General features: G+C 37.6%; 1 pseudogene; it reads left to right on the top strand.

Annotated features, from left to right (window-relative positions):
- Nucleotides 1-95,442: 95,442 nt before the first annotated feature.
- Nucleotides 95,443-98,410, top strand: LOC116876616 (annotated as a pseudogene).
- The last annotated feature ends 45,769 nt before the right edge of the window (nucleotides 98,411-144,179 follow it).

Raw genomic sequence — 144,179 nt, 5'->3', positions numbered from 1 at the left:
GAGAGGAAAAAGCAGGCTCCCTGCTAAGCGGAGAGCCCAATTCGAGACTTGATCCCAGGACCCTGAGATCATGACCTGAGCCGAAGGCAAAGGCTTAACCCACTGAGCCACCCAGGTGCCCAAGTAACTTCTTTCTAATCTCTCTATCTATTAGAATCTTCTTCAACCACCTTTAATTAATTCTTCTGTATATTTAATTTTCTCTATCAAGATTAGTGATGTGGTTCCTGTCTCCTGATTGGATTCTGACTGATATATGGGGATGGGCTACTCATGAGAGGTTTCTTTGAGAGTGAGGTATAAACTACTTCCTAGAAGCTGTGTTGCATCAGGAAGGACCATATGCTAGAATTATGGTTTACATAAATATTTGAAGTTTCAGAAAGAGCAAATGAGAAAAACAACACTGGGGTGAATGTGTGGAAATGAAAGAGAGAAATGATTTGATAGAGTTTTGGTGGCTGACCTGATTGAAACCATGGTGGTGGTCGTGAGAATCTCTAGATCAATAAATATTAGTTTATTCACATGCTACCAAAAAATAAAAAAGGAGGTGATCACTGTGTCCAGATTCCCGGGAACCTTCCAGAGCTATTTTGCAGATAAATGGTCGAATATATAAGCATCTCCCTCTCTCTCTTTGTTCACCTAATAGTATGTCTTGGAAATCACTATATCTTCAGTTTTTTTTCTGTCTTGCTCATAATTTTTTTAATTGAAGTAAACATCATATAGTAAATATCTTTTTCCTTTGAACTCGCTGTGAACTGTTTCACACTAGGGCTATCCCAACACTGTGGAGGATCTCTGTGTTGAGTCCTGTTCTGCACCATTATAAACAGTGTTGCAGTAAACATCTATGTACATATATATATATGTGTAAGAGTATCTTACATAAATTACTAAGAGTGGCATCATTGATTCAGAGATCATGTATTTTTTAAACTTTTAATCTTGAAATAATTACAGATTCATAGAAAGCTGCAAAACTACTAGAGAGGTCCCAGGTGTCCCTTACCCAATTTCTTCCAATGACATCATCTTATATAACTGTAGTACAATATTAAAACTAGGACATTGATACAACCTACACTCATTTCAATTTCACCGGTTTTACATGTCCTCATTTATGAGTGTGTGTGTGTGTATGGTTTTATGCAATTTTATCACAAGTAGTTTTGTGTAACCACCACCAAAGACAAGATGCAAAACTGTTCCATCAGTGCAAAAATCTTTTGTGCTACATCTTTGTAGTCACACCCACAGTACCCCTTCTCCATTCCCCCTTTCCTGCTCCTGGTAAAAGAACTAATCTGCTCTAGAGTCCTATAATTTTGTCATTTTGAGAATACAGTAGACCCTTCTTATCTGTGGTTTCACTTTCTACAGGTTACAGTTACTCATGGTCAACAGCTATCTGGAGGGAGATGATCCTCCTGACCATGTCGTCAAGAGGTCAGTAGTAGCCTAATGCTATGTCACAGTGCCTGTGTCATCACCTCACTTCATCTCATCATGTAGGCATTTTATCATCTCATATCATCACAAGAATAAGAAAGGTGAGTACATTATAATAACATAGTTTGAGAGACTACAATCACATAACTTTTATTATAGTATTTATAGTATATAATGGTTCTCTTTTAATTGTAACTAAATAGTGTTATCTTTTTTTAGTTGTTAATCTTTTACTGTGCCTAGTTTATAAATTAAATTTGATCATAGGTATGTATATATAGGAAAAAATATATATGGGGTTTGGTACTATCTCTGGTTTCAGGCATCCACCAGGGGTCTTGGAACATATCCTCCGCAGATAAGGGGAAACTACTGTCTTTTATAAACGGAATCATACAACATGTAACCTTTGAGATTGGCTTTTTTCATGCAGCCTAATGCCCTTGAGATCCATCCAACAGTTGCATGTGTCAATAGTTCTTCCTTTTTATTTCTGAGAAGTGGTCATTGATACAGATGTATCACCATATGGTTAGCCATTCACCAGTTGAAGGGTGTTAGGTTATTTCCATCATTTGGCTATTATAAATAAATCTGTGAACATTCATATATACATTTTTGTATGTTTCTTTTCTGGGATAAATGTCTAAGAATATGGTTGCTGGGTTGTATGGTAAGTATATTTTAGTTTTTTTTAAAGAAACTGTCAAACTATTTTCCAGAATGATGGTACCATTGTACATTCTCACTAGCTGTGTATAAGAGATCCAGTTTTTCCACATCCTTGCCTGCATTTTATATTGTCATGATTTTTTAGGAGTTTAGCTCTTTCAATAGATGTGTAGTGATAGATATATCTTAATGGTTTTAATTAGAATGTTCCCAGAGGCTAATGATGTTGAACATATCTTCAGATCCTAATTTGCTATTTGTATATTCTCTTTGGTGAAATGTATGTTCATATCTTGCCCATTTTCTAATTTGTTTTTGGTTTTTTTTGTATGTTTTTACTGTTGTGTTCTTTATACAGGCAGTTCTCACTTTTCATGGTTCTAATATGCAAGACTTTCTTTTTCTTCTTTGTTTGGAACAGTTCTTTTTTTCTCCATTAGCTTTACTGAAATATAATTGACATGTAACATTGGATAAGTCTAAGGTGTACAGTATGATAATTTGATACATGCATATATTGCAAAATGTTCACTACAATAAGATTAGCTAACACATCCTTCACCTCACAGAATTACTTTTTTTGTTGTTGTTATGGTGACATTTAAGATCTGTAGTCCAAGCAACTTTCAAGTATGCATCATAATACACTATCATTATCCTACTATATATTACATCCCCAGAACTTACTCCTTTGGAAGTTTGTATGTTTTGACCAACATCTCATAATTTCTCTCACTGCCCAGCCCCTGGCAACCACCATTCTGCTTTTATGAATTTGGCTTCTTTAGATTCCTCATTTAAGTGAGATCAGACAGTTATTTGTCTTTCTCTGTCTGACTTCTTTCACTTAGCATAATGCCCTCAAGGTCTAGCTATGTCACAAATGATAGGGTTTCCTTTTGTTTTATGGCTAAATAATATTCATAAGCCACATTGTTCTTCATTCATCCATTGGTAGACATTTTAGTTGTTTCTATGTCTTGACTATTATGAGTAATAGTGCAATGGACATAAGAGTATAGGTATCTCTGAGGTTTAGTGACTTAATATCCTTTGGATATATACCCAGAAGTAGAGTTCCTGGATCATATGGTAACTCTATTTTTAATTTTTTGAGGAATCTCCATACTGCCTTCTATAGTAGCTGCACCAATTTATCCTGTTCCCACCAACAGTGCACAAGGTTCCCTTTTCTCCACATTTGTAGCACACTTACTATCTCTTGTCTTTTCAATAAAAAATTGCCATCCTAACAGATATGAGGTGATATCTTATTGTGGTTTTGTTTGCATTTTCCTTATGATGAGTAATGTTGAGTACCTGTTCCTGTATCTGTTGCCCATTGGTATATTTTCTTTGGAAAAAAATTATTCCGGTCTTTTGCCCATTTTTAAATTGGATTATTTTATATTTTGATACTGGGTTGTATGAGTTCCTTATATACTTTGGATATTTTTACACCTTAACAGATACTTGGCTTGGGTATGTTTTCTCCCATTTGATAGGTTGCCTTTTCATTTTGTTGTATGTTTTATTTGCTCTGCAGAAGTGTTTTTGGTTTGATATAGTCCCATTTGTTGATTTTTGCTTTTGTTGCTTGTGCTTTTGATGTCATATCTAAGTAAACATTTCTAAAATCAGTGTCAGAGAGCTTTTGTTCTGTTTTCATCTAGGAATGAACTAACATTTTGTTCATTGTTAGTGTATAGAAAAACAACTGATTTTTTAAAAATTCTATTTAACATGCAGTATAGTATTAGTTTCAGGTGTACAATACAGTGGTTCAACACTTCCATGCATCACCCAGTGCCCATCACAACAAGTGCACTCCTTAATCCCCATCATGTATTTCACCCATCCCCCCACTGACCTCCCCTCTGGTAACCATCCATTTGTTCTCTGTAGTTAGGATTCTGTTTCTTGGTTTGCTTCTTTTTCCCTTTGCTCATTTGTTTTGTTTCTTAAATTCCACATATAAATGAAATCATATGATATTTGTTTTTCTTAGACATGTTTTGTTTAGCACAATACTCTGTAGCTCCATCCATGTCATTGCAAATGGCAAGACTTTATTCTTTTTTATGGTTAAGTAATATTCCTCTGTGTGTGTGTGTGTGTGTGTGTGTGTGTGTGTGTGTGTACATCATATCCTATATATATATATACTATATCTTCTTTATCCAGTTCATCAGTGGATGGACACTTGGGCTGTTTCCATAATTTGGCGACTGGAGATAATGCTGCTTTAAACATTAGGGTGCATGTAACCCTTTGAATTAGTATTTTTGTATTCTTTGGGTAAATACCTAGTCCTGTGATTGCTGGATTCTAGGGTAGTTCTATTTTTAACTTTTTGAGGAACCTCCATACTGTTTTCCAGAGTGACTGCCCCAGTTTGCATTTATACATCTATGTTCATTGGGAATATTTGTCTGGAGTTTTCTTTCCTTGTAATATTCTTATCTGTTTTGGTATCTGGATAATGCTGGCCTCATAAAATGAGTTAGGCAGTGTTCCCTCCTCCTAAATTTTTTTGGAAGAGTTTGAGAAGAATTGCCATTTGATTATTCTTTAAATGTTTTGTGGAATTCATGAACAAAGCCACCTGGTCCTGGGCTTTTCTTCTTTGGGAGATTATTGATTACTGGTTCATTGTGCTTACTTGTAATTGGTCTCTTCAGGCTTTCTATTTTTTAAATAATTCAGTCCAGCCAGTTGTATGTTTCTGGAAATTTATCCCTTTCTTGTTGGTTGTATAATTATTAGCATACAATTGTTAATAATGGTCTCTGATTTTTTGTATAGGGGCAGAAGGAAAGGGAGAGAAAGAATCTTCAGCAGGCTCCACACTCAGTGCTGAGCCTTATGCAGGGCTCAACATCATGACCTGAGCCAAAATCAAGACTTAAGACATTTAACCAACTGAACCACCCAGGCTCCTCTGTGGTGTCCATTTTAATATCTTATTTTTCATTTATAATTTTGTTTATTTGAGTCTTCTCTTTTTTTGGTAAGTCTAGCTAAAGGTTTATTAATTTTACCTTTTGAAGAAAACAACTCTTAATTTTGTTGGAGTCTTCTATTGTTTTTCTATTCCTTATTTCCTGTATTTCTGCTCTGATCTTTGTTATTTCCTTCCATCTACTAACTTTGGGCTTAGTTTGTTCTTTTTAGAATAATTCATTGTAGTATAAGGTTAGTTGTTTAGCTGAGGTCTTTATTGTTTTTTAAATGTGGTCGCTTATTTGCTATAAACTTCCCTCTTAGAATTGCTTTTGCTGATTCCCATAAGTATATTACATTTCCACTTTCATTGTTTTAAAAAATGTGTTTATTTCCCTTTCACTTTTTTCTCTGACCAATTGATTGTTCAGGTGTATGTTGTTTAATCTCCATGTAGTTTTTAATTTGCCACTTTTCTTTCTTTTATCGACTTTTAGTTTCATTCCATTGTGATCAGAAAAGATACTTAGTATTTTTAAATTTGCTGAGAATTGTGACCTGACACATCCTGGAGTGTGTCCTGTATGCTGATGAAAAGAATATGTATTCTTCTGTTGGTGGATGGAATGTTCTGTATGTGTTTGTTTCATTTGGTCTGAAGTACAGTTTAAGTCCAATGTTTCCTTATTGATTTTCTGTCTGGATGATCTATCCATTGTTGAACATGGTTTGGAATTCCTCTACTATTATTGTTTTGTCTGTTTTTCCTTCAGATATGTAAGTATTTACGGTATATATTTAGGTGCTCCAATGATGGGTATATAAATATTTACAGTTGTTATACCCTTTTGATGAATTAACCCTTTCTTTCTTGTAAAGTGGTTTATATAATCCTTCTTTGTCTATCATTGCAATTTTTGTCTTAAAGTCTGTTTTGTCTGCTGTAAGTATGAGTACCTTTGCTTTTTTGAAGTTTTCCTTAACATGAAATAATCTTTTTCCATCCCCTCACTTTGAGCCTATGTATGTGCCTAGAGCTGACATGAATCTCTTTTTTATTTATTTATTTTTTTTAATTCTTTCAGCCACTATATGTCTTTGATTAGAGATTTATTCCATTTACATTTAAAGTAATTATTGATACGTAAGGACTTCCTAATGCCATATTGTTCATTATTTTCTGCCTATTTTACAGTTTCTTTGTCCCTTTCTTCCTCTCTTGCTGTCTTCCTTTGTGAACGGATGATTTTCTCTAGTGATATACTTTAATTCCCTTCTCATTGTCTTGTGTCCATCCACTGTAGGTTTTTGCTTTGTAGGTACCCTGAGGCCCACATGAAACATCTTTTAGATACAACAATCAATTTTGAGTTGATAACTCAACTCGATTGCGTTAAAAAACTCTACCCTTTTTACACACATGCCCATACTTCGCTTTTGATGTCACAATTCAAATCTTTTTATATTGTATACCCATTAACAAGTTATTGTAGCTATATTTATGTATTTATTTTTATACTTCTGTTCTTAAGTTAGAGTTAAGTGATTAACACATGAACGTGTTATAATATTGGAGTTTTCAGAATTTGACTCTGTACTTACCTTTACCAGTGTGTTTTATATTTTCATATTTTCATGTTACTAGCTAGCATCCTTTCATTTCAGCTTGAAGAATTCCTTTTAGCATCTTTTGTAAGACAGGCCTAATGGTGATTAACTCAGTCAGTTTTATTTCTCTGGGAAGAAGGATAATTGTCAAATAGACAATTGTTGGCAGTGTTTTTCTCTTAGCACTTTGAATATATCATCTCACCTTCAGTTGGCAACAGATGTTACATTGGTTAGCTATTCATATAAATGTACCACCCCTAAACCATTTATTATTGCATTTATTCTTAGTCTACGGGTCATTTGGTCTCTTCTGGCTTTGGTCTTAATCTTAGTTTTAACACCCGTTGGGCTGTTCTTGGCTGGGCTTGCTCAGGCATCTACATTCAGTTGGCAGATTGACTGTAGTATGGCTTTAGTCTAGGACGGACTGGTTCTTATGTGTAGAGTTGTTTGGATGACAACTAGAGCAACAAAGAGTTAGTAGGCTCTCTGCCTCTCATTATCCAGTATAAGATTGAAGGCACGTTCTCTTGCTAAAGACTTAGGAACCAGAGAGAACAGAAGTATCCAAGGCCTCTTGAGGCCGAGCTCAGAATTATTACACTTTCACTTCCATCACTTTCTGTTGGCCAGTAATAGGTCACAAGTCAAGCCTGGATTGAAAGGTTGGGAAAACAGTTTCTGCCTCTTGATAGGGAAAGCTTAGGGTTAGAGATTATTGCTTATTTTTTTCATCTTCTTTTCTGACAAAATGCCCTGTATATAGTAGTATGTAGTTATTTGTATGTGTATGCTTCCAGTTCACTGTTCTGAATTGTTTGTTGAAACACTAGAAACAAGTAGAAAATAGATTACAAATTAAAATACATCCTAACCTTGTATGATATCAAGCAATTCTTCTGCTAACAAGTAGGAATGAAATGTCCAACCTGGATCTAACAGTGTGTATTTATGTTGATTCCAAGGAAGCCCCATCTGTATCTACACATGATTGATTAGTACAGATGGTTCCTCCTTAGAGAATCAAAGGGTGATGATGGAAAGTTGATAAAAGCTCCAAAGAGCCTTAAATATTTTCTCAGAGCAAAGCATACTACAGCATGGTGGATACTAGGATTTATGTCCTTGAGTATATACTTGATACTTGAAAGGGAAAGACAGAAATTATAATTGGTCAAGGGAAAATTTGAAAAATGCAAGTGAACCTTATACACATTTTCTGCAAATTACGAAATCCTTCTCTCCCTATTTATGGAAAGTATTATAATAGTTTTATAGGGTTACCATGACAAAATATTCCAGACTTGGTGGTTTAAAGAACAGAAATTGATTTTTCAGAATTCTTGAGGCTAAGATCAAGGTGTCATCAGTGTTGGTTTCTTCTGAGTCCTTTCTCCTTCACTTGTAGATGGCTGTCTTCTCCCTGTGTCTTCATGTGGTTTTCCCTGTATGTATGTCTGTGTTCTAACATTCTTTTCTTTTAAGAACACTAGTCATGTTGGATTAGGACACTCTCTAATGACCCTATTTTAACTTAATGACTTTTAAAAATCCTGTCTCTAAATATAGTCACATTATAATTTTTTTGTGTCTAATCTTTTCGTTTTCCTCCAGGTAAAATTTTCAGCAAGCCCTTTACTTTTCTGCTCCCTCTTATATGACAGTACTGTAGTTACTTAGGTCGTAAACACAGCATAATTTAATTCAAATATTAAAATGTATAGTTAATCAAAGCTCAAATTTGATTTAATGCCACATTCTCACACCCTTCCTGGCTGGTTGGAAGCACTGAGTGGGGAGGGATCAGGGTTTGGCAGCTTCCCTTTTTCCTCCATTTCCTCCTCCCTAAAGTTGACCTGTTCCTCTACCCCTACTTCAGCTCCCAACACTGGAGCTAGGAGGGAGGAATGGTTAGACATGGAAAATCCTATAGGGACTGGTATTCTTGGGAGCTGACTTCATACTCTTTGAGCCCAGCATATGTTCAAAGCAGACTTTGGCTCTTGTGGGTGTATTTTGTGGATTGGCAGAGGTTTCATGCTGGGTGCCTCTCTTCTGCAGTACAGAGCACCTGGGAAAATTCCTGTCTTTTTCCCTGGGAGCGTCTTGATACAACTTCCTCCTTACCTCCAGCTTTTTGTTTTCCAAGACCAATCTGCTTCTCCAGCAGACAGCCCCTGCCAACTCCCTCCTCCTTATGGCCCACATCTAGCCCATGGAGAACATCTGGCAGCTGTAGTGCAAGCCACCATCTTTGTTAGCTCTCCTTGACATGAGTTAGCACAAATTCTCTAAGACCTCCAACTGCAAGAAATATTGTTCCAGTTCTCCTTGGGGTCCTGTGAGAAACCTCTTCATTATCCTTGAAGTGAGATGTAGTGCCTTCCCTACACCTCCAACCTCTCTTATCCTCTCACTCTCTCCCCCAGCCACAACATGGCCACCAACTCTCTCTAAAGGTGATCATCTCAAAAATATTTCTCCTCTCTGCAGGTCTTTTTACTGGATGAGGCATTTCAAAACTCCAAGAATAATTGTCTTCCTTTGTGAATCATGTAGATGATGATTGGGTTTTAGAATTTCAAATCTGTTGTATCTTCTATCTCAGTCAAAACTTTAATCTTAACATCCTGTTACATTTCTTTATTACCTGTCTTCTTCAGATGAAAGTCTTAGGATTCCTAAAGTTACCAGTTTGGAAAGTAGGAGCTTATCTGAAGTCTCCTAGGCTATGATAAGAGAGGCATATGATACAATCTCTTCTGGGTTATAAATGAGAGAAGAATGTTCTTTTACTGAAAAGCCCAGCAAGTATTATGAATGGCTTGTATTAGCTTACGTTCTACATGGTCACACTCTTACTTCATATTAAAACATTGGAAAATTACTTTAAACTTATTATTTAGCCTGCCAGATAGGGTAATGGAAAAAATTTAGTCCTTTGCTTAATCATGCCACTCTTTTAGAACCATTTATAAGAGAAGAATCTGATCTCTTAGGTACTTGACAAAACAAATTCTGCTTATTATTACAAAACCATATCAGTTTAAAAATATGGAAGTTATCAATCAGCTTAGTGAAATTATCAATAACATTGGTCTTTTATATGCAACAGTAGTTAATCATTTTTTTAAAAAGGATATTTTGATTAGTCCCTTGAAGAAATCAAAGCCCTTGAATTTAAAATTAAAAGAGTCATCTTATAAAACCCTTCAATTTATTACTACATTTTTCCAGTTATTTTATTTATAACTTCATCTTTTTTTTTTCACTGCCTCAGTACTGATGACAATTTTAGCTCTTATTGTCAATAACCACTAAGCTCTCTTATTGTCAATAACCACAATTTCAGAGGAAAAGTAGCTTTAGTATACAACAAACCACAGAAAAATTAATGGTAAAAACAATTAACATTTATTATTTTTCATGATTCTGTTAGTTGGCTGGACAGTTCTGATTTCGGCTGGCTTAGCCAGAGCTGGATAATCTGTGAGGTCATCACTCTCATGGCTGGCCATTGTTTGACTAGTTAGTCTTGGTTAAAAGCTTCGATAGGAGCTTTCTTGGTTGGAGGTTTGGTCTGGATGGGGCTTGGCTGGGACAACTTATCTCTGTTCCACACAGTGTCTCATTATCCATAGGCTATCAGATGCTTCTTCACGTGGTAGCCTTAGGGTAAAAAAAAAAACACATATAAACCATTGAGCCTGATGTGGGGCTCAATCCCAGGACCCTGAAATGATGACCTGAGCTGAAGTCAGACACTTAACCAACTGAGCCATCCAGGGGCCTCTAGAAATATGGGAGGAACTGTGAAGTCATAGTGCTAAGGATATGTGTATGGGAACAAAAGAATGTGTAGCCATTCTTAAAATCTAACACAAACGTTTTAGCTTTGTTTTCTCTTCTAGTTTTATCAAGAGGTTCTCACTAAAAAAACAACAAACAAAAGCAACCTCTTGGTAAAGTAAATATATTCAACTTTAGATTTTTGTTTTGTTATTTTTTGCTTTCTGAATAAAGTCATATAATCTCATTACCTAATCTGTGCTTTCCTTTATATCTACTCTTAATCAGCACATCTCTGTAATCTTTTAGGTCTAAGAGCCTACATTCCTTTAGTAATTATGATAACTACAAGAAAGCTGTTTATTTTTTTCCCTCCAAATACTATAGGTTGGCAAGAATAAAATTTTGATTTATGATTGAGTTATAAAATGAAACTAAAATTCTAATAGTTGGTTAATCTACTTAAAAATGACTGTTTTAAAAAACTGGATGCTTAATCTACCCAATTAAGTCAATTGAACAAATATTTATGATGGTTCTCTGTATGACAGACAGTGTTCTAAATGCTGAAAATACAGTGAACAAAATGGACAATGACCTGTTTTCACTAAGCTTACCTCCAGTGGGGAAGGCAAATAATAATCAACAAATAAACAAGTGCAATAATTTTGTATTTTTATTGGTTTTATAAAATAAAGCATAAAAATAATGATGGAGAAAATACAAGTATTAGGTATCACTACTATGAATATATCAGAGGCTCATTAACTTTGCCAGTTAAATTTCTGATTTTGTAAAGCATTGAAATGTGCAAAAGCCCAATTTTGAATTTAAAAAAGTCAAATAAAACCCAACAAATAGAGGCTCACAGTTCTGAAAATAATAGTTTCTTACTCCTGTTTTAGGAAATTTATGGAAATAAAAGATGACAACTGCATGAACATAAGCATATTTATATTGAATTTCAAGAAAGGTTACACTAGTGTTCTTTTTTTTTTTTAAATTATTTTTATTAATATATATTATTTGCCCCAGGGGTACATGTCTGTGAATCATAAGTCTTACACATTTCACAGCACTCACTGTATCACATACCCTCCCCAGTGTCCATAACCCAACCACCCTATCCCTCCCCCCAACCCCCCAGCAACTCTCAGTTTGTTTTGTGAGATTAAGAGTCTCTTATGGTTTGTCTCCCTCCTGATCCCATCTTGTTCCATTTTTCCTTCCCTACCCCCGACAACCCTCTGCCCTGCCTCTCAAATTCCTCATATCAGAGATATCGTATGATAATTGTCTTTCTCTGATTGACTTATTTCACTCAGCATAATACCCTCTAGTTCCATCCATGTCATTGCAAATGGCAAGATTTCATTTCTTTTGATGGCTGCATAGTATTCCAATGTATATATATATACCACCTCTTCTTTATCCATTCATCTGTTGATGGACACCTAGGTTCTTTCCATAGTTTGGCTATTGTGGACATTGTTGCTAGGAACATTCAGGTGCACGTGCCCCTTCGGATCACTACATTTGTATCTTTAGGGTAAATATGCAGTAGTGCAATTGCTGGGTCATAGGGTAGCCTATTTTCATCTTTTTGAGGAACCTCCATGTTGTTTTCCAGAGTGGCTGCACCAGCTTGCATTCCCACCAACAGTGAAGGAGGGTTCCCCTTTCTCCGCATCCTCACCAACATCTGTCATTTCCTGACTTGTTAATTTTAGCCATTCTGACTGGTGTGAGGTGGTATCTCATTGTGGTTTTGATTTGTATTTCCCTGATGCCAAGTGAAGTTGAGCACTTTTCCATGTGTCTGCTGGCCATCTGGATGTCTTCTTTGCAGAAATGTCTGTTCATGTCCTCTGCCCATTTCTTGATTGGATTATTTGTTCTTTGGGTGTTGAGTTTGAGAAGTTCTTTATAGATTTTGTCATTTGTGAATATCTTCTCCCATTCTGTCAGTTGTCTTTAGGTTTTGTTGACTGTTTCCTTTGCTGTGCAAAAGCTTTTGATCTTGATGAAGTCCCAATAGTTCATTTTTGCCCTTGCTTCCCTGGCCTTTTGTGATGTTTCTAGGAAGAAGTTGCTGCCTGTCTCCTCTTCAAGGATTTTTGATGGATTCCTGTCTTACATTGAAGTCTTTCATCCATTTGGAGTCTATTTTTGTGTGTGGTATAAGAAAATGGTCATTTCATTTTTCTGCATGTGACTGTCCAATTTTCCCAATACCATTTGTTGAAGAGACTTTTTTCCATTGGACATTCTTTCCTGCTTTGTCAAAGATTAATTGACCGTAGAGTTGAGGGTCTGTTTCTGGGCTCTCTATTCTGTTCCATTGATCTATGTGTCTGTTTTTGTGCCAGTACCATACTCTCTTGATGATGACAGCTTTGTAATAGAGCTTGAAGTCTGGAATTACGATGCCACCAACTTTGGCTTTCGTTTTCAACATTCCTCTGGGTATTCAGGGTCTTTTCTAGTTCCATATAAATTTTAGGATTATTTGTTCGATTTCTTTGTAAAAAATGGTTGGTATTTTGATAGGGATTGCATTAAATGTATAGATTGCTTTAGGTAGCATAGACATTTTCACAATATTTGTTCTTCCAACCCATGAGCATGGAATGTTTTTCCATTTCTTTGTGTCTTCCTCAATTTTTTTCATGAGTACTTTACAGTTTTCTGAGTATAGGTTCTTTGCCTCTTTGGTTAGGTTTATTCCTAGGTATCTTATGGTTTTGGGTGCAATTGTAAATGGGATTGACTCCTTAATTTCTCTTTCTTCTGTCTTGCTGTGGGTGTATAGAAATGCAACTGATTTCTGAGCATTGATTTTACATCCTGCTACTTTACTGAATTCCTGTATGAGTCCTGGCAGTTTCGGAGTAGAGTCTTTTGGGTTTTCCACATAAAGTATCATGTCATCTGCAAAGAGTGAGTTTGACGACTTCTTTGCTGATTAGGATGCCTTTTATTTCATTTTGTTGTCTGATTGCCGAGGCTAGGACTACTAGTGCTATGTTGAATAGCAGTGGTGATAATGGATATCCCTGCCGTGTTCCTGACCTTAGGGGAAAAGCTCTCAGTTTTCCCTCTTTGGGGATGATATTCACAGTGGGTTTTTCATAGATGGCTTTGATGGTATTGAGGTTTGTACCCTCTATCCCTACACTTCAAAGAGCTTTGTTCAAGAAAGGATGCTGTACTTTGTCAAATGCTTTTCAGCATCAACTGAGAGTATCATATGGTTCTTGTTCTTCTTTCATTATTGTGTTGTATCACATTGATAGATTTGTGGATGTTGAACCATCCTTGCAGCCCAGGAATAAATCCCACTTGGTCATGATGAATAATCCTTTTAATGTACTGTTGGATCCTATTGGCTAGTATTTTGATGAGAATTTTTGCATCTCTGTTCATCAAGATATTGGTCTGTTCATCAAGGATATTGTTCATCAAGGCTATTTTTGATGGGGTCTTTGTCTGGTTTTGGGATCAAGGTAATGCTGGCCTCATAAAACGAGTTTGGCAGTTTTCCTTCCATTTCTATTTTTTAGAACAGTTTCAGAAGAATGGGTATTAATTCTTCTTTAAATGTTTGGTAGAATTCCCCTGGAAGGTATCTGGCCCTGGGCTCTTGTCTGTTGGGAGATTTTTGATGACTGCCTCAATCTCCTTACTGGTTATGGGTCTGTTCAGGTTTTCTATTTCTTCCTGGTTCTGTTTTGGTAGTTTATATGTCTTTAGGAATGCATCCATTTCTTCCAGATTTGTCAAATTTGCTGGTGTAGAGTTGTTCATAATATGTTCTTAAAATTGTTTACATTTTTTTTGGTGTTGGTTGTGATCTCTCCTATTTCATTCATGATTTTATTAGTTTGGGTCCTTTCTCTTTTCTTTTTGATAAGTCTGGCCAGGAGTTTATCAATCTTATTAATTCTTTTTCTTTTTTTTTCCATTTTATTTTATTTTTATTTCTTTTCTGCAATGTATATCTGGTGTACTGTGTCATTTAAAGCCTTTATTTCCTTGTTGAAGGGGGGAAATATATATATATATATGCATATATATATATATATATATATATTTATTTATTTATTTATTATTTTTTTTTTTTTTAGACTGTGAATAGAACAGAGCTACCCACTTGATTTTGGTTGTATTCTGGTCTCTTGGGATAAACTACCTCCCAAAATTTTAAGGAAAGAAAACTTATATATTAAAAAAAAGAAAAGGTTAACACGATGAAGGGATGGAATATGACTGTAAAGATGAAAATTTAAAAAGATTCAAAGAAAGGAATTGATAAGTTGGTTGGAAAAAAAAGAGAGAATGTGATCAGGCTGGAGCTAGATTTAAGGTATATTTTGATCTATTAGAAGAAATTATATCCCAAAATTTTAAAAGAAAAAAACCTATATGTATACAAAAAATAAGGTTAAATACAATGAAGGGATAAAATATGACTTTAACAGTGAAAATTTTAAAATATTTTTTAAAAAAGGTAATGATAAGATAAAATAGTTTAAAAATGTTGAAAGAGGAGAGGGAAAAATATGGAATAAGAAAAAAATAAAATTAAAAAGTTTTTTTGAAGACTAAAGGATAATGGGGAAAAAGCCATGAATCTGTGGGTTGCTTTCCCCTAGCCCTGGAGTTCCGTAGTTCTCCTTGATAGTGAACTTGGTCTTGGGTGGATGTTCTTGCTGATCTTCTAGAGGAGGGGCCTGTTGCAGTGATTCTCAAATGCCTTTGCCTGAGGGGGAATTGCACCGCCCCTGCCAGGGACCAGGCTAAGTAATCTGCTTGAGTTCCTTCTCACAGCTTTTGTTCCCTGAAGGCTTTCCACAGAGCTCTGGAGGATGAGAATAAAAATGCAGCCCTCCCAGTCTCTGGCCCCAGAGGAGCCGAGAGCTTGGGTCCCACTCCTCGGTGTGCCCTCAAAGAAAAGCAGTCAATCCCTCCGTCTCCCTGGTCTCTGGCCACACTCTGTGCTCACCATCCTGTGACGGAGTGTTTCTGTCTCTGGCGCACAGCCCCGTTTGGAGTCTCCAAACTCAGCAGATTCCTGCCGTGCCACTCCTCCCAGAGGAAGAAGGTGAGTCTCCCTGAATCTGCCACTTGTGGGGTTCCTCCTTGAAGAGCAGTGTCCCAACTGTGCCTTGGATCACAGTTTAAGGTAACCCTGAGCTGAGAGCCCCCACCTTGGCTCTGTCTCTGTAGCCGGCTTCTCCGCTCTGATACCTGGCAGCTCTGCCACACTCAGACACCCCCGGTCTTTCTCTGACCTCATGGGTCCTGAGACCACACTGTCCCTGCGGGGACTCCACCCCCGCTTAGCCTCTGGAGTGAGTCCCTCAGGGGAGCAGACTTCTAAAAGTTCTGTTTTTGTGCTCTGCTGCTCCACTGCTTGCCAAGAGCCGGCCTCTCCCCCCGCGGTTTATCTTCCCGTTGCTTTGGATTCACTTCCCCGCATGTCCTACCTTCCCCAAAGTGGTTGATTTTCTGCTCCTAGAAATGCTGCTCTTCTCTTCTATCTCCTGTTGAGTTTGTAGGTGTTCAGAATGGTTTGATAACATAACTTTGCAATATTCTTCCACTATGAATGTGGTTTTTTGCCCTATTCCTTGACTCTGAGCTCAGTTTTGGGACTTGTTTCAGTCAATGGGATGTTAGTAAATGTGATATAAACAGAAACTTGAAAAATGTTTGCACGATAATGTTTGTTTGCTCTTACTACTCTGTCATTACCACAAGAACTTGCCAGGCTAACTGCTGGGAATGAGTGTCACATAGCCCAGTGTCCCATCCTCACACTCAACAACAGGCTCCTTGCCAGACATGTGGAAAAGCTCAACCATAACATGAAGAACCATTTAATCACTGACTGGAAGATATATGAGCCATGTAATGCTCATTCTTTTAAGGAACTGGATTTTAGAGTTGGTTACATAATATTTTGGTGACAAAAACCTGATATAATGAGGATATCAGAAGAGTAGCTGATGGATGCCATTTTAGGCGCAGCTATTGTTAGGTCTTTTGTCATTCTGCTCAGCATTCAAATTCTGTGAATAAAAACATAAATTGACCTCGCTTGGGTCATGTGTGCACACCTTGGCCAGAAAAGAACAGATCACCTTGACTGTCATTTCCACCAGTCTTTAGTCCATTGGAGGATGTGCTGAATCTCCTTTAAAAAGGCAGAATGAATATTGATTTCACAAAAATACCTACAGGGCATTTATTTACTGAATAACACTGAGTGTTTAAAAATTGTTTTATGTTATTGACAAATATTTGACTCTTAGGGTGTTTACAAAGAAAAATTTTTTTTAAAAGAGTCAGTTTGATTAGGAATTCATTTATTCTTTCAACAAGCACTTACTGACCTGCTACCATGAGGCACTATGCAAGGGCTAAAGATACAGACATAACAAATCCACTTTTTTTTTTTTTTTCTATTCTTAAGATCATCCCCACTTGGAGAGATAGGCAACGAATCCCGTGTTTGGGATGAGATGAAGGAAGGGGTGGGTGGGTCCTACCTCAATCTAGGGGTCTCAGAGAGGAATACAAGAGGTAAGTGATGCTTTAACTAATCTTGAAGGTGGATGAGAATAGAGAAGATTGTTCCAGACAGTTCATGTGTAAAGACAAGAAAGAATGCAAGAAAATGGCGAATTGAGGGAATTACTTATATTTGGTATAACTGAGTGGTTTGAACTCACAGTGGGCAGATCATGCAAGATGATGCTTGAAATGTTAAAGGGCTTTAGACGTTGTCCAAAGGTAATAGAAAACTATGAGGAATTTTAAATAAAAGAGTGGCATGCTTATTTTTTTTAATTGGGGATAAAAACCATATAACATAAAATTTACCATCTCAACCATTTTTAAAGTATACAGTTCAATAGTACTAAGTATATTTACATTGTAGTGAAACAGAACTCTAGATCTTTTTCACCCTATAAATTTGAAACTATATCCACTAAGCAGCATTTCCCCTTCCCTCTCCCCACCCAGCCCTTGGTAATTACCATTTTACTTGCAGTTTCTACGAGTTTGACTATTTTTGATACTTCATATAAGTAGAATCATACAGTACTTTTCTTTCTATAACTGGCATATTTCACTTAACATAATGGCCTAAAGAGTCATCTATATAGTATGTATGTGACAATATTTCCTTCCTTTTTAAGGATGAATCCTATTCTGTTGTATGTATTTTCTTTATTCATCTGTCTGTGGACATTTGGGTTGCTTCCACCTCTTGGCTATTATAGTGCTGCTCTGAACATGAGTGTGCAGAGATCAGTATGCTCACTTAAAGAAGCATAGCAGCAAACAGTCTAGTTGGAAGATGGACGGGAGTGGTTTGCCCCTGGAAGTAGGAAGGTGAGATCACAAGTTCTGAACTCAGATAGTGGTAGTGTGGTAGAGAGAGACAGGCGGGACAGATCTGAAAAAGATTTAGACTGACAGAATTGAAAATACTTCCAGACTGAAAAGTTAGATGTCGTGTAGAAGGAGCGAATGAGAAAAAAGGTGTGATTGCAGTTGGTTTACAGGTAGAGTATGAATGAAGCCATTGGGTTTTGAAGCTAATGTCAACCTAAGGACAGATTTGTGAGGAGAGGCTATGCCTGACTAAACAGGAAGAGTAAAACACTGGAAAGAAAAATGGAGACCCACAGGTTCCTCAATGTCCAGATCTAATTTATATGCAGGATAAATATAGTCACAGGAACAGAAGGGGTTAGTTGTGGCCACATTCTTTTTGAGAACTGGCAGCATGAAAAGAGCACTTAGAGAGGACATAACAAGGGAGGCATCTGCATTTGTATGGTGCCACTTTAGATAGTTTGGGGTTAAGCACTGTTATTATGGGATCAAAGGCTATATGTAATGCCAGAATACTCAAGCTCATGCCGAGTTTTGAAGCTTGTGAACCTTGAATGCCTGCACAGTATTGGAATAATCCTGGAGATCATAAAACAAAGAGGCTCCACATACCGAAATTATTGTTGCTGAAATCATACACGAAGGCTGGTGTTCTCAGGACTTACTTTATATTAACACCAGTTGTGCATAGGGCTTAGAGAAGTTTGCATCCTAAAAATGTACATTTTTTAATATTTAAATTTTTGCTGCATGAATCCCCTTTCCTCCATATTTGGATTTTGAATAAAGATTTGATGTTCTAAAATTTTTATCTGGAAGTAATTTCAAATTTACAGAACGGTGTAACAAGAAACAGTAAGAAACCCCAGACATCCTCTACCCAATTTTACATAATCTTAAAATAGTTTAACATTGTTAACATTTAAATGCTATAACATTTGATCTTTCTCTGTCCCTATCTCTCTCTCCCATCTGTCAACACACACACACACACACACACACACACACACACACACAATTTCCCTGTCAGTTGAGAGTATCCTTGTCCTCGTATTTAGTATGTGTTGGTTAATAAAGGGGATATTTTCTTATATAAACACAATACAGTTATCAGTGTAAATAAATTTAATATTGATGCAATACTTTTATCTACTCTGCCATCTGTGTTCCACTTTTGTTAATTGACCCAGTGATGTCCCTTTTATAACATTTCCTCCTTACAGTACAGGATCCAGTCTAGGATTACATATCAATTTAATTGGCATGACTCTTTACTCTTCTCCAATCTGGAGGCATTCCCTGGTCTTTCTTGACACTGCCATATTTAAAGAATACCATCACCTTCTTTTAAATAAGATGCTTCTCATTTGGGGTTTGTCAGTTTTTTCCTCACGACTGTCCTCAGGTGGTATTCCTTATAGGAGCACTGTGTAAGTGCTGCTGAGACCTGCTGAAGACACCATATCTAGAGGCACACAATATGCTTTTGCACCTTTTTGGTGGTGATATTGTATCACCTGGTCAAGGTGACATCCAATTTCTTCACTTTATATTTACAGTCTTTTCCTTGCATACTTACTAAGCAACTTGTGGGGAGATGCATTAAGATTTGTGCAAATATACTGCTTCTCATCCAAAATTTCCTCCTTGATTCAGCTTCCATTGACATTTCTTGCCTGAACTAGTCTTTCCCGCTTTCCAGTGATGATTGTGAAATGGTAGCTCTGCCACATGAGTTCTCTCTTCTCCAGGCCGATCAGTTGGTGCTTAGCCAACTGAGTGCTGAAAAGCGTTCTCCCATTTATCTATTTGTATTTTAATCTGTTTGCTGTCAGTTTGGACTCTCGGATTCCTATTTTATTTTAATGGCTTACAAATTCATTACTGGCCCACATTTGTCCTGTGGGGTTCCCTTCAAGCTATCTCCTATATCCTTGTGTCACCCTCTCCCCCAGCCTACTTTTGAACATATTCTCTAACTTTATGGCATAATAAGACTCATAAGATTTAGATTTAATAATCTAAATCAGTCAATGTCGTAAGTCTAATGTAAAGTTGAGTCATCTTGTTCACATATGGAATCTTCATCTCATGATGAAAATTATTAAAGAGATGTCTACCTTTAGGACCCAAAGACAGAAAGTCATCTGACAAATCTATCATTGCTACATCAAACTGATGGCAATTGACAGAGAAATCAGCTGTATATCATAGGATATTGAAGAATTTTAATAAATCTTTGTGAATGTTAAAAGTTTTTACTTGGTGACCTTGTTTAAATGGCACATTACCTATTTTAAAACAATCTTCATAGAAATATTGAAAAACACTTTGAAGATAGGAATCTCTTTGGAAAAGCATCCTTAGCTAGTGGGTCTCAATACAGAAAAATTTTTGTTTTGTTTATTATTCATTTGTGTTAAGATACTTTAAGCAAGGTATTTGAAATTTCTTGAGAAATTTTGTTCAAGAAAAAAAAAATTTTATATTTCTGTATACTTCAACATCATATCACTATTTCATGTTAATTGTAAAATTCCTTCATCTGTGCCTTTTTATTTCATACTCATGCTTCTCCTCTCCTAACATGTTTCCCTGTCAACTTTGGCTACAAGAACAAGAAATCAAAGTTACAGAGATCAGAGATTCTTGTCAGAGATCTTATTTCATGAAAATGTCCCTTGTGTCAAATTATTTGAGTGGTGTTTAGAATTAATCTCTCAGAAAGAAGTATATTCTTTGTGTGTTTTATTATTTGTAACTTAATTCATAGTACCTTGAGTAATTTTCTAACAACATTAAAGTGAATGAATATGAAATAATATGCTTTATTGAAACATCCTTTAAAAAATTAATTCAGCAACTATTATATATTTAGTTGCTTTGATTACTTACTGTGCACTTGGCATTGTGCTGTTTTAGAGGCATCCAAAATATTCTATAATATTCATTCTTTGAAAAGCTTAAGACTTGGAAAATATAAAAAAAAATTACAAGAAATATTAGATGGTAGTACCAGTGAGAATTACTGGGTTAGATATTAACATAAAGCTACTACTTTAATAGAGCTGTGCTTGAAATTCTTTCTCTGAGTGTACTATTTATCTAGCAGTGTGTCACAAAGTATCCTGAAACTTGGCAGCTTAACACAACAAACAATTACTATTTCACAGGGTTTATGAAGTTCAGAAATCCAGGAGTGGCCTGGCTGGGTGGCTCTGGTTCAGCATCTCTCTTGAGGTTCCTGACAAATTGTCGGTAGGGGCTGCTGACATCTCAAGGCTTAACTGGGGCTTGAGAATCTGCTTCCAATCTGACTCATATCAAGATCAACAAATCTGTTCTTTTATAGCTGTTGGGGGAGGCTCTAGTTCCTCACCATGTAAACCTCCCCATCGGACTGCTCTACAGTATGGCAACTTGCCCCCCCCCCCCCCCCGCCGAGTAAGCAATCTGAGAGGGAAAGAGAGTGAGTGCCCAAAGTGGAAGTCACAGCTTTTTATAATCTAACCTGGAGAGTGACATATGTGGTTGGTCACACAGACTAATCCTGGTAAAATGTATGGAGTATGACTCAGAAAGGTGGGTATCAGGGGGCAGCGTTTTTTGGGAGCTGTCATGGGGGCTGTCTGCTGTGCAGAGGCAGGTCAGCTGAGCAGAGAAAGAACTGCTAGTCCTCTAAGGCAGCTGATGGAGTCTGTAGTGTGTCCCCACTAAAGGCCTCCAAGCCCATACCTGCTGGTAGCTGGCCCATTTATAATGGTTGGCTTGGGACCCAGATGGCTGGTTGGCTGAGATAGCCTTAATTTCAAGACTCTTGAGGAGGTGTGGACAGTGTATAGTATAGGATGTCAGAAATAGAAGATTTGAGCTATCCCTTTGATCTTGCCTCTCTCTGGCCCCCTGCATAGCCTTTAAGAGCCTATTTCATCCCAGCATATTTACTGAACCCTGGAGATACAGTGGTGAACAAATATGACCCTTACAAAACTTTCAGTGTGGTAGGCGAAATATATATTAAACAACTAATTTCACAGATAACCGTTTAATTACAATTTTGACAATGGCAACAGTTTTGTTTTAAAGTCCATGGAAAGTGTCAGTGCCTCTTCTAGGCAAGGACACAAAGTCAGCTTTGAGCCGATTTTCAGAGAACTAATAGTTATGTAAGTGTAAAATGAATGGGCAACCTGTACCTTTGGTTTAGAATAGGCCTTTTTTTTTCTGCAGAGGAGGCAGATTGCTTGCAAACTGCTCCCTTTGTTGATGTGATGAGTTCAGAGAAGCCACACAGAGGAGTTCTGAGAATAGAACACACATCGTCTCCTACAGCCTGATCTTTAGGTTCTCGCTCTGTCTTCAGCATGTTGAAGAGGAGTGTTTCTGGGAAGACTTACAATTACAGAAAGTTGTTTCCCTTCAGAATACATAATCTCTGCTGTAGTCATTAGGCACATTAAAAAAATAAATTAATAATCCATTAAAGGTATTGATGCCTTGGCAATTAGTCTAGTTAATATTTCATGTGCTTCATATCTTCTAGCTTATATATTTTTTTATTTTTTCTAGTTTATTTATATTAAAAAAACAAAGTCAGTTGAAATTTTAATCTTCTTTTCAGTGCTTTGACTTTTCATCAAGCCTTTTAGTTTAATTGGTCATAGTGCTTGCTTTGTTTCTGAGATTGTATCATGATGCTATCTTAAGTTGTCTTCCTTTGATAGAGACACATTTTTTATATTATATGTAGGAATAGTTTCACAGGTTGAAATAAATAGGTTTTCCCCATTTTTCTTGAAACACAAAAAAATTCCCATTTTCTTGGTCTACCTTTCATTCCCCCACATTTGAGGCAAACATATGTAAAAAAAATAGTTCATTTTTCTCTAAACTCTTCAAAAGAAAAAAACAAACAAACAAACCAGTGCATCCACACTGATAAATGCCAACTGATATTTGGCCTCAAGTTAGGGAGGCAGCAGGGAATAGCAGGGACTGTGGTCTACAGGAGGGTGAATGCCATGTTAACACGATCAGCTCCTGCTTGGGTTCAGCCCAGGATGCCATTGTGAAATGCGGGCCCATTATTGCTGGAGCTTCCAGATTTTCAAAAGAAGCTGTCACTCCAAATTTTCATGTGAAATGTCCTGGCATTCAAAGATCAACCTTATCGGATATGTCATTTGCAAATATCTTCTCACGCTCTATAGGTTGCCTTTTAGTTTTGTCGGTTGTTTCCTTTGCTGTGCAGAAGCTTTTTATTTTGATGAAGTCCCCATAGATTATTTTTGCTTGTGTTTCCCTTGCTTCAGGAGACATACCTAGGAAGAAATTGCTCTGACTAATGTCAAAGAGTGACCACCTGTGCTCTCTTCTAGGATTTTTATGGTTGCTGGTCTCATATTTAGGTCTTTAATCCATTTTGAATTTATTTTTGTGTGTGGTGTAAGAAAGTGGTCCAGTTTTATCCTTCTGCATGTCGCTGCAAGGTTTCCCAACACAATTTGTTAAAGAGACCGTTCTTTTCCCGTTGGATATTCTTTCCTGCTTTGCCAAAGATTAATTGGCCATATAGTTTATTTCTGGGTTTTCTATTCTATTGATCAATGTGTCTATTTTTGTACCAGTACCATACTGTCTTGGTCACTATAGCTTTGTAATATAACTTGAAGTCTGGAACTGTGATGTCTCTGTCTTTGCTTCTTTTTCAAGGTTACTTTGGCTCTTTGGGGTCTTTTGTGGTTCCATACAAATTTTAGAATTGTTTGTTCTAGTTCTGTGAAAAATGCTTTTGGTATTAAAATAAAAACTTTTTTTTTGTTGTTTTGTTTTTAAGTCCCTTGTTTAAAAAAAAGGAAAAGAAAAAGAGTGCCTTCTCTAATAAATAAATAAAGGTCCATCTCAAATAGACAAACAGAAAATCACCATTTGGGCCAAACAGAGTATATCTGCAGGCTGAGTTGGGGTTGTGAGGGGTTTAGTGGAGTGTGGGGAACATAGTCTCAGGCATCTGAGACTGAGCCCAGTGTACTGGTCTGGAGAATGAGAGCTGTGCTGGGAAAGCAGAACCACGCCTGGGATCTCACTGCCATCCGCCAGACACCAGAACCACATGGTGAGGCATCCAACTGTTTGGGCCCATTCTTCTGTTGAGTCTGAGAGAGAAATGATGCTGTGATGGGCTGCACAGACTCCAGTATGTCCTGAACTTGGAAGTAAATGTCTTTTGGACTGGATTCCAGAGTCCTGGACCATATAGGGGAAACCTCAAGAAGGAGATGGTAGACTTCCTTCTTTATAGTGCTGGTGGGTTCTTAGGCAGCTAATTGGAGAGAGAGAGAGAGAGAGAGAGAGAATGTGCGAGAGCTGTGTTTACATCTGAGATTGATGAAGTGTGTTACGAATGTTACAAGTGATGAGAAGAAGAGGTGAGAAGGCATAAGAGAAGGAAGTTACCTAGTCTAGGGGTCAGGGAAGCCTCCCTGAGAAAGTCAGTTTAAGGGGAGATCTGAAAGGTAGGTAATAGTTAACTAGGCAAAGTGCAGGTAGAAAGACCTCCAGGTAGAGGAACTAGCATATGAACTGGCCCCGAGATGGGAAGGCTCACTGTGTATTTGAGGAAATTGAAAATATGCCAAAAAGGAGAGTGGTTCTTCTGAAGTTGGAGCCAGGCTGTCAAGGTAAAGTTGTAACATTGTAGCATGGCAGAGGGGCTGACCTTTAGTCCTAAGATTGATATTAAATAGGAGGACAGCATGATCAGATTAGTGTGTTTTTTAAAGTAGTCTTTGTAGAAGTATCATACGTAGAGAAAAGAATGCAAATCGTAACCATGTAGTTTAATGAATTTTTACAAAGTGAACTCTCATGAAACTAGTACCCAGATCTGTAAACAGACATCCTAGCACCCTAGAATTCTCTCTTCCAGTCGTTATTTACCCCTAGGCTTACCAGTGTCTTGACTTCCAACATCAAAAACTGGTTTTGCTTCAACGACCTAAATAGGCACTTTTTTTTTTTTTTTCCCCCAAAGAAGACATGGAGATGGCTGAAAGGTACATGAAAATGTGCTGAGGGGCGCCTGGGTGGCTCAGTGGGTTAAAGCCTCTACCTTTGGCTCAGGTCATGATCCCAGGGTTCTGGGATCAAGCCCCGTAACAGGCTCTCTGCTCGGCGGGGAGCCTCCTTCCTCCCTCTCTCTCTGCCTGCCTCTCTGCCTACTTGTGATCTCTATCTGTCAAATAAATGAATAAAATCTAAAAAAAAAAAAATGTGCTGAACATCACTCATTATCAGGGAAATGCAACTCCTAAAGTACAATGAACCACCGCCTCACACCTGTTCGGATGGCTTTTACCAAAAAGATAAGGGATTGCAAGGGTTGTCGAGGATGTGGATTAAGGAAACACTGTGTACTGCTTATAGGAATGCAAACTGGTTTAGTCACTATGGACAACAGTATAGAGATTCCTCAGAAAATTAAAAATAGAACTACCCTATGATCCAGCAATTTCACTCTTGGATATAGACCCAAAGGAAATGAAAACAGGGTATCGAAGAGATACATGCACTTCCATGCTTATTGAGGCATTATTCAAAATTGCCAAGATGTGGAAACAATCCAAGTACTTGTGAACAGATGAATGGGTAAAGAAAATGTGATATATATGGAAATCCTGCCATTTGTGACAACATGGATGGCCCTTGAGGGCATTATGCTAAGTGAAATAAATGAGAGAAAGATGAATGCTGTATGATCTAACTTACAGGTGGAACCTCAAAAAAAAAAAAAAAAGTCAAGCTCATGGAAACATAGAGTAGAATGGTGGTTACCAGGAACTTGGGGATGGAAGAGTTGGGGGGATGCTGGTCAAAGAGTACAAGCCTTCAATTCTAAGGTGAGTAAGTTCTGGGAATCTAAATCATGGTGTGGTGACTACAGTTAACAATACTGTATTGTATACTTGATATTTGCTAAGAGAGTAGAACTTACTCTCTTATATTACATACTCACATCACACACACACACACAAACACACACTCACACATGCTAACTCTGTGAGATAAAAGGTGTGTTAATTGACCTGATCATGATAATCATTTCACAAAGTATATGTATATCAAATAGCCCTATTATATACCTTAAATATATATAATTTTATTTGTCAGTTATACTTCAGTAAAGCTGGAGAAAAAGAACAAATTAGTTTTGCCTAATTTTGAACTTTATACATGTGGAATTATATGTACTTCTTTGTGTCTGATTTACTTACTTCAACATCATGTTTCTGAGATTCCTCCATATTGCTATGCCTAGATATAGCTCATTCTACTTTCTTTGCCATGTAGAATTCTCGGGTACCCTTCCTACTGTTATGGACATTTGGGTTGTATATGGTTTGATGCTGTTACAAATAATACCGCAAGGAATAATTTGTACATGTCTCTTGGTGAACATACTATATATATGAATTTCTGTTGATTACTTTTAAAGAGAACATCGTGGCTTCTGTGGTAGAATGAAGTGGAGGAAATGCAAGAGTAAATGTGGAGATAAATGGAGAATCCATTGCAGTCAGTCGTTCAAGTCCTGAGGTAGTGGTAGCTTGAACTAAGGTATTAGCAGTGAAGATGACAAGTTGATGGATCCTGAAGCTTTTAGAAGCACTGTCACAACATAGTTACTGATCGGATGTAGAGGATGAAAGAAGGGCTCGTGTTAGTCGTACCTCCAATATTACTGAGGCATGTAATGTGGAAATTGGTATTTAATTCAACATTTAGGCACTCTGGTTTTACTAATTTGGAAGTCATTTGTGGAAGTGCTTGAGTTATCATGGCTTGAGTTCAGTAAGTTGAATTTTAAAAAGTAATGATTTTAGAAAGTCATCTAAAACAAAGTATAATGATTTGCATGCAATTTTTACAAAAAACTGATTACTGTAATCTTAAGCTTGCAGAATACATACTTATATATTCTCCCTAAAGTGGTTTTAAATGTGTTCTTTTGCAATATTCCAATTAAAAAATGTTCACATTTAAAAATATGTAAACGGGTAAGGAGTAGATTTCTATTCCTAAAAGAATTCAAGCATTTTCGCTTCTGTCATGTCTTGATAGAGATTGAATTATATCACTTGATGGCGGGATATTGTGTAAAATGAATTGTTCTCAATTCCATTTCTTATAGGCCAGTGCTTTCATCCCTAAATTGCTATTGCAATAGCTACTCTATTGGCAGTCTTAGCGTCAGGGGCTAAAGTAGAAGGAGTCGAACCTCAGCCATTGATTTATCCCTGAGTGTGGATTTGGATACCAGCTGAGAAGCTTAAGTAAGAAGTGATGTGGGAACTTCCACTTACCTCAGCTGTTGAAACAAGGATTTTGTTTTTACAGGATCAAACTACATCTTGTGCCTCACTAAAGTCAGGTTAATAAGAAATGATATATGTTACAAAGATTCTTTGAGTCTCATTTAATTATGATAAATATTTTCTCTATCCTTTCTCTTTTTAAATTATAGTACATTGTATGTGGACAAAGAGAGTAGTTAAATTTAAGGACACCTGTAACCTTTGTTTAAGGTATTGGTGATTTTATTCCTTTAGCATAGCACAGTCATTGAACAGAATTCCAATTTTCCTCATCTTTAAAGTTCTGCTGCTGTTTGTGGCTTAATTTCATGGCACATGTTGTATTTATTCTTTTTCATTCGTATTGTGCTTTTTAAAAAATCTGACACATCACTTCCAGTCTTTACCCTGGCCTTGAGATCTCCCTCTACTATTTCCTGTGTTTCCTTTCACTGATAGGACCCACTGAGCAGAATACTGGGTGCCAAGGAAGATATGAGTTATGGAAAACATGATCTTTGCCTTCATGTTCTCCAGTCTTAAATATAATTCATATAGAAAGTCAAACGTTGTTGTTTTCATTTACAGAAGGCCTGATCAAGTGTGAAATCTGCTGATATCATGTGTGTAATCTAGGGTTCACTCCCAGGGTTCACTGTAGGGCAGCCCAGTGGAAAGAGCATTACAGTTTGAGTCTGAAACCTAAGCAGTCATTCCAGGTGTGTGGCTCTGTAGCCATCTAATCTTTTGAGAGCTCTCAAAGACTCTCTAAGCCTTGGTTTCCCCATCTATAAGATCAGAATAGTAATATTTATTTTAGCAACTGGATGAAGTTGTGAACATCATATGAGACACAGAGAAATTGTTGAAAAATTGAAATATGCTATACGAATGTACCATGAAATTGATATTTTATAATGATCAGTTGTATTTGTGAAATTGTCATTTTTACTGCCTGAAACAGAGACACAAATTAACAGTGCCTTGAAAAAGATGGAATTTTATGTCTCTCTCATGATGTGCATAGTCATCAGGGGATCAATCTTTTTTATCTTATTATTCTGTCATCTGTAGACTTTTGTTCTCATTTGCAAGGTCCAAGGTGGTTCATCACTTTGTCTAAATTCCAGCGAGTAGTGGGAATGAGACAAAAGGAATGGAAGATGATATCCTTTCTCTTTAAAAGCCACACATCACCTCCTTTCATCCTTTCATATACCATTCACAGTGCAAAGCCGGGGGACTGCTCTTCAGCACCGCCCCACCTCCGCACCCCGCCAGCCCCATGCTGGATGGGAGGCTGACAACTGTGGTCTTCGTTCTGGCAGTCACCTACCCAGCTGAAAATTATAGGCACTATCACCAACAAAGAAGGTGGGGTAAAAAGATACTGGGATACGCTTCTAAATCTGTGCCACATGAATTGAGAAGAATAATACTGGCATGAACTTTAAATGGTATATTACAGAAGCCCTGTCACATATGTAATTTCTAAATCCCTAGTAGCCACATGAAAAGGTAGGAGAGAAACAGGTGAAGTTAATTTCAATAATATGCTATATTATATATATTTTCCAGTACACTTCCTATCAGAAGTAGCTCTTAGAATAAGAATGAGAAGAGTAAATATAAGAATACAGACAGATTCACAGAATCATGGAAGAGCTTTGTATTCACACACGAGGTCAAGTAAATCAGGCGAAGGTTATTTGGGAAAGAGGCAATGAGATGTAGATCCAAAAAGGAGACAGGATGGGTGTGTGCATGCCCCTTATTTAAAGGTTGAGAGCATTGGTCCAGTCATTGAGTATTGTCCATCCAAATAGCAGATCAAGGTCTATATTGGCAGGTGCTTGGTTTCATGGCATTCAGCTGGAGTGGTTGTTCTAAGAGTTAGAAAATCCAGCTGCTGGGAGTGCTGGGCTACTTGTACTCAAGACTCATTTAGAAGGGAACAAAACAGAAGCCAGGTTACTAAGTCTCATAATTGAGGGTGGGGACCTAGGAACCAGGGCCAGACCTCAACCAGACACATGACAAGTTCCACTTGCCATGTGATGTTTCCAACCATAAGGATAGCAATAGCATCAGGATTTGCAGTGGGGCAGAAATCCGTTGGTATGGATTTAAGAGCTTCATTTGGTCAAGTGTGAGGGCATACTAGGGCAAAGACCTATAATTCTTACACAAACCTTCAATGTAAATAATAAGGATAGAGTGGTAATATTAGGGAGCAAGTAGCACTATCTCATTACTAAAATGCAAAGAACAGTTTCCTCCTAAAGTTCTCCTACCCCAAATGCCCAGATCAACACAGGCATCAGGGATCTTCAAGATGCAATGTGCAATTAGGTGGAGGTCCTGGATTCTTCTTAAGGATTTGATTGAGATAAGCAGGCCCAATATACACGAAGCATGACCTAGCGCAGTGGTTCTCAACTCTGGCTATGCATTAGAATCCCCTGAGGAGCTTTTAAAATTCCTGATGTACCAGCCTCATCAGGGCCTAATTGACACCAAAATCTTTGGGGAGTTGGTCCCAGCAGCATTTGGTTTTTAAGCTCCCAGGTGATTCCAGATGTACAGCCTAAGTTGTAAACCACTCTCCTAGGAGAATTCAGCAATTAAGACAAGGGATATTTTAGGGATATTGGGAGAAATGGCCAAATGAAGTTAGAGCTAGAATGGAGGATAAGGTGGTAGCTGATTAAGAATTTGTTAGATGACTAAAAGCGAATAGTTCAGATTAAGGTAAGGGGATATTACATAATTAGAAAGTCAATTTTTAGCCAAAAATAGGTAGATGCCATGCTTTCTTATTATTCGGCCTTATTGGAATTTTTATTTTTTAAGATTGTATTTATTTATTTGACACACAGAGAGAGACAGGCAGAGGGAGAGGGAGAAGCTTCCTGCTGAGCAGAGATGGGGCTCAATCCCGGACCCTGGGATCATGACCAGAGCCAAAGGCAGATGCTTAACTGACTGAGCCACCCAGGCACCAGCTTCTTGGAATTTCTTAATGAAATTTCTAGGTGCATTTCCCATGATATTTTTTTCCTGTAATGTTTGCCAATAAGACCAATATATTTGTTGCCACATTGGAGAAAAGCTATTTGTAATTTATAAAGTACTCTTCTTTGAGAAAAGGAAGATTTCGGTGGAATTTAAAGATAAGTAAAATGAGGCAGTTTGAACTAATTTGTTGCTGATCAGACACAATTCCTTGAATTCTAAAAGCTCTTTCAGTGATTTTAAAACATTTTTTAAGTGAGATATGCAATGTACATGAAATGAGACCAATATGGTGAGAAATTGTTGATATTTTTGCCTTGATATAACCTTGGTTTGCTTCATTCACTCATTCAGTTAGTTCCTTGATTAACCCATCCTATATCATTTATCCCATCTTAGAGTGCTGTACTGAGCATTATAAGAATTATTAAGAAGACAAAGATGAATAAAGCTCTCCTTGCTCTTAGGAAGCTGGAGAAGAGAGAGAAATATAGAGAATTATTAAACAATATAGAAGAATAGTCATAGAGATACACATTAAAGGTAGGAAAGAGAATCTATGAAGGCTTCTTAGGAGATATGTCAGCTTTAGTCTAAAAGGATGGTTAAGATTAACCTTGAAGCTCCAAAAGAGAAGGCCATTTCAGGGACAGAGGCAAAATTACCTTTTGAGTCATTCTATTTTAGATTCAGGAAAAAATTGCTGAGCATTGGGTATATGCACAGAGGAGTAATTTATGACTTCTATCACTATTGGAATCACAGATGAATTTATAATACCATAAGAGAAGATGGAGTCGGAGAGTTGCTATTTCAGAGGTTATATGTTCTGAGATGTGTTTTTTATTTGTATATTTTATATATTTTTTAAAAGCTTTATGTACATAATAGAGCTTTCTTGGCAGTTCCAGATACATTTTAATAATAATAATAATAAGCATTTTTTGAGTGCTTACTATATGCAGGCTCTATTCTGAGTACTTTTTTTTAATTTTTTTTTATTTTTAAAGATTTTATTTATTTATTGGACAGCCAGATCACAGGGAGAGAGGCAGGGAGAGAGAAAGGGTGAAGCAGGTTCTCCTCTGAGCAGAGAGCCCGATGCGGGGCTCGATTCCAGGACCCTGGGACCATGACCTGAGCCGAAGGCAGAGGCCCAACCCACTGAGCCACCCAGGCGCCCCTATTCTGAGTACTTTTTAAGCATTAATTAATTTAATCCTCACACCCAGCCTGTGACATACAGGAAACCCTAAGAACAGAGAGCAGTAATATAGCTTGTTCAAGGTCATCTATTAGTGAGAAAATCCAGAATTTGAACCAAGGCAGAATTTTACTGCTGATTCTCATTGACAGTCTTAAAGCTTCCGTGAACAATAATAGAACATGAATCAGAAAGTATTAAAACATTGAGTTTATTATTCCTCTGGGTGATAATATTGCCATTCATTTTTCCTGACAATGATAAATGCATGGATAAGGCTTGATTGGGAAGGAAGTCTTTTATTGGAAGAAAAACTGAAGAGAAACTACATTCAAACCAATTTTAAAGTAGCATTTGAGGAGCTGAGAGGAGAACTGTCTCTTAACACAATATTCCTCAAACTGCCAGTCACAGGAAACCTCCAGAAGGAATGTGTGGGGGAGGGGCCAAGGGGACACATAAAACCTGTGGTCATGCTAACTCCTTCACCAAATAAAAAATGGATTTTGAGAGCTCTAGCATATTAGACGCTTGTCAAAGTATCAGCCCAGGAGGGAGCTTGCCAAGAAGGAACTTGACAGACCACCTGCTTGAGGGAGCACAGGAACCAGACATTGTCACGCGCGAGCATGCAGACAATTACAACAGAGACTAAAACGAAGTATTTCACTTGAAGAAAGTCTAATAATAAAAAAATCCAGTGTGTATCAATATACCACATTATCTCCCAACGGGAATGATGCTATCAAGTATTAGACACATTCACCAATCACAGTTAATTTTGAGGGAAAAGTTGTTCTAAGTCTGCCTTGGTTTTTTGTTTTTTTTTTTAAAGATTTTATTTATTTATTTGACAGAGATTACAAGTAGACAGAGATGCAGGCAGAGAGAGAGGAAGGGAAGCAGGCTCCCTGCTGAGCAGAGAGCCCGATGCGGGGCTCGATATGGGGCTCAATCCCAGGGGATCATGACCTGAGCCGAAGGCAGAGGCTTTAACCCACTGAGCCACCCAGGCACCCCTAAGTCTGTCTTTTTATAAGTAAGTTATTAGGCACAACAGTTAGCCCAAATCCCATTTGTCTGTATCAGTTTCACACTGGTTTTAATTCATTTCGAAAGACTTCACGTTGGTAAGGAAAAAGCACATGGCAGTGAAAATTCACAGCTCCTCATACGCAATTCTGAATTCTAAAATTCTCTGTAAAATGAAAGTTTTTAAAATAAGTTTGGCACCAAAATGCATTTGGATATAAAACCTGACCTGAACTGACATAAGGTTATATGTGTTTTTATTTGCCACACTTTATGTGAATATTCAGATAATTTGCAGTAAAATGAATTTTGTTCTGTGGTTCTTTTCTAGACTCTATTGTGGGTGTTATAAATAGTGTATATGCGGTATTAAAATTCTGACTTCTCGAATACATCTGGCCCTGTGGCTTGGCTTGGCTCTTCTTTTCTTTTTCTCTCTTTCTTTCCTTCTTTCTTTCTTTCTCTTTCTCTTTTTTTATTTCTTTACTTCTTTCTTTAAGATTTTATTTATTTATTTGAGAGAGAGAGAGAGAGATTGATAAAGAGCACAAGAGGGGGGAGAGGGAGATGCAGACGACTCCCCACTGAGCAGAGAGCCTGACATAGGGTCAACCCCAGACCCTGGGATCATGACCTGAGCTGAAGGAACATGCTTAACTGACTGAGCCACGCAGGTGCCCCTTGGCCCTGTGTCTTTTCAAGGAAGTATTGTAGACACACACTGGCAAACGGAATGAACTGTGAACTTCCTGTCTTTAATTTAGATTGTGTTCATATCATTGTCTTAGTTAAATCTTTATGGAGCAGTCAATATATAACCTTTATGAGTCATTCATATTAACAAAGCCAGGGTAAGGCAGTAAAATTTTCTGAAATGTTTCAAAGAAAAATTGAGTTTCTCTTTCTCTTCCAAAGGCAGCTAAAACCGAGGTAGGTCTTCAAATCATTGGTGGAATAGATATGAAAAGATTAGATACTTGTTAAAACAAATTTCTCAAGCACATAGTTTTGCTACTCCATGCCAAAGGTTAATTTAACTTTTAAAAAGGAAACCAGTAGAAAGACAAAAAGAGCTATTACAAAGGGTTAAGTATTGACAGATAAACAATGTCCTGGAGAGGAGAGTCTAGATAAAACTCATAAGTTACATACATGTCTGGTTACTATTTAATAGATCTGTTAGGCTATAATACTTTATTTTTTTTTTCAAGATTTTATTTTTTTGAGAGAGAGGGAGAACATGAGCAGGGGGTAGGGACAGAGAGAGAGAGAGAGAGAGAAACAGACTCCCCACTCAACAGGGAGCCTGCTGTGGTGGTCCGATCCCAGGACCCTGGGATCATGACCTAAGTCAAAGGCAGACACTTAACTGACTGAACCCCCCAGGTGCCCCTAGGCTATAATACTTTAAAAGTTTATTTTCTTGAGGCTTACAAAGTTTTATTGAATGTGCCAGTTAAACAGCTTAAGTCATTGCATACTTAATAGTTTTAGAGTTTTGGTCAAATATATAAAAGAAGGGACAACTGGTGTGAACTATGAACCCTTCCACAGCAAAAATGACTTGCCCCAACACTATATTAAGAGATTTGACCAAATTTTAGCCTGGCTTCCACCGGCTCTAGACTATGTTCTCATGGTAACCCCGGCTCCCATGCTGAGTTTTGTTCAAGAAAACGTAATGCTGCCAAACCACAAAGTGTTTGTTGTCCAAACCCACTTTGCCAAACCATTTTCAGTAATTCTCCCTTTCCCCTCCTTCTCTAATTTTCCATTTACCCCTTGTCCCTCAAGCCCTCTTTTGTTCCCTGCTTTTCATTTCTGTACAGTCAGTCCCTTTCTTATTCCCTTAGTCAACCTTTGCCTTAGAGCTGAGCTCAGTTTCTACCAGAGTCTTCTCTACCGAGATAGTCTGAATACAATCTCTGTGGCTTCCTTGAACAAGTGTCCAGCACTGTTTTCCTCTCACACTGGTTTCTAGTCTGCTGTGTAAGGTTTTGGAAGTCGTCCCTCTATCCTTACAAGTGAGAGTCTGAATAAACTCACTTCTTATATCTGTCAGAGAATTAAGGTCACAGGGCAAACCACTGCCCCCCCCAAATTGGAGAGGCAGACAGGTAGACAAAGAGAGTCACAGTCATTGAAGGGTAAACCCATGAGCAGTAACTTCCTGGGGAACCAGTGCTGGAATAGGAAAATCTGAACTGGGATGAATTCCTGGAGGCTCAGTGTGGACAAGTCCGAGAATTAAAAACTCCAGTCTTAGAAAGACCCCACATTTTTGTAAATTTTATTTCCTGGATCCCAACCAGGGTCTCTCAGTAATGACTGGAGAAAAAAAATCCCATTCTCCTTCAGAGGGAGGGGGTAAGTAATCATTTTGAAACATGCATTCTTTTCTTCTTAATAAATCTTGCCATCAAGAGGGACTGTTTTTCTGGAGCCTAACATACTGGTGGGGAGGCAAAAATAGTCCAGCCACTTTGGAAAAGAGTTTGATGGTTTCTTACAAAACTAAACATACCCTTATCAACAGTCATGCTCCTTGTTATTTACCCAGAGAAGTCAAAAGCATTTTCACATGAAAATCTGCACATGGATGTTTATAGCAGCTTTATTCATTAGTAATTGCTCAAACTCGAAAGCAATCTTCACTTATTCCTTCTCTAAAACACTTCCTTTCTTTATGCTGATTTCAGTTTCTGACCTATATCTTTTACTTTTCCTCCGAAGAATTTCTTTTAATATTTCTTTAATAGGTCTACTGGCAACAAGTCCAGTTTTTGTTTTTCTGATATAGTCTAATTATCTTTCAGTTTTTTTTTTTTCTGAGCTAACATCCTCACCATACTTGGTTATCAGATTTATTTTTTCTAATGATGAAAACATTTTTTGTTATGAAAAATTTTGAGATTTTAGTCTCTCAGAAACTTTTAAATATGCCATGTCCTATTAACTATAGTTGCCATGCTGTACATTGCATCCCTATTACTTACTTATTGTATAAATGGAAGTTTGACCTTTTGATCACCTTCATCCAGATTGTACACCCCTCACCTCCTACTTCAGCAAGCACCAGTCTGTCCTCTCTATCTATAAACTTGTTTTTTTTTAAATCCACATATAAGAATGATCATATGGTATTTGTCTTTCTCTCTCTGACTTATTTCACTTAACATAATGCCCTCAAGCTCCATCCATGCTGTTGCAAATGGTAAGATTTCTTTCTTTTTTTTTTTTTGTGGTTGAATAATAGACCATTGTATATATCTTGGCTATTGTAAATAATGCTGCAGTGAACATGGGAATACATGTATCTTTTTGAGTAGGTGTTTTTGTTTTCTTTAGAAAGTGGAATTGCTGGATCATATTCTAGTTGTATTTTTATTTTTGGAGGAAACTCCACACTGACTGCCACAAAGGCTGTACCAATTTACATTTCCACCAGCAGTGCATGAATGTTTTCTTTTCCCTACCTCCTCCCCAACACTTGTTATTTCTTGTCTTTTTGGTGCTAGCCATTCTAATTGTTGTGATGTGATACCTCATTATGTTTTTGATTCATATTATCATTCACTTTTCCTGATAAAATTCTAGTTTGGTGGTTTTCTTCTTTTACCACTTTAAGTATTTCATTCTGTTTATTTCTTGCTTGCATGATTTCTAAGGAGAAGTCTGATGTAGTTCCCTTTTGTATACTTTCATAGATAAGGAGTTTTACTGGCTTCTTTCAAGATTATCTTTTTGCTTTGGTTTTCTGCAGTTGGAATATTACATGCTTACATGTAGAATTTTTGTCTTTTATCCTGCTTGCTATTCTCAAAACTTCCTGGTTCTGTGGTTTGGTGTCTGTCATTAATTTTGGAAAAATATCAGCTATTATTACTTTAAATATATCTTCTGATCCATTTTCTTTTTCTTTTCCTTATGGTGTTCCCATTACACATATGTTATAATTTTCTAATTGTCCCACACTATTTGAATATTCTATTCTTTTTAAAAATATTTTTTCTTTGTGTTTCAGTTCTACTGTAACTGAATAAGAAGTTTCTATTAAACAACAGAAGTTTTTATAAACATATCTTCAAGTTCACTTATTCTTTCCTTGGCCATGTCCAGTTTACTGATAAGCCCATCAAAGATATTCTTCACTTCTGGTACAGTGTTTGTGACTGCCAGCATTTGCTTTGGATTCTTTCTTAGAGTTTCCATCTCTCAGCTACATTCCCCATCTGTTCTTGCATGTTGTTTACTTTTTTCCACTGGATACTTAACATATTAATCATGGAGAGTTACACTGCTGATTATTCTAAAATCTGTGCCATATTTGAATCTTGTTCTGATGCTTGTTTTGTATCTGCAGATTGTTTATTTTTTCTAGACTTTTAACATGTCTTGTAATTTTTGATGAAAGCCAGACTTGGTGTGTCAGGTAGCAGAAACTGAGGTAAATGGGACTCACACATGGAGTTCTATGTTAGTCTGGCTAGGAGCTGGAGTATGTTTAAGGTTTTCTATAGCTGTAGTTTCTAGTATCCTGTGGTTTTCCCTCTCTCTTGTCTTTGGGTTTCCCCAAGAAATCCTTCTCAAATAGTCTGTCTTATAACCCAATCAGTTGAAATTCACTCTTACTATACTGGAGACCTGCTGATGTAGTGATAAAGTGGGTAGGAGGAGGAATGTTTCATAATCCTATAATTAAATCACAGTCTTTTAGTGTACCTGAGTCCTTGGGCTCTGGCCATTATAGGGGTTCTTTGCCTTTCACCCCCCCTTAGGTAAAAAGAAAATAAGACTCCCAGATAGATAAGGCTCTGATAAAGTAGTTTCTCTTGAACAGCAAGCCTTTGCTATGTAAAATGTTCTGGATTTATTAAAAATGGTTACTCTCCCCCTTCCTCTGCCTGAAATAATATGGCATTTCCCCCTCAGATTTTCACTGTGAGAAACTGTGGCGTTCCTGGAAGTAAAACCCACAAAACACTGGGCCCCCAGAAGTTTATCACTTGTAAAGCTAATCCACACTCTGCCTCAAGCAGTTGGTCTAAATTACCTATCAAGAGTTCTTATCAGCCTATGGCTCCAGTGGCTTTTGCTCCAGGTAAGCTGATGTTGACTGTTATTCTCTATATTTGCCTGTCTCATCAAATTTCAGGATGATTATTTCCCTGTGACCTCATTTCTGCAGTTGATTTAAGAGAAGTCATTGATCTGCGTTTTGCTTTTTTCTTGTTGTGAAGACAGAAGTGAAGGTCTCCATGTTGGAGCTGAAATTGGAAGTCCTTCATTGCATTTAAAAATACACCATGGAACACTTCTTTCTCCCTGGTAGAGCCATTTTAGTTAAGATGTAGAGTAATGGGAATTATTAAAAGATCAAATGAGGTGAAGTGATTTTTGAGGAATTTGTTGAGTTAAAAGAGTTTACTTAAAAATAAAACAGGAATTCTTTATTTTCATGAAAAATATTTTTTGTCCTTAGCTATATAGCTGTATTTTTGAATAAAATAGTGTCAATGAAGATAAAAATGTCAATACAGACAGCTGATAACTGTTAGATTCCTTGTAAATTACCAAGGAGGTATAGATATATTTATAATACAGTTCTATATATTTTTTTCAATCTACTGACCCAAAGTTTTGAAGTTCGTTTGCTTGGCACTGATTTAAGCACTGTCACGGGTACCTGCCCTCAAGTATATTACTCGAAGCTAAAACTAATATGAAACAGGGAGCCACTAAATACAACTAGCTGAACTGAAAAAATGATAAGACCTGTGATCGATTAGAGGTAGGAGTTGAATATTCAAACATGGCTCCAATTTGGAGAGGTATGTTGTTCTGTGAGATGTACTTTGTTGGCACCATTGCCCACTGGCAGCTCAAAATAATCATATTTGCAAGTAATATGCAGTTGGCATACACTTATAGTGAAATTCTAGTAAACAGCTGCTCCCCGAGTCCCATGCATGTCTGCACCCCCACCCCCCACAAACCCTGTCCATTCCCAACACTGCTCCAGGGTCTCCTGGACCTCCTCATGATCAGGCAACTAAAGGGCTAATGTCTGATACAACAGGAAGACTCTAGGACACTTCTCTGACACCCGAGGCCTTTTGGTTGATTGTTGTTAAATATTTTGAGTAGAATCTTGTGTGTGTGTGTGTGTGTGTGTATAAAACATATATATTTTTCACTTATCTAGAAGGTGGCGATATACTCATACAAAAAATGAGATATTGTATTTATCATTTGGATGCTGAAGAAACCCAATCAGGTGGTTGGAAATTTCCAACAGAGTCATAAACTAAGTGATGGTGAACTGCTAACTTCTCCTTGGAAAGGCAGGTCACAGAACTTGCTTTGTGTTAGGATTTTAGAATGACCTGGGGTGTGGTGATAAAAAGGATCATATAAAATAATCTCTCTCAAATGATGTTTCTTTGGACCTTGTTCGTCATTAAGAAGTTGTACCATGCTGAGGTGAAGAGAATTTATTTTAAACTGGAGAAGAAAAAACCTATTGGATTTTACTTTTCTTGTATTGTGTAAATCAGGGGTCAGGAAACTATAGACCATAGACCAAATCAACCTGCTGCCTGTTTTTTTAAGTTGAGTTTTAGGGACACACAGCTATGTCCACTTGCTTGCATATCTTCTGTGGCTTAGTCTCTAGTCATTTACAGAAAAAGGTTGGAAACCTCTGGTTTGAATGCTGAAAACAAACTTTCTAAAGCATCAGATCAAGTACACACCTGCTCTAGGCAACCTTAAGTAAACAAGTCTTTTCAATTTTTTAAGAAATTATTTTTGTGAAAACAATTTACAAAGGTTTAGTTGTCTATGTTTTGCATCTTTTATCAAAAAAAGTTGCTATGTATTGCTTTTTTTAAAATTTCTATTTTTTCCTTTTTCTATCCTTGCTACTTGAAAATTCTTCTCCTAGACTAGTTAAATAAAATATTGGAATTCAATGTCATGTCCACAGTTCCTTTCAAATTTTCACTGACAATAAAATGCATTTTGTGTTATGACATTTCTCGTAAGAGCTAAGTATTGGAATAGAAGATAAAATATCAGAAGATATCTAATAACCAGCTTTATCTAGCAGAATCCTGAAGTATCCTCCTGAGTTCAGGAAGTGAATGGATATTCTAGATAAAGCAGCAACACTTCAGAGATTTTATTTTTTTCTTCTTCCTTCTAAAATAAGTACTGACTTTATGAGTTTAAATAATCCTATAAGATTCTCTTGAAGGATATATTTATTTTAAAAGCTAGAAGCTTTAACTCAATTATACATTAATTTTATTATTGTCATTTAATACAATGCCTGGCAATTTAAAATTAAGAACATTAATACAACTATATCCTCAGAAATAATTGAGTTGTAATACAACAGCCTTTTCAAAAAATTAAATTTCCTATCGAATGAGGATCATTTGGAACAACCAAATACTTAAATGCCCTTGATTAATATTTAAGGATCTTTATGAATACATTTGCATTCATATGTATTATGAAAACACTATGTGAAATTAGTTCCAATTTGAAATAAAGATTTGGGGAAGAGCGTTTATATGCTTTCCACTTTCACCTTGTATCACAACAAAAGGTAGATTTTCAATCAAATGAGAAACTCAGATTATTAGAACCATGTGATATTTAAATCCACTGGGGTGCCTGGGTGGCTCAGTGGGTTAAAGCCTCTGCCTTCAGTCAGGTCATGATCCCAGGGTCCTGGGATTGAGCCCCGCATCGCATCGCATCGGGCTCTCTGCTCAGCAGGGAGCCTGCTTCCCTTCCTCTCTCTCTGTGGGTCTCTCTGCCTACTTGTGATCTCTGTCAAATAAATAAATAAAATCTTTAAAAAAAATTAAATCCACTGATTATTTGTGTATCTGCTAAGTCTAATTTCATTATAATTTCCTTGTATTTTTGACAAATTTTTATAAAGATGTATCAGATATTTATTCAGTTATCTTAGTGCAGGGAATTCTGGGTATTATAGAAACTGCCATCAAGGAGTTTATATCTTAGGAAAAAGATAAAAAATAGATTAAAATAATCATTTATTCATTTAACAAATCTTTAGTCTGTACTTGCTGTATGATTAGCATTGTCTGTGAGTGAGGCCTGAGGGCAACAGTGTACAGTGTAATCTTGCTTTCATAAGATGTAATAGAGAAAAAGCTGAGTGAAAAAAGGCCCCAGGAGAAGAAACAAAGCATGCTAAGAGAGATTCGAGCAGAGAAAAATGAATTTGGGCTGTTGAGAATAAGAGCTGAAGTAGAAAAACTTCATGGAAGATGAGGCCAATGAATTGTACCCAACAGGCTGGTGGGATTCATCACACAAGTGCGAAAAGAGCATTCCAGGAATTGAGAGGAGGATGCGTCAGGATGCAGAACTGAGAAAGTCAGGAGAGGAAGGGCAAGACGGCAGAGGAGTACGGGACCCTCTTTCAACCGGTCCCCTGAATTAAGCTGCATATCTACCAGAGCACTCTGAACACCCATGAAATCAGCCTGAAAGGTTAAGATGATACAATTCTGGATCTCTGTGTGGAGAGAGGGTCATCAGTAGAGCGGTCCAGAGGGGTTGGGAGTGCCGGACAGATATCAGAGGATAAACAGAAGGGGGAGTGAGCCACCAGAAGTGACCCATTGGGAAGTAATACCACCCCAGTGTAAAAGTGCACTGCTCTTGGGGACCAGCAGTAGCTTGGAGACAGGTGGCTGTGAAATGGGAAGGGACTGATAACAGCAGTCAAACAGAATAAACAGACTTAAGGGATGATTGTTGGGACCGGGCGGCCGCAGGTGCAGACCTAAGCCCACCATCCCAGGACCCACTGCAGCCACTGCCCACCCACACCAGAGGGCCTAGTGCAGCTGTCCCTGGGCCTGGCGGCTGCCGCCACCACCCACAGCCACCTCTGCTGCCTCCACTGCCCCTGAGGCTGAGGGGACCCAGCACGGACTCAAGTCAATGGTCCCCCGAACAACAGCCACTGGGACCGGGCTCGCCGGGACCAGTATTGCTTGTGATTTTAGTGACACGGGGTACAGAGACAAGTGGGGCTGCCGGCGACCCCTGAGACGGTGGCTGTGGGTGTGCGCCGCCAGCGGGAGGCTACAGCGTTCAACGGGGTTTGTAGACGAAGGTCTGTGTGTTCTTGAGGATTCAGAGAGGAGCAGACTGTGGCTTCTCTCTGGGGCGGAGGTCTGCAGGCAGACAGTTTATTCTGTTCTGAGCCTCTGAAAAGGCAAAAAGCCACCAGAAAACAAACGCGGGAAAAACCGGTTTCCCCAGAGCCCAGCCCCTGGAGAGCAGGCAGGGCAACTCCACCCAAGCAGGACTGACTCAAAAACAACACGGCAGGCCCCTCCCTCAGAAGACAAGCTGAAGGAACAAGAGGACAACAACCACGGGGTCCCCTTAAAACTATAAAACCCCAACACCAGGGGAAAACAGTATATTCAGCTTCTGGTATTGCCTCACAGCCTCTATATTTCTTAGATACAACTTTTCTCTCTCTCTTTTTTGTCTTTTTGTTTTTTTAATTCTTCCTCATGATTCTTGTTCTTTTATTTTTTTTTTAACCTACTTACCATTTCAACTAGATGTTTAATACAGCATATTCCGTAGTAACTTTTTAACTTGAACCTTTTCATACACATACTTTTTTCCTATTCTTTATATATATATAGATATAGATCTAAGCTTCAATGTAGTCCTTTTTTCCCTATTCAATCACACACACGCGCACACACACACACACACACACACACACCAGTTTTCATTTCCCTGTATCTCTAGAACGTTGAGTCCTCTAACAAAGATAACAAGATAAACCCAGGAAGAACTGAAATACACTTCCTTGCCAACATGGAGGGATTATAACCACCTTCTTGTCACCTCCCACCCCTTTTATTTTGTGTGTGTGTGTGTGTGTGTGTGTGTGTGTTTTCTTCTTCTTTTGTTGTTTTTTCTGTTTGTTTTTGTTTTTGTACTTTATAAATCTTACTCTTTGGGCTCATTTTGGCTGTTTTCTTTCTTTCTTTCTTTCTTTCTTTCTTTCTTTCTTTCTTTCTTTCTTTCTTTCTTTCATTTCTGGTGCTGACTTCTGATTGCTTCACAACTTCCCAGGGTGGATCTTGCCTGGATAGTGGCTGATGTTTTCAGCTATATATGCCTTCAATGACAACTCAGCAGAATGACAACTAAGAGGAATTCCCAACAAAGAAAAGACCCAGAGACAATGGCCTCTCCAGCAAGTCTAATGGATACGGATCTAAGCAAGATGTCAGAGATAGACTTCAGGGTAACAGTTATGAAGACAATAGTCAGCCTGGAGAAAACTATTAATGGCAACATAGATTTGTTAAGGGCAGAAGTGAGAGCAGATCTGGCAGAACTTAAAAATGCTATTGATGAGATCCAATCTAATCTAGATAATCTGACAGGGTAAATGAGGGAGAAGATAGAAGAATTAGTGATCTAGAAGACAAACTGATAGAAGGATCAGGAGGAGGACTGGAACAAACAGCTCAGAATCCATGAAAACAGAATTAGAGAAATAAGTGATACCATGAAACGTTCCAATGTCAGGGATCCCAAGAGGGGGTGGAGAGAGAGAGAGGACTAGAAGATACAGCTGACCAAATCCTAGCTGAGAATTTCCCTAATCTGGGGAATGAAACTAGTAATTGTGTTCTAGAGACAGAGAGGACGTTCCTTCTGCCCCAAGATCAATGAGGGTAGACAGACCCCTTGGCATGTGATAGTGAAACTCGTGAATCTTAGAACCAAGGAAACCATTTTAAGGACAGCTAGTGGGAAGAGATTCCTCACATACAGATGGAGGAACATCAGAATAACGTCAGCCCTGTCCACAGAGACCTGGCAAGCCAGAAAGTGCTGGCAAGACATATTCAGGGTACTAAATGAGAAGAACATGCAGCTAAGAATTCTTTATATGGCAAGGCTGTCATTCAGAGTAGATGTAGAAATAAGAAGCTTTCAGGACTGGCAGAGACTGAAAGAATATGTGACCATTAAGCAGGCCTTGCAAGAAATATTAAGGGGGGTTCTATAAAAGGAGAAGGATCCTGAGAGTGATATAGAACAGAGATATACAGAGACAATCCATAGAAACAAGGACTGCACAGGCAACATGATGACAGTAAAATCTTATCTGTCAATAATCACTCTCAACGTGAATGGCCTAAATGCTCCTATAAAATGGCACAGGGTTGCAGACTGGATAAAAAGACAGGTCTTTTGCTTTCTGCAAGAGTCTCATTTTTAACCAAAAGATACATCCAGACTGAAAGTGAAGGGATGGGGAACCATCTTTCATGCAACGGACGTCAAAAGAAAGCTGGGGTAGCAATCTTCGTATCAGATCATTTAGATTTTAAGCTAAAGACTGTAGTTAAAGATACAGAAGGACACTATATCATTCTTAAAGTGTCTATCCAGCAAGAAGATCTAACAATTGTAAATATGTATGCCTCCAACATGGGAGTAGCCAACTACATAAGCCTACTGTTAACCAAAATAAATAGACATATTGATAATAATACATTAATTGTAGTAGACCTTAACACCCCACTCACAGCAACAGACAGATCAATTAAGCAGAAAATCAACAAAAACAAGGGCCTTGAATGAAGCAATACCAAAAGACTGAGATTATTCCCTGCATATTCTCAGACCACAATGTTCTGAAACTGGAACTCAATCACAAGCAGAAGTTTGGAAGAAATTCAAGCACTTGGAAGCTAAAGACCATCCTGCTCAAGAATGTTTGGATCTACCAGGAAACCGAAGAAGAACTTAAACAATTCATGGAAACCAATGAGAATGAAGATACATTGGTCCAAAACCTATAGGATAAGGCAAAGGCAGTCCTAAGGGGGAAATGCATAGCCATCCAAGGCTCACTCAAAAAGATAGAAAAATCCCAAATACATAAACTCTCTTTACACCTTAAAGATCAGCAAATTAAGCCTACCCCACGCATGAGAAGGGAAATACTTATTAGAGCAGAGATCAATGAATTAGAAACCATAGATACAGTAGAACACATCAATGAAACTAGAAGCTGGTTCTTTGAAAGAATTAATAAGATAAATAAACTACTGGCCAGACTAATCCAAAGGAAAAGAGAAATTACCCAAATTAATAAAATTATGAATGAAAGGGGAGAGATCATGACTAACACCAAGGAAATAGAAACAACCATCAGAAATTATTATCAATAGCTATATACCAATAAGTTAAGAACTGAGAAAGTTGGATGTGATATGTTTAAAGGATAGCAATTATATGAATCACTTTGGCAACCATTTTCTGATAAAGTTAAACAAATACCTCCTTCCTCACCCAACAATCCCACTTCTAGGTATTTACCCAAGAAAAATGAATGCATATGTTCACAAAAAAACCCACAGGAATATTCATGTTAGCTTTATTAATAATAAGCCAAATTCTCACAAAAGGAGAATGGATAAACAATTTATGTTTTATCTGTATAATAAAAATAAATGAGCTGCTGATACATGCAACACGAACATGTGGACTGTTTATGGATGAACCTTATTAACACGTTGAGCTAAATAAGCCAGACAAAAGAGTACACACTGATCTTGTTCTAGTGAAGTTCTAGCAGACAAAATGAATCTACGATGGTAGAAATTAGAGTCATTTTTACCTCAAGGCATGGGAGTAAATTGCCTGAAAAGGGGGCATGAGAGAACATCCTAACGTGATGGAATTATTCTAGATCTTTATCTGGATGATGATTACATGAGTGTACATATTCGTCAAAATTCATGGAACATTTGTGCATTTCACTACACATAAATTTTACTTTAGTAAAATACTGCTAGTATAAAAAACAGAAGAGCAGCAAGTGGCTATTTGATTAGGGCATTGAACACATGGCAACCTAGTGATTTTCATATAATAATAACAATTTTAATACAGACCACAAAAGCAGTTGTGTCTTCCAACTGGTCTTGTTTTATACAAAGCAAAGTAAGAGGCAAGATCATCTGCTGAAAGGACCAAAAACTGAGGGTTTAAGGAGAGAGAAAAGTTAGGAAGAGCTGAATATGGAAGTGAATTATGACAAACTGATAAGATCAGCTGATTTATTTCTTGTGGTGTTTTAATGTCATTCCTGACAGTCTAAACAAACTGTATAGACTGGAGAACTCAGTTGATTAGATCATGGGGAAAATGAGCTCCATCTCTGCAAAGACTTAGCTTGAAGAAAAACAAATTGAGCAGATTAACAGATAAATAAATCATAGACTATTTGATAACAACTTCTTGTGTCCACTTTTAATGTTCTATCTAGACATAAATTCAGTTTCATTGCATTTAGTGCCTTTTTAAATTAATTATGATGTGGAGTTGTGTCTTATTTCTTTTTATTGTATTTCACTCTGTGTCTCATTTTTCAACTGGTTTCAAAGAAGAGAGTGGAGCAGAAATGACTCTACTCCATTTTTAATCAAACGTCTCTGGAAGTACTTTTTTATATTAAAATTTTCTTAGTGCAGAGTGCAGAAGCATGTTGGAGATATTTGTGATGTCGATTCATGCTTAACACTGCTTAGAAAAGATGTTCCTGGTATGTTCTTTAAAATGCAGGCTTTGGAGCTGGGAAGATCTGTGTGGCCTTCAGAAAGTTCTCTTGGTTTCAACTTCCCTATACATCAAATGGTTATATCCAATAGTTACCAGGAGGGTTATTTTGACAACTAGAAATGATATATGTACAGTGGCTACCAGAGTAGGAGCACAACAGATGTCAACTATAATTATTAATTGGTGAGTTTATTGAGGTTTTTTTTACACCTATAAAATTTGATTATTATGCCTACATTCTATAGTCCTTCAGTTTCATTTGGCTTTGGGGATAACTGTAGAATTAATTTATTATTTATTATTATTAATAATTTATTATTTTGTTATATTTTATGATTTTATTTTATCAACAGTATTAAGTACACTGTCTCCTTTTTTGAGTAAGTAGCAAGCTTTTTCTGTAAAGGGCAAGATAGTAAATATTTTTGGCTTTGATTATCATATAATCTTTGCTGCATCTACTCATCTCTTCCTCTGTAGTGAGACAGCAGCCGTAGACAATACACTCGGGGGTGTCTACATTCAATGGAACTTCATTCACCAAAGCAGAAGACAAGCCATATTTGGGCCACAAGTTGTATTTTGTTGTTCTAGGTGCTGGATGATTCAATTATTATGTGACATTTGTTACCTTTTTGCCATTTACTTACTTAATAATGATTACTTCCAATGATTTTATTTTGTAGATGAAATTACTTTTATCTTTGGGTGGTATTTCAAACAAGGAATTTTTTTAATGGTCCTGGATATGTTCTATATATTTCCCCCCAGTTTTATGGAGATATAGCTGACATAATTGTAAGGTATTTAAAATATACAATGTGGTGATCAAACATGGAATTTTTAATATTTTGAAAATGTTTACAAGATATCCTTTACAGATAATTCATCAAAGTAACTCAAAGAAATAATAAAATTCAGTCATGACGTAATAGACATTAGCTCCTGCAATCTCAGTCTAAAAAATAATAGTTTGTAAATCATATCCACAGGAAAAAGCTGTGGATCTGTGTATTTTTTAAAATTTTAACATACATATAGGACTTTAGGACTTTTTTCTCTTCAATGACTTTTTTAAAGGAGGTTACTTTTTTGGTGGATTTTGGATTCCTAATTATATTTGGGTTAACCTGAGGTCTGAAAGTGAAGACTGGTGCCAGGCTATTAAGGAGAGACCATGCACAAAGCCCCCTGAACAGTCCAGCATCTCTGTGCTTGGACTTGAGAAACTCTAGCAGGAAGTCAACAGGGAAGACATACTGAACATGAATTACAGGATAGGCAACCACCAAGAGAAACTCACGTTTATGTGATGAGGGAGAAAATAGACAACATAGATACATAAATGTCTCTTTTAGGCCCCTGCTCCCCTGTTCCCAGCTGGTGATTCTATTATCAGTTTATCCTTCAGGTAGTGATGCTTGCAGTATTGTTTCTAGAGAAATGGGTTTATGTGTTTTCTTTTAATCACAGAACAGTGGAAGTAAACCAAGGAGATCTACATTTGGGTTGGACTGTAGAGATTGTAGATTGTAGGTTTTTATAAAACCTGCCACTTGTTATTCTACCTTAAAAGAGATTGCCCAAGATTATGGCATGAAACTGGAATTCAAGAACAGAATCTATAGTTCAAGTGTCATTTGTATGGTTTAAATATGGAATTTTACCCTTCAAATAGATGCGTTTTTTATATTATCATAGGAACTACCAGAGTGCTATCCACACAGTAGATTCTCACTAAATACTTAGGAACTCCCCAGCCTTATCATCTATAGAGTTATTCTGTTAATATTTATAGATGGCCTATGCGGCCTCATGCTTACTCAGTATACTATCACTGTTAGATTTTTAGCATATGTCAGGTAGAGATAAAAAAACACTGTACACAAAATGGTCCCCATATTTCCGTGTTCAAACGTGACTGTGTCAACAACCATAAAATTCTATTGCAGATGTAACATAGCAGCCACAAAAACAGTATGAGGGTGTGTTAAGCTTTTAAGAAGAGTATAGCTTATTTCTGTGTCTAATAAGATGACAGTATCATCCCTCAAAACGTAGAGTATCAATGAGGAGAATTTTCATTACTTAATTCTGACAGACAAGAAAATGTGGTTAGTGATTTATAATTGATGGGAATTGAGATAATGCCTTGTCATTCTTAAGTATGTAGAGTATGGGAGAACAGGCACAGTCACATATTTCCTAAATTGAGTCAGTTCTTCAGTTAATATTTGCATGCCTTTTTACGTGCCAACAACTATACTAGTTTTGGACAAGAAAGAAAACCAAGCCCCTGATCCTCACAGAGCCCACAATCTTATAGGTGAGACAGTGGGTGTCTGGGCTATAGGAATCATGGTATCCTCAGATAAGTGACATTTATGCACACAAACTTAAAATTTCAGAAAGAGATTGGTTGACATTGTCAGACACTCAGAATGAGAACATAAATCAAGAGCATTAGGCCTTGTGTATATAAATGCTGTGGGTTTCCTATGTGCTAGACACTTTACTGATGTTTTATATTAGCTCATTTACTCTTTACAACAGTGCTCTGCAGTGTGCCTGATTATTCATATTTTGTGGATGAGAAAGGCTGTGAGAGGGTGAGTAATTTGCCCTAGTAAGAGCCAGTCAGTGGAAGATCCAGGACCAGAGGTGGATTTGTCTGTCCCCCCTGTGGTCAGGAGCAGTATGCAGATGGGGAGGTATTGAAAGAAATAAATGCCTCCATCGCAGAAGCAGTCTGTGGAGCTCAGAATTTAAAGAGGGCCTGTATAAAACTAGTAGGGGGAAGAAACTGAGAACCAATACCCAGAAGAGGCATAGAATTTTAAGTGTATCCTGACCTGAAAATCCCCTAGAAAGCCTAATAAACAGAATAACTTGAAGTTTATGGAAAAGTATAGAATGTTCAGGTGCCATTAGAACGTCATTTCCCTGGAAAGTAGATTCAATGAGGGCAAGGAATTTTACAAGAATTTTTGTCACTTTTTTAATTAATTATTTTTATTAAACATATAATGTATTATTTGCCCCAGGGGCACAGGCTGTGAGTCGTCAGGCTTACTTCACAGCACTCACTGTATCACATACCCTCCCCAATGTCCATAACCCAACCACCCTCTCCATACTCCCCATTCCCCCAGCGACCCTTAGTTTGTTTTGTGAGATTAAGAGTCTCTTATGGTTTGTCTCCCTCCTGATCCCATCTTGTTTCATTTTTTCCTTCCCTACCCCCCAGACTCCCCACTTAGCCTCTCAAATTCCTTATATCAGGGAGATCATATGATAATTGTCTTTCTCTGATTGACTTATTTCTCTCAGTGTAATACCCTCTAGTTCCATCCATGTTCTTGCAAATGGCAAGATGTTATTTCTTTTGATGGCTGCATAGTATTCCATTGTATATATATTCCACCTCTTCTTTATCCATTCATCTGTTGATGGGCATCTAGGTTCTTTCCATAGTTCAGCTATTGTGGACATGGCTGCTATAAATGTTCAGGTGCACGTGCCCCTTCAGATAACTACATTTGTATCTTTAGGGTAGATACCAGTAGAGCGATTGTTGGGTCATAGGGTAGCTTTATTTTCCACTTTCTGAGGAACCTCCATGTTGTTTTCCAGAGGTGCTGCACCAGCTTGCATTCCCACCGACAGTGTAAGAGGGTTCCGCTTCTGCTGCATTTTCGCCCACATCTGTCATTTCCTGACTTCTTAATTTTAGCCATTCTGACTGGTGTGAGGTGGTATCTCATTGTGGTTTTGATTTGTATTTCCCTGATGCTGAGTGATGTTGAGCATTTTTTCATGTGTCTGCTGGCCATCTGGATGTCTTCTTTGCAGAAATGTCTGTTCATTTCCTCTGCACATTTCTTGATTGGATTATTTATTCTTTGGGTGTTGAATTTGAGTTCTTTATAGATTTTGGGATACTAGCCCTTTATCTGATAAGTGATTTGCAAATATCTTCTCCCATTCTGTCAGTTGCCTTTTGGTTTTGTTCACTGTTTTCTTTGCTGTGCAAAAGCTTTTGACCTTGATGGAGTCCCAGTGGTTCATTTTTGCCCTTGTTTCCCTTGCCTTTAGCAATGTTTCTAGGAAGAAGTCGCTGGGGCTGAGGTTGAAGAGGTTGCTGCCTGTGTTCTCCTCAAGGATTCTGATGGATTCCTGTCTCACATTGAGGTCTTTCATCCGTTTTGAGTCTATTGCTGTGTGCGGTGTAAGGAAACGGTCCAGTTTCATTTTTCTGCATGTGGCTGTCCAATTTTCCCAACACCATTTGTTAAAGAGACTTTTTTCCTTGGACATTCTTTCCTGCTTTGTAGAAGATTAGCTGACCATAGAGTTGAGGGTCTATTTCTGGGCTCTCTATTCTGTTCCATTGATCTATGTGTCTGTTTTTGTGCCAGTACCATACTGTCTTGATGATGACAGCTTTGTAATAGAGCTTGAAGTCTAGAATTGTGATTCCACCAACTTTGGCTTTCATTTTCAACATTCCTCTGGGTATTTGGGGTCTTTTCTGGTTCCACATAAATTCTAGGATTATTTGTTCCATTTTTTTTTGAAAAAAATGGATGGTATTTTGGTAGGGATTGCATTTAATGTATAGATTGCTTTAGGTAGCATAGACATTTTCACAATATTTGTTCTTCCAACCCATGAGCATGGAACATTTTTCCATTTCTTTGTGTCTTCCTCAATTTCTTTCATGAGTACTTTATAGTTTTCTGAGTACAGATTCTTTACCTCTTTGGTTAGGTTTATTCCTAGGTATCTTATGGTTTTGGGTGCAATTGTAAATGGGATCAACTCCTTGGTTTCTCTTTCTTCTGTCTTGCTGTGGGTGTATAGAAATGCAACTGATTTCTGAGCATTGATTTTATATCTTGACACTTTACTGAGTTCCTGTATGAGTTCTAGCAGTTTTGGAGTAGAGTCTTGGGTTTTCCACATAAAGTATCATGTCATCTGCAAAGAGTGAGAGTTTGGCTTCTTTGCTGATTAGGTTGCCTTTTATTTCATTTTGTTGTCTGATTGCCAAGACTAGGACTTCTAGTACTATGTTGAATAGCAGTGGTGATAGTGAATATCCCTGCTGTGTTCCTGACCTTAGCAGAAAAGCTCTCAGCTTTCCCCAATTGAGAATGATATTCTCTATGGGTTTTTCATAGCTGGCTTTGATGATATTGAGGTATGTACCCTCTATCCCTATACCTTGAAGAGTTTTGATCAAGAAAGGATGCTGTACTTTGTCAAATGCTTTTTCAGCATCTATTGAGAGTATCATATGGTTCTTGTTCTTTCTTTTATTAATATATTGTATCACATTGTTTGATTTGCAGATGTTGAACCATCCTTACAGCCCAGGAATAAATCCTACTTGGTCGTGGTGAATAATCCTTTTAATGTGCTGTTGGATCCTATTGGCTAGTATTTTGGTGAGAATTTTCGCATCTGTGTTCATCAAGAATATTGATCTGTAATTCCCTTTTTTGATGGGGTCTTTGGTTTGGGGATCAAGGTAATGCTGGCCTCATAAAATGAGGTTAGCAGTTTTCCTTCCATTTCTGTTTTTTGGAAGAATTTCAGGAGAATAGGTATTAATTCTTCTTTAAATGTTTGATAGAATTCCCTGGGAAGACGTCTGGCCCTGGGCTCTTGTTTGTTGGGAGATTTTTGATGACTGCTTCAATCTCCTTACTGGTTATGGGTCTGTTCAGGTTTTCTATAACTTCCTGGTTCAGTTTTTATAGTTTATATGCCTCTAGGAAAGCATCCATTTCTTCCAGATTGTCAAGTTTGCTGGTGTATAGTTGCTCTTAATATGTTAATATAATTGTTAATTTTTATTTGGTGTTGGTTGTGATCTCTCCTCTTTCACTCATGATTCTTTTTCTCTTTTCTTTTTGATAAGTCTGGCCAGGGTTTATCAATCTTACTAATTCTTTCAAAGAATCAGCTCCTAGTTTCGTTGATTTGTTCTACTCTTCTCTCGGTTTCTATTTCATTGATTTCTGCTCTTATCTTTATATTTTTCTTCTGCTGGCTTTGGGCTTTCTTTGCTGTTCTTTCTCTAGCTCCTTGAGGTATAGGGTCAGGTGTATACTTGAGACCTTTCTTATTTCTTGAGAAAGGCCTGTATGGCTATATACTTTCCTCTAAGGACCACCTTTGCTATGTCCCACAGATTTTGAACAGCTCTGTTTTCATTATCATTTGTTTCCATGAATTTTTTCAGTTCTTCTTTAATTTCCTGGTTGACCCATTCATTCTTTAGTAGGATGCTCTTTAGACTCCATGTATTTGAGTTCTTTCCAACTTTCCTCTTGTGATTGAGTTCTAGCTTCAGAGCATTGTGGTCCAAAAATATGCAGGGAATAATCCCAATCTTTTGGTACTGATTGAGACCTGATTTGTGACCCAGGATATGATCTATTCTGGAGGATGTTCCATGTGCACTAGAGAAGAATGTCTATTCTGTTGCTTTGGGATGGAATGTTCTGAATATATCTGTGATGTCCATCTGGTCCAGTGTGTCATTTAAGGCCTTTATTTCCTTGTTGATCTTTTGCTTGGATGATCTGTCCATTTCAGTGAGGGGGTGCTGTTAAAGTCCCCTCCTATTATTGTGTTATTGTTGATGTGTTTCTTTGATTTTGTTATTAATTGGTTTATATAATTGGCTCCTCCAAGTTAGGGGCACAGATATTTAAAATTGTTAGATCTTGTTGTTGGATAGACCCTTTGAGTATGATATTGTGACCCTTTGAGTATGAAATGAGGGTCCTCATCTCTTATGATAATCTTTGGCTTAAAATCTGATTTATCTAATATAAGGGTTGCCACCCCAGCTTTCTTTTGATGTCCATTAGCATGGTAAATTGTTTTCCACCCCCTCACTTTAAATCTGGATGTGTCTTCGGGTCTAATATGAGTTTCTTGTAGATAACATATTGATGTTTTTGTTTGTTTTTTTTTTTTTTTTTTTAATCCATTCTGATATCCTGTGTCTTTTGATTGGGGCATTTAGCCCATTTACATTCAAGGTAACTATTGAAAGATATGAATTTTATGCCATTGTATTGCCTGTAAGGTGACTGTTACTGTATATTGTCTCTGTTCCTTTCTGGTTTTCTACTTTTAGGCTCTCTCTTTGCTTAGAGGACCCCTTTCAATATTTCCTGTAGAGCTGGTTTGGTGTTTGCAAATTCTTTTAATTTTTGTTTGTCCTGGAAGCTTTTTATCTCTCCTTCTATTTTCAATGATAGCCTAGCTGGATATAGTATTCTTGGCTGCATATTTTTGTCATTTAGTGCTCTGAATATATCATGCCAGTCCTTTCTGGCCTGCCGGGTCTCTGTAGATAAGTTGCTGCCAATCTAATATTTCTACCATTGTATATCACAGACCTCTTGTCCCGAGCTTTTTTCAGAATTTTCTCTTTGCCACTAAGACTAGTAAGTTTTACTATTAGATGATGGGGTATGGACCTATTTGTATTGATTTTGAGGGGGGTTCTCTGTGCCTCCTGGATTTTGATGCTTTTTCCCTTTGTCATATTAGGGAAATTCTCTAGTATAATTTGCTCCACTATACCTTCTGCCCCCCCTATCTCTCTCTTCTTTGTCTTCTGGAATCCCAATTATTCTAATACTGTTTCATCTTATGGTATCACTTATCTCTCGAATTCTTCCCTCAGGGTCCAGTAGTTTTTTGTTGCTCTTTAGCTCAGCTTCTTTATTCTCCATCATTTGGTCTTCCATATCAGTAATTCTCTCTTCTGCCTCATTTATCCTAGCAGTAAAAGCCTCCATTTTTGATTGCACCTCATTAATACCTTTTTTGATTTCAGCTTGGTTAGATTTTAGTTCTTTTATTTCTCCAGAAAGGGATTTTATTTCTCCAGACAGCACTTCTCTAACATCCTCCATGCCTTTTTCAAGCCAAGTTAGCACCTTGAGAATCATCATTGTGAACTCTAGATTCAACATATTACCAATGTCTATATTGATTAGGTCCCTAGACATTGGCACTGCCTCTTGTTTTTTTGTTTGTGTTTTGTTTTGTGGTGAGTTTTTATGCCTTGTCATTTTATCCAGATAAGAATATATGAATGAGAGAATAAAATACTAAAAGGGTGGCAAAGACCCCAGAAAAATGTATGCTAACCAAATCAGAAGAGACCCCAAAATGGGGGGTGGGGGGGAGTAGAAGGGGGGTATAAAAATATATATATTAGACTAGTGAATAGAACCCACTTGATTTTGGGTGTATTTTGGTCTCTAAGAAGAAACTACCTCCCAAATTTTTAAAGAAAGAAAAACTTATATATATATATAGAAATATGTAATATGATGAAGGGATGGAATATGACTGTAAAGAAGAAAATTTTTTAAAAATTCTAAAAAAAAGAATAAGATAAGTTTGTTGGGAAAAGAAAGAAGAAAAAAAGGGGGGGGAGGGAGAGAATGTGCTCAGGCTGGAGACTAGAACAAAGCCCTGTGCTAGATTTAGGGTATATTTTGATTAGAAGAAATTGTATCCAAAATTAAAAAAAAATACCCTTTATGTATACAAAAAATAAGGTTAAATACAATGAAGGATAAAATATGACTATAATAATGAAGATTTAAATAGATTTTTTTAGAAAGGTATTGTTAAGATAAACTAGTTAAAAATCATTAAAAGAGGAAAGAAGAAAAGTTTTAAAAATTAGAATAAGAAAAATATAAAATTAAAAAAATTTAATTTAACTTTGCAAGACTAAAGGATCATGGGGAGAAAGCCATGAATTACATGCATTGCTTTCTCCTATCTCTGGAGTTCCAGTTCTCCTTGATCGGTGAGCTTGGTCTTGGCTGGATGTTCTTGCTGATCTTATATGGGAAGGGGTTGTTGTAGTGATTCTTAAATGTCTTTGCCCAAGGTGGAATTGCATCACCCTTGCCAGGGGCCAGGCTAAGAAATCTGTTCGAGTTCACTCTCGGGAGTTTTTTTCCCCTGAACACTTTTTGTAGAGCTCTGGAGGACAGGAATGAAAATGGAGGCCTCCCAATCTCCAGCCTGGAGGAGCCAAGAGCTCGGGGCCCCATTCCTCAGTGTGCCCTCAGAGAAAAGGGATTAATCACTCCCGTCTCCCTTGTCTCTGGCCACGCCCTGGGCTCACCCGGCCTGTGACCGAGCATTTCTGTCTCTGATGCACAGCCCCATTTGGGATCTCCAAACCCAGCATATCCCTGCTTCCAGAGGAGGAAGGTGAGTCTCCCTGGATCTGCCACTTGTGGGGTCCCTGCTCGAAGAGCAGTGGCCCAACTGTGCTTTGTATCATTATTTAAGGTAACCCTGAGCTGAAAGCTCACTCCTTGGCTCTGTCTCTGTAGTCAGCTTCCCCACTCTGATCTCTGGGAGCTCTACCACATTCAGACACCCCCGATCTCTCAGTGACCCCACGGGTCCAGAGACCACACTGTCCCTGCAAGGGCTCCACTGCTGCTTAGCCTCTGGAGCAATATCCCTCAGTGGAGCAGACTTCTAAAAGTTCAGATTCTGTGCTCCACAGCTCCACTGCTTGCCAGGAGCCAGCCCCTTCCCCTGTGGTCTATCTTCCCATGGCTTTGGATTCACTTCTCTGCACATCCTGCCTTTCAGAAAGGGGCCAATTTTCTGTTCCTAGAATTGCTGCTCTTTTTCTCTTCAATCTTGTGTTGAGTTTATAGGTGTTTGGAATGGTTTGATCACTATCTAGCTGAACTCCTGCGACCTGATTTTATTTCAGTCCGCTACTCCTCTGCCATCTTACCTCTCCTCCAGGATTTTTGTCACTTTTAATCAGTGCTGTATCCCTCTAGAATGGGACCTGCCATGAAGCAGTCATGCCGAGTCGGCACTATACTTGGCTTCAACACGGCCCCCAGAATCCATGAGTTCTTTCCTGATAGCCTGTGGACCAGATGGAGAAATGTGATTTGACAACAAAAATGACAGGATTAGATTAATATATTCATATAAAAATAGATGAAGTTCTCTAGATTTGTCCCAGGAGACTTCTTAGCCCCATAATGAATGGGCAACTTTTTCACAAATAAAGAAATACAGAAATTCCTGGCAGCCTCTTCCTTGCACTGGACTTTAGTACATAGAACAGAGCTTAAAATGAAAGGTGAAGGGCATTGGGAGGCTTTGAAAGTCTCTGTTCTCTGTTTGCTGATAAAGAATCATTTCCTGCCATGGGATAAAAATATAGAAGGGTTGCTTTTACAATATGGGGGTGACACATCCTGGAGAGACATATAAGCCTGATACTATATTGAATGAATGAGGAATCAGAAAGATCACAATAGCCAAGCAGGTCAGTTTGAAACTGACAAAGATTTTTTGAAAGTAGATGGAGAACATGTATTTTGACAATATATTACGTGAAATACCTTTGGGATTTCATTGACTATAAACTGCTTAAGAGCCTATTATAGGAACTGGCTCTTCAAATTAATATAATCTTTTTTTAATTAATAGAAAGTAAGAGATAGATCAATGCAGGTAACAGACCCATTATACTAGATGCCAGAGAGGTCACATTCATGGTATTATGTCCCCATCAAGGTGTTCTGCTTGAGAGGGACATTTATACACTGAGAGGGCATAAAACCTAGCCTGTATAGGTGTCTCCTCTAGCTGTAGGTTAAGCCTTGGTCATATCTTGCCTGGATTATTCCAGTCTTATTCCCACTTCCCTGTCTAAAATTTTGCTTTCTTCAATCCATTAAAAAAAAGGGGGGGGGGCTTCATTTTGCAGAGCTGTTGTAGGTTCACAGCAAAACTGAGCAGAAAGTACAGGGATTTCCCTTATACTCCCTACCCCCACAAAGGCACACCCTCCCCCATTATCAACATCTCCACCAGAGTGGTACATTTATTTACAGTTGATGAACCAACACGGGCACGGTCCTAGCATCCAAAGTCCATAGTTCACATTAGGGTTCATTCTTGGCATTGTACATTATATGGATTTTGGCAAATGGATAATGACAATGTAGCCACTATTATAGCATCATAGAGAAAGTTTATCATACTAAGTTTTCTGTGCTCTATCTATTCATCTTTCCCACCCCCTAACCCCTAGCAACCACTGATCTTTTTACTGTCTCCATAATTTTGCCTTTTCCAGAGCCAATCCATTTTCCACACTGTGGCCAGAATGTTCTTTCTGTGATGGTAACCTCATTCACTCTCCTGGCCATCCATCATTTTCAGAGTCAGGTGTAAACACTATGCTCATCTGGGAGCAAATTAGGTATTTAGGTTCTCTCTTTTTTGAAGATTGTTCTGTGTGTGTGTCTCTCTCTCTCTCTCTCTCTGTGTGTGTGTGTGTGTGTGTGTGTGTGTGAGTAGACTGATCAGTAAATTGTGGAACTAACAAATAATAAAATTAGTTTATGTAACAGTAAGTACCGTAAAGATGACAGGATAGAAAGTGTTTACAACATGGAAGACATCTCTGAGGTGGCAAGATTTGGGCTGAAAGTGAATAATGGGGAGTTAGCCATGGAAAGATCTTGGGGATGAGCCTTCTGGGCACAGGGAACAGCCAAATGCAAAGGTCCTGAGGAGGCTCCAATCTGGGCCAGTATCCTGGAGAGGTGTATTCTGTAGGGGTGCTGGTTTGATGAGAATTTTGAATAACATCTATGGAAGAAGGAAAAGGAACTAGCAATTTTTGAGGCTTTTTATCTTTTTAATTTTGATGATATTAGAAATTATCTATTTTTACCAGATGAGAAGAAAAGAAGGTCCTGGAAGTTTAAATAACTTGCCCAGGCTTTCCCAGCCAGAAGTGGTAGAATTGGAATCTGAAGTGTTATGTCTGATTTTAAATATACTTCCCACTTTAGGTAAATTTCCTGATAAAAGAATTCAGGATGTTATTCTCTACTGAAGAGCTTATCCATGAATGTCCTTTATTCATTTTTATTTGCATAGTAGTTATCTCTTTTTATATGTGTGACATCATTCTGCGTAAGAGAGTAAACTAGGAGGAGTCAGGAACCATTTCAATCTTACATTCCCCACTGTACTTCCTCATGTTTAAATATAAACCCATCAGGACTGAGTTTCAGTGATAAATAAAGGAGTTACTGTGCCTCTCAGCAGAAACTCCCTTATGATAAGGGAACAATTTAGGACTTGAGAGATAATGGCTCATTATATCTAATCCTGGAGTTTATATTCTAGTTTTCCTTGTTGATGATGCCAAGGAGTTTAACAGTGTATGTCAAACAGAACAGAACACTTACATTTGAAAGTGATTTCCATGTTCCTTAGGGGAAGTGACCCTAGAAATGTAAATCTTTTTTTAAATGGAAAAAAAAATGTACAGGATACACTGAGTTATGGTGGTTTAACTGCAAGACAGACAGACATGGTGATCTGTCAGAGTATCCCAGGATAAAATCACACAAGAAAGGATGTGGTGAAGACTAGCCCACCTCATAAACTTCTGAAATTGCAATTGCACCTTGGCTAAGGAAGAATTAAAAATCAAGGTTGAACCTCCCAGCTTGGAATCCCCGACGTTTCCCTTTACTTAAGAAAATTCTCTAATGAGCTCCCTCATTTGGCAACAATAATTAATATTACAGTTCAGATGTAGTGGCTGGAAAATGCACTTGACTCTTGTCCAAAGGCTCCAAGTTTCCACTTCTTTAAAGAATACAGTGCCTCTTTCCGGTGGGCAGGGATCATTTAGAGTTGTTCTTTATTATATTTAATTATGGTTGATGAGTTTCTGCCTGAGCGGAAGTAGCCTCACTTCCTGGAAAAGTGTCAAGATGGACCAGGCACGGGGAGGGCAGACATTTTGACTGTCGATGAGCTGAGCTTTCTGCCTTGAAAGTTTGGGAGCAGCTTGCGAACGTTACAAGGACGTACAATGAAAGGAGCTACAGTAAAATACTGTATGAAAAAGCATAGTAAAGATTTCAAAAGTAGGGAAGACAATAGGAATTCTACAAGGCAAAAGGGCAAGACAGGAAATAGCTCAGGCCACACTGAGGCGTAGACAGGACAGGGAGGATAAAATATGCAGCCGAGTGCAAGAAGCCAATCCAGAGGTCAAATAGCTATGGAAACGTGTTAGAATCCACATAGGAATCCCAAGAACAAAGCCAAAAGCAATGGAGAGGAGAGCTAGGGGACAGACTGAAGTCCCGTCAGCAGATAGGAAGCGGCGGAGGCCCAGGTCAGAGCAGCCACCATGATGGAATCGCAGGGAATCGGGGGATCCAAGAGGAGCGAGGTGTGTGACCAATTTCTGATTTCTCCTCCCTGCACTTGCTTTGTTCTTGCTAACAGATCTAGCAACAGAAGCAAACATTTCAAAACTTCTGTGTAAAACTGTGGTTTCAAAAGACCAAACCTCAAAAGACAAACAGAAGATTGACTGTTTCAAAATAGGTCACCCTGCGTATGATCAGTTTAGCTATTGTTTCCTCCCTTGCCTTTAGCGAGACCTTCTGCATTCTGTCAGATGGTGTATTGTCAGGCTGCAAAGTGCAGCAGAGAACAGACTGACTTTTTTATTCGAGTGCTATAGCTTTTGTTACTTAAAGTACCAAGGCATTATTAGTTAGTCAGATTGATAGATTGAATGTTCCAAGAATTGGGAGAGGGGGTGAGGTGGGAAGTGCTTCGTGCTTTGGAGCTGATTGCTCTCAAATAGTTATTTCTTTTCTAGAGGGTTTTTTTCCCCCTCTGTAGTAATAACCACAAAACATGCAATCTGTTGGTATCTCATTTCATTACATTGCAGATTTTAAGTGCTCCTGTACTCTCGTATATAAATCACTTATGCTTTTGTATGACATTTACTGTTTTCAAATGCAACATAAGTTGCTGCATGACAACGTAATTGACAAGCCTCCATTATCCTGGCAAAGACTGCAATAGATCCTGGCACACTCTCCTCGGCCATTCTCGCGCCCGCCCATTGCCAATCACTCAGCCGCTTTGACGGGGAAGGTCCACAAACAACAACGGCCATCACCGTTGTTCCCATCCAGAAACAAACTTAGCGAGATTCTCGTGTTTGTTCTTGCATAGGCCAACCGCCAGTCTGATGAACGTCACTTGGCATCTTATTTAATAAGCGAAAAATGATTGTGTGGGACAGATGGGGTTTTATTTCAGCAAGAATGGGTTGCGTGGTCTTTTGGGTAGCTCTGGATTCCATATATTTTGTCGTGTCCAGGTGTGCTTCCCCTCTCGTTTTCCCACTTTTCCTTGCATGTGACACCACACACAGAGATGTGCCTTCCCCTGCTCTCCCACTCTGGAGCTGGATTCTCCACTGCCATCATGGTTGAAGGGTCATTCCTTATACAGGAGGGGCTGGGGTGGAAGGGCTATAGAGAAATGTTGATTCTTGCAAAGAATACTGTCTTAGGTTTATAGATTTTCTAAACATTCTCTTCTTTTTCTAGCTATAGCCGGATAACGTTCTTCCAATAACCAGCTCTAGAGTTGCTCTTAGAGAGACACTTGTTATACTTAAGGATTGTACCGAGGTGGCTACTCTAGAGAAGGAAGGTAAAGTCTTAAGGTTATGATCTGGTGTGTCACGTTGAGATGGTGAATAGTGAGATGGCTCTGCCAGAAGGCATAAGAGGAATTTGAGGAAGGAGAGGAGGTCAGAAGAGAGCACTCTGTTTGAGGAACTTAGTACCCTATGCCTCTTGTGGTCTGTAGGTCCCTCCCTTCTCCAAGCCCCAGGCGTTGTTATTTTCCTGTTGTACCCACATCTACCACCAGTCAACACTGAACCTTCTCTTACGGGTCCTACCAGGACAGCAAACTTCCCCATTGTAACCCCTCCGTGACTTAAGTGGGAGCTATTTACTCTCTGTCACTTGACCCTCTGGGTTCTGCCCACCAAAGCTCCCTCCAAGGAGTCTTTCTTTTGGTTTGGGGCTCTGGACAACCAACTTTGTTTTTCCAGGTGAACTACCCTTTCCACGTACTCTCTCCCATCCCTCTTTCCTGATCTCCCTCAAATGTCCTTTTTATCTTGCTCTCAATCTTAATATGATTCTAGTGAGATGAGTTCTGTTTTAATCAATAGGCACTTTGAGTCTTAGTTGCCTATTCTGGATGGACTCTTCTGTGTTTTGTCAAGCTTCGTCTTAGAACTCCAAACAAAACCAAAGTTAATTTTTATTTCTCTAAAATCATGATCTTCTTGCTCTTTTGCCTTCTAAAACAACTGATCTGAAGTTTCCATTTCTCCCCGAGGTAGCTGCACTAAAATGCTTGACCCCAGAGAACCCTACCTGCTTTCCTCAAGGACAATACTTCATTAAAGCTCAATAGATGTTTGTTGACAAAGTAATTAAAATCAAGCTGTGGAAGAATAATTAATGACATAAAATACTCATTATGTATTGTTAGATTCAAATAAAGCAGCTTACAAAGATGGATTCAGAATAAGAGCTAAATTTTGTTTTAAAAGTTGATGCATGCACAAATAGAAAACAGAACTATAAATACATGATACCAAAATTTTAGCAGTGGCTCTCTGAGGGAATTTTGACCAATTTTTATTTTCTTATTTTGGCTAATATATTGTTTAGAGTTCCCATCTGAAAGTATTATTTTTGTAAAAGGAAGAAAAGCTTCATATAAGAGTAACATTTGAACATGCCTAAAACCCCACATTTATATTGGATCACATCTTGCTTTATCTTTCCCTGCTAAATTCACAGTCACTTCTTGGAGCAAGGCAGTTCTTACGATGTCAGAATTTAGACATACCCCAGTAAAGGGGCATTGGCCATTTTCCAAATGACTTGTGATGACCCCAGAAGGGTTGAGGAAGTGAAATAAAGGGGTTGATGGGATTTTAGAGGGTTAAAACCCAAACTAGGGAGTAGGAAACTGACCTAAAAGAGAGAGACTTGTGCAGAAACCACCAGGCTTATTTTCTTTCTGTTGAGATGGCATTCATTTTAAGCACTTAACACAGATTGATGAAGCATGCGCTGAGTACTAGGAACTATTCTGGTGTCTGGTCCCTCCCTGCTCTTCTGAAACTTCTGTTTCAGCAAGACAGACAGAGTGTGCAAGTGCATACTAATAAGTGCTATGAAAAAAGAGAGGGGTTCTCTGAGATAGAGGAGTCAGGAAGAACCTCAGTTTGCAGGTGACATTTAAGCAGTTACCCAAATGATATGAAAGAATAAAGCATGCGAGGGTCTCAGGGAAAGAAGCATTTTAGGAAGAAGGAACATTGCAAGTGCAAAGGTCCCGAGGTACGAAGAAATTTGGCCTGCTAGAGGGAAACTGGGAAGTTTGGTGTGAGAATGGTAGGAGGTTAGAGAGGGAGGCAGGCAGGGACCAGGGCCTGGTCTTGCCAAGGAGTTTGATTTTTCTCTCCTAAATGTGATGGGTAGCAATGAGACGGCTTTATGCAGAGGAGTGACAAAATGATTTACACCTAAAGAAAAAGGGTTAGCCTGACTGCCATGATTACTATCCCATTTTTCCTCTACCCTGCCAAAACTTCCTAGACTTAGGGAAAAGGGAAGAGCCCAAGAAAACCTCTACCATTCTCTGAAAACTTTACCTATTAAACTTGGCTATGGGAAATTTAATCTTTTATCAATCCTGTTGCAGGGTTTTCTTACACTGAGGTAAGGTGGTTTGTGGTGAGAGCTAGCCTCTGCCTGAGCAATTTTAGAAATGAAATCTTTTTTCTCCTCCATAAGTGGTACGTGGCAGTCAGTGTATGGGTAAGTGCCTCCTAAGATACTCTATGGGCTTTCTTCCCCCTTGAACATAGTTCAAGATTTGGTATGTAACAATTCAATCTTAAGTGGAAAAACACATCTATTTGGGGGCAATTACTTAAAAACCATACCACAGAGCTGGGTAGTAAAACAGTCTCTATTTTCACAAATTCATTAGTGAGGTTCAGGTTCCTCCAAAGGAAGGTACACAGATTTAAAGGGAACTGGTTCCTAGGAATGACACTGTTGTTATCTTTACTTTAGAATCCTTCAATCACAATTAGAAGACATTTTAGTTCTTCCAATTTGGCTTCCCAATTATTTTGAGAAAAAAAATATTTGCCTAAATTTTTCAATTCGTTTTCCTCATGAATTAAAGTATTCATAATTGAGCTGTTAGTCTCTTGTATTAGCTAGTTACCTTAATAAACTAGTCTTGTAATATCTTTACCCTGGTGTCTAATCCTCAGACGTTAAGAAAAAGGGTTAATATATGTACAAAAGAGGCTAGCTTAAGCAGGCTATGCTGCAAATTTGGGGTTGCTCTTTTTGCTCAAAGAATAAAATGAGTCTAGGGAGGTTTATTAAATACTAATTTAAAGGTCTGTGGCATCTTTAGGAAATTAAATCTGGTTGCGTGCGATTTAGAACAAAGGAAGCCAACTGTTCTCATTTCTTTATAGATCAGGTTTTAATCCTCTAGATTAGGATTGGCAAATAGATTTCATTTCATGTGTCGACCCTTATTTATAGGTTGTGGTTGCTGCAAATGATATATTGAGGAAGACTCTGTGTCTTTGTCCCTGGTCCACGGGAGAGAGTACAGTGCTGTGTGAATAACGTTCCCCCCACCCCAGGCTGAGGACTCAAGCGGGAGGAACGGTGCCATGCATTTGCTAGCCCTGACTTAGAGCTTCCTGAAAATGTGTGTTCTCAGGTTGGGTGCAGCTGTGAGTAGATGGTGTTATTAGGACCATCACTTGCATTTTAGAAACTAGCCATGGCAATGTGTGTAGTGAGAGGAGCTTTGCAGTGACAAATCGAAACCGTTTATTCCGATGTTAAACTGAAGCAGTGATCGTGATCAGTGCCAATTGTCAAACCAAAGTTTTTGACATTTGCTTTAGGTTTCTTCAGAAGCTGTGGTAAGCAGAATAATGCCCGACCTTGCCTGCTTTCCTCCTTCCCACAAGATGTCCACCTCCTAATTCCTGGAACCTGTAGATAAACTAGGTTGTATGGTGAAAGGAGATTAAAGTCGGTAATCAGATGACCTGGAGATGAGAAGATTATACTGGATTATCTGTGTAGGCTCACTAATATCCCAGGGTCCTTGTAAGAGGAAGAGGGAGGCAGAAGGCATGACAAGAGAGAAGGCAGCATGAGAAATACTCAGGCTCTGTGGCTGGTTTTGAAAATGGAGAAATGGGCCATGAGCAAGGAATGTGGAAGGCCTTTAAAAGCTAAAAGGCAGAAAAGGCAAACCTAACCTAGAGCATCCAGAAGGAAAAGCCCAATGACATCTTCAGTGTAGCTCCAGTGAGACCCATATCAGACTTCCAACTGTAAGGAAACAAATTTGTGTTGTTTCATGCCACTAGATTTGTGGTAATTTGTTACAACGGCCAAAGGAAATAGATACAGGCACCCTTTTACAGATTAAGGAAGTTACTTTAAAGTCTTAGTTCATAATTTTAAAACATGGGCTGGTAGTGACTTTTGTCTGATGTATTTTTTTCTTCATGGGTTTTATATCTTCTAGTCTTCTAACGTGGAAGGAGTCTTGGTGCTCTCGGCTGGGTCTTTGTGTTTCCGTGAGCTGCTCAAGCATTCACAGCTTGACCTTGGTGTTCTCACGGTCACTCTGTGACCATGATGGATCAAGGCACAAACAAGCCCACGCTAATTATGTCTGAACAAAAACCATGAACATCATCCAAACCACAAGAAAAGCCATAGAGCCTTCTATCCCGGCTAAGTGAGTGACCAGAGCTTTTCTTTTCTCTCTCTTTTCTTGCTTCTCTCTCTTTTTTAATACCAGTTACATCTTTAGGCTCAGTATAGTCATCCCTCATACTAGATAAAATTTTAGGTGTCCAAAGGATTACCCCTGCTTACTGACAGCATCCAATCTAAAACACAGCCCAGCTTCCTTAAACTCTCTTCAAAATCATCTAACATAGACCTGAGTCCTCTAAGTCCTTCCTAATACCTTCTTGCTGAGATGCCCATCAATATCCCATTGGTTGTTTTATTTATTGCTGCAGTGAGTAATAAACCCAGTCTATCCAACCAGATGTGTGTTCCTGGTAGTCTTTAGCCGGAGGGCATTGACTAAGGTTAGGTTTTGTATTTCATAGGTATCCTATCAATTTAAAAAACTGAGATGCATTTTAGATACCATAGAATTCATCCTTAAAAACTGTACAATTCAGTGGTTTTTAGTATATTCACAATGTTGTGCAATCATTATCAGTATCTAAATCCAGAACATTTTTATCACAGTCAAGAGAAACTGTATACTAATTAGAAGTCACACCCTAGTCCCTTCCTGCTCCGACTCTTGGCAACCACTGATCTATTTTCTGTCTTGATGGATTTGCATGTTTTGGATATTTCATATGAATGGAAGGACAAAATATGTGGCTTTTTGTGACAGGCTTCTTTTACTCAGCATAATATTGTCCAAATTCATCCATGCTGTAACATGAATTAGGACCTCATTCCTTTTATGAGCACATAATATTCCATTGTATGCGTTTGGTTTATTGACTCATCAACTGATGAATATTTGGGTTGTTTCCTTACTTTTTGCTCTATTAATAATGCAGCTAGGAACATTTTGTGTAAGTTCTTGTGTGGGCATAGGTTTTCAGTTCTCTTGGACGTATACCTAGGAGTGCAATTGCTGGGTCATATGGTATCTCTATCTTTAATCATTTGAAGAACTGGCAAACTGTTTTCCAAAGCTGTTGTACCATTTTCCATTCTCATTGACAATGTGTGAGGGCTCCTATCTCTCCATATTGTTACCAACACTTGTTATTGTCTGTCTTTTTGGTTATAACCAACCTACTCGGAGGGAGGTGGTACTTCATTGTGGTTTTGACTTGTATTTCCCTGGTGCCTAATAATATTGAGCAACTTTTCATGTGGCCTTTTTTGGTTTGTTTGTTTATTTGTTTTGGGGGGGTTGGCCCCTTCTATATCTTATTTATTTATTTTATTTACTTTTTTTTTTAAGATTTTATTTATTTATTTGAGAGAGAGAGAGACAGTGAGAGAGAGCACGAGTGAAGAGAAGTTCAGAGAGAGAAGCAGACTCCCTGTGGAGCTGGGAGCCCGATGCGGGACTCGATCCCAGGACTCCAGGATCATGACCTGAGCCTAAGGCAGTCGTCCAACCAACTGAGCCACCCAGGCGTCCCTATTTTATTTACTTTATATATATATATATATATATATATATATATATTTTTTTTTTATTTTTTATTTTATTTTTTTTTTTTTTTGAGAGAGAGAGAGAGGTAGAAAGAGAGAGTGCACAGTGGGAGGGGCAGAAAGAGAGGGAGATGCAGACTCCCTGCTAAGCAGGGAGCCTGATGTGGGCTCGATCCCAGGTCAATCTCAGGACCCTGGGATCATGACCTGGGCCAAAGGCAACAGTTAACTGCCTGAGCCACCTAGGCACCCCATCTATATAATTTTAAATCTTATTTATTAGAAATGTCTAATGATGGGTGCCTGGATGGCTTAGTGGTTTAAGTGTATGACTCTTGATCTCAGCTCAGGTCTTGATCTCAGTGTTGTGAGTTCAAGCCCTGTGTTGGGCTCCAGGCTGGGCATGAAGCCAACTTAAAAAAAAAAAAAAAAGAAAGAAAGAAAAGAAAAACTACCTAATGAGATCCTTTGCTCATTTTTTAAATTAGCATATTTGTTTTTTTGTTGAATGGTTCTTTATATACTCCGGATACTAAAATATTATCAGATATGTGATTTGCAAATAGTTTCTTTCATTCTTTGGGTTGTCCTTTCACTTTCTTTGAAGCACAAATGTCTTTAGTTTTGATAAAGTGAAATTTATCTTTTCCTTTTGTTTCTAGTGCTTTTGCTGTCATAAATTCATTGCCAAATCTAAGATTATGAAGATTTACACCTATATATTTTAGAAGTGTTCTAAGTTAGGTCTTTTATCTATTTTGAGTTACTTTTTGTACATGGTATGAGTTAGGGGTTTTGCTATATATAGATATCTAATTTTTTAGCCCCATTCTTTTATATATTTCATTCTTTTGCATATAGATATGTAGTTGTTCTAGATATTTCATTCTTTTACATATAGCTATCTAGTTATTCTAACCCCACTTGTTGAAAAGACTAATCTTTCCTCATTTAATGGACTTGGCATCTTTTTTTTTTTTAAGAGTATTTATTTATTTATTTATTTGACAGAGAGAGAGAGATCACAAGTAGGCAGAGAGGCAGGTGAGGCAGGCTCCCTGCTGAGCAGAGAGTCCGATGCGGGGCTCGATCCCAGGACTCTGAGATCATGACCTGAGCCGAAGGCAGCGGCTTAACCCACTGAGCCACCCAGGCGCCCTATGGACTTGGCGCCTTTGTCAAAAATCAACTGGCCATAGATACATGGGTTTATTTCTGGACACTCAGGTCTATTCCACTGATCTATATGTTCATCCTTATTTCAGTACCATACAATAGATTACCGCTGCTTTATAGTAAGATCTGAAGTCAGGAAGGGTGAGTCTTCCTATTTCATTCCTTTTCAAGATTGTTTTGGCTAATCTGGGTCCTTTCAGTTTTCATATGAATTTTAGAGTCAGTTTATCAATTTCTACAAAGAAATTGATAGAATTCTTTTAAATTCTGGGATTCTGATAAGAATTCTTTTAAATTTGTAGGTCAGTTTGGGGAGTATTGCCATTTTAATAATATTAAGTATTCCTATCCGTAAATGTGGATGTCTTAGCTTTTATTTCAATCTTTTTTTTCTTTCAACAATATTGTTTAGTGTTCATAGTATAGATATTGCACTTTAAAAAATTTATTCATGAGTAATTTCTTCTTGGTGGTGCTATTGTAAATTAAATTGTTTTTTATATACTTGACTTTTTTAAGTATTGATTTTTGTATTTTGCAATCTTGCTAAAGTCTTTTACTAGCCTCTTTTTCTTCTTGGTAAAAGAATCTATAAGTTCAACTTTTGGATGAATTTCCTAGGATTTTCTACATAAAAGATCATATTATATCCAGATAAAGATAATTTTATTTCTACTTTTCCAATCTGGATGTCTTTTATTTCACTTTTTTGCCTAACTGCCCTGACTAGAACCTCTAGTACAATGTTAAAAGAAGTTTGTGAAGGGTTATCCTCATTCCTGAACTTGGGTGGAAATTTTAAGTTTTTCACTATTAAGTGTGATATTAGCTTGATTTATTTAGATACTTTACATTAGATTGAGATGGTTTCCTTCTATTGCTAGTTTGTTGAACATTTTTATCATGCTGGGGTTTTGGATTTTGTTAAAGCTTCTGCATCTGTTGAGATCATCATGTGATTTTTGTTCTTTATTCTATTTGTATGATTTAATATTTTTCTGAGATCAATCTCATTTGGATATGGTATACAAACTTCTCATATGTAGTTCCATTTTTTAATAGTACTTTGTTGAATTTGGCATCTATATGTATGGGGGATATTGGTCTGTAGTGTGTTTTATTTTCCTAGGATATTTTTGTCTGATTTTGGTATCAGAATACTGACTTCATAGGATGAATGGGGAAGTGCTCCCTTATCTTCTACTCTTTTGGAAGAGTTTATGAAGGAGTGATATTAATTCTTCTTTAAATGTTTGATAGAATTTATCAGCGAAATCATCTCATCCTTGACTTTTCTTTGTGGGAAGTTTTTATTTATTAATTCAATCTCTTTACATTTTTTTTTTGATCCATTCAGATTTTCTATATCTTCATCTCAGTTACTATCTAATTTGTTGATCTAAAACTGCTCATAGTATTTCCTTACAATTCTTTTATTTCTGTAAAATCAGTAGTAATGTCTCCTCTTTCATTCTTGATTTTAGTAATTTGAATCTTCTCTTTTTTTTCTTGGCCATTCTAGCTAAGTATTTGTCAATTTTTTTTATCTTTTCAAATAACCAAATTTTGGTTTCATTAACTTTCATTTATCGTTTCCCATTCTCCATTTTATTTATTCCTGCTCTAATCATCATTATCTCCATTTTTCTGCTTGCTTTGGGTTTAGTTTTTTTGTTTTTTTTTTTTAAGGTTTTATTTATTTATTTGACACAGAGAGAGAGAGAGAGTGAGAGAGGGAACATAAGCAGAGAAGTGGGAGAGGGAAAAGCAGGCTTTCTGCTGGGCAGGGAGCCCGATGTGGGACTTGATCCCAGGACCCTGGGATCATGACCTGAGCCAAAGGCAGATGCTTAACAACTGAACCACCCAGGTACCTCTGGTTTGTTCTTCTTTTTCTAGTTTTAGATGGTGGAAGTTTAGGTTATTTTCTGATATTATTTCATACAAGACTTTATAGCAATAAAATCCTTCCAACACTGCTTTAGCTCCATCCTATATGTTTTAGGATATTATATTTTCATTTGCTGTCTCAAAGTATTTTCTAATTTTTTTTTTTAATTTCTTCTTTGGCTCATTTTTTAAAGAGGTGTGTTTAATTTCTACATAATTGTGAATTTTCCAAATGTCCTTTTCTTATTGAGTACTAACTTTTTTCACTGTGGTCAGAGAACATACTTGTATGATTTCAATCCCCAACGATTTATTGAGGGTTGTCTTATGGCCTAACATGATCTGCCTTGGAGAATGATTTACGTTTACTTAAGAAGAATGTGTATTCTGTTGGGTGGTATTATATAGATATCTCTTAGATTTTGTTGGTTTGTAGTGTCGTTTGTGTCTTCAACTTCCTTATTGGTCTCCTATTCAGTTGTATAGTATCTTTTATAAGCACTTATGGATTTAATTTGCTGAGCTTTGTTCAGAATTTTTGTATTTTGGGGGGTCTGAAAACATGTGGTCCTGTGGGTTTAAGTTGGTGACTGAATATGCTATGCTTCAGAGAGAAATTCCTCATTATTCATGCTGGAAGCTCAGGAGATGCCACTGACCTGGATCTACTTCATTCTCTCTTGAAGATCTGCTCAGTACGTGAATCTTAAAATTTACCATTCTACCCCTGACCCAAGACTTAAGTTTTCAATAGCAGTGGTGAAAGGGGCATCAACATCAGGCAACCTTGCAGCGTGGGCTGTGACTCAGCCTCTTCTACTTCCTCCTCTGGACTTCCTCTGGACTGCAGTGCAGGTTTTTGTTTTTGTAAAATGACATCCTTTGACACATTTCCCAGCGATGTCTCAAAACTGTGTGTCCTTTCCCAGGTTTAGTTACTCTTCAGTGGAGGGTTTTCCAAAAAGCCTAGGCCAAAAGTAGATCTCACTTACTCTCTACTTGACTGAAATATAGATACTGTCCTTCCTACTGAGAGGGTGGCATTCTCTGATATCTACTCTAAAGTCCTTTTTATTTTGTATTTTAGAGAAGGGGAGAGAGACAGGAAAAAAGAGGGAGAGGAGGGGCAGAGAGAAAGGGAGAAAATCCCAAGTAGCCTCCATGCCAGTGCAGAGCTCAACGTGGGGCTCAATCCCACAGTCCTGAGATCATGACCTGAGTTAAAATCAAGAGTTGGATGTACAACTGACTGAGCCACCCAGGTGCCCCTACTCTTAATTCTTTTTCTTCTTCTTCATTTTTTTTTTAAGATTTTATTTATTTATTTGATAGACAGAGATCACAAGTAGGCAGAGAGGCAGGCACAGAGAGAGGAAGGGAAGCAGGCTCCCCGCCAAGCAGAGAGCACAGCAGGGGGCTCCATCCCAGGACCCCGGGACCATGAACCAAGCTGAAGGCAGAGGCTTTAACCCACTGAGCCACCCAGGTGCCCTTTAATTCTTCTTATTGAAGGTTAACTCCAATCCTTTTATTATTGATTTCATAACCTTGCGTCTCTTTACTTTTTTCTACTGTTATATTTTCTCTTCGGTGTCTTCAATTCCTTCCCTACTGGTGGCTCCTTCTGCTCAGTTTGTGAGCATTCTCAGCGACTCTCAATACCAGAAAACCAGGTAACACATCTCCCTTGACTTGTCCTTCTGTACCACACCCTCTTCCCACTCTTCTGAACAATAGTCTCCTTAACCGCTTTGGATCACTCTCTCTTCAGGTCTCCTTTTGAATTTAAACTTCCTAAAAACAGTCAACACTGACTGGCTTCACTTTTCCACCTCTCATTTACTTCTTAACTAATGGCAGTTTGGCTTCTGTTCCTAACTCCCTTCACTAGTGTTACCAAGGGCTTTCTAGTTTCTAGAGTCAGAAATTTTCCAATTTTTACCTTACTTGATCTTTCTGTAGCACTTACCATTACTGATCATTCCTTCCTGGAAGCTTGGGCTTCTCTTGGATTTTGAGATACCACTTTCCAATGGTTTTCCTAGTTTTTCTCTGATCTCTTCTACTTGACAGCTTCTTTTCTTTTGCCCACCCCTTGAAATATTGGTTTTCCCCAAGGTTCTGACTTTGGTGCTCTTTCATCAACACACATGTATATGCTGATGATTCTAAATCTATTTTGTCATATTATCTTCTTTTCCTAAACTCGGACCAATATATCCAACTCTGCCAACCATACCCATTCAGTTATTCTATGAGTATCTCTTTCCAAACTTACCCCAAACTAAATTTATTTGTCCAGTAAATAGTATCTACTATGTGCCTGAGATGCCTGTATTCCTACATTCATGAAGCTTATAGTCTTCATCTTATTCCACAAAGAAGTGTTCTCTTTATTCTGTATTTCTTTTGTCAGAGAGACGAATCATTATTATCTCTCTGCTCAACCAAGCCAAACCTAGACATTTCCTTGGACATACACTCTCTCTAAACTCCTAATTCTAACTTGTTTTGAAGTCCTGTCATTTCTACCTCTTCTTGATTCCCCCTCCCCCATTCACGATGTCATTGCTGCGGTTCATGTCCTTAGTTCTTACTAGAATGAAAATAGAACTTCCAAAGTGTTTTCCCTTTTTTTCTCACCCCTCCTTTGCAATGCTTTACATACTGTAATTCTAATTTATGGCATATTTCAAGCCCTTCAGAGTCTTACTGTTGCCTTGGATTGGTACACAATTTTCATTCATTTCTTAGTTACTGTTATCTTCTTCCAGTTTGTCTCTCACTTTTCTAGCACATTCCCCATTGTGTAGGAAACAGGTTTATTGAGAAATTATATCTTGTTGAAGTACATATATGAATCTTGGATTTTTTTCTTACAACACACCCTGTCAAGTTACCTTTTTCTATTGGATAATCATTCTCTGAAAGTTTTATTATGATTCCATAACTTTCTAATCATCTTTATTAGAATAGCCCAATTTCAGTGCCCAAGAATCAGTCTGGCCTATTTAAAATCTTTTCACCTCAAAATCGGTTCAGAGTTTGCTTCAGACTCTCACTTGAAGTCAGTTGGAGAAAAGTGTGATCCGGCTCTGAGATATCTCCTTTCTATATCTCTTTTAAGCACTAGTTGCTCAAATGTTTGGAGTAGGGAAGAAGGTTGGAGAAGCAGAGTTAATCTGATTTACTTTTGGTGGCCTTTGCTGGTATGGTTTCCATGCAGATTTTACCTGGCCCTTCTGTCTCTGAGGAATTTACCTAGAGGAGCTGACATGTCTTACTTATTCTGATACTCCCAACATTGCTTTCTCTAGGTTGGGAATAGTATTGCTTGTTCTTAAGGCTGTCTGAGTAGCTTTATGGCTCTGTCACTCCATTAATCTCTTCATTTCTTCATGTGGAGCTACCATACTGCCAAGGTTCTCTTTCATACCCTCTCAATTTTGTAAAGTTTTGCTCCCCAAATCCTCAGAGACATTCTGTAGTTTAGTTCTTTCAGGCTCTCCCAACATGGACTACTCCAGCAGACCTACTGCCTCCAGAAAAATCTAAACCAGAATTCAGCATTCATTTTTTTGATGTGCTCTGCAGGTGCTCTGCCAAATTTGAGACAATTTAATGGCAAGCATTACTTTCTTCCTTTCAGTGGGGTACCGGGGCTAGATATGACATCAGTATTTAGGCTTTTAAGATCCTCTCCCAAGGTCTGTCTCACAATGTGAGTGATGTTACCTGGGTGATCCAGATATCAATGAGTACCTTTGAATATGACTGGAGATTGAGGATGGTAGTGGTTGCAGAACAATGTGAATGCACTTAATGCCACAGAACTGTACTTACAAGTAATGGAAGTTCTATATAATGTGTATTTTGCTGTATAAAAGAAAAAAATTTATATATAAAACACCAAAGGGTTTGGTGGGGAGGGGTTTCTGCAGTTCAGCAGGCTTCTAGTTGATGAGGGGATGCTAGTTTTCATTTTTTACAGGTGCCCTGATTGGGTTCTCTTGGAGCTGTCTCAGCTTGGGTAAGAGAATGCATCTCCCTTCCCTCCCTGTTAGAGAAGAGAGGAAATAGTAGCTTTTCTCAACAGGAACTGCATGCCCTACAAGGCTGATGACTTATTTCTCCCCAGGGTTCCTTTTCTATTGCTGGGAATTAAGTGTTTGTTTCTTATTTGGGGATTTTCTGACCTGATGCTTCTCAGTAATTCCTGTGGGAATGTGAGTAGCCCATCTACTGGGGCTGGAGTCTAAACAGAATGTGAGGTAGTTAGTATGTGCTTTGGGTATTAGCCTCTTTCCAGAATAGATAACCTCACTTGACATTCCCTTACATGAGTTTGTGCTGATATGTCAAAGTACAAAATGAAAAATGCTGTAATAGAAGAGAGAATAGACAGAAATTGAAGGATTTCTCATGTTGCCGTGCCTTTTTAGATGGATGTTTCATATCTTCATTTAGAAATGAGAAGGATAAGGAAGATCTTCCACCCCAAATGCATGTTTGGTCTGCTGATTATGTATGCTTGTCTCCATTTCATAGATGCCTGTGTTTGGTATGTAATCGGCCTAAGATCACAGGCTGAAATTTGCAGGCAGAATAGGGATCCAACACTAGTAAGTGAAGCTCAGCTTCCGACGTTGGAAGTGGGGCAAAGATTCTACTATGACAGCATATGTGGATGTGCCCCTCCTCCATTATGCCTCAGTACCTTTGCACTTGCTGATATAGAATTCTAAGAGAAACCACTTACACTGAAATCAAAATAATTCTATCCTACTTGTATAGAGCAGGTAACGTTCCAGAATACCTAACTTGGATCCCCATGGGTGTTCAACTGACTCTCAGTTTTTAATCAATCAATTTGGGAAAGTGGCCAGGACCCCATTTGAATCTTAGTAGGTTCTAATAGCAGATGGATAATCTCTTCCACAACTTCAGATAAGGGATGTTTTTGATTGTGGAAAATGAAGAGACAGGCAATAGATGTGAAGAATTCCTGTAAGTGTAGTCATTGCCTTAAAGCACCACGAACTTCTTAAGCCTCCCTGTGTTTGATTCTGCTGCCACTCCAGCATGACGTGAGTTTGACCATTTGGAAAAAGCAGCTATTAAGAATCTTGCATGTGCTGTGCCAGCTGTCTGTCATTTTTAGAATATGGCTTTGGTTCTCTATTTTGAGAAGGCATTTTATTCAGTTTCCAGTTGGTCAGCATTACTAAGAGACACTCAATTCATCAGAGGTTACTTACAGGGCAAGCTCAGTTGAGAGAGGGAGATGCAGTGATTCTAAAGCATTATGAATGCAGTCCTTTCAAGGGAAGGCAACTTCGTTTCAACTTGAGACGCTACCATGTTCTGCTAGACAGCAGCTGCCATCCCACACTTCAGTGTTGGGTTTTTTTTGTTTTCATATTGTTAAGGAATTCTTGTGAGTTATTTCAGAGATGTTTGGAATGATATTCTTTATTATTCTAGGAACTTGTTTGATAGAATACACTGTTGTGTATTCTAATGAAAGATGCTAGGTCCAAAGTGTAACAACCTTTCAGCAAGGGATAACTTACAGCAAAAGCAACACTTTCTCCTGTTATCTCAGTCACTGGTTTTAACACTCAGAATGGTCAATACTCACAATTTTAGCTTAGAGCTGAATTTGATAAAAATAAGTTTCTTTTTTTATGTTCTTTTTTTATTGACATAAATTTTTCCTAAAGTTAAATGTGCAGATTTTAAGCATATGTAAAATTTAATGAATTCTGACTAATATTCATTCCTGTTTAACCATATTTAAATCAAGATATAGATTATTTCCATCACCCCAGAAACTTCCTTTATTTTTACTTCTATTCTCTTGATCCTCTTCAGGCAAATATTGTTTTTTGTCACCACAGATTAGTTTTGCCTGTTCTAGAATAGCATATGAATAAACTCATCTATATGTATCTTCTATGCCTGGCTTTTTTTTCACCTACCATAATATTTTTGAGGTTTGTCCTTATTGTTACATGTATCAGTAGTTCTCTGTAAGTTGTTTTCACCAAAAATGGGAAATTTTAGCATTATTTCTTTTGAGTATTTTTTTTTTTCCCCATCTCATCCTCTCTCCTCTCTTTTTGGGACTCTGACTCTGTGGTTAGACTGTTTAATATTGTCATTTATGTCTTTATAAAGTTTTGCTCACTTTTCTTAATTTTCATTTTCTTTTTTCATTGGAATAGATTTCTATTGATATTTCTTCAAGTTCACTAATTTTTATTCTCTAGTCTGCTCTTACATTCATCTGGTAAAATTTTTGTTTCTGGTATTATAATTTTCAGTTCTAGAATTTTCATTTGGCCTTTTTTCATGGTTTCTAGTTCTCTGTTGAGATTATTATCATTTAGTTTTTACTTTAAGTCCCTAAACATTATCATAACTTCTCTAAAGTATAACTATGCTAATTTTAACATGTGAGCTACCTCAGGGACTGCTTCTATTGATTCGTTTTTTTGTTTTTTTTCCTTATTATGGGTCTTCATAACCCATTTTTTAAATTATAATTTTTTTTATTATATACACATTTTATGTAATGCATTATAGAGACTCTAAACTCCATGATCTTCCTTCCATGAGTGTTGTTTGGTCTTCAAAATGGACTTCAAAATGAGTTTCAAACTGAATATTTTGTATTGTGCACATAATGAACTATGAAATTTGGGAAGTGATTAGATAAATATTTACAGATATGTTTTCCTTTCTCTGTAGTCCGATCTTTTCTGCATGCCTCAGCAGTTTGAGCCTCTAGCATTTTTCCCTCTCATATTCCCAACCTTTGCTTAGTACTTTCACTGATCACAATACTCTTTACACTAAATTGTGATAATCTATTTACTTGTTTATATACCCCTTCAACTATGGGGGTATGAGGGCTTTACCTTGTTTTGTCTAGCTCATTATTTGGCACTGAACATACAAATATATTGATAAATGAATAAGTAAATGGAAGAATTAAACAAAATAGAAATATTTGAAATGGAAATTTGAAACCGAGATTTTCATGAAATGTCTGTTTTTACAAAGGTCTTAAAGTAGTGGTTTTCCTGGACTGAATTTTGTCATACGTTATCAGTATTTGAGTTGAGTCATTTTAACGCTAATAAAATATTTATGTTGAAAAATATATACACGTTTATACAATTGAAAGGCAAAAGAAGTCTCGAGGTCACTGCAGCTCGCAGCTGGAAGGTGGGAGGCAGGTTAACAGGAAAGAGGTAGATTAAATTCTCAACTGATCTGCTCTAATTTATCTTAAGCCATAATTCAGGACAGGACTCTGGAAATCTGGAAAGATATGAATGCACTAATGCATTCCAGAAGAGTGGGTGACAGTGGTTTTATGTCACTTAATGTCACATAGGTTAAATTTTAATGTACAGACCATTTTGCCAGGTAAGAGAACCTGGACCAATTTATACAGAAAATTCTAGTATAATAACATAACAGGCTAACGTTAATAAATGGTCTGCTTTTTCTTTTTGAAATAAAGATGGCTGAGATAGTGAAAAGAAATTTTAGGACGCGGTTTGGACCTTTCTGCTCATCCATGAAAGGATTGAATTTAATTGTTTTGCATTCTCAAATTTTCCTGTAACATTAACTAATAAGCCTACTTATTCCTTCATTTATTCCTTTACGCACAATCATTTTTTATATGCATACTTCAGGCTAAAGGTGGTGCTAGGCTTTGGTTACGTATAAATGGTTAAGACACAGTCCCTCCCCATTAGACCTCATAGGAAACTATAATGTACTTCATAATATATAAATATTGACATAAACTCCAGGAATCCCAGGGAAGAATGTTTAACTTTGCTTGAAAAGAAATAGGGAGTGTACCCGGGAGAAAGTGCCTCATAAATTAGAACTTGAAAACGAAGTCAAGGATTTTTTTTTTTTTAAATCAGCAAAGTTGCAGATGTAAAGAAGAAGAGGAAGGAGAGAACAGTAGAAGGAAAAGCATAGAGCTAATGCCTTAGAAGATAAAGTGGTCATAAGGCCAATGGAAATATGAATCAACCTGTGCAGTTTGGTGATTATTAGTGTCTAGTACAACATATGGCTTTGGGCAATTGTGTATCATCTTACAGTAGTGCTGTTTTCTTATTACCAGTGGCCTAAAGATTAGTATTAGCCAACTTATGCTATGCAGTTATATTTGAGGATACAGCTACAAATTTAAAGAATTTGCTCTGTGGACATGTTTTATTTGGCCAGCACAATCATTTAAACAATTTTTTATTTTTTATTTTCTTAGTTTGAGTGTACTTATCAGTTTGCAACAACTTACACATGTCTTTGTTGTTCTATGTATGGTACTTCACACACAGGTTTTCTTGCTGATCCCTAAAGGTATTTTAGCGTGCAATCATTAATCCAGAGGTTGGTTTTATGATCATTTAAAAAATCTTTCCAACATAAGACACAGTATGAGTAAACAGTTGGATTGACATTGATTTCAGACGTTGTGCTGTTTTGTGTTATTATATTTGAATCTGAGGAAATTCTGTTACTGTGGACAGTAGAATAAACAGTGTTGGTTTTAATGGTTGGATTATTGGACATTAGTCCAATTATCCAGCCAGAATAGTTTAAATTACAAGAGCCTAGAAATTAGCATGGTCACATGCCTCAGCGGTGACTTCAGGAATGTAGTGACTGAAGCTGGCAAAAATAATTATTGTGTTGCACAGTTACGTGCTTGTAGGAAGGAAGAACAGTGATAATAAAACAACAGTAACACAACAGAGTTATTTTAAGGGAAGTGTTATCCTTGATAGAAGCAGAACAAAAAGCCCCCTGAGATCTGAGTAAAGGAGATCTTAGGACAGAATCTCCAAAGGGGCAATGATTGTGATTCCAACAGACTCCAGTGCTTTTTATCCCTTAATTCCTGTTGTTTTATCTCTTGCAGTGATAACCTAGCTCAGCTCCCAGGGCTGTGCTTCTCACCCTAAAAAACTCTTGCCCCTATTTAGGTGGAACCCCTTTGTGTTCTTTACTTCAGCACACCAGAGACACAAAGAAGTAGTAGCAAGTAACTCTCTTACATACTAAGAAAGATTAATGTATATATAAAACTTAAACAGGAAAGACTTGTTTAACATTATTCAGCATAGTTCCTGATTCTCAAATAGCTACACTGTCACCTCCTACGGTCCTCTTGGTGCCTTGCTTGGCTCCCCTCCTCAATCTAAACCTTTACCAGACACCTGTCTCTGCCCTTGTAGGGTAGGCACCTGCTGACGACCAATTGCTTTGCTGTAGTGACTCCCAAGAGCTTTTCTAATGACCCATCTGCTTGGGATCTAGACTACTGTAAAAGACTTCCTTTTAAATCATGAAGTCCCTTTCCTTATAAACTTGGGATCATTTGCTCTGTTTTGACAGATGAGAAACTCTTTTACAGTGGATTGGCAGCCCAATTGATAATTGCTATTTCCATCCATTAATGATGGAGCCTCTTCGGTTCAGCTGATTAGCCACACCTACTTTTGAAGCTTTCTAAGATTTGTTCATAGAATAGGAGAGGGGATAGGATTTTACTTATTTCAGTCTCACGGTGGCTCTTAATCATACAGTATAGCAAGTATTCATGGAATAATAGAAAGTTCAGCTTTTGCCCAAGTTCACCAAGAAATATATCAGTGTCTGGTGCAGTTGCCCATATTGTGTTGTTATTACTGTAGTCCAGTTGATAGTGCTTGGTAAGCCAATGTGATGGTGCCCATATGCTGGCACAAAGGTCTGGATCAATCCTATGAAATTACCACCAAAGCAATCGAAGGGAAGTGTTTCACTGAGACAATCACTGAAACTATTAGCTCCTAAAGGAATCATTTGTTGCTCCAGAGGCTGCTGGTGACTTCCAACCATTGATATGTTAATGTGGGTGTTCGTGTGTACCCATTGTGTGTATTCAGGAAACAACTAATAGCTAAATACATTGTTATTCTGAAAATTGATGAACAGTATTTGTTAGTATTCTTCTCTACCACATCTGCCATTTTAAGTGTGGCCATTAAATTGCATAAAATGTGTTTCTCATGAGACTCTTTTTTAGTAAATATAACATGAATTTTACATTCAAATAAATATTGAATTCACTGAAAAAAATTCTGATGTTGCTGCCTTTACTTAGAATGTTTTAAAATCTTTTTTATAGAAATTGCCTTTAGAGATTTTAACAAATTCTTTTGCATATTCTCAATAGTGACAATTTTTTTTTAATCATTTCTGGGTAAGTTTGATTTTTGGAAATAGTCAAGAGTTATTTGGTGTGAACTCTGGTAAATAAAGTGGCGGGTGATAGTAGGTATCATAATCTTGCAGAAGGAAATAAAGTTGAATATGATGATAAACAATGAGGTCTTCGTTTTGTCTTGTTTTGTAGATCAAGCTGGCTGCCTCAGATATTCCTCTTCTCATCTATATCCTCTGCTCATCTCTACAGCTGGAGAAGGAATGGTGGTGTGAATATCAGCACGATAATGGTCAATGCCTGAAAAGTCTCTGACAATGTATTTTCCAACCAGAAGGTTTTAACTTGGAACTCTCTCATAAAAAGTGAGTAAAACCTCTTTTCTCTCCGAAATGCTCTACTGTAACTACTACCATGAGATATTTTGTGAAAAGAGGGACAATGTTCTGGGTTTTTTTGCTCACGTTTGTGTTTCCCACACCTCATATTCTGCATGGCACATAGTAGTGTATTCAATAAATATTTGTTGGGTGAACAAAATGTAAACATGTTGACTTTTCAATGAACATTGGCCCTACTGTTAGTGAAAGCAGTGCTAACAAGATAACTTTTAGGTAATTATAAATTGTAAGTGAATGTAACTAAGTTTCTACTATTAAATAGATTATTTTTGCTTATATTAATATATTTTAAAAGATAATAAAAATTATTTCATAATGGCCATGTAAGATTATTTAGATTTTGTTATGATCTGACAATATAGGACAAGTATTCACAAAAATTATGATGTTTTCTAAGAGTAGTCTTGTTCCTCTATTGAGTAAGCACAATGATCCTGCTAAAGGTCAGTCAGAACTGTGACCAGTTCTTTGCCCTAAAGCTTCTACTGGCTCCACATATACTATGATGGGCTCTCTCCAAGGAACTTTGGATTGGGCAATTCCCATTGTCTAGAATCCACTTCTGCACATTTTATTGTCTGTAAGTTTTAGCTATAAACTATAGGATTATAGAAGACAATTTTTCTAATTCTCACCAATCTTAAGAGCTTTTCAGGAAAAACTAGGTTCAATTTTGAAGTAACATTATCTGAAATAAAATTAAGGTAAATAAAAAAGCAGAAACTTGGAAATGGTATTAATAGGCAGATAATTTATTTGAAGTCATCATAGGTAGATTGAAAAGCCTGTCTTCACTTTGCAAGATTTCACGTCTTTTCAAGGAAAGGAAGGTAAATACAGAAATATGATTTTCTTTTCTTTAAATATTTTATTTATTTATTTGAGAGAGTGCATGCAAGAGAGCATGAGTGGGGTGGAGGGGATGGGCAGAGAGAGGGGGAGAAGCAGACTCTCTACTGAGTGGGGAACCTGTCATGGGGCTCGATCCTAGGACTGTGGGATCAAGACCTGAGCTGAAGGCAGATGCTTAACTGACTGAGTCATAATTTTCTAATCTACTTAGTTTTTGGTTATTGAGCATCTTGGTTTTTAAGTATGTTAATTTTATGAAGTGATGGATTAATGGTCCTTGAAACTTATTGTCATTTCTCTTTACTTTTTTTAATCAATTAGGTATCTATTCTATTTCATATTCCTACAGGCACATTTGATTGATAAAATATCTTCTAAGAGCAATACTTTAGTGTTATTTTGAGGCTGGTATACTTAGCCTAGAAATAAATAAAAGAACATTGCCATTTTAGGAGAAACAGCTGAAAAATGAGAAATACAGAGATGTTTGCCAAAGGACAAATATTTAGTAGGAAGAACATTTCTTACTTTCGCAATGAGTCTGGGAGTATAAGGAAAATGGAGGAAATTTGTGAGAGATCTTGTAGAGAGTGTGTCTAGTTGACTTTTAATGGAAATATAATCTTGAAGATGAAAATACTGATATATCCCCTAAGTGTAAATTAAACTTTACTTTACTTTACAAAGATCTATGATCTTAGTTAAGTGGGATATTATTAGAGTTTTACAAACTCTTTTGTTATCACTCCATTTCCATGAAGTTATGAGAACAGTTTCTATTATAATGTTCAAAATCTGATTTTTTAAAAATCCATGTCTCTAATTTGGATTATTTCTGGGAAACCTGTTCCCATGAGGGGATATACTGCATTATAGTTTTATTAGGGAAGATTTAGGGCTGGAAATTGGAAGAGAAGCTGTGTCACTGCACTTTAATTTTTGTAGAAAGATCATTTCCAGTAACTTTGTTTTGAGAGTTAAACTGTATTTTGTATTTTTAGGTAGACTGGTGATTTGTTGCTGGTGTTTTTATCAGGAGGGAGATTTGTAGAGGATTAGTAAGGTCACAGGAATTTTATTTTTTAATTCATTGCATAGACTACGTAGTGCTGAGATAAAAGGTGGTTTGCAACTGCTCTTTGGAAGAGAATGGTCATTTATTCAGCTTCTTTTGATATGAAAATTTTCTGTTTGTTGTAACGACATTATTGCCACAAGTCAAATAGGAACTCTCATAGTATAGCTTTCTTTGTTGTAGTCTCCAGAATATTACTCTTCTCTTTTAGGTTTATACTAAAAATGCGATTTCAGAGTCCCAAAATTCCAATACCTGGCTACATAGTTCTTCCTGAAGTAGATAAAATATTGGGATCAGATTTGTATCAGCTTTCATATACTAGTTTTCCTCTCACTTTCTTCTTTGACTTTGGAAAAACAGCTGCAAAGGTTGGTTTGATGCCTTTTATGACTTCTCTCACTCACAGATTTGACTATTTTAGTGTTGACCTTTGTCCCTTCTCTCAGGGATAGAGATAACTTGATACCACTAGTCACAGAGAAGGAAATTGAACATCAAGGATTGAGAGAAGTAAACTATAGAGAAGCAATATCAGTGAATTTTAAGGCAAAAAAGAATGGCAATACCCTCTGGGTATTTTCACATAGAATCAGGTTATAGAAGCAGATAAAAATGTTTTATTGTCTTAGTTTCTTCGTCTAGAAGCATAAAAAGAGCTGAAGAGATGGAAAGCCATAAAGTCTTGCTTGAAAAAGAACTCCGATAATCTTGTTAGGCTGAATTTAGATTGTTACCAAATGTCTTTTTTCTTTTTACCTCTTCTACTTGTAACTACATTTTTAGGTTCTTTCTGAATTTTGAGCATCTGTATTTTACCTGAAAGCCAGATAACTGAACGGATTGCTGATTCTTTTACTGCCAATACATTAATCTTTCTTCCATACCTCCCTCCAAATATATATGCCAACAATTAAGGTATATTCACATAAAAGGAACATGCTCAGGAAGTCATCATCATGTGTGTTACTGCTGGATTTATTTTTATTATGACATTTATCACTCTCTGGTATATTCTTGTTTATTTGTTTGATTGTTTGTGTCCTCCTACGAGAGGGTAATTTTTATGAGAGGGAATATTTATCTTATAAACCTAGAAAGTGTCAGGCACACAGCAGATGTTAAATGTTGGTTGAATAAATGGATGAATGAACCACCCAAGGCAGACCACTTCCACAGTGAAATAGTACCCTATCTCGACTTTGCAGAAAATTCTAACCACTGTTTGGAGACCCACACCTGAATGTCCAACCGGCTTCTTAACTCTTCCACTTGACTGTCTGACAGGAATCCCACGTTTAACATTGTCCACAATATACCTTCTAATTTCTCAAACCAAATCTGATCTAAGTTGGATCCATGTTTTAATCATCTCAAGTAAATGGCTACTTGATTTCTTTTTTTCCCCTTTCCCCCTCTGTGTACAATCTATCAGTAAGTTCAGACAGCTCTACTTCCAAAAAAATTTTTCAAATCTGTCTACTCTTCTTCACCTTCCCATTTTTCACTTGGACAAGCTACCACTGTATCTCACGTGGACATCTGTAATCGCCTCTAAATTAATGGTTTCTCTGCTTCCATTCTTGCCCTCCATCATCTGTTCTCCACACAGCAACAAAAGTGCTATTTTAAAAATCCCAAGCCCCTTTAGAATGCCTTCCTTTTACCATTAGAATGAAATCTGAACTCTTTACTGTGGTTCTGAGGACTTGTCCTCTTTCACCTGACCCTGTTCTACGCTTCTCACTAACCACCGGCCACAAATGACGCTCTTCCTGTTCATCAACTAGGCCATGGTCACTCCTGAACTTAGGGCCTGTTGAAACTGCCATACCCTCTTTGTATGTTTTGCTCCCAGTTTTGCCATTTCTAGCTCATGTTGCCATTCAGATATCAACTTTAATCTACAAAAGTAGCCCCCAATCATTCTATCACATTCCTAATTTATTTTCTTTGTAGAACTTAAACTATAGAAAGGGATGGTGAGCTTTCCTTCTAGAACAGAAACTCCACAAGAGCAGAGAACAAGGACTTTTTTTTTTTAGGACTTCCCCTTTCTTCTTCCATATTATATCCCAGGACCTAGAACAGTCTCTGACATGTCGTGTGCAGGTGCTCAATAAAATATAATGAGTGGATATGCAGATGAACATGCAGAGATATATCTTCATAGGAGTTAAAAAAGATAACTAAAATATCCTTACCTCTCTTTCGTTAACTATGGAAGTGTTTCAGACTTGCTAAAGCTACCAACTGACACAAAGATAAGGTAGGAAGAAAAGATAAATAGTTTTGTGAGCTCTGAGCTTACTGGAGAAAGGCAGAGGTAGGGAAAAGCCTGTGTGTTCAAGTGCCTAGGGAAGAAGTCAAGTGCCTCTGTGAATGGCTCTGTTATTAGTAGGAACGTGCAAGTCTCCATATTATGGGGCCTTCCCGCCAGCTGCCATTTCTCAGAGTTCGGGTGTCAACTGGAAAGGATACTTCCCGTAAATCTTCCTTGAGCAGCAATCAGTGCTTTTTCTTTAAAAAAAGTGAAAGTTTCAATTAGGTTTTTGAAAGGAAGGTTATCTCTGAGATGTAAATAATATGTTAACATTGTACTCATCTCTAAAAAGCTAAGTACATTAACTTGGAATGTGCTGAGCTGAGGTAAATTGATATCCAGCCTGTAGTTGCCAGAGGATTTTTGTCTTGTTTCTTTGCACAGGAGAGAAAATGCAAGGGAGCAGGGATCAATTAATTGCCTGCTGAGGTACTGCCCTATCTATTTCGGGCAGGGAAAACTGGAGAGGGCTGGCTGGTTTACCCTCTAAGTAGCTTCTTGCCGAGGGAGCTCAGTTTCAAAATCCTAGAAACCATATGTGTTCATTTAATCAGAGTTTGGCTCTGAGGAGAATTAAAATGAAAGGAAATTCCACAATTAGAAGGTGTGGAAGTGGAAAGCCGACTAAATCAAGCCCTTAGAGAGGCAGTGTGGATTGGTGAGATTACATTCTTAGGGTGCATAATAGGCTAAGGTTTTAATTTCCAGATTCTTTCACTTAAAGAGATTCTGTGTCTGAATTCTAGTGGAATGGAAGCCTGTCCAGGCTTTTCTTCCCTCCATTTTAAGGACCTCACCTTTGTAGTTCTTACCTACAACCAAAAAAGGGGAGAGTTCCATGTTTGCAAGGGGTCTGAATAGAGGTTTGTAGCAAAGACCTGGACAAAAAGCCCAGCTTCACAATGGGCTTTGTTCTCCCTCTTTCCCAGGATGTAGTTCCTATTCTATCAGGTTGGCTTTTCACTAAAAAAATCAGAATAATGAAGGGAAGAAAGTTTCATGGAGGCTCATTGGAGCCACTGTTTGTTTTTATTTGGGATCCCTGCGGGAAACCTCTGCTAAATTAACTTGGTGACAAGTTATGAATTGTGCATCGTTAATCAGCGTTGACATGGAGCCGTGCACAGGGAGGTGGTCCAATCAGATAGAATGGGACTGGGACAAAGCCTGGTGGCATTCCCAGCAGAGATGGGAAGATGGCATCTGAGTTTAGAAGTTTTGAGGGAGAGATGGATGCCTAGTCTTAAATCCGGTACTAACATAGAATTGTTCTATTTTTAATTTTTTGAGGAACCTTGATATTGTTTTCCGTAATAATGATACCAGTTTACGTTCTCATCAATGGTGTTTGGAGGTGCTCTGTTTTCCACATCCTTGCTAACACTTTTTATCCTTTGTCTTTTTAATAAAAGCGACTCTGACAGGTGTGAGGTGATATCGCATTTGGTTTTGATTTGCATTTCCCTGATGGTGAGTGATGTTGAGTGTCTTTTCATGTGTCTGTTGGTCATTTGTATGTCTTCTTTTGAGAAATGTCTATTTGGATCTTTTGTTCATTTTTAAAATCAGGTTACTTGTTTTCCTGTTACTGAGTTGTTGGAGTTCCTTGTATATTTTGATATTAAACTCTTATTAGATATATGCTGTGCAAATATTTTCTCCCATTCTGTAGGTTACTTTTTCCCTCTGTTGATTGTTTCTTTTTCTGAGTAGAAGCATGTGGTTTGGTGTAATCCTACTTGTCTGTTTTTGCTTTTGTTGCCTATGCTTTTGGTGTCATATCCAAAAAATTGTTGCTACCTCCAATGTCAAGAAGGTTTTTCTCTATTTTCTCCTAATAGTTTTATGGTTTAGGGTCTTACATTTAAGGGTTTTTTGTTTGGTTTGGTTTTACATTTAAGTTTTCAATCCATTTTGAGTTGACTTTTGTGTATGTATAAGGGTCCAGTTTCATTCTTCTGCATGTGGTTATCCAGTTTTCCCAACACTGTTGGTTGATAGGACTTTCCTTTTTGTATTGTTTCCTCTTGGCAGGGTTATCAAATTTGGTTGACCATAAATGGTTGAATTTATTTTTGGTTTTCTTATTCTGTCTTATTGGTCTATATGTTTTGTTTTTATGCCAGTACCATACTATTTTTGCTCCCCCCTAAATGTATATATTCAAAGAGAATGAAATCAGGATCTTGAAGTGATAACCATACTCCCGTTTCATTTTAGCATTAGTCACAATAACCAAGATCTGGAAACAACCTAAATGTCTGTCAACAAATAAATGGATAAAGACAATGACATATGTCTGTATACATATATACAGACACCATGCGTTAACTTTTGGAATACTAGCTTTTGTTAATAGTCATTTGTGGCCATTTCACAATTTATAAATACATTAAAAATCCAGTTGTCCACCTTCAACATATATACTTTTTATTTCTCATTTATACCTAAATAAAGCTGGGATGGGAACCAATTAAAAAAAAAAAAAAAGAAAGAAACCCAGCATTAACAACCTTAATATGGGAAGAGAACGTGATTAAAAAAAATAAAGTACAAAGAGTACAAAGACAAAAACCCACTAATAAACAAGTAGAGGTCTAGAAATGATTTTTTTATTATTCACATATACATTGGCTACCTCTGTCTTCCTCAGGAACTTTATTCCAATGTTTGCTTCCTTCATCCTTCTTTCCCTCTCCTCTTCCAAATATAGGAATAGCTCTTCAATTAACCAGTGATTTTGAGTCTGCAATTTGCTATGTACCAGGGACAAAGTAGTGAATAAAATAAGCTGTACATCAAGGTATTTAAATAGGAAGGTAAACATACATGTACACAAATTTAATTTTATATAGTATTTTATGTATGATGAATATCTTCAAGGGGTACAAATAGCACTGATGCAGAAAAAAAAATGCTTCAACCCATGTGAGGTGTGTGAGGTGCTAGAATGAGATATTTAAATGATTTAGCAAGGGGATTATGGAAGTGCTAACCAGCTGACTGATTACTGTGTTATTTTGGGCATGATTTTTTTTTTTTTAATCAGAGGGTAGAAAGGCTATTTTAGGTTAGCTCTGCTTCATTCATTTCTAAGACATAGGCCTGTTAATAGAAAATTTGAAATCAATAATAATGTTGTATTTATGTAACTCCAGTATAATTAATTAGAACATAAACTTTAAAAAAAAAGGTTTTATTTATTTATTTGACAGAGAGCGTGCATGTGAGCACAAGCAGGGGTAACAGCAGGCAGAGGCAGAGGGAGAAGCAGCTCTCCGCTGAGCAGAGGACTCTGGGATCATGACCTGAGCCAAAGGCACACGCTTAACTGACGGAGCCACCCAGCTGCCCCTAGAACATAACCTTTTAAATAAGAGTGTCAGTAACATAAAACAGGTTCTTTTTGACACAATAAATAAAAATGATAGCCTACTGGGTTTTTTGTATGGTTTGTCAGGTTAATTCTTTTTTTTTTTTTTTTTAAGATTTTATTTGTCAGAGAGAGAGAGAGAGAGCATGCACAAGCAGGCAGAGTGGCAGGCAGAGATGGAGAGAGAGGCAGGCTCCCTGCCCAGCAAGGAGCCCTATGCAGGACTCAATCCCAGGACCGTGGGATCATGACCTGAGCCAAAGGCAGAGGCTTAACCAACTGAGCCATCAGGTTAATTCTTGTTTGTATTTAAGTCCTTTTTTTTTAAAATCTAGAATCAGAAAATGTTTTAAAAGAAAATGTACCAGGCACCTGAGTGGCTCAGTTGGTTGCGTGTCTGACTCTTGGTTTCAGCTCGGGTTGTGATCTCAGGGTTGTGGGGTTGAGCTCCTCATTGGGCGCCGTACTCAGCACTCTGCTTGAGATTTTCCCTCTCCCTCTGCCAATGGCCCTCCCCTCACTTGCACACACTCTCTCTCTCAAAATAAATAAATGAAAATCTTTAAAAAATAAAAATAAAAAATTTGAGAGGAAATACACCAATGTATTATAAAACTCATTTTATAAATGGACTTAAACCAGGACTTGGCTTAGATTATTAGTCTGTTCAAGCTGAGCTCTCATGAATTCTAACTTCTTTGCAGTACTTTGGCTGCTGCATAAACAAGGATTTATCTGAGACTGGTGCAATAAACTAAAATGGTTATTAGATGATCTTAAATCAAAACTTTGTGATAATCCATGTTGAAGTTAGAGGAATTGGAAGTGAGTTCCTCTTCTACCTTTTATTCAGTAACAACTTTAGTTTAAAATATGTTACTCAAAGGCTACTGGAGCTTTCATAAATTATTCATTTGCAAAGATATAGCTATTTCAAGCCACATCCCCTGAAACAGAATGGGTTGAGTAAGATGGTTTCGTTTTGCCAAAGCGTTCATAAATTTCCTTTGCCTTACTTCCGAAACTAATTTGGATGTCTGTTAGCTTAAGGGACGCTTATTTCCCAGTATTAGGTTATCTCATCTAATAGTTCCCTTTTCTAGTACAACCTGAGGATGAGCTTTTTCTTGTTCTGATTACCTTCTAAACTGAGGGAAAAATTAACTGCATCTCTGGGAATTTCAGCAGTTCTTGAATCTTTCTAGGCAAGCCAGCCTTTTCCTTAAAATTGGTGACCTCATGTCATAAAGGAAGAGCAAGAGTTGTTTTCTTTTTGTGTTTTCCTGTTTATACAGATTTTGATAGTAATATGCTTATCTTCTTTGATTCTCTTATTTGTGTATTTTTGTTACAGTTAGGATGACAGTACATTGATTAGGAATAGTTCTTTCTTTCTTTTTTTTTTTTTTTTTAAGATTTTATTAAGTAATCTCTACACCCAACATGGGGCTCAAACTCACAGCCCTGAGATCAAGAGTCACATGCTTCACTGACTTAGAATATTTCTAAGTAAGGTGTTTTCTGGGTAGATTTCTGTTAGTCTGAATCAGCCCTCTCCATTATTGGATACAGATGCTCAGCTGGTAATCAATCATCTAAAATTATGCTTTGGAAAAACCTCATATGCAGAGATACTCAACTTGTCATAGCTACAATTTGTAAGTAATTCTACAAAATTTATATTCTATAATCTCTTTGAAAGATTAACTCAGTGACTGGAAGATTGCTTCTCTTCCTGAAAACAAGTATTATTTAGTAAAAATGGTGCTGTTTATTGCAATATTATCAAGCTTTTTGAGTTTCAAGTTCTGAGTCATTTATCCTTTTCCTGTCTTTGTTCTTCCATGCAAAAAAGTCCCTTGATTGACCTTGTGGTGAGACCTGGAGACAGGTTGGGGTGGAGAGTCAGGACATGGAATTGCATTTCCGTGGCTTGAAAGCAGCCTAATGGGAAGAGGTAGCAGATTCCAAAAGTCATGGGAATGGAAGCCCCAGAGAGCTTCAAGTAAGAAGGACTTAATGAGTGATAAGGAAAAGCAACAAACACAGATTGACTAGTTTTATAAGAAATTTTATCATGACATTAAGGAGACTAAAGAATGGATTAGAATAAGGAAATTTTCCTTAAAGCTAGAGAGATTTCAGCATGTTTACCTAGAAGAAGAGCCAATGAAGATGGAGAGACTAATGATAGAAAAAAGCGGGAATAATTGTTAAAAACTTTTGGAAGAAGATAGAAGGAGAAAGATCAAGAGCTCGTGTGGAGGGGTTAGCAATAGCACAAAAGCAGAATACCTATTGAGAGGCTAAAATGAGGTGAGAAAGAATTATGAAGATACAGAATGTGATGCTTAATTTTATGTGTCAACTTGGTTAGACTATGATACACAATTGTTTGGTCAAATACCAGTCTAGGTTTTTCTGTGAAGATATTCTTTTAGATGAGATGAATGTTTAAATTAGCAGACTCTGGGTAAAATATTATTTTCCAAAAAGTGGGTGGGCCTCATCCAATCAGTTGTGGGTTCTAAGAGCAAAGTCTGAGGTTCTTGAGGAAAAAAGAATTCTGCCTACAGATGGCTTTTGGACTTGGGCTGCAACATCAACTCTTCTCCCAGTCTCCACCCTATTGAATTTCCCAGTCCCATAATTATGTGAACTAATTCCATAAGATAGATTTCTTTTTCTTTATATACATTGGTTTTTAAAGGTTTTATTTATTTATTTTACAGACAGATCACAAGTAGGCAGAGAGAGGAAGAGGCAGGCTCCCCGTTGAGCAGAGAGCCTGATGCAGGGCTCCATCCCAGGACCCTGGGATCACAACCTTAGCCAAAGGCAGAGGCTTTAACCCATTGAGCCACCCAGGCACCCCATATATACATTGGTTTTTAATCTCAGGAGTCCCCTGGGTGAAATCTGAAACTAGCCCCTGTGCAAGGAGAGACCTAAGAAAGAGACCACTCCAGACTAGCAGTTTTATTAGGCAGGGGGACTTAGATATGAGGCTTGTCTTGGGAGGCCATAAAAAAAGTACATCTCACAAATTTCTGCCAGAAACTTAGGAATTTATACAGAAGGCCTTATCAATTTCAGTCATGTATTAAGTCCAGATGGTCTCAATAACACATTGCTCTCTCAAAGCTGCGTCCTTGAAGTGGCTACTAATACAGGGATAGTGAGTGGAAGGTACATTCCAAAAATGAGGGGGTTAGATAAGGAGCCTCAGATTGCTCAGGTGCAGCTTGAGGATCAACCAGCAGTCACGTCCTCTCGGTGACCTCCTCTCACAATGTATATACATCTGACTGGTTCTGTTTCTCTGAAGAACCCAGACCAATACATAGATTCAGAATGAAATGGAAGCGTTTCGAAGATGTTCAGGTTGGTAATATCAATCTTTTTGGTATAATGGGGACTAAGATATGTCATGGAAGTGAGGATGAGGCTTGAAAGTAGAAAAGTTTTCAAAGAATTTTTAAGTGAATCCATGAAACAATGAATTCTTCCCGAACAGGAAGTTTATCTTATTCATTTTGTGTCCTAAAATCATAGCATGACAGTTGACATCATGGAAGTACTCAACAAATGCTTGTTTTTTGTCAAATAAGCAGAACAAAAAGACTATGAAGGCCCCAGTTAAGACTGGATATTACAAACTCGCCTTCAATAAATTGTTACAGCTGTGTAGCTTTTTACAATAACGTTGGTCCTCCAGATGTTGGATCAGAATCAGTGAACCATGGGAATCAGCGCACAGAGAATTCTTGAAGGTCAAGAGGTCAAAGACAACCAGTATGGCAGTAAATGAACTATGTACTATGAAAATGACACAGTGAGACCTGGGCAGGGTCAAAAAGTGAAAGAAGACAGATTGGGATGATTGGTGTGAGAGAACTGGAAAGAGCCAAGGGAATTAATGATTTAATGAAGGCAGGGAGGATGTTTAATGGGAGAAGTAGTGTAGAGAGATGAAAAGAAAGGAAGCATTTGTCTATAAGCTTCATAAGTCTCAGGACCATGGTGGTAAGATAGTTTCAAGTGGCCAAAGTAGGGGTGAGATAAAGATTGGTATAGTCAAAGAATATATGGTTACTTTGCTATTTATACATATTATAAGTCCTTAATACACAATTAGTATTTTTATTCTTGCTATTTATATGTATTTTAATTCCTCAGTATATAGTTTAAGAAGGTCTCAACAAATAGAAAATATAGTCAGTAATTGCATAGCATTATCTACTTTAGCTTATGAAAAATTATCTAGAGTGGCAAGGTGCTGGTTCTTTTTAGACTCCAGTGAGGGTGTTGAGTCTTAAGAGCACTGAATTTGGAATTAGAAGACCTTGGAATAAGGCCAGGCTTTTCTATTTGCTAGATGGATGAATGTGGGCAATCCATGTTACCTCATTAAGCTTTTATCTTACAAAAGATGAATGATAATAGTTCGGATTATTGTAAAGATTTTATAAAAATACAGAGGGACTATTCAACTATGAAGTCTAAATATGAGGTAATATTTAACAAATATTAATTAAACATGATACTTTCCTTCGAGGAACATTTTCCTTGAAAAAGATACTTAAAGGTTCACTTTTAGTCTGATGCTGGCATAATTAAATTAAAACATCTTAATTATGTTTATGAATTTTATTATATTTAATAATTACAAGTATTCAAGAGAGCATTATGTATAGTTTAATCTAATGTAAACCAAAACCAAAAAACAGATTTAAAAAGTCCCTGAATATAACTTAAATGTTGTGATTTCCCTTGTATTCAAAGGGATAATTCTTATTCTTATGGTTCACCCTCCTAACAGCAGGGATGGAGTAGATTTGCATGTATATGATTAATTTACTTATTTTCTTCTTCTTCTTCTTCTTCTTCTTCTTCTTCTTCTTCTTCTTCTTCTTCTTCTTCCTTTTTTTAAGCTTTTGATTTTTTTAATTTTTAAAAATTTTTAAAAGATTTTATTTATTTATTGGGTGAGAGAGTATGATATGGGGAGGGACAGGGGGAGAAGCAGACTCCCTGCTGAAAAAGGGAGTCTGATGTGGCACTTAATCCTGGGCCTCCAAGATCATAACCTGAGTTGAAAGGAGTCACTTAACCAACTGAGCCACCTAGGTACCTCTTCTTCTTTTTTTTTTTTTAAACAGATTTATTTTATTTATTTACCTTAGAGAGAAGGAGAGTGAGAGCAGGGGGAGGGGCAGAGGGAGAAAGAGAGAAGCCAACTCCCTATTAAGTGGGGAGTCTGACATGGAGCTGCATCCCACGACCCTGAAATCATGACCTGAGCAGAAACCAAGAGCTGGATGCTTAACTGACTGAGCCACCCAGGTGCCCCTAATTTGCTTACTTCCAATATAATAAAATCCTAGACATAGAAGAGTAACTACAAATTGTATATACTCTGAATGCAGCTAAAGTTAACCAAAGGATTCATTTCATGTTAGACTTTAAGCCAGGAATAAAGAAAAAATAAATGTAGCATGTAAGTGCAAAAAAAAATTATGTAATTTTTTTTGACTAAGTGTTAATTTTTTATAGTTAATATTGTAAGTTCTGACATGCTTGCTCTTAACAGAATTCCTAGGCAGATGTTAAATATCTACCCTTAAATGACAAATCTTAACTTGAATGTTACACCCCTGTGTAATCAACACAATATTTAGTAAAAAATATTTGAACAGTTAACACCCATGATTTTCTGTACCTGAGGTGATATTTAATGCATTGTGCAAGACCTACCATGACACTGTGCAACAGGAAATCCTTTTCACTTTGGACTCTATGGAGAAAAGAATTCTTTCCACCAACATGGCTTTCCTTCAACATGTTCCAGCCCTCATTATCACAGATAATAGAACCCATGTCCTGGCAGGAGGCAAGAACACATGTACAAAACATTCAGATTTAGAGAGAGAGAGAGAGAGTTTGGGATTCTTGTAGCCATTTCGGAGAGTATTAGGTTATAAAGAGAGCTACTGTAACCAAACCTCTGAAGTATGGGGGTTTAAGCAAGGTAGAATCTTAACTTCTCTCTCACATACCAGAAAATAAAGAAGGCAGACAGTCCAGGGCAGATAACATGACTTAATCAATGAGACCATCCAAGAATGCTGGATAGTGGAATGGCTTTGCCATCATCATGTGACTTTTTTTCTCTAGCTCTAAAGCAGCTCCTTTAAGTGTCTCTCTTCCCAGCCATCTAGAAGAGTTAAAGAGGAGGAAAGCTCAGCTTCTCTTTTTGGAGATGTGACCCAGAGATTGCTCATATCTCTTCCATTCACATCCTTTTGTCTAGAACTTACATGGTCATATTGAACTGCAAGAAAAGCTGGTTGATATACTTTCATTTTATTTTTTTTAAGATTTTATTTATTCATTTGACAGAGAGAGAGAGATCACAAGTAGGCAGAGAGGTAGGCAGAGGGGGAGGGGGAAGCAGGCTCCCTGCTCGATCCCAGGACCCCGGGATCACCACCTGAGCCGAAGGCAGAGGCTTAACCCACTGAGCCACCCAGGCGCCCTGGTGATATACTTTCTAACTGGGAAAATTTATGTCCTGTAATTGGTGGTGTCATCTTTTCCTCTTCTGTCTTCTACCACCAATGTGTAATCTATAAATGAGTTCTGATATTTTGACTTCCAAATGATTTCCATTATTTTCCATAGGCCTAACAATACTCTACATTCCTTGCCTGGCCTACTATAGTAACCTTACTGGTCTGCTTGCCTCACTGTCATTTCTCACATAGCACTCACTGAATTTTAAATATATAAACCAAATCTCATCATCCTTCTTCTTAAGCCATTGGTGTCTTCTCATTTCTAGAGCATAAAGTCCAAACTTCCCATCATGAGCCATAAGACCCAGTAATGGGGCACCTGGGTGGCTCATTTGATTAGGCATCTGACTCTTGATTTCACCCCAGGTCATGATCTCATGAGTCCTGGGATTGAATACCACATGGGGCTCCCCACTCAGCAGGGAGTCTGTTTGGGATGCTCTCTCCCTCTGTACCTGCCCCCACTCGTGCACATGCTCACTCTCTCTCCCTAATAAATAAATAAATCTTAAAAAAAAAAAAAAAGAAACATAGCAATGACTAGGCTCTAGTCTGTCCACCCCCATTCTTGTACTATGCTTTTGCCTGGTGACTACGTTCTGGCCACTGTAGCATTTACCTTTTTCTAGAGCTCAGTGATCCCTTCCCAACTTCAGACCTTTCAACCCACTATTCCTTGTCCAAGAAGTTTTTTGTGGGGATCGTTGTGTGGCTGGCTTACGCTCATCCCTTGACACTCAGCACAAATGTCATTTCTTCTGAGAACCTTTGATGACTGCTCTCTTTAAGCAGCATGGCTTGTTTCCGGTTATGCTTTATCAGCCACCTTGTTTGTTTCCCTCATAGCACTTATTAAATTATGTAACAGTCCTATTTGTTTGCTTATTGGTTGGTCCATTGTCTCCTCAGTAGAACGTATTCCTTAAGATTGCTTGATTTACCTCTGATTCTTGGACACTGATGTGTAAAAAGAGCTTAGCAAATAGTTCATTGAAGAAGTGACTTAATAAATTGGTGGATTTCATATACTTCTTACAAATAAAAATCTGGTGTCCTGGATGGAAAAATCAGGTAAACAAAGCTTTATACAGGTTTACCTTTATTAGTTTCATTTTTGGCTTTGGTGTATTACATTTTACACTTGAGCCATGAATTTATCAACCTCAGATGGTGTTTGGAGTTTTAGCCATACCTTTAGCAGGTTGAATGGCGGACCTCTAGAAGTTATGTTGATGTCTCAATACCTGGATCCTGTGAATGCTACCTTATTTGAAAAAGGGTCTTTGCAATGTAATTAAGGATCTTGAGGTGAGATCATCTTAGATTAACTGGATGAGCCCTACATCCAATGACTGATGTCCTGGTAAAGGTAGAGAGAGATCTGAAGAACTAGAGAATGTGATTTGGAAAGAGAAGTAGAGATTGGAGTTATGCTGCTGTAAACCAAGGAATGCCTGAGCCCCTGGAAGCTTGAAGAGGCAGGAAGCATTCTCTCCTAGAGGCTTAGCAGTGACTGGGACCCAGCTGGGACTTGATTCAGACTTCTGTCCTCCAGAACTAAGAGAGAAGACTTGAAGAAATCTTCAAGTCACCGGAGTTATTTTTCAGTATAAATATAGCCCAAATATTGCACAGAACATACTTATACCAAAACATTATTTGTTATTTATCTGAACTTCTAATTTAACTGGGCATTTTGCATTTTTATTTGCTAAATCTGGCAATTTTACTCTAATCCCAAGAATATGTGAAAATGAAGAATTGGCTGGGAATGATATGTAGATTCTGCCAAGTAAGAATTGGCATCACGTTTTTTAAAAAATCTATTAAGTAACTAAAAGAAAATGAAATTGGTGGCATGGGAGTTTTAAATATGCTACAAGATCCTGAAATTTTGCCCAGAAAAGTAACTAAGCAAAATTCTTGGAAATATAAAAGGTCTTTGGTGTTCTAAATCTGATGTAAAACTATCTCAGGAGTGGCTCATTTGTTTCTTGTGACTGTAAAATGTAAGAACTAAATTCCATCTGATCCTGCCTTAATTTCTTTTTACATCTCTGGGGAATTGAGATTGAATTAAGGACTGCCTCTTATTTCTACTACCAACAGTTTATTAGATTCAGCTTGAAAAAAGGTAGATTAAAACATAGGAATTAAAAAAAAAAAATTAGACTAAAAGTAGCATTCAGTGAAGCGCAAGGAGAGGCGGTCTTCCCTAAGGGCCTACAGGGATTCCTTAGCAAAGAGTGAGGAACCTCTGTGAGCCCATATTTTCTTCACCTGCCTCAGGAGCAATAAAACCACCCATGAGGCAAAATTCTGGTTTACTCTGTATAAGTTTTGTATTCCTAATGTTTATAATCACTTTCTTTTTTTCCCCCTTGTGAGTTTTTAAGCACAAATATCATGAAAGCTATTAAATAAGTAATTAAACCCATTTCAGGATCAGTTGAATAGGTAAATGGGGTAGGGGCAGCAATGGGGGGAGAGAGAAAGAAAATGAAAACACAGCACTGAAATTACCCAAATCTCTGTTTTATTTAATGAAAGACGAAGTGAATTGGATGGATTTCATGTCTCTTACAAATAAGAATCAGGTGCCTGTGGTGGGCAAACCAGGTAAAAAGATCCTTATATAGAGATTTTCTTCTGACTAGAGTGTACTGAGTGATATACTTAAGCAAAAGACAACCTCACCTCCCCTGTTAAAACTGAAGAATTAAGACTCTTTAGGAAGGAAAGAGCAATAGAGACGGAGGGAAGGAAAACAGAAAATGCCAAATGGTGGATGTTAGTGCTGCAGGGGGTCCCAGAGTCTCTAGAGGGCCTTGAGGCTGTGGTGGCTTAGAGGGGCTTCAGCAGTGGCATCTGGAGCTAGGGCTGAGGCCACGGAGCTCTCAGAGTCAAGGCTGAGGACAAGGAGTGGATCCCTATCACCAAACTGGGCTGCCCCGTCAAGGACAGGAAGATCAAGTCTGTGGAGGGGATTTAGCTCTTCTTCCTGCCCATCAAGGAATTTGAGATCTTTGCCTTTCCCCCTGGATATCCCTCAAGGATGAAGTTTTTGTCGTCATGCACAGAAATAATGCTCTCAGACACCCGTCTGAGGGGTGGTGCAGGGCTGCCTCTACAAGGGAGAGTAGCTGCCCCTGAATTCTGTGCATAGCTTTTATTTAGGTTTTTTTGTTTGTTTTTTTGTTTTTGTTTTTGTTATTGTTTTTATTTTTTTAATCAGCAAAGCAAGGACGGATGTATCAAAGTATGGGGAAGGAATACAAAGAGATAATAATTATCTTGAAGCCGGAAAGCAGGCCTGCACCCTCCCCTATCCGGGGACAATGAAGGAGGGGATCATGGGATAAAGGAGGAACAGGATGTGTGTTAGCAATTGCCCAAGGGTTAGTTTCTTTCATAGCTCCTCATCTCTGCCTTGCCCCCAGGAGATGATGAGATCCTATTCCTTCTAGGCCATTGCATTCAACACCTGGAGAACAGGAACACTGCTGCTGTTTCAGCTGCTTCCATTTTCACCCCTGAGGGTTTATAATACATTTTCTAAGAATAACTCCACAGGTGTTGAAGATTATGCCAGTGTAAAAGCAGACCTGTGCTGGCCAGGGGGCCAGGATCAAGACATTTGTCACCATCAAGGATTGCAATGGACATGTTGTTCTGGGGGTAAAGTGTTCCCAGGAGGTAGTCATTGCCATCCATGGTGCCAATATCTGGCTACACTCTCCATCATCCTGTGCAGTAAGGCTACTGGGTGAATGAGATCAGCAAGCCCCATACCATCGCTTGCAAGGAGACCTGCCCCTGTGGCTCTGTGCTGGTGCCCTGTACCACTACCCTCTCCCCACCCCAAGGCACTGTCATCATCTAGGCTACTGTGCCTGAGATGGCCAGCATCACCGACTGTCACACCTTGGCCACGGGCTGTACCACTACCCTGTATGACTTCACCAAGGACACCTTTAATGTCATATCTAAGACCTACAGCATTCTCACCCCTGAGCTCTGGAAAGACATGTGTTCACCAAGTCTTCCTATCAAGAATCCACCAACCATTTCTATGGACCCACACCAGTCTCTGTGGAGAGAACCCATATTCCCTGATTTCAAACTACCTTACAAAATTATAAGAATTAAAACAGTATGGTAATGGACTAAAAACAGACATGCAGATCAATGGAATAGAATAGGCAGCCCAGAAATAAACCCACATACACGTTAGTTAGTTAGTTAGTTAGTTAATTATAGTTAGTGAGTTAGTTAATTAATTATTAATTTTTAGCTTCTGAGGAGCAAGGGAAATAATCAACAAAATAAAAAAGCAACCTAATGAATGGAAGAAAATATTTGCAAATCATTTATCTGATAAGGGGTTAATATCCAGAATGTGTAAAGAACTTACACAACTCAATAGCAAACAAACAAAACCGAAAAGCAAACCAAAAAAATCCAGTTAAAACATGAGCGGAAGATCTGAATAGACTTTTTTCCACAGAAGACAAACAGATGGCCAAAGGTATATGAAAAGATGCTCAACATCACCAGTCATCAAGGAAATGCAAGTCAAAACCACAATGAAATACCACTTCACATCTGTTAGAATAACCATCATTGAAAGGACAGAGTGACACCTGGGTGGCTCATGATCCCTTGAGTCCCGTGTCGGGCTCCCTGCTCAGCGGGGAGTCTGGTTCTCCCTCTCCCTTTGTTCCTCCCTCTACTCATGTTCTCTCTCTCTCACTTTCTCTCTCTCAAATAAGTAAAATCTTTAAATAAATAAATAAATAAATAAATAAAAAGGACAAGAAATTACAAGTGTTGGCAAGGCTGTAGAGAAAAGAGAAACATTGTGCCCTTTGGGTCAATGTACACTGATGTAATGACTATGGAAATCAGTATGGAGATTCTTCAAAAAAATTAAAAAAGGAACTGCCATATGATTTATCATATTTATCTGAAAACAAAAATATTACCTTGAAAATGTGCCTGCCCCCTCTCCATGTTCACTGCAGCATTATTTTCAGTAGCCAAGATATGGAAACAATCTAAGTGTCCATCAGCAGATAAATGGATAAAGAAAATATGGTATATATTTACAATAGAATATCATTCCGCCATAAAGAAATGAAATATTGCCATTTGCAATAACACGGATGGACCATGAAGGCATTAGGCTAAGTGAAATGGGTGACAGGAGTCTAAAGTTACAAACTTTCAGTTATAAAATAAGTAAGTCATGGGGCACTGACTGGCTCAGTCAGAAAAGCATGTAACTCTTGATCTCTGGGTCATGAGTTTGAGCCCTATGTTGGGTATAGAGATTACTTAAAAATAAATAAATAAAAACTACATAAGTCAACAGGATATAATATACAGCAAGGCAACTATAGTTAATAATGTGTTGTATATTTGAAAGTTGCTAAAAGAATAAATCTTGAAAGTTCTCATTACAAGAAAAAAATATGTTAAGTATGTACAGTGACTGATGTTAATTACACTTGCTGTGGTGATCATTTCACAATATATACAAATACCAAATCATTGTGTTTTATACCTGAAACTAATATAATGTTGCATGTCAATCATACCTCAATTAAACAAAAAAAAAGGGGGGGGAAGGTTAACTGTGTAGGGAGTTGGGAAAGGGGGTGGCCAGTGTAGGTGAGGAAGGCAGAGATTTTCCAAAGAGATTGTCACAGGGGAAAAGCTGAGAATATGGTAATGATTTTCTACCAAAGACAGAGCAATAGGGAGTTATTGATCATTGGCAAAGAAAGTTTCTGGAGGGTCTGATGTTTATTCATTAACTCATTCCTCAATCATTTATTGACTACTCAGTGTATGTAAAGACTTGTGTTAGATGTGGAGGTTTCTCCAGAGAAAAAGTGTTAAGCCGCTGACTTTAGAGAGTGGGTTGTATAGAGAGAGGAGAAAGATATGCTACAAAGAGAGAAAGTTCGGTAACAACTAAGTGCTATCATAATAGAAATGTTTATAGGGTGTAGTAAACAGACCAAGGAAATAGGCATGGAATACAGGGGATAGGATATGGGTATCAAAATCTTTACAGTGTTGGCGCCCAGGTTGCACTCCTTATGTTTTATTAGATTGATCAGTTCTCTAAGGTTAGGCACATATTTTGAAGCAGCTAGTGAAGATTCTGAGAGTATTATATAAAACAATCATATTTACGAGCAGCTACCCTTTATGGGCCCAGCGCGCTGAGCAGCTACCCTTTATGAGGTGTCTCTTATGTGCCAGGCACTATAGATGTCATGTTAATCCTTACAAAAACCTTATGAAGTAAAGAGTCTTATTCCATTTTATAGGTGAGGACATTTAGGGTCAGAGGGCTGGAAAAATCATCTAGGTTAGCACAGTGATGGAACCAAAACCAAACTTGATTGCCATGTTTTCCATTTTGCCTTGCTGTCTGTGTATTAGAAAACACATGAATCAACAGTTGCTTTGCTCTGAAGCGTGTCCTACCTAACGTGTTGATGATTTAATAGTTAACTTCCGATTATTGTAAAGGAAAGAAACCCCTTTCCTTTTTTTTTAATGGGTCATCGTTTTATTTTATTTTATTTTTAAATTTTATTTTATTTTTCAGTGTTCTAAGATTCATGGTTTATGCACCTCACCCAGAAACCACATTCCTTGAGGAAAGCCAAAGGTGAAGATCTCTGATTGAAGTAGCTCTGCTTTCTTCTAGATCCACATGGTCTTATGAGATGGTCAAGGCCAGCTTTCACTGAAAATCCCCAAACTGAAGTACGGTTCTCAGAGAATGTGGTGTTTTGACTCAGCATACAAACCAAAACCATTGTATTTAGCACCGGCTAGGCTATGCTAATCTGATCAACGTGATTTTTGATATTTCGATGTTCTCTTACTGCCTGTATCCCTAGGAGATGGCTTCAACTGGTGTTTTTTAGGTAGGATGACTGTGGGTGAGTCAGGGCAGCTGCTCAGAAATGTGCTTTAGTGCAGTGCCCCTCAAATGTCAGTGTGCTTTCTGGTCTGCTTGGGATCTCGTGAATTTCTATGTCTGAACCAGGGCTGACATTCTGCCTTTTTCAGTGCCATTGCTGGCGATGCTTGGGTTCTGATTTGCAGACCACACTCTGAATAGCAACGGCGTAGAGTGAATGCACAGCCTCCATCCGATTTAGAATGCCTTCATCTCAATATGCTAAATGACTTAACCCATTTATTAAAAAATAATTGTTCAGTGCCTATAACGTAGATGCCATGCATGACACAGAAGATACATGTGTATGTATGAAAAAGTACAATCTGTGTGGATTCTAAATGTGCACTTCTGTCGTGGGAATACTGCAGAAAGAGTGCATTTGTTATTCTTTTTATTCTTGATTGCATTGTGTCAAAATTTACAGTATTTTTGGGGTAATTTAAAATTAAAAAAATTAATTTTGAGTAGTTAACATTGTAGGGAACAGAAACAACACACTACATGTTAAGGGAATAGTGTTATTATGAAAGCATGTGGGGGAGGTCATAGAAAGTCACTCTGTGCCTTTTACATTTATCTGAAAACAAATGTAGATACGTTAAAGGTTATTTCTGCAGGGAGAGGAGACATGATTATATTTGGGCTTAAAGTAAAAGTTTAGGATTCAGACTGATGAGCAGGTGGTAAGTCTGGAGGCAGGTAGAGCAGTTAGAAGGTTATAAACTAGGAAGGTTGAGATTTTAAGAAGGGTGGATTTTAAGAATCAGTAATAGGCTGTATGTGAAGAAAAGGGAAAGTCAGGGATGACTGCTTGTTTTCTGGTGTGGGCAGCTGAATGGGTGGTCATCCTATTCATTGACTTGAGAAAACAAGAGGAGGAGATTTGGGGATTTGAAATGAGAATGGCACCTCTAAGTTAAAATGTCTAATGGGTTGTTGGAGATAGAGTTGTAGGACTTAGGAGAGGTGCCTGAGCTGGAAATACAAGCTTGGATGGTGATTGAAGCTATGACATTGGTTAGGCTCATCTAAGGAAAATATATATTGATGAAGCTTTTTAGCTGGAAAGCACACATATGGGCTTCAGTGAGTCTTGAACCTTCATAGTTTATATGAAAAAATTAACTTAACAATTTTTATTGAATTATTATTTTAAATTTCAGCATAGTTAACATACCGTGTTATATTAGTTGTAGGTGTACAATACAGTGATGCAACAATTCTATACATTTCTCAGTGCTTATCATGATAACTGCCCTCCTTAATCCCCTTCACTTATTTTTTTTAAAGGTTTTATTTATTTATTTGACAGACAGAGATCACTGGTAGGCAGAGAGCCAGGCAGAGAGAGAGGAAGGGAAGCAGGCTCTCTGCTGAGCAGAAAGTCCGATGTGGGGCTCGATCCCAGGACCCTGGGATCAGGACCTGAGCCGGAGGCAGAGGCTTTAACCCACTGAGCCACCCAGGCGCCCCAATCCCCTTCACTTATTTCACCCATCCTCTCATCCACCTCCCATCTGGTAACCATCAGTTTGTTCTCTACAGTGAAGGGTCTGTTTCTTGGTTGTCTCTCTCTCTAAAAAATTAACATTTATGTACATTTTTCTGGGGACAGTGATCCTGAGGTTTTATGAAATTTTACCCTGAAAAGTTTAAGAACCATTAGGGTGGAATGTGAAGAGAGATCAGGATAGATCCTGAGATGCCATCAAAAAGCTACGTGAAAGAGAAGAATTAAAGTCTCAGAACAGAATCCCGGGGGAATGCCAACACAAGGGAAACTTCATCAGGTGTTCTGAGGCCCAGAAGCTTCAACTGCTTATTTATTTTGCCACATTTTTCCTGGTATAGATTTTAGCAAAAGAAAGGTCTGGCATCTGGAAGGCTGGGCCACAGACACTAATAAGTTTTGGGGGGTAGAAATAACAAATTAAAGGGGAGAGGACTAATGAGCATTTATTTGGACTTCAGACCTACAGGTTTTCAAAGACATGATTCTTAGACTTTTCTGAAACCTAGAAATGTCCAATTACACCTTCAGTAAAGAAAATTAATAAATATAATCCCTTTAGGAAAAAGAATTGTCCATGGGATAGGTAATTGCTTTTTATTCATCAGGCTATATGGGATAAGATGAAAGCAGCATCCAGCATTGGCTTTACCTGGTAAAATTAAGATAAATGATCAAATGTCTTTTGAAGTACAAATAGAATATTCATTTTTCTTGCAAATACATTATATTTTGAAAGGTTTTCACACCAATTGGACTAAGAACAATTCAACCTTGATCCTGTACCTGTCTTTTCTTTTAAATTAACACTTAACACTAGTGACACTTTAACATTGTCCCCACAACTCAATTTGCTACTTATCTTTATAGGTTTAGGGCAGGAACTTTGTTACAGAGTGCTAAAAAATATATGATACCAGTAATCAGGAAAGAGAAGGCATGGGGCTCTCTACCACTAACAAGTTTCTGACCGGAGTATTTACTCATTGGTCAAATATTGTATTTCTATCCTGGTCAATCATCTTTGTGTTGGTAACTGTATTAGTTTTCTACTAATGTATAACAAACTAGCCCCAGACCCAGTGTTTTAAAACAAGTAGTTATCTTATGGTTTCTTTGAGTCAGGAGTGGCTTAGCTGGGTGATTCTGGCTTGAGGTTTCTTGTGAAGTTGTAGTTAAGATGGAGGTTGGGTATGGTGCATAAACAGTGAATTCTGGAACACTGAAAAAAATAAAATGAAGATGGAGTTTGGGGCTGCAGTCATCTGAAGGCTTCATGTGACCTAAAGACCTGATTCCAAGATGGTTGATTTGTATGGCTGTTGGCAGGAGGCTTTAGTTTCTTGTCATGTGAATTTCTCTGTAGGATTTCTTGAGTGTCTTCATGGCACAGCAGCTAGCTTCCTCCAAACTGAGGGATCAGCGAAAGCAAGATGGAAGTTTTAAAGTCTTTATGACCTAGTTTGGAGGTTACACTGTCATTTCTGAAACATCCTATTGGTTACCAATGTTTGTATTATGCAATGTGGGAGACTATACCAGCATATGAATACCAGGAAGCAGAGATTGTTGGGAGCTCTCATGGAGGCTGGCTATCACAGTAACGAAAATATTGTTTTTTTAAGTAAGTGTTCTCCTGGAGATTATGAATTCCGTTAAAACAATCATCACCGGGCGCCTGGGTGGCTCAGTGGGTTAAAGCCTCTACCTTCGGCTCGGGTCATGATCCCAGGGTCCTGGGATCGAGCCCCACATCAGGCTCTCTGCTCTGTGGGGAGTCTGCTTCCTTCTCTCTCTCTGCCTGCCTCTCTGCCTGCTTGTGGTCTCTGTCAAATAAATAAAAAAAAACAAACAAACAAACAAAAAAAAAACAATCATCACCACCACTACCACAACCAAGCATGCTGCTTTATCCTCCTCCCCCCTGTTTTATTGAGATATAATTGCCAAATAACATTTTATAATTTTAAGGCATAAACATAATAATTTGAGAAATGCACATATTGTGAAATGATTACCACACTAAATTTACATAACATCCATCACCCTAGCATGCTGCTTTTAAGGTATGTCAAAGATCTACTCAATTACTAATTAAGACTGAGACACAGGTCTTGAAATAAAGCTATTGTCAATAACATCACTTTAGCTATAAAGAGGAATAATATCTATGTGTTTTTACTTCCATTTTTAACATAGTGACCTCTACATTGGGAGCCTTAGATCTCATTGGAGTCAGCTTTAATGGATGGGAGGATCAGGTAAAGGTGGGGTTCAGCAGAATAGTTAATGGATATGTTTTCAGTAGATAAATTTGGCAAGGTATCAGTTGCTTTTAGTCAAGATTTTCTCCCCATGAGGATTAAGCCTTTGTTTCATGGAAAATAATTACTCCATCTCTTCCTAATCCATCCAGTCTATAAAAGGCTAGTCTGTGAAAAGTATTCATGTACACAGAGTTTCATGATCCTTTAAAAAGTCTTTAATTTCCCTTCCTTCTGTTTGAGGGCTTCCAAAAATCCCATTCCTTATTTAAACATAACTAAATTCTAAGAAAGTTGGGCCAAATTGTAAACTTAGAATTAATGTAAGCCGTGAACTTAACAAGATGTCTTTCGAATGTCCCATGAATGGTTAATAAAGACATTGAAGTACATAGGGGAAACTCAAAATAGAATGTGGTATAGGTCAGTGTTAGACCTCATTCTAGACTCTCTGTCTAACAGCTACTTCCTGCAGCTCTGTTGGGCTGCATTCTGTAAATATGGGAGTCATTGCCATGAACTATGGGCATTTCCAATAGGGTGGATTCCATCCTTCTGGATATAGAGAAGGGAGTTAATTAACATGAGAGTATGGGGAGATGTTTTCTGAGGTCATTGCTCGCCTTTATGTTACTAAAGATGAAGGATTACTCTTGAAATTTAGAAAGAAATCTTGGTTATGGTCTTACTGTAGCTTTTTATTCTGTCAGAGGACTTAAGTGCTAGTTATATTTGAGAACAGTTTGATTTTACCACCTGAGGAATAAATCAAAAAGAAGGGAAATTTAAAATGGGCTATCTAGGGGGGATAGTAAGCTTAACTAAATCACTAACCCTCCAGTGACTCTGCTTGTATTGATTCTTAAAAGCAGAGCTGCAACTAAATTTGCTTTAACTTCAAATTATTTTATAGAAATTCATACCTGTTTTTATCCCTTTATTGATAAAATAATGCAAATATGCCTCAAATTCTAATGGGAAACTGACTCCTTCTTTGAAGAATTTATTGCCCATTTTGTAGGTAGGGTATTTGTACAATTCTCAGAAAACATTACCTTAGTGATTCTTAAAGTGTATTGATAAAGTAAAGAAGTGGCATGCAGGGGATCTCCCATCTGTACCTGCAGGTAATTTAATCAAGGTCACATATACTAATAGACAAGGAACTGCATGAGTTAAGTATTCATTGAATGAGTGGATAAGAGTTTTGAGGAAACTGTTTAAGGAAAAAGAGTTTTAAGGATAAGAGTTTTAAGGAGAGTTTTACGAGTTTAAGGAAACTCTAAAAAAGGCAAATAAAATATGTGTAAAAATAAGTGCTAAATGCTAAAAGATCATTATACAACTTTGTGATAATTCCCCAGAAGAAATAATTTCTTTCAGTTGGAGAAATCTGAGAGTGATTCAGACAGCTTGGGTATGTGGAACCTTTTTCCAGCAATATTCCATAGCTAAAATCATTGTACAGCCCGACCCTATTGAACCCACAGTATTCCCAAAGTTTGGATAAAGTCAATAAGGTGAAGTGAGAGCCCTGCAAATTCCAGAGCGCTCGTGAGGATATCACCAAAATGGTTGAGAGCCACAGTGGGTAGAGAGATACAGGATGTGAGAGGAAGTGGTGGATGGGAAATGAGAAGATACAAATTCCTTCTCAGCCATGCCTCATTGGTCAGATGGGTCTAGTGAAGGTGATGTGTGTGAAAGCACCTGGCCAGCATGCTGGTCAGTTTGCCGTGCTTCATGGTGGAATAGTGCCTAAATTAATAAATTGGCTCTGACTCAATGTTGGGAATCTGGAATGGGGTAATAAGGAAAGACCAAAGGAACAAATGCCATTATGAGCAAGAACAAGGTTCCCAGAAGTGAGCTAATGGAAAGGATCGATAGAACCTATGGTCCTTTCAGACTTTTTCTTTTACGCATTAGAACTCTTGTAACCTAGCTCCTCTTTTTCACAAATGCTTTTCATGCTCTCCGTAATTCTTCTTGTACATAAATTTGATGCCTGGCCATGATGCACGCTCAATGTTAGAAAACTGTTCTCCAGCAAGCCGTGACACATTTGCTTCCCCCTTTGAACTAACTGCTTACAGAAAGTATTGTTTTCCCCCAAATCTCTTTATGACAGTTGCACCTGAAATTATGTAGGTTATTCAAATACAACATAAATGGATGAAATATAAATGCAAGAAGATGGGAATATTATTTCCATGAAAATTTAAGTTGAATGATGTGGAGAGATGCAATAAAATTTAATTGCCAAAAAAGATGGCTCTCCCAAGTAGAGATGGGTGAGAGAAACATAAAGGATTTAAAAAATATATATATTGGAACATTCTGCACTTGGGTTTGTTTTGTTTGGTTTGTTTTTGCATGAGGCAGTATCATGGCGAGTATGCAAGGGAGCCAGACCTGTCTGAGTTGAAATCTGCTTCACCCACTAGGCAGCTGGGTGACTCTCAATGCCTGTTTCCACATCTGTAAAATAGGGGTAATAAATAGCCCCAATTTCAATCAGTGTGGCTGCAATGATTTTTTCTACTAACTACAGGAGTCAGGCCAAACATCACAGGTTAATGTCACGGTTTCTCGTAAGACGACTCCTCTCACTTCAGACACCAGCTGCCAGTTAGGGGTTCCAGACCATCCTCACTTCCGAGCAGCTGGCTACGAATTGAGGATTTCTACTCACATTCCTCTCAAGTTTGATCATGGGCTAGAATAATTCACAGAACTCCAGGAAGTGCCATGCTTATGATTACACTTTTACTAGAGCAAAAGGATACAAATAAGAACCAGCTTATTTGGAAAGATACATAGGGAGAGGTCTGGAAGGAACCCAAATACAAAACAGACTCCAGTCATCTCCCTGTGGAATTCCAGGCATTGTTACCTCCACCAGGCACTCAAAAATAATGGCCAACCAAGGAGGGTCACCTCAGTTTCTTTGTTGTCTGCAGTTTTAATTGGGGTTTTGTGACAGAGGTATGGTTGATTAAGTAACTGGCCTCACAGTTGAACTCCGGTCTCCCAGCCTCTCTCTGCTACTCAGAGTTTAGGCTGATATAACCTGGCTTAATGCCCCAACCCTCTAATCACATGTTTGGTCTTCATGACATGGCCAGCCCCTGTTCTGAGTCATTTCCTTAGCAGAAACTATTCTGGGGTGGACCATGAATCATCTCATTACCATAAACTATGAGGGACCTCCATACGTAGTAAGGATACTCTTCTCACTTGGGATATTCCAAGGGTTTGGAAGCTATTTACCATTAACCAGGGACAAAGTCCCGCTGAATGCTCTATTATACAGTGGCTAAAAGAGTTAGTGTCTGAAAAGCACTTAGAACAGTGCAGACACATAGGAAGCACTGTATCAATGTTTGCTAAGGAAATAATACATTCTCACTCCCCTTTGAAGATGCCAAACCAAAATTCATCTATTTACTGAATATTGATATCTTTTAGAACCAATTCTTGGGTATAATAGCATCAGACAAAAGGACTTTTGTTGTATTCTTTGTGTTTTTCTTTTAGGTCCTTTTTTAAAATCTAGAAAGCGTAATGAACTATAATTTTATGCCAATAAACTATGTTGGAAATTATGTGCTATGAAACCTACACCAACAGATAGGCTGCCAGGAAATTTGGATTCTAGTCCCAGCTTTGTTTTCAGTTAGTTGTTTGACTTTAGGAAATTCCTAACCTCCTTGAACCTCAGTTTTCTTTATCTGGCATTGATCTCTTTGCTTAGGGATCATTTGGCACCAAAACCTTTCTTGGATGAAAAATACATTTTTTTCTTATCTCTACACTCCTCCCTTTGGCCTCCTGTCCACCATGTTTTTCTAATGAATTAAAAAAAAATGAATTGCATTTAGATCAGATCTAAAATGTTGTCTTGTGGGAAAGCCAATATTCTGATTCATTTGATGTTATTACTCATATTATTGTTAGTATTACGATTATTCAGGTCACTGATGCCTGCAAGTAATAGGAATTGCAGCATCATTATAATGGTAAATGTTAAATGAGATTGTGAAAATGCCATGTGCTGGTAAAATTTGATGGTAGAACATGTTTTTATCCTATTTCGTGGGTTTTTTTTTAATGGCTTGTCTAAATATTTGTTGTTCAGTGCTGACTTAATATAAATTTATAGCTAGCATTTATTGACAGTAAGATACATGTTAAAGTCTATTCCCAAGATAGAGTAAGACAGAAAGCTAATATCTATAACTAGATCTATATTTATATCTGTATCTATCATCTATTTAGCTATCAACAGCTAGCTGGTTATAAACAACTATATATAGAAAGATCAATAGGATGAAGAAAGTATTAAAAAAATCATATAAAACTCTTTGATGATAATAATGAAAAGACGTTACTTGAGTGAGATAGTTTTATATTCTTTATTTTTTTTAAATTTTTAAATTTAAATTCAATGTAGTTAACATTTAGTATATTATTAGTTTCAGGGGTAGAATTTAGAGATTCATCAGTTACATATGCTCTCCAGTGCTCATTACATCAAGTGCCCTTCTTAATGCTCATCTCCCAATTACCCCACTGCCCCCCCACCTCACCTCCAGCAATACTCAGTTTGTTGCCTATAGTTAAGTCTCTTATAGTTTGCCTCCCTCTCTGTTTTTATTTTACTTTCAGAAGGAACATAACATTAAAAATATTTGTGGGCACCTGGGTGGCTCAGTGGGTTAAGCCTTTGCCTTTGGCTTGGGTCGTGATCTCAGGGTCCTGGGATCGAGCCCCACATTGGGCTCTCTGCTCAGTGGGGACCCTGCTTTCTCCTTTCTCTCTGCCTGCCTCTCTGCCTACTTGTGATCTCTCTTTCTGTCAAATAAATAAATAAAATCTTTAAAAAAAATAAAAAATATTCGTGGGATGCATGGGTAGCTCAGTTGGTTGAATGTTGAACTCTTGATTTCAGCTCAGGTCATGATCTCAGGGCCCTGGGATCGAGCCCTGCTTGGACTCCTCACTCAATGGGGTGTCTGCTTGAGGATTCTCTCTCCCCCTTTTCCTCTGCCCCCTCCCCTGCTCATGGTATCAATCTCTCTCTCTCTCAAGTAAATCTTAAAAAAAAATTTATTACTACTTGAAATTTTTATAGCCTTTATATCCAGAGGTTGTTCTTGTAAAACTTCATACTTGTAGAAGAGCATTTTTTTTGTAGTGAGTATCTTTTTTTTTTTTTAAAGATTTTTATTTATTTATTTGACAGAGATCACAAGTAGGCAGAGAGGCAAGCAGAGAGAGGAAGGGGGAAGCAGACTCCCTGCTGAGCCGAGAGCCCAATGCTGGGCTTGATCCCAAGACTCTGAGATCATGACGTGAGCCGAAGGCAGAGGCTTAACCCACTGAGCCACCCAGGTGCCCCTAAAAGAGCATTTTTTATGTGGTTCTTGTGAGAGATGAAAGAGTCCTGTAGTCATGTATACTTGGGAAATACTGGAGTGCTTTTCACAGTCAAAGAAAAAAGAAGCTAGAATATCTTCACAGTATCCAAGGTTAAGGAATTTACAGCATTTTCCAAATATATTTACCCATGCAAATCTTTCTTAGTGAAATACTCTTTAATGCCACAGGAAACACTAAACAGCAAAAAAAAAAAAAAAAAAATCCTAACAAACAAGCAAACAGGTACCCCCCCCCCAAAAAAAAACGTGTTTCAAAATAGCCCTTAACCAAAGGCAAACACTGGACTCTTGATCTCACACAGAAAGAATTTGACTTATATTTTCTAAGTAGTTCATAGTACATTGGCTATTTTATTACCTAGTTAATAGTTTTTAAAAGAGCGATGTAGAATATAGTTTGAAATAATTATAAAAAACCAAACTATCAGCAAATCTTAACAAGACTAATGCTGAATGAGAAAGCAGAAATACATGAATGGATATAGAACTTAATTTTATATAGAACTTAATTTTATAGAACTTAATTTTGCATAGAATGTAACAGATGTTCTTAGTATGACTGTGACATTAAGGAGAAGTTAAATTATGTTTATGATCTTTGTAGACGAACACATTTTTTGGCAAGGTATCTGTAAAAAATGATTTAAAAAACCATTTGTTAAAAATTTTTTGTTTTGTTGGTAAACTACTGTTATCTGGAAAATTAATTTATACAAAGCATCTCATTTTCTAACAGCGCCAGGCCATGGAAGGGAGATGTAGCTATGATCTGAAGGAAAAAACTCTATGATCAGGAAACTGGGGCCACTTGTGCAACTTTGTTATATTGGATCCAGCTTTTAAATTTCCCTGAATCCAGCTTTTCTCAGGTGTAAAATAAAGATGGCGCAGTCGGCTTCCCAGGATTATCAAATGAGACCCGATACATGAAGTCATCTAATACTCACTTACAAAACAGGAGCCTGTAATAAGGGTCCTTCAAAAATAATTTACTATTGTTATTTGAAGTCTAAAAAGTCTTGGAATCATTTAATTTTCCAAAACCATTTTAGGCTCGTGATCCAACAGGTTTGGCGTTTTTAGAAAAAGCAAACTGTCGTTATTAGGGCCAGATGCTGAAGGAGGGAGGAAGGAGGATTTAGCAATTGTTGATGATTTTTAAAAGAGCAATTTCATGAGTGGTGAGGTTGGAGACCAGATTGCAGGGCTGTGAGTATCAACAAGGAATTCGATCTAGAAGCCTGGTGGAGAAGAAGAGAAGGAAATAGGGTAGAAGCCTGAAGGGTTTAGGCAAGGGATTCCCCTCCCCCCCCACATTGGGAGGAGATGACATCCTTAAATTTCTTGAAGGTCAGCAAGAATAAAGAGGAAGAGTGGAAAGAGTATGGATAAAAGAATCGGGTCCGTTTCCAAATCAGGCTTACTCACTAACTCAGTGTTGGGTACCACCCATAGCCCCTGCGAGTCCCTGTGAAATGGAGATGCTAATAATACCCTCCTTATCCCCTCCATGACATTGGGGTAAGGTAAAGCCAGTAAAAACACCTTAAAAGCTATAGGGTATGCTATCCTATAAATAAGTATAAATCTTTTCAGAAGATGGTCTCTCTGTGTCTAAGGTGCTTACCTTTATGGTGGGTGCAATGAAAATGTTCTTTGGCTGCTTATAAAGGGCACTCTCGGAGAAGTGTTTATTGAACTGAACTGCTCTAACAGGGCAAATACACTTTTAGATTACAAGGCAAATCAGTCCTCCCCATTTACAGGCTGCGAGCCCTTCCCCGGCTCTCTGGACATTCTGCCTCAGTTCTTGTTTTCATTACTTACCAACTGCTGTGCCGCCTGTCAGGTCTGTGTTCTTCATCTCACACACTTTCACCGTATCTCACAGCAATTTTCTGTCTGGAAAAATTGCCTGCTCTTTGTTTTCATCGAGGTAAAATGGTAACCACTTAAGGCCCATTTACACAAGGAGAAAAAAAGACTGTTTAGAAACCTAGTGTCAAATATGGCTTTTTCAAACTGTGTTGTGTTTGGAACACTGTAGTATCAACCGAGTCAAAATTTAGATTTTTTTTTTTTTTGAGTACACAGACTGTGAAAGATCTTCTGGAGTCTGAACTTTAAATACAACCCCTTAAATTCTGATTGACTCTATTCTTCAGCTCTTGAATTTATTTTTGGCACAGCCTATTCTATGTGGGGCCACGGAAAAAAGACATTTTCCAAGAATTGTGGATCCTCAACAAGAATCTAAACACCTTAGAAGGAAGAACTTCACAAAGATTTTTAACAGTTTATTCTCTGATTTAAAGATTTATTCCTCAACCAGCTATCGTTCTAGACACGGGGAGATAAAGATGAGCAAGGCATTATATTGTTCTTTTTCATTTTTTCTTTTTTAAAGATTTTGTTTATTTATTTGAGAGCTAGAACATGTGAGAGAGACTGTGCTGGGGGAGGGGCAGAGAGAGACAGAGAAGTAGACTCTCCACTGAGCAGGGAGCCTAATATGGGGCTCCATCCCAGAACCCAGAGATCAGGACCTGAGCCAAAGGCAAACAGATGCTTGACGGACGGAGCCACCCAGGCGCCGTGGCATTACATCGTTTTAAACGAACTTTGGCATATAGGAAAATAATTGTAATGCAGAATGGTGAATGTTATGATGGATTGTGTATACAATCTAGTAGTCGCAGAAACCTTGCAGGGGAGCAGAGGGGGCCAGAGGTCAGCTGTGAGAATAAATGGTGGCGTGTCGCAGGCTGCTTGCCAGATCAGAGGTTTTTAACAAGCTGGCAGCTACTGCAAACAACGTAAGTGGGGGAACCCAGAGGGCAGTGTGATCAGAACGACTTTTTATTTTGTTTTGGGGATTTAATCTTTTATTCATTTTTCTTTGCAGCTTGATTGAAGCAAGAGTGACATACAATAAACTGTACATATCTAGCTACATTTTGACGTATTTATGTACTTGTCAAATAACCACCAGGATCAAGATAATGAACGTGCCCACTACCCCACATGCTTCCTTGGGTCCCTTGGTAAGCCTTCCCTTTTGTCCTTTTCCTCTCCGCTTCTCAAGGAACCACCGATCTGCTTTCTGTCACTTGGGATTAGTTTGCATTTTCTGGAGGTTCATGTAGAGAGAACCGTACATGGTGTGCTCATTTTTCATCTGGCTTCTTTCACTCACCATAATTATTGAGATAGTCACCCATGTCATTATGTGTATCAATATTTCATTTCTTTACTTTCTTTTTCTTTTTTTCTTTTGTTGCTTAGTAGTGTTTCACTGTATGGATATGCCACACTTTTGATTTTCCATTTACCTGTTGACAGACATGCAGGTTGTTTTCCAGTCTTTGGCTACTGAATCTAAAGTTGTGAATATTCCTATACAAGCTTTGTAAGGGCATACACTTTCATTTCTCTTGGGTAAATACCTGGGAGGGGATTGACAAGATCAAAGGTATATATAGGCTTAATTTTTTTTAAGATTTTATTTATTGATTTGACAGAGAGGGAGATTGAGAGCACAAGTAGGCAGAGAGGCAGGCAGAGGGAAAGGGAGAAGCAGGCTCCTGGCTGAGCAGAGAGTCCGATGTGGGGCTCCATCCCAGGACCCTGGGATCATGACCTGAGACAAAGACAGAGACTTAACGACTGAGTCACCAGTCATCCCTACATAGGCTCAATTTAAAAAAAAATTATTTTACTTATTTATTTGACAGAGAGAAAGAGACAGCGAGAGAGGGAACACCAGCAGGGGGAGTGGGAAAGGGAGAAGCAGGCTTCCTGCTGAGCAGGAGCCCTATGTAGGGCTCGATCCCAGGACCCTGGGATCATGATCTGAGCCGAAGGCAGATGCTTAACGACTGAGCCACCCAGGAGTTCCTAGGCTCAATTTTTAAGGGAAATGCTGCATTATTTTCCAAAGTGGTTGTACCTTTTTATATTCCCACTAGCATTGTATGAGACATTCAGTTCCTCCGTATCCTTGCCAAAACTTGTTATAGTTTGTCTTATTAAAAGTTTCATCTATTCTAATAGATATGTAGTAGTACCTCATTGTGGTTCTATTTTGCATTTTCCTAATGACTACTGATATTGAACATCTTTTCATGTACTTAGAGCCATTCATATATCTTCTTTGTTGATGTGTCTGTTCAGATCATTTGCCCATTAAGAATATTAGGCTATTTCTTATTATTGAGCTTTAAGAGGTCTTTATATTTTCTGGGTCTTTTATCAGACATATGATTTGCAAATAGTTTTTCTTGGGTAATGACTTTTAATTGTCTTAACAGTGTCTTTCAAAGAGCAGAAGTTTTAAATTTTAATCAAGTTGAATTTATCAGTTTGTTCTTTTTTGAAACAGCTTTATTGATCTATAAATGACATAAAAAGTTGCCCATATTTAATAGTACAATTTAATGAGTTTGAAAAATGAAAAAGTCTGTGATACCATTACCACAATCCAGGTGGTAGACATAGTTAATATTCCTGGAGTTTCTGTGGGTCCCTTTGCTTTATGGGTATGTGTGTGTGTGTGTGTGTGTGTGTTAAGAACACTTGATATGAGATCTATCCTATTCCAAAATTTTGAAGCTTAAAATGCTATATTATTGAGTATAAGCACTGTATTGTACAGCAGATCTCCATAACTTATTCATGTAGCAGAATTGAAACTTTATGCCCATTGAATAAGAGCTCCCCATGCCCTGGTAACCATGCCCTGGTAACCCTCTTTCCATGCCCTGGTAACCACAATTATATTTATATTCTCTGCCTCTGAGAGTTGACAATTTTAGATTCCTCATACAAATGGTATTATGCAGATATCTTCTGTGACTGGCTTATTTCACTAATCTATGTCCTTCATGTTTATCCATGTTTTCACAAATGGTAGGATTTCCTTCTTTCTTAAGGCTGAATAATATACCATTATATGTATAGATTATATTTTTCTATCCATTCATCCATCGATGAACATTTAGGTCACTTCCATATCTGGAAGCTGTAGTGAATAATGTACCAGTGAACATGGGAATGCATGTATCTCTTCAAGATACTGATTTCAGGGGTGCCTGGGTGGCTCAGTGGGTTAAGCATCTGCCTTCACCTCAGGTCATGGTCCTAGGGTCTTGGGATCAAGTCTCACATTGGGCTCCTTGCTCATCAGGAAGGCTGCTTCTCTCTGCCTGCCATTCCCTCTGCGTGTGTGCTCTCTCTCTCCTTGACAAATAAATAAACAAAATATTTTTTTTAAAAAAGGTACTGATTTCACTTATGTTGGATGTATACCCAGAAGCGGAATTGCTGGATAAGGAAGTTTTGGAGGAATCGTCATACTATTTTCCATAGCTGCTGCAAATTTGTTTTTTTAGGGATTATGCTTTTTGTGTATATAAAAAAGCTTTACCTAAGCCAAGATCACAGGAGTTTTCTCTTACATTGTCTTCTAAAAGTTGTATAGGCTTAGGTTTTAAATTTAGGTTTGTGATTCATTTTGAGTTAAATTTTGTATTTGTCGAGGTATGCATTAGAATTTTTTTTCATTAGATATCCAATTGTTTTTAGCCCTATTTATTGGAAAAGACCATCCTTTCTCCATGACAGAAGGTAAAGGAGGGGACGGACTGTAAAGTATCCTCCAAACTGAGAAGGCTCTTGGAGACTGAAAAAGGAAGGAGACAACTTCATACAGTTTACACAGAGTTTTATTCAGGGTAGCTTACTGAGAGGGAGGCTCAGGCAGATGACAATCCAGAACTCTGCAGCTATTCTCCACAAAGTCCAGACCTTAGTCTACAGAACTTATAGAGTGAAGAGATGCCCCTGGGAGGGCACTGTAGTGAGATCAGAGTGTTTGTATGCATTTAATTGACAGCTAACACTTAGTTAGATCTTGTGGTGTCCCACCTGTGCATCAGGAAAGGGAAAGACTATGTTATCTCTAACAAATTCATGGGAGGCCAGAGCAAGTCTCTCTACATTCTAGACCTGGTGGGTATTTTTAAGGTATGTCTATTAGTCTCCAAGGGGACTGGAACGTATAGCCTCAAGAGAGGTCATCTAGTGGACGAGAACAAGATGGAAGGCTAAGGACGGACTCGGTATTGTCAGCATTCCTACCTCCACCCCTGATGTCTTATGGCCAGTGCAATCTTTTACATGCCATTCTTCTGCAATGACCATACAGCCAGATGTCAGGAGGTGACTTGCATCCCTGTGCCACAGCAATAATATAGATAGCAATGTGAGATTAATATACCTGTCAGTCAAAATACTTGGAATTATGCTTCTCCACTGACCTTGTAAAGAGATGAGCCATCTGGTGAAAGCATTAGCAAAAGAGATCTTTACACGATCAGTAACTTTTGTGTATGGGACACTAAGTCCAGCATTCTGTAGACCCAGCGGTCAGAATGATTTTGTGAATTTCAACATAATGGTGGCCCATGAGAGGGAGACCTTACCTGAGGCAACAGAGAGGGACATCAAGACAAATATTTTAATTTTTCTTAAGATTTTATTTATTTATTTGACAGAGAGAGAGAGAGAGATCACAAGTAAACAGAGAGGCAGACAGAGAAATAGGGGGGAAGCAGGCTCCTTGCTGAGCAGAGAGCTCGATGCGGGGCTTGATCCCAGGACCCTGAGATCATGACCTGAGCCAAAGGCAGAGGCTTAACCCACTGAGCCACCCAGGTGCCCCAAGACAAATGTTTTAAAGAAAATAAATGTAAATCTTCATTTAGTAACAACACAGTAGCTGTTTGGTCCCCATGAACCACTACCATCTCTGGCTTTTCACCATTACTCATTCTTGAGAGATAGGGTGACAACCTTTCTAGGTACTTCCTGTTAGAAAGGGGCATAGATTAGGATTTAAGGAATGAAACTGCCTTGCATCTAGTTTTTCCCTAGCACGAGGTGGAGCCCCCATCCTTCACAAAGCCATAGTTTCAGAACTCTCATGTATAGTCTTGGGTGGTAACTCATTTCACATTTTGTAATGTGAAAATATTAAATATGAATTAAATATGAAAATAAAATAATATGAAGTCACTTCAGTTAAATAGTTGTCTCATTGCAAGAGGCAGTCCCATAGGTGAGTGCTTATACTCATTGTTCTACTATTGGTAGAAAATTGACACATATGCAAGGAAACCAGAAGAATTCAGGATCCAGCCCAGTTTTATAGGTAAATAAGAAACAGTCAAGGACAATTAATCAGAACTAGACTCTAAAATCTATAAAAGTGCATTACTGAAACACAATTTTTTCCCTCTAAAGTTACCCTATTTCCATCAAAGATAGCCAAACTAATCTGTTTGTGAAACAAGTCCAGTTTTAACAAGCTTGACCTAATTATTTACATTAGTACAGTAAGAATAGTGGCTGGCCATATAGGTTCTTTTAAATCAGTTTTGCTGGTACTTTCCATAAGGAATTTCAGATTAAGCATTTTACAGCATTTTGAGGCTAAGAACAAAGTGAAATACTTGCCATCAAACTGGCCTATGATACTGTACATTTGGGTTACTTCTTTTCTTCTCCAGGTCCCCAAAATATTCTGAGATTCCTGAGCCTGCCAGGAAGTGATGTTCCTTACTCATCTGGTACGGCCCCCAGGAATCCTGTAAACTAGGTACCAGGTGGATTTCTCCGAGGGGCTTCATTAGCTCCATAAAGTCAAGCTTAGCTCCTTAAAGCTATTTGGTCATATATGTCTCCCTCAAATATGACATTCTAGTCAAAGCCTTGGTGGTGTCCTGTTATAGGAGCACAGATTCTTATTGAACTTAAGGAAATAATTATAATTTCCATGAAAGTAAGAATATTCCTCTCTTGCTCCATCAGCCTCTCCCCCTCCTTAAATAAATAAACAGATCTTAAAAAAAAAAAAAAAAGGAAAGGAAATAAGAATACTCATTGAGGGGGCACCTGGGTGGCTCAGTTGTTAAGCATCTGCCTTCGGCTCAGATCATGATCCCAGGGTCCTGGGATCGAGCCCTACATAGGGCTCCTGCTCAGCAGGAAGCCTGTTTCTCCCTTTCCCACTCCCCCTGCTTGTGTTCCCTCTCTCACTGTCTCTTTCTCTCTGTCAAATAAATAAAAAAAACTTTTAAAAAATAAAAAAGAATACTCACTGAGAGTTTCCAAATTTTGGAGAGACCAGGTAGGGAGAAAATGATAACTGTTCCCTTAAATCTGGAAGAGTAAACATTAGAGAACCAGCAATGTTTTAAACAAGAGTCATAAAAACTGTAATTTTCCTCAATTCATTCAGTCTCATGTTAATAATTCTTGCTCTGTATGAATGCAGTTTTTCCATTAGTTCCAGAAATTCTTATTCAGCTTGCTTTTATGATCCTAAGGGTATAAGAAATCTGTATTTGTCAAAAGTTCTCTCCATGAATCTTCTTGAAGATGAAACACATTTAGCAAAAGCATCAGAATAATAACTGTAAGCAACAAAAGACTCAAAAATGGCCACAGTTAAAGATCTGATAAAGTTCACTATAATGCTACTGATAAGAAAATTTGAGCTTTTTTCCTGTGACATACACTTCAATAATTAGAATTACAAGTGATGACATTATACCGGGACATATCAAAACCTTAGGAACTTTATATGATTTCTAGAATAGTTATAGAATTCTTCCAGATAACATAACCTAAGAAGGTTTATCCTCACTTATTTGACATTACTTCCCATGTAACTTGACATACCAAGACTAATTAATCAAGAACTTCATTTAGAATTTGAATTTGGGGAAGTTTGTTAAAAATATCAGAAGGTTTTAAAGCACATGCCTAAATAGAGCACAGATCATTATAAAACTTTATTACTTAATTAACCAAGGTGGAAATAAGAGATTCTTAAGGCAAATATAGAAGTAGACACAGTTGTTAGCAAAACTTAGTTCTTTTTTTTTTTTTTAAAGATTTTATTTATTTATTTGACAGAGAGAGATCACAAGTAGGCAGAGAGGCAAGCAGAGAGAGAGGGGGAAGCAGGCTCCCTGCTGAGCAGAGAGCCCGATGCGGGGCTTGATCCCAGGACCCTGGGATCATGACCTGAGCCGAAGGCATAGGCTTTAACCCTCTGAGCCACCCAGGTGCCCCAAAACTTAGTTCTTTTAATATTGGTAAGATTCCATTTTCTCAAGTAATTGAAGACCTGATAATGATAAAATATAGAAACTGTTTTGTTTTTTCTGGGCAAAGAGAAAAACACGTTTGTTTACAATTTCTTACCAAGAGTAGACTAATAATCTGCAAGAACTTTATCTTAACAGAGAAAAAACAAATTCTAATCTCTTACCAGTACTTTTAAATATCTTTCATTCCAGTCTTTGTCCTGACCATGCACAAACTTCTTTTTCAAAGATTCCTATTTTACAAACTTCCTACAAATTTCTTTTTTTATTTAGATTTTGTCCTAAGTTTTCCCTCCAAATATCCAGTCTCATTTTAGGAAAAACTTACTTTCTTTTCCCTAACAAAAATGTATTCCCCCTTTTCATACCTTTTTTACTAACAACACATATTTTACTTCTTCTTCTTCTTCTTCTTCTTTTTTTTTTAAGTAGGTGCCAGGCCCAGCATGGAACCCAACATGGGGTTTGAACTCATGACCCTGAGATTAAGACTTGAGCTGAGATCAAGAGTCAGAAGCTTGACCAACTGAGGCACCCAGGCATCCCACGTGCCTTATTTTGCTTGCATCCAGTTGTCTCCCTTATTATTTCTAGTAGTTTTAATTACATTTATTAGAATTCTTAATGCTGGGGCACCTGGGTGGCTCAGTGGGTTAAAACCTCTGCCTTAGGCTCGGGTCATGATCCCAGGGTCCTGGGATCGAGCCCCGCATCAGGCTCCCTTCTCTGTGGGGAGTCTGCTTCCTCCTCTCTCTCTGCCTGCCTCTCTGCCTATTTGTGATCTCTGTCAAATAAATAAATAAAATATTTAAAAAAAAAAGAATTCTTAATGCTTAGAAACTTTACTTTCCAGTGAAAACTGAGTAGTAGGCAGTTGTGAACTGTCTGTTACACCAGAATTCTTTGGATTGGCAAGTTTATGAATATATATTTTGTAACTTCCAGAAATGTTTTTTAAAATAATTTTAATGTTGATAACTCCGAACACATGTTTTTTTTAAAACAACAACCTTAAATTAGCTTTAATACTGAGTATTTTTCCAGATCACATGAACTTGGAAACACATCTGGGTTGCTTTCCTTCTTTCTGAGCTTTAGAATGCCCAATTCTTGTAAGCACTTGCCTTTAAACCAATTAAATAGAGTTGTTTTACAAAATAATTTGAGCAATACGATTTGGAGGTCAAAAAATATCTCACATTTACAACCACATATGTGGACACACACACAGAGAGATGTAAAGACCCTAGAGCTACTGATATTTTTGGAGAAAAACTTCAAGAATTGTATTTGTCCCTGAAATTAGTCTTGAGGTTACTGTGCTGGAGTTTGAACACAAGAGCCGTCTTAGCAGTTTGTATTTTAGAAAGTCTTCTTCCCACCTCTACTCCACCTTTTTTTCCCCTTCCGTGTTAGGTGATTGTAGGCTCTGTTTACATTTCAAGGACAGGACAAGTTGTGTAACTTGGAAGAGGTGGAGAAAGAACACAACTTTTCCCCAAAATGACTTTGGTTTCCTGAAGCCAATAATTCACAAGCCTTCAAGATAAATAGGGGAAGATTTGGGATCAGTAAAGGAATAGGTGACCTTTGGATTGCCTCTAGAGTTCCATTTCTAGCTTTGTAAAGTTTTGTAAGATAAGGAAAGCTGCTTTCAAAACTTCAAAGAACTGGGTTGCAGGTGAAGTGACATTGTGGGTTGATCTACTCATCTGATTCCCTTTTCCTCAATTTGCTTCTTCCTCCCTGGGTACCTTTTGTTAGTTTCCTGCAAGGATAGTATCCTGTCAGTGTTTTTAGAAACTTCAGAAATACCAATCAAAATATGCATTCCACTCTGATTGTTTAGTTCAATAGCCAGCTTTCTCAAACTGGGTCCGCAAATACAGTAATTAGGTATTTTAAAGGATCCTCATGTATGACATTTGAGAGTTAAAACCATCCATAGTATAATCCTTTGAAAACCTTTCTTCTGACATCCTTCACCCAGGGATTTCTAGGCTCAACTTGAACAGGCATTTAATCCCATAGGGCATTTACCGAAGGGGTCTTTCTTTTAAAATATCCCTACCATCCCCCCTCATTCCTTTAGTCTTTGCAATTAACAAAATGGAGATTTTGTTGTGGCGGAGTGGAGTCAAAGCTCACTTATCTGCCAATCCCTTCAGGTGCTGAACAAAGGATGTTCAGGTGGCCACTTCACCTCTCAAGCCATGGGATGGGTGAGTTCAGTCACCAGGGACCAAGTGGGATGGTGCTCAGGGAAAACTCAAGGTGACCAGTTGTCCAGAGTAAGTGAGCACCATGTGTGCTGCTGCTGCCAACTGCTTTGCTCCTGCTCCCAGACCACCCAGGCACACAAACCACCGACATCCCCACCTAGGTGGGCAAGATTTATAACTGAACTTAAAGGGTTCATCGTTTAGGGTACATCAAATTCAACATAACCCAAAGGAGTGTTGAAAGCAAAGAACTTTTTATTACTTGTTACAAGCGGGGAGACAAGGAGATAGCTCTCAAAGCACCACCTCTTTACTCATAATTCCTTTTCGGTGGAGAGTTGTCATGTACAGAGCTGGGCTTGGGGAAGGTGCTGGTCAGCTTGGGATTCCCCCACGGAATGTGGGCTTTGCCCTCATGACGCTTTTACCTACGCTTCTTTCCTTTTCCGTCTCCTGCCTGGCTCACCAGCTGGTAGAAGGTGCAAGAGGAGAGGGACTGTAAAGTATCCCCAGACTGAGAAGGCATTTTGAGGTAGAAAAAGCAAAGCAGGCAACTCCCTACAGTTTACACAGAGTTTCATTCAGAGACACTGAAGGGGAAGATTGGGTGGACGTCATTCCGGAGCTGTGCAGCTATGCTTTGCGAAGTCCCAACTGTAGTCTACAGATTTTATAGAGTAAGGGGATGCCAGGAGGGCATTGTAGTGAGATCAGAGGGTTCCCATGCACTTCAAAGTGTTTGCATGCTCTTAGTTGACAGCTAACATTTGATTAGATCTCATGGTGCCACCTGTGCATTAGGAAGAGGAAAGACTATGTTATCTCTAAAAGACTCAGGGGAGGCCAAGCCACTCTACATTCCAGACTTGGTGAGCATTTCTAAGGTGTACACATTAATTCTTCAAGGGGCCTGGAACATGTAGCCCCAGGAGAAGCCATCCAGTGGGTATGAACAAGACAGAGGGTCAAGAATGCAGTCAGTGTTTTCAGAACTACACTCCACTTAATTACCTTTGCCCATCTGTTGAAACTCAGTTGTCCACATACATGTGGATCTATTTCTGGATTTTACAATCAGTTCCTTTCATTACTTTGTCTATATGCCATTATCACACCACCTTGATGACTGTAGCCTTATAACAGGTCTTGATATCAGATAATGTTAAAAAGGCCAATTTGGCCTTTTTAAAAGTTATTTTGGCTATTTCTAGGTCCTTTGCATTTTCATATAAATTCTGGAAACACTCTGTCAGGAGCTACAAAAACTCATGCTGAGATTTTGGTTTTGATTGTGATAAGCTATTCATCAATTTGGGAGAACTGAAATATTAACAATATTGAATGTTCCACCTCATTACGTGGTATAGCTCTCTGTTTACTTAGATCTTCAATTCCTCTCCACGGTGTTTTGTAGTTTTAAGGATGCCAGTCTTTTCCATGTTTTGGCAGGTTGGTTTATCCTTCAGCACTTCATGTTTTTTGGTTCCATCTTTAAAAAGCAGAAGAGTTTTTTGTTTTTTTGGTTTTATTTTTATGAACAATTTTAGGTTCACAGCAAAATTGAGCAGAAAGTTACAGGAGTTCCTATATATTCTCTATCCTTGTAAATACACAGTCTGCCTCACTGTCAACATCCCACACCAGAGTGGTACATTTGTTATAACTGAGGAGCCCATACAGACACATCATAATCACTTACAGTTCATAGTTCATACTGGAGTTCATTAATGATGTTGTACATCTTGTACATCCTATGGATTTTAGCAAATATATAATGGCATTTATTCACCATTATAGCATTATACAGAAAGTTTCACTACCCTACAAATTCCCTGTGATTCATTTCTCCTTCCCCATTAACCCCTGGCAAACATTGAACTTTTTACTGTCTATAAGTTTTGCCTTTTCGAAAATGTCATATATATTGGAATCACATAGTCTGTAGTCTTTCCAGATTGGCTTTGTTCCCTTAGTAATACTCAGTTAAGGTTCCTCCATATCTTTTCATGCCTTGATAACTCATTTCTCTTTAGTGTTAACTAATACTTTATTGTCTGGATGTCCCACAGTTTGTTTATCCATTCACTCACTGAAGGATGTCTTGGTTGCTCCTAAGTTTTGACAATTATGAATAAAGCTGCTATAAACATCCTGATGAAGGTTTTGGTGTGGACATAAGTTTTCAGGATCTTTGCATAAATATGATAGGGCATGATAGAGCATAGGATCATATGGTAAGAGTATGTTTAGCTTTGTAAGAAACTACAAACTGTCTTCCAAAGTGACCATACCATTTTGTATTTCACCAGCAGTGAATGAGAGTTCCTCTTGCTCCAAAAGTTCTCCAGCTTTTGGTGTTGTAAGTGTTCTTACGTGTTCTTAAAAAACACAAAGTGTTTTGCCGTTCTAATAGATGTGTAATGTTATCTTGTTGTTTTAATTTGCAATTCCCTAAAAATGTATCATGTGGGCCCTCTTTTCATATGCTAATTTCCTTCTGCATATCTTCTTTGGTGAAGTGTCTATTCACATCTTTTGTCCATTTTTTAATTGGGTTGTTAGTTTTCCATTTTTGAGTTTTAAGAGTTCTTTGTATGTATTATATAACAGTCCCTTATTAAACATGTGTTTTTGCAAACAACTCTCCCAGTCTGTGGCTCATCTTCTCATTCTCTTGACAGTATCTTTTGCAGAGCGTAAGTTTTTAATTATAATAAAGTACAGCTTATTAATTCTTCCTTTCATGGATGATGCCTTTAGTGATTTATCTAAAGAAGTCATCACCAAACCCAAGGTCCATTAGATTTTCTCCTACCTTATCTTCTAGGAGTTGTAGACTTTTGTGTTTTACATTTAAATCTATGAATCATTTTGAGTTAACTCTTGTAAAGGGTGGAAGTTCTATATCTATATTCATTTCGTGCAAATGGATGTCCAATTGTTCTAGCACTATTTGTTGCGAAGACTATCTTTTTCCCACCAAATGGCCTTTACTCCATTGTCAAAAATTATTTGACTATATTTTCATGGGTCTATTTCTGGACTCTGTTTTGTTTCATTGATTGCCAATACCACATTGTTTTGATTACTGTAGTTTTATAATGAGTCTTGAAATGAGGTGGTGTCTGTTCTCTGACTTTGTTCTTCCCTTCAGTGTTGTGTTGCTTATTTTGGATCCTTTGCTTCTCCATAAACTTTGAAATCCCATAATACCTTGCTGGGATTTAGACTGGAGTTGTAGTAAGTCCATGGATCAAGTTAGGAAGGACAGACATCTGACAATATCAAGTCCTCCTATCCATGAGCATGGAATATCTCTCCATTTAGTTCTCCTTTGATTTCCTTCATCAGAGTTTTCTGTTTTCATTGTATAGATCTTGTTCATATTTTGTTAGATTTATACCTATGCAGTTCACTTTGGGGAGTGCCAATGTAAATGGCATTATATTTTTAATTTCTGATTTCATTTGTTCATTGCTGGTATATAAGAAACTAATTGACTCTTACGTGTTAACTTTGTGTCCTAAAACTTTGCTATGATCACTTATTGGTTCCAGGATTTTTTTTTAATTCTGTGGATTTTCTACATAGATAATCATGTCATCTGTAAACAAAGACAGTTTTATTTCTTCCTTTCCAGTTCGTATATTTTTTATTTCTTTTTCTTGTCTTACTGTGTTAGCCAAGACTTCCAGTATGATGTTGAAAAGGAATAGTGAGAGAGAAAATCCTTGTTTTGTTCCTGATCTTAGTGGGAAGGTTTCTAGGTTCTCAACATTAAGTCTGATGTTAGCTATAGGTTTTTTGTAGATGCTCTTTAATAAGTTGAGGAAGTTCCTCTCTATTGATAGTTTGATGATGGATAGTATTACAGATGAGTATTGAATTTGTCAATTTTTTCTCCATCTGTAGATATGATCATGTAATTGTTCTTCTTTAGCCCATTGTTGTGATAAATTATATTAATTGATTTTTTTCTTTGCCCCAACTTTACTGAGGTATGATTGACAAAAACAGTACATATTAAGGTTGTCCAAAAATATTACAGAAGTACAATGTGAGGATTTAATATACATGAACATTTTGAAATGATTACTATAATCTAGTTAACATACCCATCACTCACACAGTTACCTGTGTGTGTGTTGAGAACATTTAGGACCTACTCTTTTGGAAGATTTCAAGTATATAATACAATATTACTAACCATAGTCACTATGCTATATGTTGTATCTCCAGGACATATCCATCTTGAATAACTGTATAACTTTGTCTAACTAATAACTTTCATAACAGCATAAACTTTGTATCTTTTGATCAACACATTCCCATTTCCCTCACCCTGCAGCTGCTAGTAATCAGTTTTACTCTTTGGTTCAATGAATCTGCCATAGTTTTTTTCTTTTTAGATTTCAAATATAAGTGAGATCATTTGGTATTTGTCTTTCTGTATCTGGCTTATTTCACTAGCATAATGTCCTCTGTTCATTCATGTTCTCACAAATGGCAGAATTTCCTTCTTTTCTATGGCTAAATAATAATATTTCATTGTGTATGTGTGCATATGTGCCCGTGTGTGTGTGTGTGTGTGTGTGTGTGTGTGTGAGAGAGAGAGAGAGAGAAGCATTTTTAAAATCCATTTATCTATAGATGGGCACATAGGTTGTTTCCATTGTCTTGGCTATTTTGACTAATGTTGCAGATGAACACGGAGTACAGATATCTCTTTGAGTTATTGATTTCATTTCCTTTGGATATATTCCCAGAAATGGTGTTGTTGGATCATACAGTAGTTCTCTTTTTATTTTTTGGAGGACTTTCCATAATGCCTGTACCAATTTACATTTCCACCAACAGTATACAAGGGTTTTTCTTCATACCTTTGCCAACACTTATGTCTTGTCTTTTTTGATAATAGTCATCCTCACAGTAAAGTGATATACTTCACTGTGGTTCTGATTTGCATTTCCCTGATGATTAGTGATGTTGAGCATCTTTTCCTGTACCCATTCACCATTTGTGTGTCTTTGAAAAATGTGTATTCAAATCTTTTGTCCATTCTTAAAACAGGTTATTTGTGGTTTTTTTTTTTTTTATCTTTTATTTTTGCTATTGAGTTGTATGAGTTCCTTATATATTTTGGATATTAACTTCTTATCAGATATATGGGTTCTTTCAACCTGTACCATGGCCTGAAAATGTTCTTCAGTAAAGTCATAGATTTGTTACCTGTCCCTCAGGGACCATTATTCCTCATTGCCTGATGTTCAATGTCTTGAAAATCATTGCTTCATGTATTTTGTCCATTTTTTGAGTGTTGTTTTCTTTTGGGTATAAGGTAATATAAATCTGGTTTCTCTTACCCCATCTTGGTCAGAAGCTAAAACTTGAAGATACCTTTCCATATTAGAATGTATTAATGTATTTCAATTTTTATTAAAGGAAGCACTATATTTTTATTTTATTTTATTTATTTATTTGAGAGATAGAGTGAGAGAGAGAGAGAGAGATCACAAGTAGTGGGGAGGGTAGAGGGAAAAGCAGACCCCACCCTGAGCAGGGAGCCCATTGCAGGACTTGATCCCAGGACCATGGGATCATGACCCAAGCTGAAGTCAGACGCTTAACTGAATGAGCCACCCAGGAGCCAGAGGAAGCACTATATTTTGTATTTGTGCTATAATTTATAAAGGGTATTTAGATTGTTCCACTTTGTTTTCTTTACAAATGAGATGTAGTGCATGTTCTCAATGTTATCTGAATTGTACTAAATTTTGTATGAAATGACTACTTACTGAGATACTTAAAATCATATACATATCAGCAAAATTGAATGCTTAGTACTTGGCCAGAATTATATTAAGCAATGTATATAATCATATTAAGAATTCTTATTTAAATACATGATACTTAAAAGAATTAAAGCATAAAGTAAAATAATAAGAATGTACAGCCACCTTCAGTTTATCCAGAGTCCTAGGGGAATTAGGTATGCTGGATAAATGTCAATTTTGGACATCTGTAAGGTTAAAAAATGAACTAAAAAATGATTTGAACTCAATCTAGTTGAAATCCTGAAAACTATATTATTTACTTCTTAACTTTAGTATAAAGAATAAAATTAAATTGTTTAACCATATCTCGATGACTCACAATTATTCTTATAAACACGAACACATATATGCTGATGTAGAAGTTATGGGACATTGAGATGAATTAGTACTGGCAAATGCCATCAGGATTAGAGTAGAATGGCCATGCATTTTAGCTGACTTCTTGGTAGAATGTCTCTTTTCTTCCAAGTATTTTCATAGTGAACATTTTATCTTAGACTTAGTATATCAATTTTTAGAGTGGTTTATGTTTATATCTTTTTTAAAAAGATTTTATTTATTTGACAGAGAGAGACACAGTGAGAGAGGGGAAAACAGGCAGGGGGAGTGGGAGAGGAAGAAGCAGGCTTCCCGCCAAGTGGGGAGCCCGATGTGGGGCTCGATCCCAGGACCCGGGATCATGACCCAAGCTGAAGGCAGACGCTCAGTGACTGAGCCACCCAGGTGCCCCTATGTTTATATCTTTTTATTCTGCTATATTTTTAGTTCTTGGAAGGCAGGAACACTCTACTTGTCATGTCTTTCAACCCCACAGTTCCTGGGTAAGTATTGAATATGATTAATTAAACAAGGTACACAAAGGACTTAGGAGAGTAAGAAATTTCAAACTCTTTTGGGATGAATTGGGATATAAATAAATATGTAAGTTAAAGCAACAGTACTGAAAAGGCTAAAGAGTCCAATATTACAGCAAGACAAATGTTTGTATCTTAATCTAAAATTTATCTGTACATGCTGAAAGTTTGGTGTATGGGGACCAGCAAAAATATACAAAGAGAGTGAGAGATGAATAAATTGGAAAAAGGAATCTCTCCAGAAACTCTAAGGATAAAGAAATTTTTCCTTTTGGCTTCTCAGGAGGAAGAAGAAAAAACTTAGGTTTGAGTGTTTTGAGTCTTCTTTCCCATCCAATGTATTGTCATAAGGCCAATGAGAGGGAAATTCTAAAGAGTCTAATACAGTAGTTGTGGCAGGGGGAAGAGTTTGATATAGTAATTAGTTAGTTGAACAAATGTATATATTGAGCTTTTACTATTCATTTATCACTTTGCTAGCAAAATTCAGAATCTACTTTTTATGTGTTTGCTAACTAGCCATCGTTTACTTCTAAAATGGAATTTTTCTTTGGGATCAAGAAGATAAACCCTAACGAGGATGAATTGGAAATTAAGATATAAGGCACTTCTCAAAGATTTTTCCTTTACACTAGGAATAACTCTTGCTTTGGCCATTTGAAATGTAAATATGGAAAAAAGATAACAAGTCCCCAGTTTGAGAGAGATAACCTTTAGGAAGATTTTGATATATTTTAACAGAATTACCATCTGTGTTTTAAATTTTATTCATAATTTATGATTGCTACCCCTGCCCACTTTCCAAGCAAGGTCTAAACTCAAAGGGAAAAATTTTCTTTCTTTTTTCTTTTATGTGTATTGAAGCAGTTGTATTTTAAAATTTAAAAGTACAGAGGATAGCTGGATCTCTTTTTTTTCTATGGGGATTACTTCCACATCCCAGAGAGTGGTGTGAAGTAGGGCTACAGGAAAGATGTGCTGCAGAAGAAAAAAAGCATAGTGAGAAGCATGATGATGCTGTTTCCAATTTTTAACCACATACTTTGGAGAAAAAAAATGATCTGAAAAAAATGATTAAGAATACAGATGGTCCCTGGCTCACGATGGTTCAATTTAAAAATTTTAGACTTTACAATGATGCAAAAGCAACACACAATCCATAGAAACCATACTTTGAATTTTGAATTTTGATCTTTTCTTGGGCTAGTCGTATGTGGTAAAATATTCTCTTATGACGCTGGGCAGCTCCCAGTCAGCCATGTGCTCACCAGGGTAAACAACCGATAGAACTATGACCATTCTGTACACATACAAGATTCCTTTTTCTACTTCCACTGTTTTTCTCAGTATTCAATACAGTGCATGAGATATTCATCACTTTATTATAAAAGAGACTATGTGTTAGACAATTTTGCCCAAGTGTAGGTTAATGTAAATGCTCTGAGTTCATTTAAGGTAGGCTGGGCTAAGCTATGATGATGGGTAGGTTAGGTGTATTAAATGCATGTTTGACTTACGATGGATATATTGGGATATTGGAATGTAATCCCATCATAAATTGAGGTAGATCTGTACTGAATTCAACATCTCTTTTTAATCTGCAGACTTCTAAATGCAAAAGATTCTATTTTAGAACAAATCCTTCTCTGACAAATTTTCTTTCCTGATACATTTTGGTATGTGGTTAATTTTATAAATTGCCTAAAATATAACATCTTTCTATTTTGCTAACTCATTGAATCAGTTTTGTAACAATTGAATCAAGGCCTGAATGAGAGGATAATAAAGATAGGATAAATTAAGAATAAGTACTTCAAACAATGGAAAAGAGTTATTTCAACATGTTCTTTTCCTGCCACAACACTCTCAACTAGGCACATCTGGATTTTTGACTTTCTGAAAAAGTTATGGAGATGTAAAGCAACAAATATTATACACAATTGTACCATTGCACCTTTGACCAATGTCTCCCCATTTTTTCCTTCCCAACAACCACCCTTCTATTTGTTTTTATGAGTTTGACTCCTTTACATTCCACATATAGGTTAGGTGAGATCATGCTGTATTTGTCTTTTTGTGTCTGGCTTATTGTACTTAGTATACTGTCTTCCCGGCTCATCCGTACTGTTGCACATAGCAATATGCAACAATATGGATGACCCGGGAAGACAGTATACTAAGTATAATGTCTTCTTTTTTGAAGGTGGAATAATAGACTGGATAATATTCCAGTGTCTGTGTGCATGTATGTGTGTACACAGCAATACACACCTCTACACATATACATTGAGAATATAGTGAATGTGGGAGTGCAGATATTTCTTCAAGAAAGCACTATTCTTGGAGCCCTGGGATTGCTCAGCTAGGTAGGCACCCAACTCTTGATCTCAGCTCAGGTCTTGATCTCAGGGTTTTGAGTTTAAGCTCTACTCTTGGCATGGAGCCTACTTAAGAAAAAAAAGAAGGGACTATTATCAAACATATCTTCTTGCTAAGACTATTTATGGATTTTTAACCCATCACATGGAGAACATCATGGCTAATATTACCAGCATCATCACTCGGTCTTCATTTGATTTGATCATTTGGACCGTTACTCAGTGTCAACAGCATCACGGTCGTTCAAGTATCAGGCCAGTGGAGACCACTGGTTTTAAAACGATGGTCAGTGGAATCTTGGGGTTCTGTGGATGTGCCTCAAGTGTCAGTTAAGGGGAGAAGCTAAAGGCTAAGTGAGCAACCTTGTCCCCGGCCCAGGGTTTGAATTAGAGCAATTTCACATTTATCTGTTTTGTATTTTGGGGTTCTACTAAAGCCTTCCTTTGAAAAAAGTGTTCCCTTACAAAGAAGATACTTGAATACTTACGCTATAAATGCCTTGTTATGGTCTATCTCTCCTCTCTTAATAAAAATGTAGCCATGGGTAAAACTAAAACAGAAATGGAACCAAATATAAAATCAGCACCAAAAGCACTATAATGATTCATAATTGCTGTAGTGATTAATGGCATATCACTAATGATAGCCCACTAAGGGATGTGGCAGAGGAAATAGAAATTGCTGGTTATGTCTAATTCTCTTTACCTGCAACTTCAACTATTTCTTCCAATTTTAGAAAGCAGATAGGGAAGCAAGTGAGTGAGAGAGTGGTACTATTCAGGGGATAACCTTGAATCTATTCTAATTTAGAAGAGAAAGTAAATCATTTGTATGATCGACATCCTAATTATTACTATTAAAAGTATTTCACCATCCCTCATTACTAATGACATCACACTGTTTGAGGATATTCTAGGGTAAGGAGCTGAGAGCAAGAAGTCACTGCACTGGTTTTAAAATATGGAATTGTTGCATGCAAGGGATACAGTCTGTTGAGGACACCTTAGATTTTTGAGGTACAATAGCCCTTATTCTATATTTATTATTATTTTTTTATCATAATCTCAATAGAAGATAATCTACATGGCAAGAGAGAAAACATCCTTGGAGGATGATGAGTGATTCTGCCTCACAGGACTGATGTGAGACTTTCATGAGGTCCTCTGTGAACGATGCCCATAAGGAAACAATTCTTAGTGCCCTGGAGTGAAACGGAGAAGGCATACCTCACTTAAACAGTGTACAGGAAGAGTGAGGAACTGAAACCAGATTAATAAGTTAATTGAAATGAAACCAAACAGCTTGTTTGTAGTAATACAATCCTCAAAGCACCGTTTTGTAGGAGAGTTGGATCTCTAGGAAAAGGGGGATTTATGCTAGAAATAGAATCAAGAGGGTAAAAACCTGTACTATTACTAGAAATTAATAGGCCAAGGCTTTGCGTGTTCTCTTCAGGAATAACTCATGGATTTACAAGTGACTTATTTAAATTAAAACTGTCACCCACTAACTGCTCTGGTAAGCTGTGGCAGCAGCAAGTGTATAGGCTGGGCCTGGGGACATAATACACAGAGCAACAACACCTAGAGGATACTTTCAATAACCTGACCCAACTTCCTTTTTTTTTTTTATTAATTTATTTTTTAAAGATGTTATTTATTTATTTGACAGAGAGAGACAAAGTGAGAGAGGGAACACAAGCAGGGTGGGTGGGAGAGGGAGAAGCAGGCTTCCTGCTGAGCAGGGAGCCTGATGCGGGGCTTGATCCCAGCACCCTGGGATCATGACCTGAGCCGAAGGCAGATGCTTAGACGACTGAGCCACCCAGGCGCCCCCGCCCCTCGCCCCAACTTCCTTTATTTTATTTTATTTTTATTTAAGTAGACTCCACACCCTTCATGGAGCCCAGTGCTAGGCTTGAACACATGACCCTGAGATCAAGACCTGAGCTGAGCTGAGTCAGACAGTCAGACATTTAACCGGTGGAGCTACCCAGGTGCTTTACCTTCTTATATTTTAATAGCAGGTTAGGTGTAAATGGGGTGGGCAGGAGGTGGGTGTGGAGGGACCCCTAAAGGATCCAGTTAAGAGGTGAAAATGTTCAAGAGAGAAAATGCTTCTAGACCTTTTTTCTTCACAACCAGCATTTCTGAAAACTTGCTGGGTTTTGCGACTTTCAGTAGCACATGCAGAGATCCAAATAACCAATCCAATAAAATTAGATACAGTAACATTCTTATCTGTAACTTTATAAATCAAAACTTGTTCCAGACAAGGGCGCCTGGGTGGCTCAGTGGGTTAAGGCCTCTGCCTTCGACTCAGGTCATGATCTCAGGGTCCTGGGATCGAGGCCCGCATCGGGCTCTCTGCTCAGCAGGGAGCCTGCTTCCTCCTCTCTCTGCCTACTTGTGATCTCTCTCTCTCTCTGTCAAATAAATAAATAAAATCTTTAAAAAAAAAAACAAACTTGTTCCAGACAAATCATTAAGTGTTGAGAAACTGGGTGCTGCTAACGTTACTAACAGAGATCACAGGACATGGTAGGAATCTTGCTTCAGAGTGTGAGGAAAATTGCCTGAGATGTGTTTTACTAGATGCCAGGAGTGTTTCGAAGGGCAGAAAACAGGTGACAACAATGGAGCTTCAGAGCATTCCCAGAATGTGCCTAAGGTGTGAGATGAGACACTATTTGCTAGATTTGAATCAAGAAAGAATCCTTCCAATTAGATACATCATTATGGTTAAAGATGGAGCTCGGCAGTGACACACACCTAGGGTTGAATTCCTGTTTGCTCATGCACCTGGTGACCTTGGATAAATTCTTTAACCTTACCAAGACTTGCTTTCCCTATTTTTGAAATGGCATAATAATGAGAAATTTTCTCCTAAAATGGGATTAAACGACCACTTGCAGAGTTCCCGATAACTCTTCTTATTCCCATTATTATGAATAATAACCAAAATGCTATGCAGAATCATATAAAGCTTCTAAAATGTGAGAAGCCACAAAATACAAATGTGACCCCCATCACTATTCTCAGTGGGTTGTCTGGAGGGAGGAAATGGAAGAGGCATGAGAAGGGCTTTCACCTAAAATTAAGCTGTTGTCCTGCTCATCAAAAATACATGTCAAATTTGGGAGAAGTGGTAACATCAACTTGAATTTAAGACAATTTTAGATTATCTGAAAAACTAGTCGTGCTGATATTTGGAGGTCTATTTGCACAAAGCGTGCAGGGCTTTCAAAAGAGGAAGAAAGGAACAAAGGATGGTTTATCTGACCTAATGCAAAGTTTGTCTTTTGCTTGTTATTTTGCTCTTGAGAAACTGAATATAGAAACAGACAGTTGCCAAAGCATATATGACAATTGAACTCTGTCCCATGTAAGAAACCTGGATGCCAAACCACAATTTCTTTAGCAACCAGTACCGGAAACCAAAACCACAACCCATGCAACAAACAGCCCAGAATGGTAAGGACTTCGTCAGTAAATGTCAAGTTCCCTCTTTTTGCCCCAACTTCCAACTCAGAACCAGCCAGCCAGATAAAGCCAGAGATGCTCTCCAAATCAGTCACAGAAGATGACCCACTTTTAGTGAGTCCTCCTCTACCTTCACCATAGCAACCACCTCCAATCAGAGCACACCTGAAGCCTTGCCTTTTTTCTTGACAAAGCTTTCCCATATCTGTGCCTGCCTTTAAGTTCCCTCCAAACCCAAGTGATGGGTGCTGATTCCCTGATTACAGCAAGCTCTGAAGAAATACCCTCTGTTCTCATTTGGATTGTTTTCATTTATTACCAATTTCTATAGGAACATTATGTTTGTTTTCATGAGACAATAATGTTTAACATTAATTTATGAAATTATCAGTGAATAAAATGAATGTTTCAGAGCAACACTGTGTTTAATCCTGAACCTCTGGGTGCTCACAAGCCCTGGTTGGAGGATTTTTTAAAAACAATTTTATTCGATTGTAGTTTACATACCATATAATTCAACCATTGGAAGTATTCTCCCACTCTCTGTTGATATTTCATTTTCTTAATTATGCCTTTCTTTTTCTTCTTCAATTATATCTTTCTTTGAAGTACAAGAGTTTTAAATTTTGATGAAGTTCAATTTAAATCAGTTTTTTCTTTTATGGGTTATGCTTTTTGTGTCATTTCTAAGACATCTTTTCGAACTCAAGGCCAAAAAGATTTCCTGTTAATGTTTTCTTCTGGAAATTTTATAGATTTAGCTTATGCTTAAGTCTGTGATCCATCGTGAGTTGATTTTCATGCCTGGTGTGAGGTTAAAGTATAGGTTTATTATTTTTTTTATATGAATATCCAGTTGTCCCAGCACTGTTTGTTGAAAATGTTGTCCTTTCTCTCATTGAATTGCCTTGACACCTTTGTCAAATAGCGACCATAAACATGTGAGTTTATTTCTGGATTTTCTATTCTGTTCCATTGATCTTATATCATATTATTGATTACTATAGCATTATAGTAAGTTTGCAGTCAGATAGTATAAATCCTCCAATGTTGTTTTTCAAAATTGTTTTGGCTATTCTAGATCCTTTGTACTTCCAAGTGAATTTTGAAGTCACTTTGTCTAATTGGCTATAGATCTCCATGCAGTTTAGGTGCTGAGATGAGTCAGGGCTTGGTGGTACAAGCTGCGGGAGTCTCTTTCATTTCTTACTTATTTTAGCAGATACTATGTTTAAGTGAAATATTTCTACAATAAGATTCACCAGAAGGTCTTGGAAAACTATTTCTTTGCTTAATTCTACATTCTTTACTAAAATCTTTGATTTCTCTAAAGAACACTTTCTCTTCATTCTCTGAAATGTTCTTTTCTGTTTTTGTCCTTTAACATGGACATTCTTCAATGTCATACAAGCAGTCGCATCGGCTAAAGTGTATCTCCAAATGTTTTGTTGAAAAGAACAGGAAAAAAAAAACTAGGATTATCCCCTTATAAATAGGAATTTATTATTTGTGTCATCTGAAAAGGAGAATATTGAATATAGTAATATATATACATATACATTTGTTTTTGCAAAATAAAGTAGTGGTAGAAATTATCTTCTTTATAAACATAGATGGTGTTCAGAGTAAAATGTCTCCCTTTATGGAGAAAAAAATATATATGCTCAATCTAACTAATAATGAAAGTGATTGCATAACTCACTAGCTGGCTAATCTTTAAGGGCAAGTGGTAAAAAAAGACTTTTTGAGCTTGCTTATTAGAAGTCTTACTAATATATAAAAGGTTGACTTTTGTTTTTCTCACATTTCTCAATTTTTCTCATATTTCTCTTTGAAATCACACATGAATTTATTTACATTGAAGTTCCTGACAAAGTCCAAGACTTTAAAAGTGGAAAAATTTACAGCAGATTTTAGCATGAATAAAGCACCTTAAAAGTAGTACGCATTCAATCAACATTTAGAGTCAATGATATAGCATTTATTTCAGTTTTTTTAAGTTTAAAAAGATACTACATACATCTTATATATTTTATATAGTATTAATGTAAAGTTTGTACCAGAAAAAGCAAATAAATAGCATTTAAACATTCTACCAGACTGTGTCTATGTATTTTTAGGAGAGTAAAAACAAATAACCTCAGGGTTAAAAAAAGCAATTCTGGGAATTTAAAAATAGTTTCCTTCAGCAGAAATAAAGTAACCAACTCTCCAAGCATACCATTTTATTGACTTGGGAAAAACAAATTCAAAATATGTATAAACCAGTTCAGTTGAGTACAAAGTAAGCAGAATCACCATGTAACTGTCTTGACATCTTTTATTACTTAGTGTGTTTCAGTGTGGATTGAAGGGGACTGACAGAAATTCTAGGCTTTGAAAAAGTTGAGTAATTTTCATCTAATTGCACTATAAATAGAAATATCTCAGTAAATTTTTAGAAGATTTTATTTATTTATTTGACAGAGAGAGAGAGAGAAAGAGACAATAAGATAGGGAACGCAAGCAGAGGTAGTGGGAGAGGGAAAAGTAGGTTCCCCTCTGAGCAGGGAGGCTGATGCGGGGCTTGATCCTAAGACTCTGGGATCGTGACCTGAGCTGAAGGCAGACACTTAACGACTCAGCCATCCAGGAGTCCCATCTCAGTAATATTAATAGCCATCAATTAATTGGGATTTCTTGAGTTTACATGTAGATATTCATACAGTAATAAGCATATATGTAAATGAGCATATTAAGTAGTTAAGTGCTCTTTAGAACAGCTCTTGGCTGCTGGTAAGGAGTTAACAGGAATTAGTTATTATATGGACATATTAGTGTTATCTACATATTATTTCATTGTATGTTTATTAAATAAGTAGAGGAAAATCCTGCTGTATAAGCTGTAAATGGAAGTAGCTGCTTGTCAGTATAAACTTTGGACTCCAGGGCGGCCCATTTCAGTAATGAGCCTATGGCTGATAAGCATATAATACTGAAGGGTCACCAGTTCTCTCAGCGCTAGGTGTTCATTTTGACATGGTCTTGCCAGGGAAAGGAAGAATTGTGACGTAAATGACTGAAGGAGAGAAAGTAAAAAGAATGATCCTGCAAAAGTGATATGTATTTTACACTGTGAACAGACTCAACCTCCTCCTTTGACAGAAGTATAGACCCTCTGCTGATGGTGTCAGTTGGCCTTTTTGTAAAACAAGTCACTTTCTATTGACACGAGACTCTCTAACAAGGAGTCATGATTTAATATGTGTTAATTACTTAGATTAAAAATATTATTCAGCCTATTCATTTTTATAACAAAATTATGAGTGAATGGTAGGCAGCTTCTGACATACCTCCCAATGAACTCTACATCCTGGTACTCATGCTTTTGTGGAATCCCATGGAGCGTGAGCTGAACCTAATGACTTGCTTGTAATGAACAGCAAATGGCGAATGTGATGGAGTATCACTTCTGTGTTTGTGTTGCTAGCATTCTCTTTCCTGCACTCTCTCTTGCGACTGCCATATTGTGAGCTACTCTGTGGAAAGTCCTCCATGGCAGGGAATTGAGGAAAATCTCCAGCCAGTAGCTCAGGGGAATTGAGTCATGAGTCCAACAACCTTTTAAGATCCGAATCCTGCCAACTACCACGTAAATGAGCTTGGAAGTGAATCCTTCCCATTGGATCTTGAGATGACCCAAGTCTTCCTTGGGTGACGCTCAGGGCTGGAGTACTCACGGAAGTTGAACCTGGATTCCTGATCCAGAGAAACTGGAAGATAATAAGTGTTGTTGTAAGCCCCCAACATTTTGCGGTGGTCTGTTACATAGTAACAGATAACTAGAACAAAGAATAAACTGAAAAGTCAAATATTTACTCAGTGAATTTGGGTTATGGAGACAGGCAATTTGGTTAATTTGATGCCAATTATCTGAGATATTTACAAAATGTCTCTTAAGAGTTAAAAAGAATTATACAATATTATGAACGGACACTACTTTTCTAATAATTTTCCCAAATTACAAATGATGAAAATAAAATAATTTGACAAAAATGGTTTGTATGTCATAGCTCTAGGCCATATCATGTCAGAGAACGTAAAATATAGCATTTATCTACAATACATTCATTACACATGAAAAAAGTTACTTCCCACGGGGTGTCGTTGGCAGAATGCTCCTTTGAGATGCTCTGTCTGGATTACACCAGTCATGATACATTACATCATACAAGAGAATGAGGATTGCCACTGTCAAATGCGATGTGCCAGATGGAAACTGTCAAAGAAAATTTTCTTGGAGCTTACATGATACAAATTTTTTTGTGCTTCCCCTCACCCTAAATAATTTGTAATTCAAACACCATTTTGTGGACAAGTAGGATTCTGAAAAAAAAAAGTGATTACAGATACTGTGTCAGTTATTTATGCACTACTAGGAGTTAGCTGTATTTTCTTCCTACAACTTTGGGCTAATGCATCCAGATGAGGAGGGATGGAAGGAAAGTAAGGCTGAAGTTTATTGAGTCACCTCACTTGGCCAGACAAACTAAATGAAATTTAGTGGTGTTTCTAGTTTCACTTTCTTCCAGGTCTAACAATGGTTTTGTGCAGTTTGGCAGCTCTGGTTTGCAGTGTTTCTGTTAACATGTTGTGGTTTTCATCTTCTGATGAGTATAGCTGATTCTAAATAATTTAGCTGTTAGCTTAAGGGCAGTTTTGTGATGATACAGAATCTTCTTTTCTGGGTCTATATTTAGGGCACTCTCATTAAGCATTTCAACCAGAAGCAGAAGGCAAGCTCAGGTTTTCTTGCAGTTTGGCTTACTGGCAGTTTTGATAAAGAGAGTCAGTGGAGGAAGAAGTTGGATTTAAGAAAAAACATCCACTAATTTCAATGATCCATATTAGTTTGGGTCCTGTTAACAAAGGAATCAATTTGATTGGTTTTAAATTTCAACTCCTGCTGGATCAGTACAAGTGGTCAAGATACAATAGAAAAACGAATTATTCACGAGGATGGGAATCTGCTCTAATGATAACTGCTTTGAAGTTCTGTAGTTTACCGTTAATACTCTTAACATTATTGCTATGGACGAATGGATAAACATAGCCTATGAAACCATGAGTCAAATTTACTAACTTTCTGGGCATCTGATGGTCTGTTTAGAGAGAAATTGATCCTGATTATCAGTTATTTGCTTGGATTACTTGTAATCAGAGAGGTGTAGCAAGTTTTTCTACATCCAGACACATGTAATCCTGACAAAGTCTGCTTTTCTTGTAGAGGGGTCTACTGGTTGTTGCTTTCAGGTGCCTGGAAGAAATCATTCTTTCAACATTATATAAAAGATGAAACACATGCTCTATGTAATTTGACAGTGATGGAAGAGAATGGTCAATTATTTTTATGTATCTAGCTTTAGAGTTATTACTCCATTATGAAATCACCTAAATAAAAACTCTTTATTCTTTCTAGAAGAAAAATAAATCTATGGCATGCTTTCTTGTTTTATAAATTAAGGTGTGGTTTGGAAAATAAAGCTCTAAGAAAAAAGTGTGCACAGGATACTGCATTATCTTTCAACTTTTTAGAGGGAAAGAAAAAAAACATGTCAGTCCCGAAAGATTGTCCTGAGATTATTTGCAAAGTCTGTCATGGAAATGACTGATTGGATCGGGAAAAAAGCTTCTTTCTTAACTCTTGTGTGAAATTGGCTATAATCTCATGGATTAATATCTTTTTATATATAGTAATTTTTATAAAAGTATTCATTATTATAAAACAATACTTATAGAACAAAGTAGAAAAGTAGTTTGTCTAAGAAATCTATAATTTCACCAAAGATTAACATTTAACCCTTTAATTATTTATTATAGACCTTAGAGAGAAACACACACACATAATTTTTTAGCCAAGATGGTATCAAGGGTTTTGCTACTTTGTCCTGACTTTAATTTGCTTTTTAATTAAACAATATTTTGCTAACACATTTCTTTTCAACAAACATCAGCATTCTTCTTCTTTTTTTTTTTTAAGATTTTATTCATTTATTTGACAGACATGGATCACAAGTAGGCAGGGAGGCAGGCAGAGAGAGAGAGAAGAGGAAGCAGGCTGCCTGCTGAGCAGAGAGCCCAATAAGGGGCTCGATCCCAGGACCCTGAGATCATGACCTGAGCCTAAGACAGAGGCTTAACCCACTGAGCCACCCAGGTGCCCCCAGCATTATTATTCTTGATGACTGTATTCATATTTCAGCATATGGATGTACCATCATATGTTTAACCAGTTGACATTACTGGCCTTACACTCTGTTGTTAAGCAATCCTGAAATAAATATCCCTTTTCATAACATTTGGAGCCCTTGTCAAATTCTTTCTTTCTTTTTTTTTTTTTTTTTAATTTATTTGACAGACAGAGATCACAAGTAGGCAGAGAGGCAGGCAGAGAGAGAGGAAGGAAAGCAGGCTCCCTGCTGAGCAGAGAGCCCGATGCGGGGCTCGATCCCAGGACCCTGGGATCATGACCTGAGCCGAAAGCAGAGGATTTAACCCACTGAGCCACCCAGGCGCCCCTGTCAAATTCTTTCTTTAGGACACATTCCTAAAGGTAGAATTTCAGGGTTAATGGTAGGTATTTTAAGTGTTTTGATCTACTCTAAATTTATTTTAAAAATGAAAATTTCTATTACCTTAAAGGACATTTTCAGGATCCTTCTTGTTATTTGATCATTTTGTACTTTGTAATATAAACAGCTCTATTTCACATGCCAATGTGCGTCTTGGGTTACTGTTAGAGGTCATCTAAGAAACTAAATATCACATCTACAGCTCAGATTTTTCAGTCAGCAGTTGACTTTTATGTAAATCAAAGAGAAAAATAGTCTCGAGTTTATGCTTACTAACTCTAATAACATTACGTATTAAACTCAAATCTCTTTCTTTTCTCCACACCACACCTACTTTAAGAAAACAACTTCCTATTTGTGGAAGTCTCCAAAACATTTGATTGTATTTTTTTTGTGTGTGTTTGAGAAGTAGGTTACGGCCTTTTGTTTGGCACATTTTCTTTATCATGGTTTTCCTTTCACATTTTTTGCTCTTTTATATTTATTTGAAAGAATTTAAGTCAAATAGTAGATCTGAGAAATCTTGGAGTCAAAATGTCTGGTGTGAAGCATTTTGATCCTGTTTTATTAAAGGGGCAAGTATTTTTACTACTGTGTTCTTCCCATCCTTCTGTTAAGATGTAGATTATGCATGGATGTGCCAGACTTTGTTTAGCGAATTAGTATCGTTTTTGTTAATATATTTTCCTCACCATTTTTATTCTGGAAGTCTGTGGTTATTATATATCTTACCTGTTAGCATTGGTCTAAGTATGTGAGAATTATTTCTATCTATGTTCTACTATTCTCTACGTGGGGAAATAAGGCAGAAAAGATTTTTATAAACCCACAAAAGGCACATAATAAAAGTTGAAAAAACATTTTGATCTACAGATCTTCTCTGGTTACTTTGTTCATAAACTAGAGATGACAAAAACCTTCTAAATATACACATGTTCTGTACAAGGACATTAGTTTGTGTTGTGAACATTTAGCTAGCTACTCACATATTAAGAAAGTTGTCACACTGATCAAGGAGGCCTCTTAATTTCTTCTGTCACTTAGCTAGGTTATTCAGATTATCTGTATCTATATGTATCTCTCATAGTGTATAACACATACTGTGTTATATAATATAGCAATTATATATGATTTCATTATGGTTACATTTTTGTAACTCACATATACACTTTTTTAAAAAGATTTCATTTATTTATTTGACAGAGAGAGAGAGAGATCACAAGTAGACGGGTTGCAGGGGGAAGCAGGCTCCCTGCTTGAGCAGAGAACCCTACGCGGGGCTCCATCCCAGGACTCTGAGGTTATGACCTGAGCTGAAGGCAGAGGCTTAACCCACTGAGGCACCCAGGTGTCCCCCCCCACCTTTTTTTAGTTAGTTCATAGTTTAGGGCAAGCTAAGCTCGTCACCCTCTTCAACATACCGTGTTGAAGGAATTCCTGGATAATCTTTTAAAATTTGAAGTCCTATTAAAACACACACAATAAAATCTCGTGATCAATGCATTCAACTTCTCACCTCCTAATTCATATTCCATTTTACTCCCATACAATTTTTAAAAATCACAGTATCACCTGACAATAATCTCATGGAAGGTCTTGCATCAGGGAAAAATGCCTTCAGTTTGGGTAGATGCAGTAATAAAAATGACATTCAATTTCAGGATACCCAAATAAGTGCCAGGCTAAATTAGATGCTCATTGAAAACTACTCCTTGTGGGACGCCTGGGTGGCTCAGTTGGTTGGACGACTGCCTTCGGCTCAGGTCATGATCCTGGAGTCCCAGGGTCGAGTCCCGCATTGGGCTCCCGGCTCCGCGGGGAGTCTGCTTCTCTCTCTGACCTTCTCCTTGCTCATGCTCTCTCTCACTGTCTCTCTCTCAAATCAATAAAAATAAAAAATCTTAAAAAAAAAAAAAGAAAAGAAAACTACTCCTTGTATAATTTGTTTTCTCACCTATGCTCATGTAGTGACAAATTGGTCTTAAAAGCTGTGAGTGTTCTTTAAAGTTCTCAAACTCTTTGTTCTTAGGATCCCCTTTAGACTCTTAAAAATTGGGGCCCTCAAAAAGCTTTTGTCTATGTGTATTATATCTAGAGATTTTTAGTATATTGACACTTAAAACTGAAAACACATGTATTGATTATTTAAAAACAGCAAGCTCATTACATGTTGACATAAATAACATTTCAATGAAAAATAATCTTATTTTCTAAAACTAAAAAAAGCACTTTAGCAAGAAGTCTGCATTGCTTTATATTTTTGTGAGTTTCTCTGTTGCCTGGCTTAATAGAAGACAGCTGGATTCTTATATCTGCTTCTGTATTCAATCTGTTCTGACATCACAGGTCATATAGCCTCTGGGAAACTTTACTCTCTGCTCATGAGAGAATTAGAATAAAAAAGGCAAATAATGTTTTCGTATTATTATGAAAATAGTTTTGACCTCACAGTCTTTCTGCCAAGGCCTTGAGGACCCCCAGGAGTTCCAGATCACACTTTGTGAACCACTGTGCTAGATTATAAAAATATGGGTGTCTTTATACATCTTTATTGCAGAATAAAAACATTTACAGGAGCTATTACTGCAGGGTGGTATTGGAGGGTTACAGGTTAGGTTTAAAAGAGCAGCTCTGCCCTTTATTTGCTTTGTTATCTTGGGAGCATGAAACTTCTAGACCTCAGTTTCTCATGATGCATGAATATGATGATGTTTACCTCATGGGAGTATTTTTGAGGATTGGCATTCTTAGTTACTTACCATCTCTTGCAGTTTTAGTTATTATGAACTTGTTACTGAGAATGTGGTAGACTCTGGATTTATTGAGAAGGAACCCTTTCCGGTGTTGCAGAGTAGATACCCTGGCTCAGTATTGTGGTAAAATCAGAAAACAAATGAATGGCTGAAAGATACTGTGGCGTCTGTATATAATATTAGTGCTGGGGGCGCTGGGTGACTCAGTGGGTTAAAGCCTCTGCCTTCAGCTTGGGTCATGATCCCAGGGTCCTGGGATCGAGCCCCACATCGGGCTCTCTGCTCAGCGGGGAGCCTGCTTCCTCCTCTCTCTCTCTCCCTGCCTCTCTGCCTACTTGCAGACCTCTGTCTGTCAAATAAATAAATAAAAT

The sequence above is a fragment of the Lontra canadensis genome, unplaced genomic scaffold, assembly GCF_010015895.1.
Source record: "Lontra canadensis isolate GAN:19392208 unplaced genomic scaffold, GSC_riverotter_1.0 scaffold46, whole genome shotgun sequence".
In the NCBI taxonomy this organism is placed as follows: domain Eukaryota; kingdom Metazoa; phylum Chordata; class Mammalia; order Carnivora; family Mustelidae; genus Lontra; species Lontra canadensis.
The sequence above is the reverse complement of the archived record's forward strand: the minus strand, read 5'-3'. Positions and strand labels throughout refer to the sequence as shown.